Below are 122,665 nucleotides of genomic sequence, written 5' to 3'. Positions count from 1 at the left end.
TGAACCAGTCAGTCTCAGAGTCCTCCAAGTTATCATGAGCAAACTGTAGGCGAGCCTTGACATGACGCTTTGAAAGTAAAGGTACCTTACGGGCTCGTCTGGAACGGAGACCATTGTGGTGGAGTACATTACTTATGGTATTGACTGAAACCAATGTCCCCACTGCCATGAGATCTTCCCGGAGCTCCTTCCTTGTTGTCCTTGGGTTAGCCTTGACTCTTCGGACAAGCCTGGCCTCGGCACGGGAGGAAACTTTCAAAGGCTGTCCAGGCCGTGGAAGGCTAACAGTAGTTCCATAAGCCTTCCACTTCTGGATGATGCTCCCAACAGTGGAGACAGGTAGGCCCAACTCCTTGGAAAGGGTTTTGTACCCCTTGCCAGCCTTGTGACCCTCCACGATCTGGTCTCTGATGGCCTTGGAATGCTCCTTTGTCTTTCCCATGTTGACCATGTATGAGTGCTGTTCACAAGTTTGGGGAGGGTCTTAAATAGTCAGAAAAGGCTGGAAAAAGAGAATTAATCCAAACATGTGAAGCTCATTGTTCTTTGTGCCTGAACTACTTCTTAATACTTTAGGGGAACCAAACAGAATTCTGGTGGGTTGAGGGGTTGAATAATAAATGACCCTCTGAAAAAACTTTTCCCATTTTTAAAAAAAAATAAAGAAATAACATTCTTTTTTGCTGCAGTGCATTTCACACTTCCAGGCTGATCTACAGTCCAAATGTCACAATGCCAAGTTAATTCCAAATGTGTAAACCTGCTAAATCTGCAGGGGGTTGAATACTACTTGTAGGCACTGTATACAGTATATATATATATATATATACCGCATCCGGGTATTCTAGAATATGTATGTACGTCGCGCTTAGCACAGCCACATAGTATATAACACAGCCAGCCACGTAGTATGTAGCACAGCCACGTAGTATATAACACAGACAGCCACGTAGTATATAGCAGCCAGATAGTATATAACACAGCTCACACAGTATATAATACTGCCCATGTAGTATATAGTAGTCAGGCAGTATATAGCACAGCCCACGTAGTATATAGCAGTGTGGGCACCATATCCCTGTTAAAAGAATAAAATAAAGTTATATACTCACCCTTCGGCATCCAACGAAGCTGTCCCAATGCGCGCAATGCTGCTGCCAGCTTCCGTTTCCAGTGATGCATTGCGAAATTACCCAGATGACTTAGCGGTCTCGCGAGACCGCTAAGTCATCTGGGTAATTTCGCAATGCATCACTGGGAACGGAACCTGGCGGCAGGATCGCGCGCATCGGTGGACGTCGGAAGGTGAGAATAGCACAATTTATTTTTTTTAAATTATTTTTAACATTATATCTTTTTACTATTGATGCTAGTCAATAGTAAAAAGTTGGTCCAGGATTGGGAGACACACTGGCACATTGGGAGGGGAGTAGGGAGTGGGCTCTGACTGGAGGAGAGTAGGGAGGGGCCAATTCACGGCCGGACTAAGCCTTTCGCTGATTGGTCGCGGCCTGCCGGACACGACCAATCAGCGACAAAGGATTTCTGTTACAGACAGACAGAGACAAACAGACAGAAGTACCCCTTAGACAATTATATAGATAGATGATGTTCAGATTAGAGGACTGTGAGGGCCATTGTAAAACCTTTTAGCTTGCGACTTTTGAGGTAGTCTATTGTGGAGTTTGACGTGTGCTTAGGATCATTATCCATTTGTAGAAGCCATCCTATTTTTAACTTCAGTTTTTTTTTACAGATGGTGTAATGTTTGCATCAAGAATTTGACATTTATTTGACTCCATTCTTCCCTCTACCCATGAAATGTTCCCCATGTCATTTTCTGCAACAGCCCAAAGCATGATGGATCCACCCTGATGCTTAACCCCTTCCCGACAGGTGCTGTACTGCTCTGCGGGAGATGCGTTCCCGCAAACAGTACTACTAGTACCGTGCACCGATTCTGCGGCCTCACTCTGAGTGCCACAGCAATCAAGTGCGGGTGTCAGCTGTATGCGACAGCTGACATCCCGCAGCAACGCCCACAATCAGTGCTAGCACCGATTATGGGCATTGAACCCTTTTGATGCCACTGTCAGTAGTGACAACAGAGGAGCATCCTGCAGGGAGGGGGCTCCCTGCGCCCTTCCATCAGGTCAACCTTTGATAACCTCTTTGATGTCACCGCTCATCACAGAAGCTGTGCTTGCAACACCTCATTGATGTTTTCAGCCTGGATGGTGGCATCATGCCAATGTTCGGGTTGTAAACCAGGTATCACATAGATGGATTACAGCATGGGACAGTGGCTTTGGCCAGGTAAGGGATAAGCTTGTTTTATTATTTTTTTTTTTACAGGGGACAACTGCTTCAATGGATTAGGTGTAAGGGGAGTATAATTGGTTTATATTTTTAAATAAATGTGTAAAACGGTGTTGATTTTTATTTGAAATAAAGGATTTTGTTCTTGTGTGTTCTTTTCTAAACTTACTATGGGGCTAGTAATGGGGGCGTCCTATAGATACCTCACCATTACTAACCCCTTGGCTTGATGTTAACTGACAATGCAAGGCTGACATCAAGCCCACAAATATTACACCACTTGCCACCGCACCAGGGCAAGTGGGAAGCGTGAGACTATGGATGCACTATTTCTGGCGTGGCTAAGGGCTGATGTTGGTAGCCAGGGGTGAGGGGCAATATCCATGACTCCTTCCTAGGCTATTAACATCAACCTGCAGCTGTCTGTCTAGCCTTTGCTGGTTTGAATTTATAGGAGGAGCAAACTGTATTGCTTCTTCCTAGGCACGGTACAGGTCACACTGATGACACACATGTCCTCGGTGTGCAGCACACATTTTGATTGGGCTACGCAAGAAACCTGACATGTCTGTGGGTTTTTCACACAGGGACAACAGCCCTTATGAGATTCAGGCAGTATCACAAATATTTACATCCAGGCACCTTATAGGTGACATCCTCTTTGATTCAAGTCGTTCCCATCCCTTTTGTAGTACAGATGCCATGCTGAGATTTCAGCGTCTCTGCAGATTGCCCTTTTAGTCTTCAGCAGTACTTCCCAACACTGTATCATTATTCTGCCCTATAAGTAGCTCCCATGTTGTGCCCCTAAATAATTGCCCCTCACTGTGCTCCTTGCACAAAATGTCTCACACACACACACACACACACACACACACACACTGCCCCTCTATACAGGTCCTTCTCAAAAAATTAGCATATAGTGTTAAATTTCATTATTTACCATAATGTAATGATTACAATTAAACTTTCATATACTATAGATTCATTATCCACCAACTGAAATTTGTCAGGTCTTTTATTGTTTTAATACTGATGATTTTGGCATACAACTCCTGATAACCCAAAAAACCTGTCTCAATAAATTAGCATATCAAGAAAAGGTTCTCTAAATGACCTATTACCCTAATCTTCTGAATCAACTAATTAACTCTAAGGCCATGTGCACACGTTCAGGATTTTTAGCGTTTTTTTCGCTATAAAAACGTGATAAAAACGCGAAAAAAACGCTAACATATGCCTCCTATTATTTACAAGGTATTCCGCATTTTTTGTGCAAATAGCGGAAAAAAAAGCAACATGTTCATTAAAAATGCGGAATTGCAGGGATTCCGCACACCTAGGAGTCCATTGATCTGCTTACATCCCGCACGGGGCTGTGCACACCATGCGGGAAGTAAGCAGATTATGTGCGGTTGGTACCCAGGGTGGAGGAGAGGAGACTCTCCTCCACGCACTGGGCACCATATAACTGGTCAAAAAATAAGAAATAAAATAAAAAATAGTCCTATACTCACCCTCGATGTCCCGCGCAGTGTTCCCGCCTCACCGCTGCACGCTGCCGTTCGGTTCTCATAGCTGGTGTGCGGCGAAGGACCTTGCCGATGACGTCACTGTCCTGTGATTGGTCGTGAGCGGTCATGTGACGTCACGGAAGGCCCTGTGCGCACAGACCAGCTATAGGAAGACGAACGGACGCCGCTTATGAGATGTCTGGGTGAGTATAAGCATTTTTTTATTTTTTTTATTATTTTTAAACATTCTATCTTTTACTATAGATGCTGCATAAGCTGCATCTATAGTAAAAAGTTGGTCACACTTGTCAAACAGTATGTTTGACAAGTGTGACCAACTTGTCAGTCAGTTTTCCAAGCGATGCTACAGATCGCTTGGAAAACTTTAGCATTCTGCAAGCTAATTACGCTTGCAGAATGCTAAAAAAACGCAAAAAAAACGGAAAAAAAAAATGCGGATTTCTTGCAGAAAATTTCCGGTTTTCTTCAGGAAATTTCTGCAAGAAATCCGCAACGTGTGCACATGGCCTAAACACATGCAAAAGATACCTGAGGCTTTTAAAAACTCCCTGCCTGGTTCATTACTCAAAACCCCCATCATGGGTAAGACTAGCGACCTGACAGATGTCAAGAAGGCCATCATTGACACCCTCAAGCAAGAGGGTAAGACCCAGAAAGAAATTTCTCAACAAATAGGCTGTTCCCAGAGTGCTGTATCAAGGCACCTCAATGGTAAGTCTGTTGGAAGGAAACAATGTGGCAGAAAACGCTGTACAACGAGAAGAGGTGACCGGACCCTGAGGAAGATTGTGGAGAAGGACCGATTCCAGACCTTGGGGAACCTGAGGAAGCAGTGGACTAAGTCTGGTGTGGAAACATCCAGAGCCACCGTGCACAGGCGTGTGCAGGAAATGGGCTACAGAGAAGCAGCACTGGACTGTTGCTAAGTGGTCCCAAGTACTTTTTTCTGATGAAAGCAAATTTTGCATGTCATTCGGAAATCAAGGTGCCAGAGTCTGGAGGAAGACTGGGGAGAAGGAAATGCCAAAATGCCTGAAGTCCAGCGTCAAGTACCCACAGTCAGTGATGGTGTGGGGTGCCATGTCAGCTGCTGGTGTTGGTCCACTGTGTTTCATCAAGGGCAGGGTCAATGCAGCTAGCTATCAGGAGATTTTGGAGCACTTCATGCTTCCATCGGCTGAAATGCTTTATGGAGATGAAGATTTCATTTTTCAGCACGACCTGGCACCTGCTCACAGTGCCAAAACCACTGGTAAATGGTTTACTGACCATGGTATTACTGTGCTCAATTGGCCTGCCAACTCTCCTGACCTGAACCCCATAGAGAATCTGTGGGATATTGTGAAGAGAAAGTTGAGAGACGCAAGACCCAACACTCTGGATGAGCTTAAGGCCGCTATTGAAGCATCCTGGGCCTCCATAACATCTCAGCAGTGTCACAGGCTGATTGCCTCCATGCCACGCCGCATTGAAGCAGTCATTTCTGCCAAAGGATTCCCGACCAAGTATTGAGTGCATAACTGAACATTATTATTTGATGGTTTTTTTGTTTGGTATTAAAAAACACTTTTATTTGATTGGTCGGGTGAAATATGCTAATTTATTGAGACAGGTTTTTTGGGTTATCAGGAGTTGTATGCCAAAATCATCAGTATTAAAACAATAAAAGACCTGACAAATTTCAGTTGGTGGATAATGAATCTATAATATATGAAAGTTTAATTGTAATCATTACATTATGGTAAATAATGAAATTTAACACTATATGCAAATTTTTTGAGAAGGACCTGTATAATGTACCCCCCAAACTGCACCTTTCCATTATATCTCCTCCCACCATACAATAAGTTCAAATTTGCACATAGTCAACAGCAAAATACAGTATGCGTGTGGCTAAGCTTTCACCAAATCTGATCCACGTGCCGAAGAACCTTTCAGCACAGAAATACACCTGTAGCATACATTTTAAAATCTGCCAATTTCTATGGTTTATTTTCCTGCTGTCCTTTTTTAGTAACACCTAGTATTAGTAAATAACTCTTTTTAAAGGGAATCTGTCAGCATTTTTTGCTATGTAATCTGATATCAGCACGATGTAGGGGCTGACAGGCTGATTACAGCAATTTGATATTTACTAGGCTGTGCATTGCTGTTTCAATAAAAAACAGGATTTTTGGTTGCTTACCGTAAAATCTGTTTCTCGGAGCCTTCATTGGGGTGCACAGGAAACCATGGGTGTATGCTGCTGCCACTAGGAGGCTGACACTATGCAAATAAAAAAAGTTAGCTCCTCCTCTGCAGTGTACACCCCACCGATAGGAAGTAGGATATTCAGTTAGTGAGAAAGCAGTAGGAGAAGCAACATGTAAAAGAGAAAGAAAACTCAAACTGTAACAATATAACACAATAAACAGCTGTTCAACTTGGGAGGGTGCTGTGTCCCCCAATGAAGGCTCTGAGAAACAGATTTTATGGTAAGCAACCAAAAATCCTGTTTTTTCTATCGCTTCATTGGGGGACACAGGAAACCATGGGGCCTCCCAAAGCAGCCCCTGGGTTGGGAACAGCAGTCAACTCCAATAAGGTCGGAGGAACTCACCACCGTCGCCTGCAAGGTCTTCCTACCTAAGCCGGCATACGCCGAAGCCAGGCATGGTAGTTTCGCAAATGTGGAGGACCGATCATCGGTCTGTAGAGGTGCAAGGCGGAGGCCCTATGTGCACCGCTGGGAGGTGCCCACTGCCCGGGTTGAGTGTGCCTTAAACCTGGAAGGAGGAGCTCTGCTCTGACCTGGTAAATCTTAACATTGCTGACCGGATTTAGCGATCACACGTTGACCTGGAGGCTGGAGGGCCTCTGTAAGTCGAGCCCGTATACCGAAAAAGGGGGGAGAAGCCACCTTAGCTGGATAGATGCACGTCGCCCTGGCCAGATAGCCTGATGAGAGAAAGCTACGAAGGATGAGTCTGAGCCGGACGAAAGGAAGGGAATCAACAATGATGGACAGAGCCATGGAGAACCTTGGCAAGGTAAGGGAAGAGCACTGAACCTGTGATCCACAGAATGTACAAAACTGCTGCCACAGACTCTGGGAGTGGTTGAGAGCCCAAAGGGAAAGCTATAAAATGAAAATAGACCCGCCCCTCGCAAAAATGCAGGAATCTCCGATGTCCTGAAGAAAGGAGGACCTGAATAAAGGCTTCACAAAAACTCGTCATTGGATCCAGGCCTGGAGCAGCATTCTACACTGGACAATGCTTGCGCAGTTTTCCTGTCCGAGGTGGGAGAACTTGTTCATGCCACGGTCGAAAATAAAATCCCGGAGCTGCTCGAGGTTTTATCCAGTGTCGGTAAGAAAGAAGAGGTAAGTACTGACACAAATAGGATGCTCTGGTATTGAGGTAGTTCAAAGGCCCCTAGGATAGTGCAGTGAATAATCATGAGTCAAGGTATTATATGGGCTCTGACTCCGTAAGAGACAGCCAGAACATATAATACTGTAAATCATTTATGATAGGAGTAACGCACTGGATAGTGCAGATATCCTGAGGACAGCACTGTAAACTGACCTACTGGATAGTTAGTGGTAGCCCGAATAATCAGATTTGGAAAGGCCCCTGGGGAGCAACACGCAATTAGGGCCTAGTGCGTGGCTGAAGAAAAACAGCAACCAGCCTGTACCGGACACCAGCGTGTCCGACCTACGTGAAAGTGGACTGGCCACTTATGCTGCCGCAGAGATCCACCTTGTGGTACATGGTAAATCTTCTGTTTAGCTGTTAATATACCACAGATGTTATTGACCATGAAACACGCCGCAGAAGGTGTGCCTCTGACTCACCTGAAAGCGGATTGTAACCGCTGCGGCAGCCAATCAGAAGTGATTAATCCGGGCACCTCTGAGTGGTGACTAGAGGGGAGCCTAGGCAGATGCTGCAAAAGACCCTGAAGAACGTGATAGAGGGTGCTTCTGACTCACCTGACTCTGGGGCAGAAGAGCAGGACCAATGCAGCAATCGACCTCGGGCACGTCTAAGCCACTGGAAAGACGGCAGGTATCGACTAATGTGTCTGGAAGATGACATTTAAAACCTGGATACCGGACAGAGTACTGCTGCAATCGAACGGGAGGAACGTGAAGGAGAGTGCATCTGACTTACCTGAATACAGTACAGAAATGTGCCTCCACATCCTGGAAAGATTGGATGTCCAGAATTCCTGTGTTGTGTGACATCCGCGTCTCCTCAAACCGACAGGCTCTGGTGGGCGACGGAGGCAGGACCAGGTCCAGATCACCTGAACACGCTTCTGTGTTAGGGGCTGGGGTCCTGCCAAGTAGACGTATGAGGATACGGGGTGGCAGTACACACCAAACTCATAGTCTCTGCAAGGGAGTACATTAGTGACTGTTCACACTGTATCCCTCCGTGGTACCTGAAAAGGAACGACGCACACGGAGGTAGATATGGGTCTAATAAAAGACCCTTGTCCACCTCCTACTGACACTAAGCTAAACTGAATATCCTACTTCCTGTCGGTGGTGTGTACACTGCGGATGAAGAGCTAACTTTTTTATCTGTATAGTGTCAGCCTCCTAGTGGCAGCAGCATACACCCATGGTTTCCTGTGTCCCCCAATGAAGCGATACAGAAATCATTTTTATCCGCAGGAGATTATCACTACAGGACTAGGTGTCTCATGCCTCCTAGTCAACTGCTCAGTGTGCCCTGCCCCAACCACTGATTAGCAAGTTTCTGTCAATGTACAGTGTACACAAAAAGCTGTCAATCAGTGCTGTGGACTAGGTTACACAAGGCCCAGCATTCTGTGCACTGCTAGATCTGCAACAGAGAAAACAGCGATTGTATAAAAATGACGGCATGCAGAGCAGCAAGTGACACATTGCTGGAATCAGGGTCTCAGCCCATGCATCATGCTGCGTTCAGATTACATAGCAAAGAAATGGTGACAGATTCCCTTTAACAGACTGCTACTTTAAAGGGAACCTGTCATCCCAGATGTATCCTAAAAGATGAGAAAAAGAGGTTATATTATACTCACCCAGGGGCGGTCACAGTCCGGCGCCTCCTGTCTTCATCAGATGAAATCCTCTTCTGGTCTTCACGCTGCGGCTCTGGCGCAGGCGCAGGCGTACTTTGCCTGCCCTGTTGAGGGCAGAGCAAAGTAATGCAGTGCGCAGGCGCCGGACCTCTCTGACCTTTTTCCGGCGCCTGCGCACTGCAGTACTTTGCTCTGCCCTCAACAGGGCAGACAAAGTACGCCGGAGCCGCAGCGTGAAGACCAGAAGAGGACGACATCCTATGAAGATGGGAGGCCCCGACTGGACCATGACGCCCATAGGATCGGACCACAGCGGGACCGCCCCTGGGTGAGTATAATCTAACCTCTTTTTCTCATCTTTTAGGTTACATCGGGGCTTATCTACAGCATTCCAGAATGCTGTAGATAAGCCCATGATGCCAGTGGGCTTAGCTCACCGTCGATTTTGGGGGAGACAGGTTCCCTTTAACCCCTTAGATGCTGCTGTCAATAATGACTACTATATAATCGTCTAATTCTGTTTGTCTGTAACGGAAATCCCGCGTCGCTGATTGGTCGCCACATAGTTCACTCACGTTTACTGAGCAAGTTCTGTCAGTCACAGTGCCATGCAGTTCAGTCACGTTTACAGAACAAGTTCTGTCAGTCACAGTGCCATGGAGTTCAGTCACGTTTACTGAGCAAGTTCTGTCAGTCACAGTGCCATGCAGTTCAGTCACGTTTACTGAGCAAGTTCTGTCAGTCACAGTGCCATGCAGTTCAGTCACGTTTATGGAACAAGTTCTGTCAGTCACAGTGCGACATAGAACTTGTTCAGTAAACGTGAGTGAACTATGTCGCACTGTGACTGACAGAACTTGTTCCATAAACGTGACTGAACTGCATGGCACTGTGACTGACAGAACTTGCTCAGTAAACGTGACAACTACGTGGCACTGTGACTGACAGAACTTGTTCAGTAAACATGAGTGAACTGTCAGTCACAGTGCCACGTAGTTGTCACGTTTACTGAGCAAGTTCTGTCAGTCACAGTGCCATGCAGTTCAGTCACGTTTATGGAACAAGTTCTGTCAGTCACAGTGCGACAAAGTTCACTCACGTTTACTGAACAAGTTCTATGTCGCACTGTGACTGACAGAACTTGTTCCGTAAACGTGACTGAACTGCGTGGCACTGTGACTGACAGAACTTGCTCAGTAAACGTGACTGAACTGCATGGCACTGTGACTGACAGAACTTGCTCAGTAAACGTGACTGAACTCCATGGCACTGTGACTGACAGAACTTGTTCCGTAAACGTGACTGAACTGCATGGCACTGTGACTGACAGAACTTGTTCAGTAAACATGAGTGAACTGTCAGTCACAGTGCCACGTAGTTGTCACGTTTACTGAACAAGTTCTGTCAGTCACAGTGTAGTTCAGTCACGTTTATTGGACAAGTAATTAAACATAAAACATATGGACCTAAATTTACCATTATCATAAAGTATAATGTGTCACGAAAAAAAACAATCTCAAAATCACTGGAATTTGTTGAAGCATTCCAGAGTTATTACCACACAAAGAGACACTGGTCAGATTTTTAATATTTGGCTCTGTCACTAAGGGGTTAAGAAAAAAAAAACATGCAATATTTTTTTGGAATAAGTTAGTGAATTATTTTTTTTAATTGAATAATCTTGGACATATGACTGTGTAAGAAAACCAGGTAGCTAGAGTTAAATCCTAGCACTATAGGTCCTGATTAGTGATGAGCGAGTATACTCGTTGCTCGGGTTTTCCCGAGCACACTCGGGTGGTCTCCGAGTGCTCGGAGATTTAGTTTTCATCGCCTAAGTTGCATGATTTATGGCTTCTAGCCAGACTGAATACATGTGAGGAATGCCTGTTTGTTAGGGAATTCCCACATGTATTCAGGCTGTCCAGCAGCCGCAAATCATACAGCTGAGGCGATGAAAACTAAATATTCGGAGATTACCTGAACATGCTCGGGAAAACCCAAGCAACGAGTATACTCGCTCATCACTAGTCCTGATTAGATGCTCCTGGATAGCTGTGGCTGGATCCAGGCCATGTGTTCACTAGTCAGTCAGCTGGGGGAGCGGAGCAGAGAGGGTTGTAAAGGAGCTGCAGAGGGACAAGTCAGAATATCTGTGGAAAAAAAAAAAAAAAAATCTACACAGACCGTGTGCACCAAACTGCAAGTATCACTGGTTTCTATGGACGATAGCTGTTTTGTGTAATGGAGCTGGGACTAGCTGAGCAGAGTATGAGTAGGGTCTTTATGGTTTAGCTAGTGCCTGAACAAGGCTAGGGATTTTATGGTTTTGTTTTGGTATTGTAGAACCAGTGGAAATAAACACTATTCCATGTGCGATATAAAAACCCTGTGGCTTCCTGTTCCACACAGCAACCCGAGAGCATGAACCCCTATAGCCCATACAATTGTGAGCGACAGCTTGTGGCTGGACTGTAAAATTTGTGGGGTTACATACATCACTTTGTCGCTATTCCATATGGCCTCATACTGAAAGTCGTAGTTACTCACCGATAACGGTGTTTCTCAGAGCCCATGACAGCACTACCAGAGAGATGGAGTCCGCCCTTCAGGGACAGGAAACCCTACAGGATAAAAGGGCGGTACCTCTCTCCTGCCTCAGTTTTGTTTACAGAGCATCAGAGGTCCTCCAGGTTAGTGACAACAAGAAATACACATTTTTAGCAAAATACTTATGAAGATTACACCGTGTCTAAATCAAACACACACTTTGTATAAGGTGCTCACCGCACACGTGATAAGGGGGGGAATAAGCAGGTGCTGTCATGGGCTCTGAGAAACACCGTTATCGGTGAGTAACTACGACTTTCTCAGTCGCCCATGACAGCACTACCAGAGAGAATTGCAGAGATTATTGCTTTAGGGCGGGACCACAGCCTGTAAGACCCTTCTTCCGAAGGTTAAGTCCGACGAAGAGGCTAAGTCTAAGCGATAGTGCCTAAAGAAGGTTGAAGGTGTTGACCAGGTGGCCGCTTTACAGATTTTATCTATTGGTACCTCCGACCTTTCGGCCCAGGAGGTCGCCATAGCCCTTGTAGAGTGTGCCTTGAGTCCTTCAGGAACTGCATTTCCCGTGGACGAGTATGCCAAGGCTATCGCATCAGTGACCCAACGAGCTATAGTGCTTTTTGAGGCTTTGAGTCCTTTCCTAGGCCCCTGAAAACAGATAAAAAGACTGCCTTCCTTCCTACACTGACGGGAGGATTCTAGGTAGTGTATTAGACACCTTCTCACATCTAAGGTGTGGAATTTTTCCTCTTTCTGATTTTTGGGGTTTGGGCAGAAGGACGGAAGGATTATTTCCTGGGATCTATGGAAATTGGAAGCTATTTTGGGTAGATAAGCCGGATCTGTCCTCAACACTACCCTATCCTCCATGATTTGTGTGAAGGGAGGGTTTGCAGATAGAGCCTGAAGGTCACTAATCCTACGGGCAGATGTTAGGGCTGTAAGAAGGGCCATTTTAAGGGATAAGACTTTAAGTGGTATTGAATCTATGGGTTCGAATGGGGGTTCTGTCATAGCCGAAAGAACTAAGTTTAAGTCCCAAGATGGAGGGCTTCTGATTTTTATTGGCCTAGAACGTGCCGCGGCTTTAATAAACCTTGCTACCCATGGATTAGTGGCAACACTATGATTGTATAACGCCCCTAAGGCCGCTACTTGCACCTTTAGGGTGCTTACCGAGAGGCCCATATCCAAGCCCTTCTGTAGGAACTCTAATATTTTATTTATTGGAACCCCATCTTGTAATGTTACACCTGAGGTGGACAAGAACTTTTTCCAAGTTTTACCATAGATTCTAGTTGTTATTGTTTTCCTACTTTTTAATAATGTGGACACTACCTTATCTGAGAAGCCCTTTGCCCTTAGCAGTGACCTCTCAAGTTCCACGCTGTCAAATGTAGATTTGCCGACTGAGGGTGGAACACCGGCCCCTGTGATAAGAGGTCTGGAAGATCCGGGAGGATCCAGGGATCTGTGACCGATAGGATTCTCAGCCAAGAAAACCAGGCTCTTTTGGGCCAGAACGGGGCTATTAGAATGATTCTCGCCCTGTCCTGTCTTATCTTCCGTAGGACTGCCGGTATCAGTATATAAGGGGGAAAGGCATATGTCAGACCGTGAGTCCAGGGAATCGAGAATGCATCCAGAGCTCGGGGGTTCCCTTTGTGGTCTAGAGAACAAAACTGTTTTACTTTCCTGTTCTCTAGGCTGGCGAAAAGGTCTATTGCTGGTACCCCCCAGATTTTTGTGATCTGATCGAAGACCCTCTGGTTCAGAGCCCATTCCCCCTGTTTCAGCTGGGTACGGCTTAGGAAGTCTGCCTTTCTGTTCACTACGCCTCTTATGTGTAATGCCGAGAGGGATAGGAAGTGATGTTCCGCTAAGGTGAAGATTTGGGAAGTAGTATCCATCAGGGCTCGTGATCTGGTTCCCCCCTGGTGGTTCAGGTAGGCCACAACTACTTGATTGTCCGAGAAGACCCGGACATGCTGTCCCCGTAGTTTGGGAAGAAAAACTGACAGAGCGTGGCTTACTGCGCAAAGTTCTTTTTGGTTTGAGGATACCTGGTATTCTCGATCTGTCCAGACCCCCTGAGTAACACTGTTTCCCAGGTGAGCTCCCCACCCTGTGGGACTGGCGTCCGTAGTGACTATTCGATGTGTATCTATCACCCACGGAACTCCCTTTGACAGATTGTTGGAATCTAGCCACCAGTCTAGGGAACGAATAGTGTCTGAACTTAGAGTCATACGACCTTCTAGGTGTCCCTTCAGTGTAAGCTGATTTTTTAGGACGTCCCACTGGAGGTCTCTTGTGTGGATCTGAGCCCACTGTACTGCCGGGAGACAGGCCGAAAGGGACCCCAGCAGTGACATCGCTCCTCTCAGGGTCATATGAGGATTTGAGCGAGCTGCGGACACAATGCTTAGTATTTTTTGTATCTTTGGGTCTGGAAGGCGACATTCCTGCAGAACCGAGTCCAAAGTTAGGCCCAAAAACTCTTGTACCATGGTCGGTTCTAGTTTTGATTTCTGGAGATTTAGGAGCCAACCTAACTCCGTTAGAGTTTTTATCACTCTGGCGCACTGTTGGCGACAATGTTGGGCTGTATCGCTGACAATCAGGAAGTCGTCTAGGTAGGGTATTATAATAACGTCCTCCTCCCTTATATGGGCCATCATTTCTGCTACCACCTTGGTAAAAATACGGGGTGCTATTGAAATGCCAAACGGGAGGGCCTTGTACTGATATTCTCTCACTACTCCCTCCATGACCACTGCTAGTCTGAGGAATTTCTGTGAGTTTTTGTGGATGGGGACGTGATAGTACGCGTCGCTGAGATCCAACACTACCATGAAACAATTTGGAAATAGGTTTTTTATTGTGGACCTTATCGATTCCATTTTGAAAGTTTGATTCTTTACATAGCTGTTCAACTTCCGGAGATTTATTATTGTGCGGAACGAGCCGTCCGGCTTTGGAATCAGGAATAATGGGGAAAAAAATCCTTTCCCTCTTTCCGATGATGGAACTTCTTGGATCACGTCTTTGGATATCAGTTTTGAGATCTCTAGTTCCAAGGCCTGTCGATGCCGCCCTGAAGGTTTCAATGGGGTGACCACATAGTGTTGGGGGGGGAGGGTAGTAAAGTTTAATTGAAGGCCCATTTCTATTAGATTTAGAATCCAGGAACTGGAGGAGATTTTTTCCCAGGCCGGAAGGTATTGAGACAGTCTCCCTCCCACCCTGGGTGAGGTGTCATTTAGGGGTTTTTTTATTTCTGGGGGAGTTGCCAAAGAGGAAGCCTCTGTCTCTATTTCTCCCCTCCTCCCACCTGTTCTGTTCTCTAGGGGGGCGTCTGCGGAAAAATTTTCTGTTCCGAAAGGGCCGTCTGGGATATGGTGCGGCCAAGTTAGGGAATCCTTTCTTCTTATCTCCAGCCTTTTGTAAAATGTCATCTAGAGTCTCGCCAAACAGAAATTTTCCCTCACATGGGATTGAGCAAAGTTTTTGTTTTGTTTGTAGATCGCCTGGCCAATTTTTTAGCCACAGCGTTCTACGCGCCGCGTTAGACAGGGCTGCCGATTTTGAAGTCAGCTTAATGGAATCCGCCGAAGAGTCAGCCAAGAAGGCTGCCGCCCCTCTAATCATGGGAATCGATTCAATTATCTTTTGTCGGGATACTCCATCCCTTAACTGTTTCTCCAGATTGTCCAACCAAATCATCAGAGATCTGGAAGTACATGCTCCCGCTATGGCGGGCCTTAAACATCCCCCTGCTGACTCCCAGGCTCCTTTTAGGAAGGTGTCGGCTCTTTTATCAAGGGGGTCTTTTAGCGTACCCATGTCCTCAAAGGGGAGCGCAAATTTCTTTGACGCCTTAGCGACTGCCACGTCTAGTTTAGGGGCTTTATCCCATGCTATAGAGTCATCTTCCGCAAAAGGATATTTCCTTTTAAGGGAGGGTACGGATGAATTTTTCCTTTCTGGCTTCTCCCACTCCTTTTTAATCAGGGCTTGCACGTTTTCATTAAGTGGAAAAACTCGGCGTTTTTTCTGGCCCAGGCCGCCAAACATAATGTCCTGTACTGTTTTGTCAGGACGTGGGTCTATAACCCCCATTGTAGATCTTACAGTTTTTACCAGGGCATCAATTTCATCTAAGGGGAAGCAGTGGCGGCCTCCACTCTCAGTGTCTGAGGAGGAGGAGGAACCTTTCTTGTCTGACACATCCTCATCAGAACTAGAAGGATCAGAGTGAGACAGGGGGACAGGTGATCTCTCCTTAACCCCTTCCCCTTTAAGGGATTTAAACGCTGTTTCTACCTCCGATCTAATTACCGAACGTAATTCGGAGGCAAAACTGGGGGTTTCTTCACAGAGGACTTGACCTATACAGGAACCGCATAGTTTTTTATCCCAGCTCTGTGCTAGGGGTTCTCCACATAAGGGGCAGTCTCTATGTTTGGTTTTTTCCGTTTTTTTTCTTGCCTAAAAAACAAACGGAAAAGGGGGACCCAAATTATTTAGTGAACTTTCACGAAGATCACTCACCCATCTTGCGCAGCTACAAGTACCAGTTCTGGAGGAGGCACGGGATCTTGAATGAGACCCGAAGTAGAAGGTGCCGGCTGGCTGGATATATTGGAGGCTTTACTCTGCGGCGTAGAATGGCTCCTGGAACGGGAACTTCGGGTGCCTGCAGAGGTCCTTCCGCTCGCCTTACGCTGGTGGTGACGCTGTTGTTGCTGCACCGGTGGCTGTAAGGGCTGCGCTGACTGGAGCTGCTCATCGCTGTCCGCCATAATGGGACTGTATGCAGCGACGAGCGCTCTCACAGCTGTGGCTTTTGAAAGGCGCGCCGGTCACCCCTCCTCCAGGCTGCGTCGCAGGGAAGCGCTGGTCCCCAGTGCGCATGCGCGCTCCCCGGGACCCGGAAGTAGACATCTATATCCGGTGCGGCGGCCATCTTGGTGCTCTCACACACACCAGGCCCCGCTCCGGACCAGGCCTCTCAGCAGAGGCACGCCGGGTCCCTAAGGCTCCTACCCCGCTCCGGGGAGGCAGCGGCGCTTCCCTCCGCTCGCTCTGCAGCCCCATCGGACCCAGAAGCGGCGGCGTCGGACACCGAGTCCGCGGTGACAGGGGCCTCCCCGCCGTCATACCCCCACTGGTCGGCTCCGGATACAGGTACCGATCCTGAGGGTTCGCCTGTCAGGGACAGGAAACAAAAAACTGAGGCAGGAGAGAGGTACCGCCCTTTTATCCTGTAGGGTTTCCTGTCCCTGAAGGGCGGACTCCATCTCTCTGGTAGTGCTGTCATGGGCGACTGAGAATGACAGGTTTACGGCTAGACAACTACAGAATGTAAAATACATATTGAGAGCGCAAGCTTGGAAAGGGCAAGAATCCTAAGCAGCCAGTTCTAGGTTCAAATATGTATTACTTTGTTATATGTACAGATCCTAAACATTAAAAAATTTAGGTTATCCAAAGGCGAACTTGTATAAAAGATATACTGTAGTTTGGGGAGCAAAGTAAAGATAAGTTTGGATTCAGTTCTTAGCAATCTGTGACCCTGAAATGGGCTTCCTATAACAAAGTCATGTATTAGGAATAGGATCACTAACAAGTTCCTGACTATATTACAGATCATCATTAATTGCATTAATAGGATGACGGTTCATGGCAATGATCCACTATAGTAACAGAAAAAAAAACTCATCACAACACATTACTCAGACAGCTAGATGTTAGCATTGGTTTAATAAAGTTGTGATATTTATGATCTATTTAATTGCTGCCAATAAAAAAAAAGTATAAGAATTTTATACAGTGTTTGATGTCATGTGCGTATTTATGTAGAGAATTAAGTACAAATTTCCTAGGAGCAGCAGCTATTCCATTGGATGGACGGACTATTTTTTCTTCAGCAATTCAGTCATTTCTGGGACTGCCTGCAAAAAAACAAACACACAGTTAATGATAATATATAACCCCAGTACACAGGTCATCTGGTCTGATAAAAAAAATCTGTGTGGACCATGGCAGAACCTCTGTTTGTTGGAGGGTAAGAAACAATCAGACTGTATAGTTGAAAGTCAGCAGCTTTCAGACACAAATAATTTATTTTAAAAATAAATACTACGCTTTATAATTTAACTTTGCAATTTCTTTATTTCTTAATTTAGAAAAAAAAATGGTTCTGGAAGACAAAGTTTAAAAAATAAAAAAAATAAAAAATAAAATAAAAATCGGACCACCAAATCTATAAAATTAGATTGGACAAAAACACTGGTTTAAAATGGTATTCTGGCTCTGCTCACTTCCACATCAGAAGGTGCGAGAGGACGGTGACAACAGAATTGTGCAAGGTTGTGTGTGCGTGTTGGGCCGCTTTTGTGCACCTGTGATTCTTGGGTGCAGATACCGGCAGACTGCCCCTTCGATATCTAGAAGTGAAGTCACCAGACCTGCTCATCTTCCGATATGGAGTGAGTGAAGCAAGGATAACACTTTAATGGGTAAAGGACTAAATTAGGACAGTACTTTAATCCAATACTCAGTTCAATTATACAGGAAGGCATTGCACATACTTGGATAGATGTCAATTGGTTGCATGGTCTAACCTTTACTTTAGCCACATGTGTAAATATGAGTAGTGTGTAGAAGGGTGGTCCTCAATGAAAACAAATCTTTAATTATTTACAATATCTGTTTCCATTGGGTGGAATTAATGGGCTCCTACAAAATTTATGGAGGAAACAGCGTACATGTTGTACACTTTAAGTGAGTGTGGCTTGGATCCTGCCAGCAGGCGACAGTTCAGGAGCCGCATTAAGTGCTGGCACTGCCACCTGCTGTTCCCAGTAGAGCACAGAAATGCCTATAAGGCAAGCAATAGGGGCTGAGAGGCTGGAAGCAATGTCAAGGACCAGTCAGACATTGCTGATATTATATAGACAAACTGGTTGTATTAAGTTATGTGCAGATACATATAAAAGATATAATAGTTTACTTAGGACCTTTACACATGTGAAGCATAACTATACATGGCCCAATGAAACACATTACATCAATCTGAAAGAGACTGGTCCCAATTTATCACTTGCTGAGTTTTTTGCAAGTCACTTTTCTATTTCTGTCACATTGAATTCATTGAACTTTTTGTGCAATTTTTTTCAAAATGGTACTTATGGTTCTTTAATTATGCGCAAAATAAAAAAAAAAGCTCTTTATTTTTGTCTTTAACCTTATTTGTTGCATTGTCCACCAAAATGTTACAACATTTGTGAATAATTCAGACTAAGGCTATGTGCACATGATTCGGATTTGCTGTGGATCCGCAGCGGATTTTTCCGCGCAGAAATGCTGCAGATCCGCACTGTGATGTACAGTATAATGTTATTCAATTGCAAAAAAAAAAAAAAAAGCTGTGCAGATGGTGCAGAAAAATACGCGCAGAAACGCTGCAGATTCTGCCAGGAGAAGCGGATTTTGTACAAAAAATTCTGCACCTCTTTTCCTACGTGTGTACATACCCTTAGACTAAGTAAAAAAAAAAGCGCAAATGCCATAATGAATCAGGCTCTATGGTCACATGATGGAATTTATGTACAGAAAAAAACCTGACAAATTTGCAAAAGAATGAAGTATGATATGATATGTTGGGGACCAGCATGCAGGTTTGTCACATTCAGTGGGGGTAATGTGCTTTGAAAAATGACCTGGCACTTGTTTTTTTCTTTAAACACAGGTATAAAATCTGTGCAGAAAGATCTCTCAGATGTTTGAACAATAGGGGACATTTGCCATTTAAATCTAAAGGATGCAAAATTCACATGGATTTTAGAACACGAACCTAAAATCATCATAGGGTCAAACCGTAGGTAAACCAATAAAACACCCTGTATGTACAAGATAGTTTACCTTAAATAAATCAGCCACCAAGCCATAATCTGACACCTGGAATATCGGAGCCTCTGGATCTTTGTTTATGGCCACAATGGTCTGAAGGCAGAAAAACAAATAAGATTCCCATTAAGAAAATAAAAAGTGACAATGTCGATAGGTCTGGGTTTCACAGTGGGAACGCTTCTATTGTAAGAAGTCCCTGAACCCCACCCTTCTACATCCTGCTAGCTACAGTGCTCGTTGTCAGTGGTAAGGTACCAGGGCATTCATGCGCACTCCAAGTTCTATGGGACTTCATAAGACATCACGACACCTCACAAAATACCTCCAGATAAGCACCAAACTGGTAGTGTGGTTTAGTGCAGGGAAGTGCTCTAGGCGTGCGCATCTGCGCTTTTGAGCACTTCAGCTGGGGAATGATATCACTCCCAGCGCCATCCCCAGTAATAATGATTGGCTAGCTGGCTAAATGTGCTTTTGGCTGGCTAAGGCCCCTTTCACACATCAGTTTTTTGCCCTCAGTCACAATCCGTTGGCTCGACGGATCCGTCGCAGATTGTGAAAAACTGAAGCAACGGATCCGTTTTTTTGGATGATCCGACTAGCGGATCTTGCAAATTGGATCGGAGCATGCTCAGTTAAAAAAAAAAAACGGAATCCATCGCTATAGGCTTCCATTCTAGCAAACGACGGACGGCGACAGTCGTCGCTGTCCGTTTTTCGACGAACACAAACGTTGCTTTGTCCGTTGTGTGCAGCCGCCGGACAAACAATTTTCGATGGATCCGGCGAACGGATGAAACGTGAGGCAATCCGTCGCTAATACAAGTCTATGAGAAAAAAAACGTATCCGTCGGCATCAGTCGCCGGATCCGTTTTTTTTCTAAATTTGACGGATTGCGACTGATGGCAAAAAACTGATGTGTGAAAGGGGCCTAAGCCATCAATCATATCAGATAACAAAGATGGGGAGAGGGTGGAACAAGCGCATAGGATTAGTTTACGGAGGGGGCAGTGTTGCATGATATCACAAGAAAGGTTATAAGTACGGTATGTGTGCTTGCTGCTCAGAATTCCTATCAGTCTCATTATCACTTGGGCAGCGAACAATGTCAACAAATGTACAATACTCTTATAGGGAGCAGGGACTGCAGCCGTCCTTAGTGACTGCTAAAAAAGTACCAGGGGATGCAGGCCTTGTTAACACTGCTGCGCTTAATCAGTGGAGGCATATTAAATAAGGACCAATATCCAATGTTTATGTAAATACTTAAGGAGATTAGCAAAAGGTTCTTATTCCTTCCAGACTGGCAGAGGATGATGGGGCAGAGGCTAGAGGTGGATGGAAAGTGCAGGAATAGCTTTACAGTTTCATTTGTCCTCTTAGGGTGCTCAGCAGCCTCCAGCCTTATGTGGAGAACTTGTGGTCATGTGACCATGATGTCACCACAGGTCCTGCTGCACTCCCAAACTGAATATGGCATTGGTCCGAGGGTGTACCAATCTTTTGCATGATTTTTATTCTTGGTACATTTTGGAGGTAAGCTTTTTGTACTGAGCTCAGTGTTTGGCTGTGACTCAACAGGGCAATATGCTTTTCAGAGTGGATACACTGCTCGCTCACTTTCAAGCTTAGAGAAAATTCTCCCAGGCTCTCACTATGTCTTTGTTTCTCATCGCCAGTACAGTTTCTGCTATTCCAAAGCAGTTGACACAGACTGACCGACCCCCCGGGCATCTACCCACCTGGGAAAATTACCAGTCCAGACTTGCAGAACACTACACGTTTTGCAAAGGAGGACCATTTTTCTGGTGTTCTCCCAAGGTAGGGGTCTCTACTGGTAAAGTCCTTAAAGCTATATCACTAAGTCTTCTCTAGAAAAGCAGCTTATTACTACACCAAAGTTGCAGCTAAGTGCAACACTTAATGGATCATGATCATTGTAATAGTGAAGAAAAATGAACACCTATAAAATGTCATTTTGTTCTTCTGACCTCTACAATGAAAGCTCATCAGAAAATAAAATATGAAAGAGTTGGCCTTGTGTACATGTATTTAAAGAAAAGTGAGGCTCCTCTTTAAAAAGGTTGCCCACTAATCAGAAAACCACTTCAATATTTTTATATTACAGTTGGAGAATAAAGTAACAGATTCTCCCCTCCTACATTAGCGACATTCCAACGCTCTGAGCACCAAGTCTCCCAGGGCTCGCGTGGCAATTATGCCATGTGAGTGCTGCAGCCAATCATCACAAGGAAGTGTGAGAAGTACAGCCCCGATTGTTATGATCATGCAGCCAGTGTCACGCGAGACCTGGATATCACTGAAATCACTTTAATGGCGTGGTGCAGGAGGAGAGTATCTGCTATTTTTATTTTACACTCTGGAATATAGATTTAAGGTTGTCTGAATAGTAGAATAATCCAGTAAACTACAGGTGATGACAGTATGAAGTAAGTATATATTAGATTACGGTACATTTTTTAACTTGAGCTATCACAAATAATAATCTAAGTAACTGTAGCAAGCCACTAGATGCATCGTAAACACTTACCTTACTGTCCTTCATCCCAGCCAAGTGCTGGATCGCTCCAGAGATCCCAACAGCAATATACAGTTCCTGCAAGTACAAAGAATCCATTCACTACTAATAAGATCATTACAAATGATACATTCGACCATCATTAACCCGTTACAAGTCCTACATGCATGAAAGGTGAAAATCCTTTGGAATACCAGTATGTAAAACTTGTCAGTGTCAGAACCGCATCTGATCCATTGATGACACAAGTTGGTAAAGCAGACAATGAGATAAGCATGGAGGGCACTACAACCACTTTTAGAACGCATTTTCCTAAAGTCATCATTGACTTTTCTTTCTTACCAGTTATTAAAAACTACAACTCCAACTTTAAAAGGTCATTGGTTTCAATAAACTTGGGCTCATCTGATGGCCAGTGCAATGGCCAACAATACTGCAAAATACACTTACTGAAAAGTACATTTCCAATACACCTCCACAAAAAAAGAAAAATCACTTCAAAGTCCAGTCATTAAGCATCTACCTTTTGGGTCTTGCCGTCGACTACTTTTTGTCAAGTGTAATTAGCTCTTGTATCAAGAAAGCCGAGATGGATTACATCAAATGGGGGCATGTTTTTGTTTCTTTGCGTCTGCTCCCTTTTCAATCGAACTGCATACAGGCTTAATAGAGAGATGGTATGGGAAGGCCAATGCATACTGGGGAGTGATGGTAAAAGAGCTCCAGCTCCTATAGTGCTGGCAGAATGCTGATAAGAATGAAGTGCCCATTCAAAAAGATTGGACGGTAAGCTATAAAGCATCAGAATCAGGATAGCTCCATGATATATTAGACTGGTATTTGCAACAAAAGCAGTGTTAACTGCACATTTTGAGGGATAGAACTGCAAAACCATTATTTACTCTGGTTTTGGATGCAACAACAGGTAAGCTTAAAACAAACTTTTTTTAGGGTATACAGAGTTACACAACAATCTAACCAATATGATAAGCTCCCCCCTACTGGTGGATGCAGGTGGTCAGAATTAACAAGCTATGCACTTCTACAAGGTTTTTAATGCCCAAATACATCTATGCTAAAGAAATAAAAAGCAACTTTGTGGAAAGCTTCATTGAGAAAATTTGTAGTTGTATCCAACTCACTTTTGTCTGCCCCATTCTCTCCCATTTCTAAGGCCGGTTTCACACGTCCTGATATTTCCGGTACCGGACAAAAACGGTACAGGAGATGTCAGTGTCCGTGTGTGTAATACGTGCGGCACATGTGTGGCAACTGTGTGCGGCATCAGTACCACATGGACGGGCACCAGGGAAGAAGCGCTACAGTAAGTGCTGTTCCCCAGAGCTGGGTGCTGAAAATGCTCTCATCATTCTCCCCTGCTCTGCTGGCGATCAGCGCGAGCAGGGGAGAATGATGAGTTATATTCAAGTGATAACAATAATGACAGCAGGCGGAAGCTGATAGGGCTATTACTCCTATCAGCCTACACATGCTGCCGCTAATAACAGTGACAGCAGGAGCGGCTGATGGGAATATTAATCATCCGCAGTCTGCGCTGTAAATAATTAAAAAAAAAAAGTGGAGCGAGTTCCCCTCTATTTTCTATATAGGCTACAACTCTCAGCTTCAGCAAGGCTGGTTATCAAGAATAGAGGGAGTACCCACGCTGTTTATGTTAATTATTTAAATAAAATAATTTAAAATGAACGGCGTGGGGTCCCCCCCATTTTTGACAACCTTGCTAAAGCCAACAGTTGGGGGCTGGTATTCTCAGGCTGGTAAGGGGCCGTTGATATAGACCCCCCAACCTAAAAATAGGTGCCAATTCTGGCGCTTTGCCCGGCTCTGTCTACTTGCCATGTAGTGGTTCATATAGGTGGGCTTGATGTCACCTTTGTATTCAGGTGACATCAAGCTCACGGCTTAGTAATGGAGAAGTGTCCAAAAGACACCTATCCATTACTAATCCCATAGTTACATGGTAAATAAAGACACAGCCAGAATAAAGTCTTTCATTAGAAATAAAACAAAACAGCTTTCCCATTTTTATTTAAGAAAAACAAAACAAAAACAGTTATACTCACCTAACGCCTAAATTTCCTGAAGCCCTCATCCCCTGTAATAAACCAAAAATAAAAAAACAACAATATCCATCACCTCTCTGACGTTCAATCCCATGCTGTAATCCATGACTGGAGGATAGTTTTTAACCTGTACTATGCCAAGATGCGACTGTCCAGGCTGAGAACCACTGGTGAATGAGCTGCTGCGAGCGCATCATCATTGCCCAGCGGTGACACCACCGAGGTTACCGCCGGTCAGTGACGCTATGTTCCCAGCAGGGCTGAACTGCGGTGACCATCAGCACCGTAGAAAAAGCCAATGATGAGGTCACCAGTACAAGTTCAGTGTCTTCACAGCTGATCACCATGAAAAATTCTCACAGTGATCTGCTGTGAAGACACTGAGCTTGAACTGCGGTGACCTCACTGGCTTTTTTTCCCACAGTTAATAAAGATTATTATTATTAAAGCAAACGTATTCCGCAGCGCTTTACAGTTTGCACACACTATCATTGCTGTCCCCGATGGGGCTCACAATCTAAATTCCCTATCAGTAGGTCTTTGGAATGTGGGAGGAAACCGGAGAACCCGGAGGAAACCCACGGAAACCATACAAACTCCTTGCGGATGTTGTCGTTGGTGGGATTTGAACCCAGGTCTCCAGTGCTGCAAGGCTGCAGTGCTAACCACTGAGCCACCGTGTTGCCCCTGCTTTAGCAAGGTTGGTGCCAAAAATGGGGGGGGACCCCACACAGTTTAAAAAAAAAACTAATTTAAATAATTAAAAATTACAGCGTGGGGACCCCTCTATTCTTGATTATCAGCCGTGCTAAAGCTGACAGATAAGTATTGCAGGCCCCTGCTGTGAGATTTGCCTGGCTGGTTATAGAAAATACTGGGGAACCACGATGGGTTTTCTGCAAAAGTCCCTGGCAGGGGTAGGGGGACCAGCTGGGTCAGGAGTTATGTATGGACCAGAGACTTCCTGTTTCTACATAGACAAGAAAAGATAAGAATTATCTGAGTAGAAGGAGAAAATGAGCAACTGTAAGTACACAGTGCTAGATAATATGATGGCAATACAGTAAGAGGATAAAAACTTTCATGTGAGCGCTTCTTTAAATAACCATGTCACCATTTATTAATAAATATTACCACCAGGATGTTTTTTTTAGTCTAAATCATAATATAATTATTATTTATTATTAAGCGCCATATTCCATGACGCTTTTTACAATAAAAATAAATAAAATAAACAAAAAGGAAATCCACATACAGAATACTCATCTGTCACATAAGATCTTACAATGAGTTCCCAGAGTTAACCAGGTAGAATAAAGCATGAAGCCACAATAAAGTTATATAAAATGGAGCAAGCCATAGGCACGGACCACTTCAGAGCATAAAAGTTTAAGTAGGTGAGAGGAGGAGGATGGACATCGGGTGGGAGTCATTTCTACTTTCTTATTAAGCCCTTTAAAAAGCTCTGGGCTGACAGCCTCTTTCATCCTGAATTATCCAGCTCAGCCTTTAAATGCAGGAGAACAACGTTCGCAAATTGATTCGCAGGTCCTTTGGGGCAGCTGGAAAAAAACATTAAATTGCTGTAAAATATTCATATGTCAGTGCATTTGGCTGAAAGCAGTTGATGTTCTGTTCCCTGGGGGTTAAACATAAAAGCAATTTGGCCAGCGTGTTCTGGATCCCCCTTTAATCCGTCTCATTAACTCTTGTACTGACAGAACAATTTGAGTTCACCTTCATTTAAAGAAAGCCAAGCCGAGAATCCACCAAAGGCCTGTGTGTGGGGGCATGTCTCACGTGCCTGTCTTTATAGTGGAATGGTTGGGCCACACAATGCTCATTTCCCTCTACTGTTACAGACTATTAGAGAATAATGCTGCTCCAGGTAAATATTTGACTTATGTTATACAGAATCTGTCAGTTTTGTTCTTTCAATCTTACAAACTATTCTCTATGCCGTTTTCAGTTTACTCAGTCAATAAGCTGATGTCTGAATTATTTAAATGAACTGTCACTCATCATGTTCACAGTCGCACAACAGGTAAGTGTGACATCACAAGATGCCAGTCCTGTCTGTCAGCCTGTAAAGGACACCTGTAATAGACGCTGTCTATTCCTGGAGGGACATGGACATTCATTAAAGGGAATCTGTCACTAGGTTTTTGCCACATAATCTCCGAGCAGATGTAGAGACTGAGACCCTGATTCTAGCGATGTATCCCTTACTAGCCGGTTTTCTGTAGCTATAAAATCTCTGTTTTAAATTAGATTATCACTAGAGGACTAGTACACCAGCTGCCAGGTAATCCTCCACATTCATGGGCTTTCTATAAAAACATAAATGCACACCCAACCGGACAACTAAGGGTGGGTGCTGTGTCCCCCCAGTGAAACAATTTTTATGGTGATTACTAAAAAAAAGATCTTAATTTCTCAGCCTCTCATTGGGGGACACAAAACTATGGGATGTCCTAAAGCTGTCCCTGGGATGGGAAAAATAATATACTATTGCCACCAAATTATCCACCCTAGCTCAGGCCGAAATCTAAGCAACTGCAGCCTGCAAAATCTTCCTGCCAAGAATTGTATCCAAAGTAGTAAAGGTGTGAACCCTGTAAAACTTGGAGAAGGCATGTACCAATGACCTAGTAGCTGCTTTACAGAGCTGCAGGATGGATGCCTGATGGCGAACTGCCCAGGATGCCTCCACTTCCTGCATAGAGTGCACCCTTACAGGCGCTCTGGCCTTCGCCTTATAGGCATGAATAGTTGCCTTAGAGGCGGCCAGACCCTTGAGAGGGTTGTCCGCTATGGTAAACGAGGAATCTGGCGATTCAAAATCCGAGCTGCAGAGATGTGGTCTAATTGCTGTTTATTGCATCAATGCGTTTCAAGGTTTACAAACCATATCTTTAAAAATTATTATAAATCAAATTGATCGGGATTAGTTCTAGTGCTAGCTCAAAAAAGACTAAGGCTGTGTGCACACGTTGCTGATTTTTCGCTGTTTTTTCGTGATAAAAACGCTATAAAACCGCCAAAAAAAAAGCATACAATATGCATCCCATCATTTAGAATGAATTCCGCAATTTTTGTGCACATGATGCGTTTTTTTCCGCAAAAAAAAACGCATTGCGGGAAAAAACGCAGCATGTTCATTAATTTTGCGGTTTTTTTGCGGATTTCCCACTATAAAATGCATTGGGAAATGTCCAGAAAAAAACGCACCAAAAACGCATGCAGATTTCTTGCAGAAAATTTCAGGTTTTTCTCAGGAATTTTCTGCAAGAAATCCTGAACGTGTGCACATAGCCTAATACCTCTAAAAATTACTTTTTATTGATCAATATTAAAAAACAAAATAGACCACAAAATACAGGAAAGTGAAAAACCAAACGCCATTTGCGTTTCAAGAGGGTGCCAACCTCCGCTGGTAGGAAGGGGTTCAGCTAGGGTTACCTAGGGTCATATAGGCCTGTCTATACCCCTGCTGGATTCATTGGTAGTTACAGATCAGTAATAGATTTTTGGGTTGTTTTTCCGATTGGTTTTTCACTTTCTTGTATTTTGTGGTCTATTTTGTTTTGTTAATATTGATCAATAAAAAAGTAAATTTTTAGAGGCAATAGTCTTTTTTTTACAAACCCTATCTTGCACTTCTTGACAACATTTAATTTGTCTAGTTCCTTCTTTATCGGACGAAAAGGTGCAGGGCAAAAGGAAGGAAAGAAAGCATGTCCTTGTTAAGGTGCAAAGCCAAAACAACATTGGGGATGGAGGACGGAACAGGTCTCAACAGTACCTTATCCTGGTGCAGGATAACGTAAGGAGCTCGACAAGAAGCGCCAACTCTGACTCCATCCCCGACTGCAAAAAGGAGAGCCGTATAGACAGAGAAAAGGATATTTGAGAAATTCCAGAAGACTCAAAACAGCAAAAAATGGTCTTGCAAGTGTAGTGATAGATGCGCAGCAAGGAGGGTTTCTGTGCCCATATCACGGTTGGGATGACCGATTCTGACAAGCCCACTGCCCTCAGAATTGCAGCTTCAACAGCCATGCTGTTAAATTGAGCGACTGTAAATTCTGGTGGAAGAACAGATCCTGAAACAGAAGATTTGGACAGTGAAGGAGAGTCCAAGTGACATCCGCCAAATAGTTGATCACGTCCACATACAAGGCATTCAGAGGCCAGTATGGTTCGCTGAGGATAACTGGAAATGCCTCTGCTTTTACTTTCCTGAGAAGTCTGGGCAGAAGAGATAGAGGAGGAAATGGGTAAGGAAGGGAGAACTGGGACCAGGAAATTGCCAGTGCGTCGGCTGCGACTGCCTGAGGATACAAAGATCTTGCAACGAATCTTGGTACCTTGCTGTTTAATCTGGATGCCAACAGATCTACATCTGGTGTGCCCCACTAATGACAAATGTCCTTGAACATCTCTAGGTGAAGAGCCCATTCTCATGCCTCTACATGGTGGTTCAAGAAGTCTGCTGCCCAGTTGTCTACTCCAGGTATATGAACCGCGAAGATCAGAGGAACCCCTTCTGATGTGGCAGATAGACTCCGCATCCTTCCTTGACGATTGATATAGGCCACTGCTGTGGCATTGTCTGACTGAATCCTCATAACCAATCCTATAACCAGATGTTGCCAATGTTTGAGAGCCAGATGGATGGCTCAGAGCTCTGATGTATTGATTGGAAGGAGTCTCTTCTGACTGTTCCAAGATTCCTGAACTGACAAGTGGCAGAAGATGGCCCCCATCCAATAAGGCTGGCATCCGTGGTCGGAACCTGCCACTGGAAGAAGCGACCCTGCAATAACAGGGACGATACCCACGACCTGGCAACAGCGAAGTGGAAGAAGGACTTAAGATGGTCTGGAGGTTGTGTTGACCTGTCGCAACAGGCCAACAGTGTGTTTTGCAGAGGGCTTGTATTGTGCAAACAGGACTGCCTCGAACGTTGATACCATCTTCCCCAAGACTCATGCAAAACAGGAGATAATATCTCTCTGGCTGCTTCAGAGTTTGGACAGAGATTGCAGAGCTAGCCTCTTTTCCTGACTGATGCTTGAACTATGTTGAATATCATCCCTTGAAACCGAAGACACAGTGTTGCAATTACCACATATTTTGCCCTTACCACATATTTTGCCCTTTTGACAATTCATCTGAATTGTTTCAGGGAATCTAGGACAATCTGCAAACTCTCCAGATTCTGGAATAAAGAAAGGCGCCTTGACGAGAATATTGTCCAGGTAGGGGATACTACCACCACCCTGGTGCGGAGTGAAGCCAAAACTGGGGCCAGAACCTTTGTAAACACTCTGGGCGCGGTTGCCAGCCCAAAGTGAAAGACCCTTAACTGCAAGTGATCCTGGTAGACTGCAAAGCGATGAAATCGATGAGGAGCCAGAAAGATAGGCACATGAAGATAGGCGTCCTGTAGGTCTATCGAGGACAGAAACACCCTGGCATCCATGGATGCAGCAACTGACTAGGTTAACTCCATCCTTAGCCCGAAGCGACTACCACTCGGATCCATAAATCTCTGAATTCCCTCAGTCATGCCTCCTTGAAGAGAAGGCAGCCACCACATGGGAAAAATCGCCAAGATGTTAACTCCTCTACTGACTCTGGAACAAGAGGGTTTATCACCCGAACCGAAGGAACACCCAGTGGGAGTAGGTTTAAAGGATAAACCTACTTGACATTTAGGAGACTGTTGGTCTGACCCGAAGGTCGTAATCCACCGATGCTGGAAACTGATGAAAGGGGTGAAACTGCAAAGTCCACAGTATTCTAAATGGACAGCTGGGCCAGGCTTGGGAGACACGGTGCTTCTGCTGACAGCAGCATCAGCAATGATCTTGTCCAATTTAGTACCAAACAGGCACGATCCCTGGAAGGGTAAACCTGTAGGAGACTTCTTCAAAGCAAAGTCTGCTCTCCATACTTTGAGCCAAAAGATACTATGAATGGCCACACAATTGCTTGCCGCCTGCACACAGCATTCAGTCGCATCTAATGATGATGTACATAAATATCTGCCTACGCTATCTGATCCGCAATATTCGCCTCCTAGGAACCAGCCGGAATACTGTGCCATAAATGTTTCACCCAAGCCGTAGCTGCCTTGGATACCCAAGTAGCAGCAAAAGCAGGGCAGAGGGCAACACCTGCTGCTGGAAAGGCCTAGCTAGCCACGGACTTTAAACTTTAAAGGGGCAGTGAGAAAAATTTAACAAAAAATGAGTCTCTGGCCCTAAAGAAATTAGAGGAAAATACTAATCTAATATTTAAGGCATCAAAGGGGGTAACCTAGTGGTCATGGACCACCCACAATATCTTGAAATGTGTGGACTACTCCTTAATGAAATTTTACCAGGTGATCCAACAAAACGGTACTCCAATGATCTAATATGTATTTTAAATTCAGCCCGGGAGAAGGGCCTAATAACACAAAATGAATACACATTCCTTGCCCCTGGCACTCCGGTCATACCATCCTTTTATGCCCTCCCCAAGGTTCATAAGGGTTTGACCCCTCTAAAGGGTCGCCCCATTGTAGCTGGCATTGATTCTCTCTCTCTCAGAACGTTGGTGTTTACATTGATCAAATTTTGAGGCCCTTTGTACCGTCACTACCATCATACGTGAGCGATACCTCCCACCTGCTGGGTCTACTGGAGGATGTCGTGGTGGAGCCTCATATTAAATTAGCATCGATTGATGTAGAGGCGCTATATAGTAGCATCCCACACGACATCGGTACTCAGGCAGTGGACCACTTTCTTAGGACAAGAGCTGTGGACTGTCTTGAACATAACATCCTTGTTAGACAGCTTCTCCACTTCACTCTCACGAAAAATTATTTTATCTTTGATGGGAAGTACTTCTACCAGCTCAGGAGAACGGCAATGGGGAGTCCCTGTGCTCCCACGTATGCCAACTTGTTCCTGGGCTGGTGCGAGGAAATTACCATCTTTCCGGAGGAGGAGAGATGTTGGCAGTCATTTATCTGCCTCTGGGCCAGATATATCGATGACATCTTGATTTTGTGGTCTGGCCCAGAGGCGGAGTTCAATCGGTTTGTGGAGGAGATAAATGTAAACAATATAGGGATGAGGTTTACCTCTGAATGCCAGGATCAGAGCATTGCATTTTTGGACCTTACTATTAGAAAAAAAATTGAGGGGGAGGGTTCACTACCCAGACCTATCGAAAACCGACGGCGACAAACCGTTTTCTACAGTGGGAAAGTCATCATCCTACACCCCTTAAATGTGGGATACCTAATAGGCAGTTTCTTCGGATTAGAAGAAACAGCACCGATATGGGCAGTTTTAAACAGCAGGCTAAGGATTTACACCACAGATTCAGAGAGAGGGGATATCCGCCTGCTGTTTTGAGGAAATCATGTAATGAGGCCCTAGGAAGAGACAGGTCTGCGCTCCTTAGGGAAAAAAACACCCCAAGGGAGGGTCTGGGCCTGGTCAGGTTGATTGGCACCTACGATCAATCGGACAGGGTATACCAAATTATGAAAAAACATTGGGGTGTACTACTGACGGATCCAAATTTGAAGGATTTTATCCACCCTAAACCAAGTATTACATATAGAAGGGGTAGATCAATTGGCGATAGGCTGGTGCATAGCCTTTACCAAAAACCCCATAAGGCAGGCACATGGTTGGATAGAAAACCAATTGGTTTCTTTAAATGTGGTAACTGTTCGAGATGTCGCTATATGTTGCAATGCAAGTGGTTCTCTAGTGCGGCCAATGGGAAACGCTTCTATATTAGGGACTTTGGCAACTGTAGATCTACGGGGGTGGTTTATAAAGCCACCTGCTCGTGCCCCCTTGATTACATTGGTAAGACGAGGAGGGAATTGAGAACCAGGATTGGTGAACATTTGGGAGATATTAGAAACAAGAGGGACACTCCCATTGCCCGTCATGTTAATGACATACATGGTGGACACTTGGATGAAATCTCCTTTTGTATGATTGAATTAGTAAGACCAAAACCTAGGGGAGGAGATTTTGATAAAGTTGTCCTGAGGCGTGAGGCAGAATGGATTTTTAGGATGCAGTCAGTGTCACCGGGGGGTCTTAATGAATCCCTTACATATGCATGTTTCATATAAAATGGCTATTCTTTTGTCCCACTGTTAAAAATCTCTTGGATTAGACTATTTAGACATTTCTGTCCCGTATGGGTTGGTGCGGGACCTAGTTTCAGGACCTATTCCAGAATCCTGATATTATATCAGGTACCAATTATGGTTCAGTATCGTTTATTTTCCCACAGAAATCACTATGGTACGGATATAGAAATAATACGCTGTTGGTCCAAGCAATTGGGCAACATATATCACTATATGATAGGCCATGATGTATTGTCTTGAGAACTTTATATAAAAAATGGACATTGGCACAAGTCCAGGTGTTATCTGAATAAATCTGTATATATCTATACATATTTCTATTCATCTAGCCACAGTATTTATTATTAACATATAGATGAACTATAAATAATTAACGATAGAATTGCTATTCCGTCTTCTGCTTCTTACCACCTATTAGATTGACTGATATATCCTAACTGCTATTTTTATTTGTATCTATACATCTATTGACAATTATTATGAGGCCTTATTATTGCGCCAGTTAGACCAAGAATCTGGCGTTTAGTAACACACAAAACAATAGAGATCTATAGCCCCTATGTGAGCACTCTGGGACACTGCGCCATGTATCCTAACAAAATGCTTAGCAACAGCCCGAGGCGGAGCTTGCGCATTGCCGCGCTCTAGTGAAAGTGTATACGTCACACGCTAGACCACAGGGGGAAGTCCCTGAAACAGGAAGTCCTGTGACGTTTATCCTGGCAGCACGGGACATGGCTTGCGTTCCAGACTCGAACGCTCTGCGTATTCTTAGGTATCCGTCCTTTGATTTATATATTGATATGCTGTTCTTTGATCTTATAGCGGTGCTGTTCGGTGATGGGCTCCGGTTGATGGACTAGTACAGCGGATTAGATTATAAGAGATACTATCATTATATTATTATAAGAAAACACCCGGTGCACCCTGGGAAAAAAGGGGCGTGATTTCAATAGTGGACCATGATTGGTCCTCTGACTCCGGTTTGGGGTATTTAAATCAGCCCTGTATAGGTCTGAACAGGTCTGTCTCTTCATCGTGGCACGTCTATGGAGTAGCTGGTTCCATATTGCGCCTCCTGATGAACCGCATGAACGGGGAAGCGCTAAGTTTTCTGTGATAATTCCCAGTTAGGCTTTTTTTCAACAATTGATCAATGACCACTAATTATGTATCAATGTGTCTTCATGTGACCTATAGTGGTTAATTGTCCTTGCGTGAACCATGCTGTTTAAATCAGCTGTGTGGCCCCTCTGATGGTGCTTGCAAGTCCTGTTAAAATTGTGAGGGGACTATTATCTTTATTCAAATCGCTGAGTCCTCATTAGTCCAAATCACTCATATTGATTTGATTTTTTGTGGTAGTCCTATCTAAATGTAAAAAATCATACTTCCAATTTATATGGTCTTAACAGGACATGTTTTTTAACCTAAACCTGACTATTACAGGGTGACTATATGAGGGTGCACAACACTCTAAATAACCTGTTCTCTGTAAATTGATAAGCTCTATCCCTTCATTTATTTTATTGCTCATTGTTTTCCAACCTTTAGCATAATAGTATGTACTAGGGCTAGTCATGGACAGCCGTCGCAGAGTGGGGGCGCCATACAGTCGTGCCTAATAGGGTGCCAACCCCCACTGCTAGGAAGGGATAGCAGGCAAGTGTACGGAATTGACAGGTTATTGTAATAAGACCTATACCTTAAAGGGAACCTGTCACCCCGTTTTTTCAGTATGAGATAAAAATACCTTTAAATAGGGCCTGAGCTGTGCTTTACAATAGTGTATTTTTTGTCCCCTGATTCCCCACCTATGCTGCCGAAATACCTTACCAAAGTCGCTGTTTTCGCCTGTCAATCACGCTGGTCTGGTCAAAAGGGCGTGGTGAAATGGCTGTTTCTCCCCCACCTCTTGCTTATCTTCCCGGCGTTGGCGTAGTGTTTTGCGCATGCGCAACTGCCGAATGCACTGCGCAGCGGCAGACAGAGCGCGATCTGCACTATTCACCGGCTTTTCCGTGGCGGCGGCCATCTTCTTGAGGCCGCGCGTGCGCAGATGGAGTGCTCTGCTGCCCGGGGCTTCAGGAAAATGGCCGCGGGATGCCGCGCGTGCGCAGATGGAGATCGCGGCGGCCATTTTCCTGAAGCCGAGTTCGCATCTCTGCTTTACCCTGACATTATAAAAGCCAGAGGGCAGGGAAAAAACAACAGTGAGCAGTGCTTTAAGAAAAAATTGCTAAGGAAAACCAATCAGCCCCCAGATGTCAACAGCCTACCCTATTTCATGGTCTCAGAAGAGCACCCCTGAGTCGCTGGTGTAGTTGCAGTCCACCCCACCTGACCCAGGTAATCAAGTGGCCCCTAGCGCAGACAAAGTTGGGGGTGATCCCTGAAGGCCCGCAGAGTGGACCAAAACGGAAAGCTGCACAACAGCCAATTGCCTACTACCCCACGCAGTAGAGCGGAACCCCGAGCCGCTGACAGGAGATAGCAGCCGGGCATCAAAGGCCCGAGCCTTTCATCCAAACCACCGAGCCCCAGTCCTAAATGTCCCCACACTCCCAAACTACCATAAGAGGGAGTGGGGGAGAGGGAAAACGTAAGGAAGGGGGTGGGGGTCACACAGTTGCAACAGGACTATATTGCCCTGCCCTGGAGCCCCAAAATTAAATCTTCAGCTCCGTGCAACAATATGTGAGGCGGGCAGGCAGGAGCTGGCTGGTCTACAGACCACCACCCCAGTACCTGACCACCGACAGTGTCAAGGTACTCTAGTCCAGTCATACTGATGCAAAAGGATACAGACTGCACAATTGCAGCCTGTACTCTCCCTCACTGCGCGGGTGGAACAGAGCACACAATTACACCATTACCCTGAACACAATCCAGCTGAAAAAAAAAAAAGAAAGAGAGAGACAGTTAACACCTAACCTAATAACTAAAGACCGGTCTGAGACAGACATTGCCTGCAACTGACACTACACAAAACTGAGAGCCCGAGGCTAGCAGGTGAGGTATAGTCTGCTGTGGAGGAGACCATTTCAATTCAAAATGCAATAATAGCGTCAGCCTCCAGCTAGCAGCAGACATGGTTCTCTGTGTCCCCCAATGAAGCGGCTGAGAAACACAGATTTTATAAAAAAACACAACACATTACCCAGTAAGTGCTACGACGTTGGAATCAGGGTCTCTGCCCCTATATCATGCTGTTGTCAGATTAGATAACAAAAACTTGGTGACATAATTTAGGAGGGACAAATTACCCCCCTTCTGTGTATAGAAAAATCATACAATTCCAAACTGGCCAAATGCACAGCATTTTAGGGAATTAAGCTCTTAAAATAGAGGTCTTAAAATAAGAGCAGCAGTGCCCTGTCCTTAAGGCTATGTGCACACGTCAGGATTTCTGGCAGAGATTTTCCTGACAAAAACCGGACATTTCTGCCAGAAACCCACATGTGTTTTTACCGCGTTTTTGACACTTTTTTTGTGCGTTTTTTTCCAAATGCATAGAATTGCGGAAAATCCGCAAAATTAATGAACATGCTGCTTTTTTTACCGCGATGCATTTTTTTCGCGGAAAAAAACGCACCATGTGCACAAAACATACAGAATGCATTCTAAATGATAGGATGCATAATGCATGCGTTTTTAATGAGTTTTTATAGCGTTTTTATAGCAAAAAAACCGCGAAAAAACCTGAACGTGTGCACATAGCCTGAAACATACTAGGGAGTGCAATGAGATTAAGTAAATTACCCCTTCAAATGCCAAACTGACAGAAAAAAGAAAAAGTGTCTCTTTGGAGTCACAAGAGAGATAAGCGCTTTACAGACATCATCATCACTGTCCCGCTGGGGCTCACAATCTAAAGTTCTTATCAGTATGTTTTGGAGTGTGGAAGGAAACCCATGCAAACACGGGGAGAACATACAAACTCCTTGAACCAGGACCCCCAGCACTGCGAAGCAGCAGGATCAGGGCAACTGTTAAAACCTGATTCATGACTTTTATAGAGAACCCCCTTTAATAACAGCTCAGGAGGAAGTAGAACATGTGCATGGTATACTTACAGGTGCAACAATTTTCCCAGTCTGTCCAACCTGCATGTCATTGGGCACAAAGCCAGCATCCACAGCCGCACGAGAGGCGCCCACTGTACAATACAAGAAAGTTATTACTCGTAAAAAGGGTCTAACTGGATAACACATTACAGAAGTAGTGCATTGCATTATGGATGTGACCCAAACTTTGTATGTTCAATTACCCTCCTGGGTCTCAAATATTGTATAAAAAAATGTGTTCTGAAAATGTTGTGCTATTTACCGTATCTAAAAAAAAAACAAAAAAAAAACAAAAAAAAAAAAACGCCATTTTATCACTGAAATAAAACGTGCCATATTGTGAGATTTTTTTTTTTTTTTTTTAAACCTATAAAAATCTCCTCATGCCTAACTGAATGTTTGCTGTTGGAACAAAAACCAAAAGCAGATTTCTCTATTGCTTCATTGGGGGTCCATCAGGTCCTGATGACGTCACCTGTCCGAGGTGGTGTTCAGCACTGGAATCCTGGGTCCAATCTCTATATGACCACTTACCTTAAATTTACGGCGGCATTGCACAAAGTCCAGAAGCGCCAACATTTATATACACAGATTGCGGTTTGTTTTTGTATTGTATTGTATTGTATTGTATTGTATGTTACTGAAAAGTTTCATGGGTTTGTTTTTGGGTACATGTTGGTAAGGCTTCTTTCACATTTCCGTCTTCTGGGGGCCGTCGCAATCCGTGGTTATGGCAAAAAAACGGATCCTGCAAATGTGCCCACAGGATCCGTTATTTTGCCATTGACTTGAACTAACGACGGATTGCGACGGATGGACACACGTCGCTTCCGTCATGCGACGGATGCGTCGTGTTTTTGCGGTCCGTCGAGACGAAAAAACGTTCAATGTAACGTTTTTTCATCCGTCGAATCCACCAGTTCCGACCGCGCATGCGCGGCCGGAACTCCGCCCCCTCCTCCCCAGAACTCACAATGGGCAGCGGATGCGTCGTAAGACTGCATCTGCTGCCCATGTTGTGCACAATTGTGCACAACGTCCGTCGGTACGTCGGGCCGACTGTTTGTGACGGCCCCGTACCGACAGAAATGTGAAAGAAGCCTTAGCAACTACCTAAATAAAATGGGAGGACATCCTGTGCTCCAAATTAGCTTGAGCACAGCCTGTTGAGGGCTTTAGCTGTTTCACTGTATTCATTTTTCAGTAGTATTCTTTTTTGATGCTGGGAACAGTCATAATAGAGCACACTTTAGAAGGTTTTCCCAGCAATTGTGACAAAATAAAGCATTTAGATGTCCGCGATTAACTGAATTTTACCCAACTGGAGATCTATTCTGAAATGCTTTACACTTTATATTCAAAAACAACTTTGTGCGATTTTCCTAAAAGGCCATAAATGGGGAATTTCAGTTTCTCAGATCTTTACAAGAATGTGGTCAGATTAATCCCTCTTGTAATATGTTAGCTGAAAAAAGAAAAAAAAAAAAAAAAAAAAACTTACCAGCAGCATGAAGCTGATCAGCCAGGTCATATAGCAATTTAAAGTTCTCTCCATTCTTCAGCCCTCGACCTAGGATTGAGAATTAAAAGCACAGAAATTAAAGGGTATTCTCAATCATAAACAGCAAAGTGCTTCTAAAAACATTTAACTTTGAACTTTACATCTGATTAAAAATCTTCTCTACTTTCAAGAACGGAGGGATTTTTAATTTTACCAGACACCTCTGCAGTGTACAAAAGGTGAACGGTATGCCAGACTAGAGTGCACATTTGTAAGCGCTGCTATGAAGCGGGGCTGGATCATTAGATAAGGCCTGCTTCAGTGCCATATGCTAGCAGCATGGAGAGCGCACAGCTTGGGCCAGTTGCTCAGCCATGCCACCAGCCTCAATTGTCATAAAATAAAAAAATATTCAAAACACATGATTGACATGTTATCTCCATGTACTGTATGGACAAAGACCCAATAATGATTTACTCAACATATTAAAAAGGCCCTATACTGCAGGACTTTGTGTTTTTTTTTTATCACAAAGTCCTCTATGGAAAATAACCGTATTCCAAACCAGGTTTGCTAGTCAACTTAGTAAAAAGAAGTAAAAAGATGTAAAAACCCTAAATCATATAAAATAATTGTTCTAAAAAACAAAACAAAAAAAACACACCAATTAAAACAGACAATGTGCTGACATGTGACGGACACAAATTCTAAATATGCTATATACAGAAAAAAATTAAAATAAATACACACATATACACACTATACCAAGGGGAAAATTGTTGATTTGATTGACACTTACTATTATGGCTCACAAGCTGTTCAGTCAAATGCTAAAGTAATGTGTCTGCGAATTGAGATACTGATTTGGCTTTTATCCTAAGTCATATTGCACGACTCGTTAAAGGGTTGATTGTGACTTGTAGGAGCGCTACTTCCAACAGGTGGCGCTATAGAGTTAAGTCCTCTTTTTCTCAGAAGAGGCAATTTGCATAAAGTAATGTTTCAAATCATTAGTGGGAAAACCTCATCCTTTCCATCCATCCACCTTGTCCTGGGGACTGTAATGATGGAGCAACTCTAACAATTGAAACAAATACTCCCATTTGAAGTGTCCTATTGTCCATGCACACAGGCAATAATGTGCATACAGTATTATAGTATCACGCAAGACGGCCTACTACAAGCAATGTGGGGAGGGTCAGGCATTCTCATCAATGATCTGAAACATTACCTTAGCATTTGAATGAAGTTTGTGCCAAAATAGTAAGTGTCAATCAACAATTTTTCCCTTGATATAAGCCTGTAACCACTAATAATACAGATTTATACACGGTAGTTTCTTTTGTATACAACATATTCAGAATGTGTCCCTCACATGTCAGCACCTTTTCTGTTTTAAATTGGTGTTTTTTTAAAAAAATGAATACAAATTTTTAATATGATTTAGGCTTTTCACATTTTTTTTTTTTACTGGGTAGACAAGCAAACCTGGTTTGGTGGCATACTCCCATACTGCAGCTGCATTATAACTGGTGGGTTTGGTCCTGAACACTGACACACAGATAAAATCACTAAGGGCACACATTGAAAATTTGCAGAAGATTTTTAGGCTGTAAAAACATTAAAAGAATTGACATGCTGCAGATTTGACAGATGCTTTGATGGTTCAAATCTGCAAGGAAAAAATAAGCAAAATGTGCATCAGATTTCAGAAATCTGTATTACTTTCCTGCTACGGTAAAATGCTGACTTTTTTTACTACGATAAAAATCCAGGGTATGAACAAGCCCTAATTGCACAAAGCAACAGCACAGTGAGACAGCAAACAGAGTAAAGAAAAAGATAATTGAGGCTATGTGCACACGTTGCGGATTAGCCTTAGGAATTTCTGGTGCGGATTTTGCCTCTCCTGGCAGAAAACGCAGCAGCGGATTTGTCACGCTTTTTGTGCGCAGCGTTTTTTTGTGCGTTTTTGCTGCATTTTTTTTTTGCGGACTTGCTGCGTTTTTTACCCCTGCGGATTTCTATAATGGAATGGGTACAAAAACGCTGCAGATTGTCAAAAAAGAAGTGACATGCTACTTTCTTTAAACCGCAGGGCTTCCGCAGCGGATTTTCCGCAACGTGTGCACAGCTTTTTTTTTTTCTCATTGATTTACATTGTACTGTAAATCAATTGCAGATCTGCAGCGTTTCTGCACCCTAAAAAAACGCTGCAGATCCGCAGAGAATCCGCAACGTGTGCACATAGCCTGAGGGAGTTTATTGTGTAATGTTTTAGTTTCCAATCAGCCTTTTTTTAAGCACAGCAATACCCCAAACATTGTATGGGTAAAGTAATAATAATCCACTTTGTTTTGGTTGTGTATGGTCACCACTTTCTAATATTGCTATATTCAGTCACATGGCAAAATCTAAATCTATTACATTGGGATTTCCAGGCAACAAATATTCCACCAACTAAACAAGTTTGCAAATACGTCTCACCATCGTCTGTAAACTTACCTCCAGAAACCACAACCTTGGCGCTGGTCAGTTCAGGTCGATCGCTTTTTGTCAAGCTCTGCTGTAACCACTCAGATTTTCCAACTGGTGCAGGTGGAGTTACTAGAACATTGAAAACAATTTTCAGGTATTTTTCCCTAGCCTGCAAGTGGTATGACTTATTCTCAGTCCAGTCATCTACATGAAATTCTCATAACATGGTGTCATATATTCAATAGATTAATCGGGAGAACAGGAGTCTCCTGTGGTCATGAAGTGTTAGCGCGTGTTACAGAGCAGTCTCTGTGGAGATAGACAGTTAATGAACCAGTGACTGCACATGCTCAAACACTTCATTACTACAACAGACTTCTGCCCCCATTCTCCATTTCTGTGGATAGATGGTAATTGTTTTTTATGGGGTAACCTTCGTAAAGTTGAATGAATGGAACCAGATAGGTACAAGACTAATGTTAACAGGAAGGAAAGGATCCAGCTGCCGATCAGACAAGGTAATATCAGGTTTTAAGTCTATAGTTAAAAAACATAACAGTATAAATAAAAGATCACTTGGAGTATGGGGAAAGACAAAAATTTCCCAAGATCACTAAAAACGTTGGGAACGCACACCGCATTCTTAAACTTGGTTTACAATGAAACTACCTTGGGCAGAACTATAAATATACAATTAATTAGGCAAAAAGTGAGTGTAAATAGCAAATGCTCCAATAGGCAAGGACAAAACCAAATCCAGACAAGAAATCATCTGCAAAAAAACCATAGGTGAATAAACAAAAGAACGAAAATTAAATATATATGAGAAATGGAAATAGAATTCAAGAGTAAAAAAAGAAAACCATTAAAAGAATTAATAATGAAACCATCTTGATGGTGAATGTTGCACTACCATCATGGTTTTTAAAAAAAAAACTGTCTTTCCAAGTGTGCAAACAGGTTTTACAGGTAGATTGACCACACTTGACAAAACCACTGACCAATATCCAAATCCCTGGTGGGGGACAAAACGTTACCTAAACTAATTGCCTTACACAAAACAATTCTAATACCTTGATTCAAAATAGAATCCATAACTTCATCATTAAGATATGTAAATTATGGTTAACAATATTAGAGATTGAATTTTCGTGAATATTGTACCTAATTGTATGACGTGGATGAAAACTTTGGAAATGTAATAGTAATAGTATTACACAAAGTGGTTTTCTATAAGTATTGCTGGAAATGGGAAGGCCATAATTCCTCATAGGTTCAGGGTCCAAACATTTAATGTAAGTATTGTCTGGATTTGGTTTTGTCCTCGCCTATCGGAGCATTTACCATTTCCACTCATGTTTTGCCTAATTAATTGTTCATGGTTATTTATAGTCCCGCCCAAGATAGTTTTGTTGTAAACCAAGTCTAAGAACCCGGAGTGAGTTCGAAAAGCGTTTGTTGATCTTGGGACATATTCTCTTTCCCCCAGTCATCTTTTATTTACAAGGTGTTATGTTTTTCAGCTATTGAATTAAAGCATGATTTTACCTTGTCTGATCGGAAGCTGGATCCTTTCCTTCCTGTTTGCATTGCATGATGTTGAGATCGCAAGCTTACAATCTATGAAATAGGATCATCACCTTTTAACCAGAGAGTCTCACAAGCAGTAAATTCTGCCCAGGTTTATGTTTTTTGTCTTGCGAAATGTAAAGGCTGTGCAGACCTTTAACAAGACAAACAATATTTTTACTAGTGATAACCTGGAGCTCAAAGTTTGCATTGGCAAATATACATGCCTTATAAGAGTACATGAATGGAGAGATTAGGCCATGGAAGCTAATCAGAATCACAAAGTTAGATTTTGGGGGCACCAATGAAATGAGAGAGAAACTTCTACCTCTGTTGAAATGTCCCAATGACATTTTTATTGACTTCAGCATCTAAGAGGTTAAAAAGTTGGGTTAGGGTATGGGCCGACACTTAGTGCTGATGGCACAGGTTGTGGAAAGTTATATGTACAATGCAGGTCGGGAAGGGGTTAATAGGTTATTTCCCTTTCAATTATGAAAGGATATTCCTTGGATGTAAGGGATTTCATTTGATTTTTCATGGTTCAAGGAAGCCCAACTATTCTCTAATATCACAATTAAAGGCTAGGACATTAGGAGATGGCAATACCCCTCTAACTTAGGTGTTCAAAAATGTATATGACCTACAAAATTAGGCCAGTCTCACATGTCCAGATAATTCCGGTACCGGAAAAATCAGTACCGGAGTTATCCTTGTGCTCACGTGGCACATCAGTGTGGCACACGTGCGGCATCAGTGTGGCACACGTGCGGCAGCCGTGTGCCGACTGAGTACCACACGGACCGTGCAGGAGACAGCGCTACAGTAAGCGCTGTCCCCTGCTTTGGGTGCTGAAGCTGGAATTCATTCCTTCTTCCCAGCAGCGTTCGCTGGAGAGAAGGAATGAAAAATCATTATTTTTTTTTTGTGGTTAAAATAAAGTTCCCGGTAACCTCCCCCCTCCCACCCCCTGTGCGCGCGCCCGCCCGCTGGAAATAAAATACTCACTGGAATATGTGGCTCCATCTCCCATAGGGGTGGAGCCGCATATTCATCACTGTAATGAGCGGTACCACGCGACCGCTCATACAGGACAAGCTGCGACGCTGAGAGGAAGCATCGAGGGTGCTGGGTGAGTATTTTAATGCCAGCGGGCGGGCGCACAGGGGGTGGGAGGCGGCAGGTGACAAGGATCTTTATTTTAAACACTAAAATAATAAAAAAAACAATGATTTTTCATTCCTTCTCTCCAGCGAACACTGCTGGGGAGAAGAAATGAATGGCGGCTTCAGCACCACACGCTGGGGGGACAGCACTTACTGTAGCGCTGTCTCCTGCACGGCACACGGACGACACACGGACAGCATCTGTGTGCGGTACGTGTTTACACAGACCCATTGACTTTAATGGGTCCGTGTGATCCGTGTGCTCCCACAAACACGGACATGTCTCCGTGATTTTCAAACGGACACACGATCTGTGAAAACACGCTGGCATGTGCACAGACACATTGATTTTAATGTGTCTACGTGAGTCAGTGTCTCCGGTACGTGAGAAAACCGTCACCACACGTACTGGAGCCACTGACGTGTGAAACAGGCCTTAGGCGCAGAATTCCTCACCCTTATCTAGACTTGCACTCCCTCCTGAGATTGGTGCCACTTCAAAAGACGTGCCTCTGATGGTGAGCATCTTCACAGCTTCTTCACACTTCACCGTGCACAAGGCATTTCCTACAAAATGTGACTATTAACATGTTTACATATTACAGGATTTTATTTAGGACCACCTAACAGGAAAAGGGGTCCTGTACATTACCTACAGAGTATAACATTAATATACCGGTATATACACAATTACACAATACGCTTACATTCCATTTAGTATCCATCTGACGAAGTTCAAGTGGATAAGGAAAAAGAAGATTATTGCACGGAGTATGGTTTCTAATCACCCAGCAGCCATTAGTGTTACAGCTGGAAAGAAAAATGATGAAGGCCACGTAGCCAGAGCCGCAGCTGGCAGAGGGGAGAGTTGCCAATGCACAAACAGCTGGTGTCAGACGCTGAGGTTAGGGCCCCGGATTACTAAAAGGACTGGTGGCATCTTCACCAAACACAGAAGAGCCTACGCTGCACACCATCCATGTTCATAGCAATCTGCACAACTACATCTGCTCATTCCCCAGAGAAGAGCCATTTGGAAAGCCATTGGGGTAATCCTCAGGATTCCAAGTATGTTGGTTCATCATGAAATGGTAAAGATATTTGCCATGTTTCTTCCAGTCTTTGGACCACATGGGACATTATAGTATAATTATAACAAAATTATTAACTTTTTATAAAATAAGTAACGGTGACCTCCCTATCTTTATTAGCTATAGTTAGTGCATGTGTATAGATAGCTATACACTAATAAAGTTAGGGAGGACACCTTTACTTATTTTCTAAGAAGACTACAGAGCACACGAGTCTTCCACTTCTCTCCCGCTGTGCAGTGATACATTTGCCATTTGTGTGACAGCTGCACCAGGCAGCCCAGAGCTTTCCACCTGGGACAGTGTTATGTCCTCCCTCTGAGATTTCTCATCCCAAGGACACGGATTGTATGTTGTTGTGGCGAGCTCTCAGAACAGCAGGATGTATTAATATTTAACAGGACATGTGGGGGAGAGGGCACTTGATATTACTTGGTGATGGGGATGTACAGATGGGGTGAATTTGAGAACTATATATTTTCCCAAGCATGAAATGACTGGTCACGTCTAAGCAGGAGTATACATGATAGGCTAGTCACAGATCATATGTAATAAAGGAAATTACCACCTTATATTACCCAGGCAGCATGCACATTGTATATCAGTAACATTATTCTAATAGCAGTTTTCTCATCTCATAAAATTACAGCATATAACCATGATCGGGCTGCAGCACTGCGTCGCTCTCTACATTTTCTCTGTAAGCCATCCGATTAGTTCTCTGCACAAATTCAGCCCCTTTACTTGATGTGCTGAGGTTACCTGCACAGTCGTGTGGCTCAGGAAATAAACATCACATATACCCCCCAACCAGGGCTGTAGAGTCAGTAAGCCAAACCTTTCAACTCCAGCACTGTTCAGATGCAAGCACCCTAAGAAACGTGCAGCATCCCACCCAACCCCACCTTAAAGATCACCAAAATCTTTGCAGCCAATCAGAAAGGACTGAGGCAACGTCCCTATCTCTCGCCATGTCAGACACGGTTCACCGGATTCTATTAATTATTAACTTGTAAGAGTGCACAATGATCATTACAGATATAGGGAAATACGCCAAACCTTGAGAACAACATTACTACAACACATGACGAATCACCCTTTTCACTGCAGCTAATTTTCACTTTTCTATGGGATAACAGAATTTCACATTTGGTGTTGGCAGTTTCTGAATTACTATTAATGGCCCACAACAACACAAGATACAAACTAGAGAAGACGATACCCTGGCGTAACACTGCATTATACATGTACCATTCCCTAATCACCATCATTATTATTATTATATGACTACTGCAGATCTTTGGATTTTCTGAAGAGGTGGGTTTTCAATTGCTCTTGATCTTGACGTTTCAAAAGGAGTGGGGGGGGGGGTTAGACTAGTTGGGGGAACAGATTCATACTAGGAGAGAAGCTCAGAAGAAATTATGGAGAACGTTCGGTGAGGAGCAGAAGAGCAAAGAAGGAAGACTGAAGATTCCTTGTGTGGAGGTAGAATAGGGCAGATATGTATAAAGGAGACAGGTTTCACAGCCTTGTAAGTCATTGTCATTTTACTCATTTCAAACTGAATTTGATAGGAAACGATTGGTCAGTAGAGGGACAGAGAGGAGAAAGAATAATAAGGGATGAAATGGATTAACTTTGAGACAGATTTGGAGGGGTGTAAGAGTGTTAGATGGGAAACTCAAGAAGAATGTTGCAATAGTCTAAGAGGGAGATGATGAGGGATTGCATTAGCTCCAAAGTTTACGATAATCACTTCAAATATGTAAAATAGCTTTACAGTAAAGATGGAAAAGGAGTATTCGATTTCTGCATGAAAAAAATAAAAATAAAAATAATTGTATTTCCATTTTATCATTTCTTTAAACAAATTAGGCCTATGAAATTAAAAAAAAATATCTGCCAAACTTCTGCCAAAATAGGATTTTCATCATTTACTGCTGGTGGTGATGCTGCACACTCAGTATGTGTATGTTCTGTACCGCACACTGGTACACTAAACATATGATTGCAAGAGGTATTTGATATTGATTCTTTTAATTCTGCAATAAACATATGTTTAGGATGAGACTACATTTGGAAAAATCATGGGTGGAAATATGATCCTACTGAGATCCCAACTTGATTCCCTGAACAAATGTAACCAAAAAACACAACTAACATAAGCATTTTTTTTTTATTTTTTTTTAAATGTGTAACAGTTTTTCTGAAAATCGCCAATCAAAATTTGGAATTTCATAAAAAAGGAAAAGATGAGCATTAGCGTTAATATATACCCACTTCTTTTAAAGCTGAATACTCAGAAGCACCCTTTGCCCTGTCGCACACGGGACAATGCTCATTGACAAAAATGAAAATAAAATGAAATCGGAGATGTGCTGACCAGAATTATCAGAGAATGTTCAGCAATATAGAATAGCCCGAGTGGCTTCCTTACCCGTTTGAGCTATGCTGCGGTGATGATCCGTCCTCGGTGCTGTTACGCCCAGTTAGCTGCGGGGGATCCAGCAGCACTAGGATGGCGAAAAGTTCTCCTGATGGTGAGAACCCACACTGGGTTTGTGGAAAGACTCCAAGTGCCTTGAATTATGTTACCAATAATGAACTGTGCTGGTATAGTGCCGGACGGTCACTGTTCTACCGGCACACGTTCAAACAACGTGCCCTCTTGCAGGCGAGTGACGTCACTGTGTAGTACTCTCTCTCTCTGGGAAGCAGAGTGTTCACTCATAAAACGCGTTTCTGCAGTTGCGACTGCCTTCATCAGAGATTACACCTGCAGTCCTTATATAGGCAAGTGTCTCATCTCAGGAATTGAGCTTGCATTTTTTTTTTCTATCTTTATCAAAAAGCGAACAGTTCTCTCTCACTATTAAGATCTATTGGTCTTGATATATTTAATGTGAAGATCCAGTGGTTGGCACTACAGCCTTGCATTGTTGGAGTCCTGGGTGCAAATCCTACCAAGGACAACATCTGCAAGGAGTTTGCATGTTCTCCCCGTGATTGTGTGGGTTTCCTCCAGGTTCTCCGGTTTCCTCCCACATTCCAAAGACATACTGATAGGGAATTTAGATTGTGTGCCCCATCAGGGGACAGCGATGATAATGTGTGCAACCTGTAAAGCACCGCGAATATATTGGCACTATATAAAAAGATTACTATTATTATCCAGCTGCTTTCAGCTCTAGACATCTGTTTTATAAAATTCCCCCCCCCCCCCCGATGTTTTTCCACCTTTTTGGATTATCACCGCAGCATAGCACATACAGGTAAGGAAGCCACTCAGGCTATCCTTTCTTATATTGTTGAACATTCTCTGAAAATTTGGAATTTGACTCCTCAAAAACAAAAATATCAAAACATACATACGGTCTTGTGACATATCAAATTAAAGCCTCTACAATTCTGAACAAGATGATGCCTCTTCCATCTCTATCATAACTCTAGCCCGAAATATAACAAATGTAAAGTCATACAAGACAAAAATTTAGGCAGTTTCAAAACTTTAGAAATCTATAAAAAATTAACTAATCAAGATTGAAAAAAATAAAAATAAATAAATTTATTTTAAATTCACTAAAGTAGCAATTCAAAAACCACCAAAGAAAATAAATATCCTGAGATGTCAGGGGAAAAAAATAAATTCAAACGTGTATCGCTTTAATCAGAATGACCCAAAATGGTTTTGTGGGTGACCACAGACAATTACTCTCTCCAAACCCTTCCTGACCAGTTCTCTAGTTTGGAGTTTTGCTAGGATCCCCTGTCGGTACTGGTAGTATTACAAGCAAACTGTAGCCCTTTTGGGTTGCACAGGTAGTCCAAGTCCTCTAGGATGACATATCCATACATATTATCAAAAAGGTCTGCTGTGTCTCTAAGAACAAAATCAGGAACTTGAAAACAGATCCCAGGACGTGGGCTGTTCCACAAGGAGAGGCTGCCAAAGCTATAGAAGAGAATCATCTCTGCAGCAGGAGTGGTACCTGTTCATTTGTGAGATGAGGAACAGGAGGCATGGGGCCAAAGTATTTCAAAATGACCAACTGCAGGTCACTGCTGTGCATTTTTTTTTTTTTTTAAGACCAAACTGTCAGAAAGACCCCATGAGAGCCCGTAATTCAGTCCTCACAGCCATGCCCCATGTAGCTCGATTGTCAGAGGACACCAGAATTGGCCGGCTTTCCTTTAGTGTTAACTTCAGGACGGGGGATGAGGAGCCCGTGCACACCAGGACGGGGGATGAGGAGCCCGTGCACACCAGGACGGGGGATGAGGAGCCCGTGCACACCAGGACGGGGGATGAGGAGCCCGTGCACACCAGGACGGGGGATGAGGAGCCCGTGCACACCAGGACGGGGGATGAGGAGCCCGTGCACACCAGGACGGGGGATGAGGAGCCATGCATACCAGGATAGGGATAAGGAGCCATGCATACCAGGATAGGGATAAGGAGCCATGCATACCAAGATAGGGATGAGGAGCCATGCATACCAGGATAGGGATAAGGAGCCATGCATACCAGGATAGGGATGGGGAGCCATGCATACCAGGATAGGGATGAGGAGCCATGCATACCAGGATAGGGATGAGGAGGCCGTGCATATCAGGATGGGGATGAGTAGGCCGTGCATACCAGGATAGGGATGTGAAGCCATACATACAAGGATAAGGATGAGGAGGCCGTGCATACCAGGATAGGGATGAGGAGGCCGTGCATACCAGGGCAGGGATGAGGAACCCGTGCACACCAGGAGAGGGATGAGGAGCCATGCACACCAGGATAGGGATGAGGAGCCATGCATACCAGGATAGGGATGAGGAGCCATGCACACCAGGAGAGGGATGAGGAGCCCATGCATACCAAGATAGGGATGAGGAACCCGTGCATACCAGGACAGGGATGAGGAGGTTCACACTAACTCCTTGTGACAATGTTAAAGAGTCTAGAGATGTAAGTGTAGCCGCTTATGAAAAAATATGGCAGACTTGTGGCGTTAGGTTTTTTTTGTGGCTTTTCTCTACGCTCTCAGTTATAAAAAAAGAGTGAGCTTCCTCCAAAGAAGCCATCCGAAAAGTAAAATTGTTACTTCTTTTAACCGCTTCACGCATTCCTAACCCCAAATCAGTTAAAGGTAGTACCAAATGACAAAACATGCTCACAGAAATCTCATTGTTCTATTTCAGTGCATTATATTCATTTTAATGAGCGATATGTACAGCGCAGTTTTTTGGTTTTTTTTGTAAGGCAGATTCCGACAAAAACACTTCTTGTGCACATAACATAAGTGGTACAAAATAATGCGCTTTCTAAATATAAAATTAACTAACTTTCTAAATAGTATATGGCTTTTATCCTAAGTCATATTTTAGGGCTTGTTAAAAACTGTCGATAGCGACTTGTGGCGCTATTGACTTCAAGTCCTCCTCCTCTCTAAAGAGGCAATTTGCATATTAAATAGTATTTCCTTCCATTTTGCTACTCTACATAGTGGGCTGCAGTGCAGTTTCTGGCAAAGCTCTAACAGCACACCACTCCTGGTATATAAAATAATGCCTGTAGAATTACTAGCCTAAAAGGGGCGATTCAAGACAAAAAGCAAGGGTTCACTTTTGCCCAAAACAGCAGCATCTAGCTTACATGCTAAGGACTCATAAAGACAAACATGTTATATGGACATGCGTTGTCCATGTGCACCATGCAAAGCACACAGAGACCACACATACCCACTGTAGCCAATGTACATGGGCAATTTTCCACACAGACCAATGGAAGAAAAATGAGAAAAAATAAATAAATAAATTACAGCATGCACTATTCTGATCTGACTTACGGAACAGACTAGTGCGTGGAAATAGTGACTAGCCCAAGTTTTAACACTTTCATGAGAACCAAGTTTGAATTTGATATTGTACTTAAGATTTACTCAAGTGAAACCTGCAGAACCAAACAACAACAGCAGCACCATTCCTGGGAAAAAGGAGTAATCCCCATTTTCAAAATCTGGTCAGTTCCATTAAGATGATCATATTATCACATAGAATTTTTTTTTTATTATAACTGACCGTCATTGCTCTCAAATCATACTTTTTTTTTCCTTCTTCTTCTTCCCAGGAACATAATTGGACTGACAAAAAAAAAACAACACAACACACACATCTCACAATGATCTAAGTGAAAACACTGACAAAACTGCTAACAGCTAGTAATGCACGAATGTACTCGGATAAGGCGTCATTCGAGCAGGTTCAGGTGCTAACCAAGTGACTTCGGTGTTCTCAAAAAATATACTAGAGTCCTAGCGCCTGCATGTCTTCCTGCATGTCTTGTGGGTCTTTGACAGCAGCAACACATGCAGGGATTGTCTAACAAATAGAAAATCCCTGCATGTGTTGCGGCTGTCAAACAGCTCCGAGTTGTGCAGGTGCAAGGGACTCAAACATATTATTCGAGAACGCCAAAATCACTCGGTTAGCACCAGACCATGCTCGGTAACACCTTATCCGAGCACAATCGCTCATCACTACTAAAGACTGATGTAGTTTGGCATCTTTTTTAAAGGTCCCGCCATGACAACAGTTTTGTTTTTGATCTACTGCAAAAAAAAAAAATTGTAGACTTGGCCAAAAATACACACACACAAAAAAAAAAAAAAAACATTAAAAAGATCTATAGATTACTTACCGGCATATATGGTCCTTACAAATGTGTCAGGTGACTTAATGTCAATTACATCAGAAACTGGGGCTACGTCAAGCTTTGCTGCTACTCTGGGCAGGAGATTCTGCAAGGCACCCAAAGTGAAAGACATTATTCCAGTTACACAACTCACTATAAATAAATTTTCTTGCACCAGTGCACCTGGAATATACATATGTGCCAACTTTTCAAATAGTCTTACTTAAAATGTTCCATTGTCCTAGGTCTATAGCTCCTCTATAAGCTGTACTCAGAACCTGCATGTATAGTCGCTGCTGCCTGTCAGAGCTATAGATGCATAGGTACGCTTCAGAAAAAATGCTGTGAAGGTGGACCTTGCCTTTAAGATGGATGTGTATTAAAATACATACATGTGCAATTTGAGCATACTTCCCGTCAGTTTTTAAAAAACAGTAATTAGACTTACTGGTAATTGTATTTCCAGGAATCCATCCTGACAGCACACTGGAGGACGTCCTTCTTATCCATGATGGGACAGGAAACACGAGAGGTTAAAAGGACCCTCCCCCTACCACCCTTCAGTGTTTTTCCAAAGTAACACATCTGGATGGATGCAAACACAAGTTTTATTACAACAAAATAATGAATCATACAAATGTTACATCACATAAGTATAAAGATCAGACAATAGGGAGGGAACTAACAGTGCTGTCAGGATGGATTCCTGGAAATACAATTACCAGTAAGTCTAATTACTGTTTTCCAGGTCACCACCTGACAGCACACTGGAGAAATACCAAAGGAGAATGGTATTTAGGGTGGGACCACTGCTTGAAGTACCTTTCTACCAAAGGCCAACTGAGGCGAAACTACATCTAGTTTATAGTGTTTAGAAAAGGTACTAAGATTAGACCATGATGCCGCTCTACAGATCTGGTCTGCCGTAGCCCCCCCTTTCTCCGCCCATGATGTGGCCATGGCCCTAGATGAGTGGGCTTTAAGATTAACCGGGGAATTTAGACCTTTAGCTTTGTAGGCTAAATCAATTGTAGACTTTATCCACCGTGCGATAGTCGCTTTAGACGCTTTTTTCCCTTTATTTGAACCCCTGAACTGAACGAACAAGTTATTGTCCTGTCTCCAGGGTCTAGATAGATCAAGGTATCTGAGTACTGACTCTCTTACATCAAGGTTATGAAAAAATCTTTCTTTTTGATTTTTAGGGAATTGGCAAAAAGATGGTAAAACAATCTCCTGATTCATATTAGTATCAGAAACGACTTTAGGGAGAAAGGCCGGATCAAGCCTTAGTACTATTTTATCCTCAAAGATCTGTAAATACGGGTTCTGTACCGAAAGAGCCTGTAGTTCCCCCAATCTTTTTGCCGATGTGATCGCAACTAAAAACGCGGTTTTAAGAGAGAGTTTGTTAATGTCTATGTCTCCCGTTATATCCCAGGACTGATCACACAGAAAATTCAGGACCAGATTAAGATCCCACGGCGGGACTGATTTCCTAATGAATGGCCTTAGCCTCTGGACTGCTCTAGAGAATCGACTAATCCAGGGGTGGGTAGATAACGAAAAATCAACGAATACACTTAGGGCCGCTATCTGGACTCTTAATGTACTTGGTCTAAGGCCTTTTTGAAAACCTGACTGCAAGAAGTCAAGAATTTTTGGGATATCTGGATGGTCAGTATCAACTGTCATCTTCCCACAGAATCCACAGAATGTTTTCCATATTTTTGTGTAGATGGCAGATGTCACCGGCTTTCTGCTGGCTTGAAGGGTAGAAATGACGTCATCTGAAAGACCTTTTGCCCTCAAGACCTTCCGTTCAGGATCCAAGCTGCCAACTGAAGCGCTCCTGGGTTCTGGTGTAGTACCGGACCTTGTAGAAGAAGATCCTTTCTCTCTGGTAACAGGAGGGGTTCTTCCACTGATAATCTTCTTAACATTGGAAACCAACTTCGTTTCGGCCAGTGAGGAGCTATGAGGATGACTTTGGCCCCGTCCTCGCAGATTTTCCTGAGTATTCTTGGAATCAAGGCCAGAGGTGGAAACGCATACAGAAGACCGTCGTTCCAGGGTTGTGACAGGGCATCGATCGCGGCTGGGCTCTCCCAGGGATTTAGGGAGTAAAAGGTTTTGACCTTTGCGTTTTGCTTTGTAGCAAATAGATCCACAGTCGGCTTCCCCCAACGATGACAAAGATCCCTGAATACTTCGGCGTTTAGTTCCCACTCTGTAGGGGATACACTTTTCCTGCTCAGGAAATCCGCCAACCGGTTCTTGGATCCCTCCAGATGTACAGCCGAGATTGACCGCACCGACTTCTCTGCCCACTTGAAGATCTGTTCCGCCAGATCTTGTAATGCCAGATGTCTTGGGCCCCCCTGATGTCGAAGGAAGGCTACGGTCGTCGTATTGTCCGAGAAGATTTTTACATGCTTGTTTTTCAGCAAATGTTGTGCCGCCGTTAAGACCTTCCAAACCGCATGCAACTCTCTGTGGTTTGATGATTTCTTGCTGTCCTTCCTTTCCCAACGACCTTGGAAATATCTTCCCAGGACATGACCTCCCCAACCTTCCTGGCTTGCGTCTGTCGTGACTGACACACTCGGGGTTTGAAGCCATGGTACTCCCAGCCGGAGATTTTTGGAGAGAGTCCACCACACCAGAGACCTCTTGATCTGAAAAGAGAGATTCAGTCTTTGATTTAAAGAATTTTGCCTTCTGTTCCAGCTCCTCAGCACTCCCTGCTGAAGCTGCCGGGAATGAAACTGGCTCCATCTCACGCAAGGGATGCAGGCCGTCATTAATCCCAGGATTATCATCCCGTCTCTGATCGTATTTCGGCCTCGGGAGAAATGATGGACCTTTTTTACTATTCCCTTTAGCCTGTCTTCCGGAAGGTAGAACATCCTTGTTTCTGAGTCGAGCATGACTCCTAGGAATTTTATTCTGGATTTCGGTATTAAATCTGACTTCTTCCAATTTATGATCCAACCGAGCCTCTCTAGAGTGGAGATGAGGAACTGACAGTTGATTCTGAGCTGGTTTACTGACTCTGCTGCTACCAAAAAGTCGTCCAGATAAGGGATTACCATCAAATCCTGATTTCTCAGATATGCGACTACTTCTACCATAAGTTTCGTAAAAATCCTGGGAGCCGACGCCAGGCCGAAGGGGAGACAACGAAATTGAAAGTGATAGATCTTCCCCTCCATGTTTACCGCGAACCTCAGGAATTTTTGATGGTTTAAGTAAATGGGAACATGGTAATATGCACTCTTTAGGTCTAGAGTGCACATCACCATACCCCTTCCCAACAGAGGAATGGTAGACCGAATTGACTCCATTTTGAATCTTTTGTATACCACCCAGTTGTTTAGGTGCTTCAGATTTATTATCGTTCTCGACTCTCCCGATGGTTTTGTTATCGAGAAGAGATTCGAGTAATGACCTCTGTACTCTTCTTGAGAGGGGACCGGAACAATGGCCGCCATTTTTAAGAGGTCCTGTATATCCGACCACATGGGGGATGACGATTTTAGATGTGTGCTGGACACTAGAAATCTTTCGGGTGGAAGGGAGGAAAATTCGATTTTGTACCCCTGGGACACCACCTGTAACACCCAAGGACTCGTTGTTATTTCCCTCCAACCTTCTAGGAATCCGGCTAGACGACCCCCTACTCTGATGGCGTCATTTTCTATGGTAGCTAGACCTCTGACCTGAGTAACTCGAGTCTTTGGTTTTGGGTCTACTGTCTCCTCCTTTCTGGTAGCTCCATCTACCTTGCTTCCCTTTACCCCTGTAATCCTGTTTCTGATTATAGCGGGGTCTCCGAAAGGGCTGGAATTTTTTAGGCTTTTCTTCGGGGAACCCCTTTTTTACATCTGAGGCTTTCTCTAAGATATCGTCGAGGACCGGTCCGAAGACCCTGCCCCCAGAGAAGGGTATGGAACATAATTTATTTTTGGAGTGCATATCACCCGACCAGCTTTTGAGCCAAATAGCTCTTCGGGCCGCATTAGAGAGAGATTGACCTCTAGCCGCAAATCTAACCGTTTCCGCGGATACGTCTGCCAAAAAAGCGGTTGCCAATTTTAACAGAGGCAGATTTTTTAGGATAGTATCTCTAGGAGTTTTGGCTATTAATTGATCCTGAAGATCATTTAGCCACAGGTCCATGGAGCGAGCTACTGATGTTGCTGCGATATTAGCTCCGATAACCGCCGAAGAACTCTCCCAGGCCCGTTTCAAAAGTCCATCTGCCTTTCTGTCCATGGGCTCTTTTAAATTGGAAGAGTCCTCAAAGGGGATTGAGGTTCTTTTAGACACTTTAGCCAATGGAATGTCTATTTTAGGAATATCGACCCATTCCTTAACTTCCTCCGGGTCAAACGGCAGGCGGAGACGGAAATCTTTAGGGATAGTCAATCTCTTCTCCGCCTCTTCCCATTCCTCCAGAATCATGGCTCTGATATGGGAATTTACTGGAAACACCTTCGCAGTCTGTGAGCGCAGGCCACCAAACATTTCATCTTGAACCGAACAAGATGGTTGTGGATCCTCTATCTGCATAGTATGCCGCACAGCCTCCAACAGTTCTCCTGTGTCTGCTGCTGAGAATAAGTATTTTCTTCCTCTCTCTGGAGGATCTCTGCTCTCCTCTTCCTCCTCTATATCCGATACAACAGATAACGAGTCTTCCGAGGAGTAATCAACCCTCTGCCTTTTGCTCGGTCTCTCAGAAGGTGAGGCTTGAGGTAGTACCAGACCTGATACAGAAGCCTGGACCTCCTCTCTTATCATGGCTCTCATATTTGACATAAGAGAAGCCTGCTCCTCTCCTATGATTTTGCAGGTGCATGCTTCACATAGGGGTTTCTGCCAGGTATCTTTCAGCTTGGCTGCACAAATAGGACATTTCCTGCTTTTGCCCAGCTTCTTTAACGATTTTTCTGGTAATGAGGCCGCCTATAGAAAAATAACAAACTCTAGCAAATGCTCCGGGTTTTTTTTTTTTTTAGTATCCATAATACCGGCCCTGCTCTACTTACTGGCGCTGTGGACTCCTGCCCTTCTCTAGCTGCGTCCTCCATGATGCACCGGAGAACGCTTACTGCACATACCTTATATTTCTGTTCATCTGTTCATCTGTACCGCGCTCCTGCGCTCACTACCGCTTCCTGTTTCGGAGACGCCGCCCGCCCCCCTCAGCCGCAAACCGGAAGTGACGCGCGGCCGGAAAGAGAGGATGGTGTAGCGAGAATTTCCTTCCCCCATGCCGGCCGCATGGAGACGCCGACATCTGCAGAGGCTACCGGCAGGATCGCATACACCAGGGGGCGTGACGGAAGGATCGAGAGCCCCCGGCAGGGGGAAGCGATCCTCATACCAGGAGCAGCGCTACACTGGTAGGCAGAGGGACCCTCGGGCGGGTGTCAGCCAGCGGGTGCCTCATGGAGGGAAGGGTGAGGCAAAGCCCCCCCGATCCACATCCCCCCGCACAGAACGGTAGCTTCCTCTCGCCGTTCCTATCCATAATGGGACAGGAAAAACACTGAAGGGTGGTAGGGGGAGGGTCCTTTTAACCTCTCGTGTTTCCTGTCCCATCATGGATAAGAAGGACGTCCTCCAGTGTGCTGTCAGGTGGTGACCTGGAAATAAGGGTTTTCCATTTTATGTAAATAATGATTCATCATTTTGCACACCGGATCATGATGAAAATATAAGACATTGTGCAATAACTGACAGCCACCATTAGGCCGGGGTCACACTTGCGAGTGCAATGAGAGAAACTTGAGCGAGTCTCTCGCATCAATACCGACACTGCCGTCAGCACTCGGGACCGGCTGCATGTATTTCTATGCAGCTGAACGCTCCGGTCCCAAGTGCCAGGTATTGATGCGCAAGTTTCTCGCATTGCACTCGCAAGTGTGACCCAGGCCTTATAGGAAAAGTATGTTGAGCCCAGAAGGTGACTACTGTTACACATAAAGACTAATTATCTTGAGCTATGCATGTTTATATCACAGACACAAGCAAACAGACCACTCACTTTTCCAAAGGCGGATGCTCCCGCACAGATGTGAGTGAAACTGAACTGCTTCTGGGCTTCCAAAACCAAGGGAGTCAGTTCCTCTGATAAGAAAAATATGTTGCTCACATCAGTTTTGAATGAATATGCAGTTTTGAAGTCTTCCAATACAGATTATTGCAAGTTATAGAAAAACACAGACATCTCCAATGTCATAACCGAAGGCAAAAAATGTCTGGCATCACGACATATAAACATGAAAACTTCAGACCTGGCAGAAAACCCTTGTATGCTTCATGCTGAGCAACAAACAGCTTGGAAACTCCTTGAACTTTGGCCAATTGCTCCGCTACCTGCAAATGTAACCAGAAAACAATTAAACGTAAATTAAGCTTCTGTATACAAGACCAATATTAGCAAATAATTCAGCAGGCACGTATTGTGTTGCATTACATGATAGATCTGCAGGTAACAAAAGAGACACTTCCATTTTTTTTGCATTTAGTTCTGTAAATAGTGCATTAATCGACAGCCTAAACTGAAGGTATAACTTTTCTAATTCTTGACTTGTAGTAACCCCTGTTAGAGAGGTTGTCCGGGACATGTATAAATCAGTGAGGGAGTCTAGCGTGTAATGTACCATTAGGTTTTTGCTGTTTCTGCACTCTATGTGCTCATCATATGACTGCTTATACAGTGGGGCAAAAAAGTATTTAGTCAGTCAGCAATAGTGCAAGTTCCACCACTTAAAAAGATGAGAGGCATCTGTAATTTACATCATAGGTAGACCTCAACTATGGGAGACAAACTGAGAAAAAAAAATCCAGAAAATCACATTGTCTGTTTTTTTATCATTTTATTTGCATATTATGGTGGAGAATAAGTATTTGGTCAGAAACAAAATTTAATCTCAATACTTTGTAATAAATCCTTTGTTGGCAATGACAGAGGTCAAACGTTTTCTGTAAGTCTTCACAAGGTTGCCACACACTGTTGTTGGTATGTTGGCCCATTCCTCCATGCAGATCTCCTCTAGAGCAGTGATGTTTTTGGCTTTTCGCTTGGCAACACGGACTTTCAACTCCCTCCCAAGGTTTTCTATAGGGTTGAGATCTGGAGACTGGCTAGGCCACTCCAGGACCTTGAAATGCTTCTTACGAAGCCACTCCTTCGTTGCCCTGGCGGTGTGCTTTGGATCATTGTCATGTTGAAAGACCGAGCCACGTTTCATCTTCAATGCCCTTGCTGATGGAAGGAGGTTTGCACTCAAAATCTCACGATACATGGCCCCATTCATTCTTTCATGTACCCGGATCAGTCGTCCTGGCCCCTTTGCAGAGAAACAGCCCCAAAGCATGATGTTTCCACCACCATGCTTTACAGTAGGTATGGTGTTTGATGGATGCAACTCAGTATTCTTTTTCCTCCAAACAGGACAAGTTGTGTTTCTACCAAACAGTTCCAGTTTGGTTTTATCAGACCATAGGACATTCTCCCAAAACTCCTCTGGATCATCCAAATGCTCTCTAGCAAACTTCAGACGGGCCCGGACATGTACTGGCTTAAGGAGTGGGACACGTCTGGCACTGCAGGATCTGAGTCCATGGTGGCGTAGTGTGTTACTTATGGTAGGCCGTGTTACATTGGTCCCAGCTCTCTGCAGTTCATTCACTAGGTCCCCCCGCGTGGTTCTGGGATTTTTGCTCACCGTTCTTGTGATCATTCTGACCCCACGGGGTGGGATTTTGCGTGGAGCCCCAGATCGAGGGAGATTATCAGTGGTCTTGAATGTCTTCCATTTTCTAATTATTGCTCCCACTGTTGATTTCTTCACTCCAAGCTGGTTGGCTATTGCAGATTCAGTCTTCCCAGCCTGGTGCAGGGCTACAATTTTGTTTCTGGTGTCCTTTGACAGCTCTTTGGTCTTCACCATAGTGGAGTTTGGAGTCAGACTGTTTGAGGGTGTGCACAGGTGTCGTTTTATACTGATAACAAGTTTAAACAGGTGCCATTACTACAGGTAATGAGTGGAGGAAAGAGGAGACTCTTAAAGAAGAAGTTACAGGTCTGTGAGAGCTAGAAATCTTGATTGTTTGTTTCTGACCAAATACTTATTTTCCACCATAATATGCAAATAAAATGATAAAAAAACAGACAATGTGATTTTCTGGATTTTTTTTTCTCAGTTTGTCTCCCATAGTTGAGGTCTACCTATGATGTAAATTACAGATGCCTCTCATCTTTTTAAGTGGTGGAACTTGCACTATTGCTGAATGACTAAATACTTTTTTGCCCCACTGTATGTGAAGACCACATTTTCTTCTGTTTCTCCCAAAAGTCTCAGTTGAAAGAAAGCTAAAACATGTCGACATACGATGGCACGTATGTAAATCACACTTGCGCAGTCATGTTACTAGTAGAGAGAGTGCAGAAAAAAAAAAGAATCCTAACAGTGAGTACATTACACACTGTTAAAATTCTGTGTGTTTAGGACCCTCATAAATTTCATACATATCCTAGACAAACCCCTTAAAGAAAACATGCCACCAAGAAAATACAGTCCAATCTGCAGGCTTCATGTTATGAAGCAGGAGACTGAGTAGACTGACATAGAATTTTGGGACCAAACATTCAGGATACCCTGTGTATTCATCATTTAGTTCTCTGTTCTTGCTTGGATTCTCGGTCCAGTGGGCGGTCCTATCAGTGACTAACAGCTGTCCCTGCATGCACACTTATACAAAGAAACGCCCACTGGACCAAAAATCACAGAAAGAACAGAGGATTATACAATAAATACACAGGTTATACAAAACAATATACAGTTAAGTCCATATATATTTGGACAGAGACAACATTTTTCTAATTTTGGTTATAGACATTACCACAATTAATTTTTCAACAAAACAATTCAGATGCAGTTGAAGTTCAGACTTTCAGCTTTCATTTGAAGGTATCCACATTAAAATTGGATGAAGGGTTTAGGCGTTTCAGCTCTTTAACATGTGCCACCCTGTTTTTAAAGGGACCAAAAGTAATTGGACAATTGACTCCAAGGCTATTTCATGGACAGGTGTTGGCAATCTCTTTGTTATGTCATTCCCAATTAAGCAGATAAAAGGCCTGGAGTTGATTTGAGGTGTGGTGCTTGCATTTGGAAGGTTTTGCTGTGAAGTAAACATGTGGTCAAAGGAGCTCTCCATGCAGATGAAACAAGCCATCCTTAAGCTGCGAAAACAGAAAAAAAACATCCGAGAAATTGCTACAATATTAGGAGTGGCAAAATCTACAGTTTGGTACATCCTGAGAAAGAAAAAAAGCACTGGTGAACTCATCAATGCAAAAAGACCTGGGCGCCCACGGAAGACAACAGTGGTGGATGATCGCAGAATAATCTCCATGGTGAAGAGAAACCCGTTCACTTGGTTGGCTGTTGTGAAGAACACTCTCCAGGAGGTAGGTGTATCAATATCCAAATCTACCATAAAGAGAAGACTGCATGAGAGTAAATACAGAGGGTTCACTGCACGGTGCAAGCCACTCATAAGAATCAAGAATAAAAAGGCTAGACTGGACTTTGCTAAAAAACATCTAAAAAAGCCAGCACAGTTCTGGAAGAACATTCTTTGGACAGATGAAACCAAGATCAACCTCTACCAGAATGATGGAAAGAGAAATGTATGGCGAAGGCGTGGTACAGCTCATGATCCAAAGCATACCACATCATCTGTAAAACACGGCGGAGGCAGTGTGATGGCTTGGGCATGCATGGCTGCCAGTGGCACTGAGTCACTAGTGTTTATTGATGATGTGACACAGGACAGAAGCAGCCGAATGAATTCTGAGGTATTCAGAGCCATACTGTGTGCTCAGATCCAGCCAAATGCAGCCAAACTGATTGGTCGTCGTTTCATACTACAGATGGACAATGACCCAAAACATAAAGCCAATGCAACCCAGGAGTTTATTAAAGCAAAGAAGTGGAATATTCTTGAATGGCCAAGTCAGTTACCTGATCTCAACCCAATTGAGCATGCATTTCACTTGTTAAAGACTAAACTTCAGACAGAAAGGCCCACAAACAAACAGCAACTGAAAACCACCGCAGTGAAGGCCTGGCAGAGCATCAAAAAGGAGGAAACACAGCGTCTGGTGATGTCCATGAGTTCAAGACTTCAGGCAGTCATTGCCAACAAAGGGTTTTCAACCAAGTACTAAAAATGAACATTTTATTTAAAATTATTTAATCTGTCCAATTACTTTTGGTCCCTTTAAAAACAGGGTGGCACATGTTAAGGAGCTGAAACTCCTAAACCCTTCATCCAATTTTAATGTGGATACCCTCAAATGAAAGCTGAAAGTCTGAACTTCAACTGCATCTGAATTGTTTTGTTTAAAATTCATTGTGGTAATGTCTGTAACCAAAATTAGAAAAATGTTGTCTCTGTCCAAATATATATGGACTTAACTAACAATCTACTCAGTTCCTCCTGCTCTATAATATGGTGCCTGCAGTTTGGACTGCATTTCCATGGTAAAAGGTTCCCTTTTAAGGGAATCGGTCATCAAGTTTTTGCTATTTAATCTGAAAATAGCATGATGTAGGGGCTGAGATCATGATTCCCGAGATGTATCACTTGCTGTCATTTTGATACAACTCCTGTTTTCTCTACTGAAGATCTAGCAGTTCTCCGAATACTGCGCTCTATATAACCTCGCCCACACCACTGATTATGAGCTTTCTACGTACACTTTGCATAAGCAAAAACACTTTGAAGAGAAGGAATATAAACCAGCTCACCCGTGAATAGGCTGTTTCGGGAGCACGGACCCGCTGTGTCCAGGCGTATAGAATCCAAAAGAAAAAAAAAAAAAATGTCCGGCTTCACCGAATCCGTGAAAAAAAGTTTTCTTTATTCACAAACTTAAACATGGAGGATACAAACTTCAGCACAAACCATATGGGTACAAATCTCAAACGCGTTTCTGGAGACTAAGCTCCCTTAAAGGGCCACTGTCACCCCCCTCCAGCCGTTATAAACTAAAAGAGCCACCTTGTGCAGCAGTAATGCTGCATTCTAACAAGGTGGCTCTTTTAGTTTTAGGTTCAAGTATACCCCAAATAAAGCGTTTTTATACTTAGCCACAATTCCTTTCTCTAGCCAGGTAGGCGGGTCCTCACTCCCCAGCTTGACCAGCTCCTCTGCCGTCACTCCAATCTTCCTGCGCTTTCGGCGCCGCCCCCTCAGCGCTGTTATCGTTTCGACGCAGTAAGCTCTGGCCGTCTGACGTCCCAGCCAGGCTTGCACACTGCGCGGGCATTGCGGCCACCCACCTTTGGAATCCCAGCCCCGCACTATGTGTTATGCATTATGCACAGTGCGGGGCGGGGATTCCAAAGGTGGCTGGCCGCAATGCCCGCACAGGCGCAGTGTGCAAGCCTGGCCGGGACGTCAGACAGCCAGAGCTTACAGCGTCTGCGCAGGACACCAGTACACAGTGCAGGCGCCGGTTTTGAAACGAACAGCGAAAATGGTATAATTAAAAATGTCAGCTCGGCACGCAAAAAAATTAGCCCTCACCTGACCCCCAGATCATGAAAAATGGAGACACTACGGGTATCAGAAAATGGCGCCATTTTTTTTTTTTTTTTTTTTTAGCAAAGTTTGGATTTTTTTTTTCAACACTTAGATAAAAAAATAACCTAGTCATGTTAGGCGTCTATGAACTCGTAATGACCTGGAGAATCAAAATGGCAGGTCAGTTTTAGCATTTAGTGAACCTAGTAAAAAAGCCAATCAAAAAACAAGTGTGGGATTGCACTTTTTTTTGCACTTTCACCGCACTTGGAATTTTTCTTGCCGTTTTCTAGTACACGACATGCTAAAACTAATGAGGTCGTTCAAAATTACAACTTGTTTCGCAAAAAATAAGCTCTCACATGGCCATATTGACGGAATAATAAAAAGTTATGGCTCTGGGAAGGAGGGGAGCGAAAAACGAAAAAACTGAAAATCCCAAGGTCATGAAGGGGTTAAGTTTGTGAATAAAGAAAACTTTTTTCACGGATTCGGTGAAGCTGGACATTTTTCTTCTTTTTTCTTCATAAGCAAAAACACTCTAATCAGTGGTAGGGGCAGGGTTACACAGAGCAGTTCACTAGGACACACGAGGTAGCTAGTCCTATAATGATAATCTCCTGCTGATAAAACACTAATTTTACAAAAGCAAAACAGTCTATTAAATAGCACATCACCGGAATCAGGCCTTTGGCCACTAAATGCTGCACTGAGATCACATAGCAAAAACCTGCTTACAGATTCAATTTAAAGGGAACCTGTCACCCACAAAATCGATGGTGAGCTAAGCTCACCATCATCAGGGGCTTATCTACAGCATTCTGTAATGCTGTAGATAAGCCACCGATGTTACCTGAAAGAGGAGAAAAAGAGGTTAGATTATACTCACCCACGGGCGGTCCCGGTACGGTCGGGTCAAATGGGTGTCTCAGGTCCCCTCCGGCGCTTCCCATCTTCATTCCATGACGTCCTCTTCTGGTCTTCACGCCGCGGCTCCGGCGCAGGCGTACTTTGTCTGCCCTGTTGAGGGCAGAGCAAAGTACTGCAGTGCGCCGGGCCTCTCTGACCTTTCTGGCGCCTGCGCACTGCAGTACTTTGCTCTGCCCTCAACAGGGCAGACAAAGTACGCCTGCGCCGGAGCCGCGGCGTGAAGACCAGAAGAGGACGTCATGGAATGAAGATGGGAGGCGCAGTACCGGACCTGAGACGCCCATCGGACCGGACTGGGACCGCCCCTGGGTGAGTATAATCTAACGTCTTTTTCTCCTCTTTCAGGATACATCGGCGGCTTATCTACAGCATTACAGAATGCTGTAGATAAGCCCCTGATGACTGTGAGCTTACCTCACCATCAATTTTGGGGGTGACAGGTTCCCTTTAAGTACTGTTGAGCCAGAAACCCCTACCGATTGCTCAAAGCCAAGGGTTAAAAGCACTCAGATTAAGATTGGTACGTGCAGAGCAATATATGAGCTCAACAGTAAATGGGTCTACACAGCAAGTGCTTCTGCCCCTCGGTTTCAAAAATCGGTCGGAGTCTCAGGACCTCACCCTCCACCAATCAATAGTACTTAACAGTGGTAATGACATAAATACAGTAAAATGTAAAGTTATTTGCATACATCCAATAAAATCGAATAGGTCAAGTCTATTACATTTAAAAGGTGTTGGTTACTTTATGTACATTAAGTAAAAGTGAGCTGGAAAGAGGAACAGCCCATCTATTAATATATACTCTATGTTGTTTTTTTCGCACTATGAAGCCACACAACACTAAACAATTCTTGAAAACTAGGACTAGTGCAAGCACAGATAAAAGCTAGACAGTGATATGACTAAATATCCTTCTCTGCATTTCTGAAAGATCCTGGACATCCAGGACACTAGCGCATTTGTAGTGTGCTTTAATGGAAGTTGCTGATGGACAATTCTTATCTAAAGTTACCGTTATTTAAGGACGGAAGCTGGTCTGCTGTCAGGAAAGGTGGTTTTACCAACAGATACAGAACTTCTGGAGATTATGTAGATTGTTAAATTTGCTCCATCCCCTTTTCCTGCTCATAAGTAAAGATTACATATAAAGGATGAGTGTAAATGAAGGGGTAGTCCAGCGCTGCTCAATTCCGCACCAGGGAATGAGCAGCAGCAATGACATCAAATTGCCACATGCCTGCCAAGACGTGTACACAATCTGTAGGTATCAAGCATGTGTCCTATTCACAATGCAAATAACCATTTTAGAGAAGAACAGGACTGGAACTCTAGTGACTTGGGATAACAAGCCAAACCAGAAACTCCATTTGCAGACCTTTGTTTTGGCGTTTTTGCTCTTCATCAGTGTAAAGCAAGAAAGAACAGGTTTGGCGGCGAGAGACCTCTAACAGAGGATATAAGAGGCAGGAGCACTTATATGCCATGCACGGCTCTGAGAACTTAAATATGCAAATTGTCTCTTTAGAAAGGATGACTTCCTATAGATGGCACTAGAGTTCCAGTTCTCTTCCTCTCTAAAAGCACCACTCCAGCAGTTTTATTATTGGAGGGCTGGAGGGGTGCTACTAACCTACGTTCCCTGCTCCTAGCATTATGCTCACCAACCGCTGTCGTCATCTTTTATCGGCGCTGCTCCGTTCATCTTCAGCAGGTTGTGACCTGTCGGATCACTCCAGTGTTTGCTAGGTGATCTGAAAGTCGCTTCTCAATGTAATTCTGTGAGACCCAGAACGAGGCTCTGATAGATTTCCATTGAGAGCTTGTGGCTGAGAAGTCACGGTCACAAGATGGCAGTGTGGACAGAAGCAGCTCTGGGAACAGCTGAAGATGGCAGCTGGTAAGTATAAGACTAGGATGATGGACCTTACATTAGTAGCACCACTCTAGCGCTGAAATACAAAAAATACCCGCTGGAGTGGTGCTTTAAATTCCCAGGGGAGCTCTGCACGGCTGCTAAGTCTCCTTACGCTGCTCGGCTGCTAAGTCTCCTTACGCTGCACGGCTGATAAGCCTCCTTACGCTGCACGGCTGATAAGCCTCCTTACGCTGCACGGCTGATAAGCCTCCTTACGCTGCACGGCTGATAAGCCTCCTTACGCTGCACGGCTGATAAGCCTCCTTACGCTGCACGGCTGATAAGCCTCCTTACGCTGCACGGCTGATAAGCCTCCTTACGCTGCACGGCTGATAAGCCTCCTTACGCTGCACGGCTGATAAGCCTCCTTACGCTGCACGGCTGATAAGCCTCCTTACGCTGCACGGCTGATAAGCCTCCTTACGCTGCACGGCTGATAAGTCTCCTTACGCTGCACGGCTGATAAGTCTCCTTACGCTGCACGGCTGATAAGTCTCCTTACGCTGCACGGCTGATAAGTCTCCTTACGCTGCACGGCTGATAAGTCTCCTTACGCTGCACGGCTGATAAGTCTCCTTACGCTGCACGGCTGATAAGTCTCCTTACGCTGCACGGCTGATAAGTCTCCTTACGCTGCACGGCTGATAAGTCTCCTTACGCTGCACGGCTGATAAGTCTCCTTACGCTGCACGGCTGATAAGTCTCCTTACGCTGCACGGCTGATAAGTCTCCTTACGCTGCACGGCTGATAAGTCTCCTTACGCTGCACGGCTGATAAGTCTCCTTACGCTGCACGGCTGATAAGTCTCCTTACGCTGCACGGCTGATAAGTCTCCTTACGCTGCACGGCTGATAAGTCTCCTTACGCTGCACGGCTGATAAGTCTCCTTACGCTGCACGGCTGATAAGTCTCCTTACGCTGCACGGCTGATAAGTCTCCTTACGCTGCACGGCTGATAAGTCTCCTTACGCTGCACGGCTGATAAGTCTCCTTACGCTGCACGGCTGATAAGTCTCCTTACGCTGCACGGCTGATAAGTCTCCTTACGCTGCACGGCTGATAAGTCTCCTTACGCTGCTCGGCTGCTAAGTCTCCTTACGCTGCTCGGCTGCTAAGTCTCCTTACGCTGCTCGGCTGCTAAGTCTCCTTACGCTGCACGGCTGATAAGTCTCCTTACGCTGCACGGCTGATAAGTCTCCTTACGCTGCACGGCTGATAAGTCTCCTTACGCTGCACGGCTGATAAGTCTCCTTACGCTGCACGGCTGATAAGTCTCCTTACGCTGCACGGCTGATAAGTCTCCTTACGCTGCACGGCTGATAAGTCTCCTTACGCTGCACGGCTGATAAGTCTCCTTACGCTGCTCGGCTGCTAAGTCTCCTTACGCTGCTCGGCTGCTAAGTCTCCTTACGCTGCTCGGCTGCTAAGTCTCCTTACGCTGCACGGCTGATAAGTCTCCTTACGCTGCAGGGCTGATAAGTCTCCTTACGCTGCACGGCTGATAAGTCTCCTTACGCTGCACGGCTGATAAGTCTCCTTACGCTGCACGGCTGATAAGTCTCCTTACGCTGCACGGCTGATAAGTCTCCTTACGCTGCACGGCTGATAAGTCTCCTTACGCTGCACAGCTGATAAGTCTCCTTATGCCAGCTTGGTGCTCTCCAGAAGGAGAATCTTCACCTCCTATTTAGAGGACACGTTTATGATAATTACCAGCCGTGCAGACTGACATTACACGTGCAGCTGTATGACCTATGGCTCTGCTGTCAGTCAGGAGGCCGGGGACACACAGACATTTCCCACCTGGATGGAGCAGCACGTCAGGGGCTGCAGACATTACCTTGGAGCAGTCGGTCCCGGCCAGCAGGCAGCTCACATCCCCGCCCAGCTTCTTGGCTGCAGAGATTGCACTGAGAGTAACAGGGGCCACGTGCTGTGTGTCATGTTCCGCAATAACCAGAGTGCTCAGCAACCTGCGCAGAGAGGAGGACTAAACAGGAGCGTCCATTAGTGAAGTCATGCACTGAACACCATGCTCTACACACAGCACAGACAGGTCATGTGTCTCCTCCGACCGCCAGTAACTCACCCTCCGCTGTGTGCACGTATTCAGCGCCCTATACATGTCGGACACAGAGGTGACCGGGACAGTGACGTCTAAAGCTTAGGACGGATACTACGAAGGCGCACGACAATGACGTCACGTCGTGCTGACCGCACGCGGGAGGCGATTACGTGATTGGACGCCGCTAGGCTATGATTGATCGGCAGCTGATGGCTAGGAGGCGGGGCCTACTGGTCACGTGACAAGTGTTGTTGTACCCGAAGCGTCTACCTTGCGTGAGGAGAGCTGCAGTGTGCGCATCGTTGTAGCCCGTAACACTGCTCCATATTTGTTACCAGAGGGAAGAAGACAAACTGTTCCCTCCAATAAGTGTGGCTGGCGTATTTGGGAGCATGGTCCCCAGAACCTGTCCTCCTGCCCTGTGTGTGCTGTTTCTTCACACTTCAGGTGCTACGTTCACACGTTGAGCTTTTGATGCTGCATGTTTTTTCTGCTCCATCTTGCAGCATTGTAGCTTATACTCACACGTTGCATTTTTTCTGCAGGCGAAACCTGCTCTCTTGGCAGTAAAGAAGCTGTTTACAAAAAGCAGGTTTTGCTGCGTATCTACTGCGGTTTTTCTTCTTGCTGCTTGTTTGTCTCTCGTGCATGCTGATAAAGTTTAGCGACTCCAAAAAATCAGGATGCAACTTCCTTAGGTTTTTGAGCCAAAAACACAGCAAAACCTGACACCTGCGTTTTTGCAGTTACCCATTATTATTATTTATTGTTATAGCGCCATTTATTCCGTGGCGCTTTACATGTAAGGAGGGGATACATAATACCCATTATATACCCATTAGTTTCTATGGGCGAAAAAATGCTGCAGAATCACTAGAAGAAGTGACATGCTGCAGATTGCAAAAACGCAGGAGTTTTCCAAATCAGGCAGGAAAAAATGTGTGTGCATGAGATTTCTGAATTCTCCTAACCTTTGCTAGTGCAGTAAAACGTAGCTTAAAATGTGCATGCAAAAATGCAGCATGTGAGCCTTAGGGTATGTTTCCACGGTCAGGAAACGCTGCTTGTTTGACGCTGCGCAGAGCTGCAGCGTCAAACAAGCAGCGTCCAGATGTTCCAGCATAGTGGAGGGGATTTTATGAAATCCCGTGTCCACTATGCGTGGAAACCCGCACGCGGCGGCCCTGCGACTCCGGACATGCTGCGCGTCTTTTCAGATCGCAGCATGTCCGTACACCTTGCGGGGACGCAGCGTCCCCGCAAGGCATATCACAGGGCGCTATGGGAGAGAGCGATCATCCCGGATGTGAAGAGTTAACACATCCGGCATGATCGCGTCCCATTAAGGGGGCGGGGCTTAGCGCCGAGCGGCTTCGCCGCTGCGGCGATGCCGCCGGCTATCCTGACAGTGGAAACATACCCTTACAGGTCCTGCAAAGAGGATGGGATTGATCCAAATCTGCGTACTGTATTTTGTTATTACTCAGCATAAACTGACCTACAGGGCGTTTTAAATCCGCAACATGTCAATTTCTCTTGTGAGTACGCTGAGTTTTCTGTGTGGATTTACCCCACAGACTTACATTAGGTGCAAAAAATCAGGTAAAAAATACGTGTTTTTACTGCATGTAATCCGCATCTAAGTAGGTCAAAGATTTGTGAATGCCAAATACCAGGAAGTATCAATAATAAATCAACTTAAAGCATGACATACCAATAAGAGAGAAAAACTGCAGCGTCAAAAATGCAATAAAAAATACAATGAAACAAAAAGCAAAGTAACCTACTTCAAGTAATAGGTGCAGAAAATCTGCAACATCACAAACGCACAGACAGCTCATCATGGGAACGTAGCCTTAGTCAGCCAAGAATGCATCCGGACTTGTCTGCCATGTTCATACCACCTATGTCTCCTATTGTCCAAATTATAGGATATAGCAATGTCACCAAAACACTAATATTATCCTCAACCATTATCTCCAGATGTAGAGCGCCCTGTGAGACCTCCGAGGTCACTCTTAAAAAAACAAGTGAAACTAGTATGGCTGTATGCAGTGGTGTAACTACACCAGCTGCAGGGGTTGCAATCGCACCCAGGCCCTGGAGCTTAGGGGGCCCTAAATGTCCATTTGGCTCATAGAAAAAGACTATTGCTATTAAAGATTTAAAATATTTGGGGGCCCCATTGGAGCTTTCACATCGGGGTCCGTGAGTTTCAAGTTACGCCACTGGCTGTATGGGTCCTAATACAGTGGTGGTGAACCTATGGCACACTTGTCAGAGGGGGCAGGCAGAGCCTTCCCTGTGGGCACGTGCGCCATCGCTGTTCCGCATCAGTGGACCAGGGCCGGTGGGTGACGAGTCCGGCAACACCAGACCCTACTTCAGCTAGATGTGTGTCCACACGCACATCCAGCTGAAGTGTATTGCAGCATACAAACTTGACAGGTCAGTGCACTGCCATACACCCTGCTGGCTAATCAGAGGCCAGTAGCTGATGTTGGTGTACACGCGCGACTGGGCGCAGGGCAGTGACATCGTGTACCTCCATCGCTTGGACACTGTAGTCAGCTGCCAGCTTCAGAAGACAATGTGGCGGGGGATAGGAAGGAAGGTGAGTAGCAGTGTTTATTGTGTTTTTTAAGAAATTTTGTATGCATTGAACAGCAGCGTCGGCAGGATGGGGAACATATACCGGGATGAAGGGCATATGCCAGGATCGGGGGGCATATACAAGTATGGGGGAAATATACTGTGATGGGGGATATACCAGTATTGGGGGAGCATAACCTAGGATGGTGGAGCATATACAGTAGTGTTCAAAATACTAGCAGTCCAATATGACTAACCAGATTAATCATTGTTTTTGGTATAAATTATATTACCACATGTCAAACAATTTACCAGTTGGTGCAGTAGATTATAAGAAAACCAACAGACTCCGCATTCGTGATCTGCAGGATTTTGAGTCTGTGTATTAAGTCGGAGTCACACTAAACGTATGAAAAATCTTTCTGAGTCTCCCTGCGGAGAGTCGCACGAGTGTAATGTGAGTGTCATGCGAATACAATCCGATCTTTCACACCTAGCATCCGATTTACATCTGAATGCAGTATTTTAACATGAGCTTTTACATAGAGCAATTCTGTATGTCATTTACACATCATTGTCAAAGGAAATATTTGTCACAACATACAGTGGGGCAAAAAAGTATTTAGTCATTCAGCAATAGTGCAAGTTCCACCACTTAAAAAGATGAGAGGCGTCTGTAATTTACATCATAGGTAGACCTCAACTATGGGAGACAAACTGAGAAAAAAAAATCCAGAAAATCACATTGTCTGTTTTTTTATCATTTTATTTGCATATTATGGTGGAAAATAAGTATTTGGTCAGAAACAAAATTTCATCTCAATACTTTGTAATATTTCCTTTGTTGGCAATGACAGAGGTCAAACGTTTTCTGTAAGTCTTCACAAGGCTGCCACACACTGTTGTTGGTATGTTGGCCCATTCCTCCATGCAGATCTCCTCTAGAGCAGTGATGTTTTTTGCTTTTCGCTTGGCAACACGGACTTTCAACTCCCTCCAAAGGTTTTCTATAGGGTTGAGATCTGGAGACTGGCTAGGCCACTCCAGGACCTTGAAATGCTTCTTACGAAGCCACTCCTTCGTTGCCCTGGCGGTGTGCTTTGGATCATTGTCATGTTGAAAGACCCAGCCACGTTTCATCTTCAATGCCCTTGCTGATGGAAGGAGGTTTGCACTCAAAATCTCACGATACATGGCCCCATTCATTCTTTCATGTACCCGGATCAGTCATCCTGGCCCCTTTGCAGAGAAACAGCCCCAAAGCATGATGTTTCCACCACCATGCTTTACAGTAGGTATGGTGTTTGATGGATGCAACTCAGTATTCTTTTTCCTCCAAACACGACAAGTTGTGTTTCTACCAAACAGTTCCAGTTTGGTTTCATCAGACCATAGGACATTCTCCCAAAACTCCTCTGGATCATCCAAATGCTCTCTAGCAAACCACAGACGGGCCCGGACATGTACTGGCTTAAGCAGTGGGACACGTCTGGCACTGCAGGATCTGAGTCCATGGTGGCGTAGTGTGTTACTTATGGTAGGCCTTGTTACATTGGTCCCAGCTCTCTGCAGTTCATTCACTAGGTCCCCCCGCGTGGTTCTGGGATTTTTGCTCACCGTTCTTGTGATCATTCTGACCCCACGGGGTGGGATTTTGCGTGGAGCCCCAGATCGAGGGAGATTATCAGTGGTCTTGAATGTCTTCCATTTTCGAATTATTGCTCCCACTGTTGATTTCTTCACTCCAAGCTGGTTGGCTATTGCAGATTCAGTCTTCCCAGCCTGGTGCAGGGCTACAATTTTGTTTCTGGTGTCCTTTGACAGCTCTTTGGTCTTCACCATAGTGGAGTTTGGAGTCAGACTGTTTGAGGGTGTGCACAGGTGTCTTTTTATACTGATAACAAGTTTAAACAGGTGCCATTACTACAGGTAATGAGTGGAGGAAAGAGGAGACTCTTAAAGAAGAAGTTACAGGTCTGTGAGAGCTAGAAATCTTGATTGTTTGTTTCTGACCAAATACTTATTTTCCACCATAATATGCAAATAAAATGATAAAAAAACAGACAATGTGATTTTCTGGATTTTTTTTTCTCAGTTTGTCTCCCATAGTTGAGGTCTACCTATGATGTAAATTACAGACGCCTCTCATCTTTTTAAGTGGTGGAACTTGCACTATTGCTGAATGACTAAATACTTTTTTGCCCCACTGTATATAGATTACTGTGTTTTCTCTTTTTAAATCATAATGACAACCCAAAACATCCTAATGACCCTGATCAAAAGTTCACATACCCCATTTCTTAATACCTTGTATTGCCCCCTCTAACATCAATGACAGCTTGAAGTCTTTTGTGGTATTGTGGATGAGGTTCTTTATTTTCTCAGATGGTAAAGCTGCCCACTTTTCTTAGCAAAAAGCCTCCAGTTCCTGTAAATTCCTGGGCTGTCTAGCATGAACTGCGCACTTGAGATCTCCCCAGAGTGGCTCAATTACAGACTGCGATGGCCACTCCAGAACCTTCACTTTTTTTCTGCTGTAGCCAATGAGAGTTTGACTTGGCCTTGTGTTTTCGATTGTTGTCATGTTGGAACGTCCAAGTATGTCCCATGTGCAGATTCCGGGCTGATGAGTGCAAATTTGCCTCCAGTATTTTCTGATAACGTGCTGAATTCATCTTTCCTTCAACTTTGACCAAGTTTCCTGTGCCTTTGTAGCTCACACATCCCCAAAACATCAGCGATCCGCCTCCATGCCTTACTGTAGGAATGGTGTTCCTTTCATCATAGGCCTTGTTGACCTCTCTCCAAATGTAACGTTTATGGTTGTGGCCAAAAAGTTCAATTTTGGTCTCATCACTCCAAATTACCTTGTTCCAGAAGTTTTGAGGCTTGCTCTGTGCTGTTTTGCATATTGTAGGTGAGATACTTTGTGGCATTTGCGCAGTAATGACTTTCTTCTGGCGACTCGACCATGCAGCCCATTTTTCTTCAAGTGCCTCCTTATTGTGCATCATGAAACAGCCACACCGCTAGTTTTTAGAGAGTCCTGCATTTCAGGTGATGTTATTTGTGGGTTTTTCTTTGCATCCCGAACAATTTTCCTGGCAGTTGTGAACGACATTTTTGTTGGTCTACCTGACCGTGGTGTTGTTTTTACAGAATCCCTGATTTTACATTTGTTAATCACAGTTTGAATGCTGCTGACTGGCATTATCAATTCAATTAAAATCTTTTTGTATCCCTTTCCTGTTTTACAGAGTTCAGCTAGCTTTTCCCGTAGATCCGTTGACAGTTCTTTTGCTTTCCCCATGACTCACAATCCAGAAACATCAGTGGCTGGATGAAAGATGCAAGAGTCTGTCTGGATCCCAGAAACTCACTCAGCTTTTATGCACACACACTGATTACAAGTAAACAGGTCACTGTTACAGATCTGCAACACAGGACTAAGGTAGAAGGAGGAAAACTGACCCTGCACTATGACTAGGCTGAAACCCTACGATGGAGTGGGCGACCCATTCCTTGCGAATAGACCCACCGACGATCCTAGGTTAATCTCAAGCGAAGACCTATAGATAAGGGGAAAGGGGTTCTGTAGCGCCCCCACTGCCGCAGGGCCGAGGGGTACCCGGTACCGGGCCTCTGAGTCTCTGCTCTGGGGTTGTCACGGTGGCTAGACCCGGTCCGTGACCCTGCTGAGGGGCGTACAATGAAGGTGGTGGTATGGGATGTCGTTATGGTGTGGTGAAGTGCCGGTCGCGGTATAACGAGGACACCAGGTTGCAGTTTCTTTACCTCTTTACTGAAGGCTTCTGGATCCTCAGTCCAGAATACGGTTAGCCAGGCTGCGCAAGTCCGGCCGGTCCGATGGCACCTCCAGAGTTCCCTTTACAGGTGGAAATCTGTGCCTACCTTCTAGCGCTGTGTGTTGTGGTCCTCCCCTGCTGTGCTCACGGGATAGTCCCCACAACTGTTGTGTCTGTTTCTCGTGTTCCCTCACAACTCGATTCTGATGTTCTTCCACGTCCCCCAGATCTTATGGATAGGACGCACCTGTATGACGGGGAGGCTCGGAGCTCTTCCGGGACTCTAGCGTCGCCCCACTCCTGTTGTTACCCCCCTGTGTCTTCCTAGGTCAATTGGGTGAGACAGCCCGCCTATAACTGACTGTCCTGCCATAGGTTTGAAGTTTGGCCTGGAGCTCTATACTTCCTCGGCGTTCCGGCCACCGGTTATGCGCCTCAGTGGGATGTTGCCTCGTCTTACAGCACGACTCCTACTGGTATTCTCCTTGTTGCATTGATCTCGTTTCTCACTCAGCACAATATACCTCGCTTCTTGTCCTTTCTTGGGGTACCGCCGCTATATCGTGCAGGCGCGGTCCCGTAACGTTCTCTCTGGTTGCTAGGCCTCTGTCAGGATCCCACCCCTGACAGGGACCCCTCTGAATCTTCCCCTACAACACCCTCTGCCACAAGGTGTTGCCTGGTTCCAACCCAGTCAGCTTTCTCCCTAACTTCCTGCCTAACCCCCAGTTTTACCAGATTGTGAGGAGTGGCCTAATACATAGAACCCTTAGCTCCCCCTGGAGGCCAGACTGTGAAATGTATTGGTGTCTGTGATACCTGGTCAGATGAACTCCTTCAGTGCCATCAGACGTACCATAGCCCCCCTTAGCGGCGGAGCAACAGTACTGCAACGACCAGGACTCTGGGGCGCTGCACTCCCCCCCGGTTAAATCCAGTACTCCTGGACTGGGAAGAAAACAACAATACATGTCAGCAAAAAGACATACAATTTTGAAAATGCAAGTACAAGTAAACTTTTTAACACAGCTTCCCTTTATGGGAGGTGAGGACACTTGAACGTTACAAACATGGTTAAATACTTTAAATAACATACTATAAATACTTTTCTTACCCAACCGGGTATTCTACTAAGTACAAAATGTTTGAACAATAATTTAACATTGCCTTTAAGGACGTACTCGCTGAATCCACTAAAGACCTTCTTATAAAACATTATAAGGCTAATTAACTTTTCTGCATTCTCCTTCTTTACATCTGCAGGACCGCCTGTCCTAACTGCTCCAGGCCTACTGCCTCTCCTTTCTGTTACAGGACTGCCCCTTTCCGCCCGGGCCTACTGTCTTTCTACTACTATACATGATATAGAACTTATCATCCATCTTTCAGTTCAGGATTACTGAGCCATCTCTGTATGGCTCCTAGGAGGACTCACTAACTAACCCCGCACGGGTTCACTTTCTGTCCTCATTCTTCTATCAACATCATTAAACATTTCTCACAATCAACTAATTAGCTACATTTAACTTTTTCTTTCAAGACATTATTGCCATTTAACCATCTTAAGGCAACACTGTTCATAAGTGCAATATGTGAACATCCCCTTTAAGAGGGGACCAAGTCTCTATGAGGTAGTGCAACTTCTCAAACTGCAAGTCTGTTCGCAGTAAGGACTCCGGTGCTGGTTCTGCGACCAGTGTCTTCGCAAAGAGTCCTTTCTTTATGTAAAACCAGTAGAGAGCACCCTTAAGAAGGCGCAAACTATTTACAGCATCAGTTTGTGAATCATTCACCGTCCATGATTCGGCAGTCTCTTAATAACTGGAGCAAAAGTGGGTAACAAACAAAAAGCAATAGGGATCCCGGGTCAACAAAGGGATCCCTTTAAGAATAACCCTAGACGGGTTTTAGCAGCAAAACAGTAGAAACAGTTAACTATTTACATGTTCAGCAGATTAGGACATTTACTTGAACCACTCAGGAGGCAGCACCGGCGGAGGCAACCCCTGTGGATATTGCCCGCCGCCGGGTACTGCGTAAGGAAGAGTGTTGTCCCATCTGGGGGTCTGCGTACCCACTGTCTTCAGTTCTGGAGCAGCAGGGGCACCGCCCACCTGAAGAGGCGCCTCCTTGGCCACGAGGGTGGTTGAGGTGACGATGCTGCAGGTCGTGGTCTTGACCATAGTGCACGTTGGGGTGACCACGGTGGTCTTGGTGATGACCGTGGGCTGATCATAAGGGAGCACCTTGGCTATGGGGGACAGCTTCTCCGACACCTTAGTCGAGGGTGTCACGGGGCTACACTTTTTGTGGACATTCAGGGCGAACCACCCCTTTTCCCCAAAATGCCAGGTGTAGGTGACTTCGTCCCCCGGGTAGAGATCCCGGTCTGGGTGGCCCTCCCTGAGATGCGACTCCACATCCCGCCGATTGACGAAGACTTCGGCGAATAGGCCCGGCTCTTTGATAAAGCCCCAACCTCCGCGGAGTTTGAAGGCGACAATAGTGCCATGCCTGCGCGGGGCCTGGTGAGCGGTGGGGTCCTTGCGGACCCGGTCCTTGACCGCCAGGTCTTTTTGATGATGGGCCTCCAGCCCGGCCTGGTACGCCTTTTCCTGCTCCTTCCACTGCTGTTCCAGCTGGGTCTGGTATTCCTCCCAGCTGGGTCTGGTATTCCTCCCAGCTCAGGGCCTGCACCATCTCCCCTTCCCATGTTTTCACCCCGGGGAACCCCATGAGGTTGGATCCTGGGTTCACCCAGCGGCATACCGTGCGCTCCGCATGGGCCTCACACAGCAGGGTAGTTGGCGGAATCGGGGCTTTCAGGATGTGTTCCATACCCGTTGCCTCCTCCCATGGTAACAGGCGCTGGAGTCTATGGGTCCCAGGGAGAGGGGGTGCCGCAACGGGGCCTACTAACAAGCCCTCTGCCAGCGGGACGGGGTCGGCGGACTCACCAGCCATTGCAGGCTCCTCCTCCGTGATGGGTTCCGCTGGCTGTGTCGGCGAGGGCCTCAGCAACAACTCCGGTAGTGGTACAGGATCCGGTGCCAGAGGACTTCCTTCCGGCGCTACCTGGTGCGGAGCCGGGGCCTTCACGTTCAGCTGAAGGAGCTGGTGGATCAAGTCCCCCATCTCAGCCTGCAAGAGATCAGCGCTGTCCGTGGAGAATGGGCTGCGGTGCTCGTCCGGGTAGTTGGGGGAGACTTCTGCTTCAACCCCACATTCGGGTCCCGTGCTGCTGGCCATGGCGTCCTCCACGTGAGTCACTTCCTGATCCTTTTCCCGCTCTCTCCTTCGTGGGCGGTTTCGTTTTCTCTGTCTCCGCCCACCATTGAGAATCAGGAGGCGGATCTCGGCTGCTGACGGACACGTCCTCACGGTGCAGAAATATTTAGACTGGGCGGCCAGTGTCTTTCGCGCTCTTCAGCTTGTTTACGCCCACTTCCACGCCCCTCTTCTTCTCCTGCACTCTCCTTAGCGCTGTAATGGCGGCGGTTTTGGCGGGAACTTTTGGCGGCAAGTGGCAATACACAGTCTTTGCAATAAATCACAGTCCAAGCACAATAAATCACAGTTCCAAGGCACACATGACCTGATTCTTCAGGCTTAAGTACATCCTGTTCGTGACGCCAAATTGTAGCGCCCCCACTGCCGCAGGGCCGAGGGGTACCCGGTACCGGGCCTCTGAGTCTCTGCTCTGGGGTTGTCACGGTGGCTAGACCCGGTCCGTGACCCTGCTGAGGGGCGTACAATGAAGGTGGTGGTATGGGATGTCGTTATGGTGTGGTGAAGTGCCGGTCGCAGTAAATAACGAGGACACCAGGTTGCAGTCTCTTTACCTCTTTACTGAAGGCTTCTGGATCCTCAGTCCGGAATACGGTTAGCCAGGCTGCGCAAGTCCGGCCGGTCCGATGGCACCTCCAGAGTTCCCTTTACAGGTGGAAATCTGTGCCTACCTTCTAGCGCTGTGTGTTGTGGTCCTCCCCTGCTGTGCTCACGGGATAGTCCCCACAACTGTTGTGTCTGTTTCTCGTGTTCCCTCACAACTCGATTCTGATGTTCTTCCACGGCCCCCAGATCTTATGGATAGGACGCACCCGTATGACGGGGAGGCTCGGAGCTCTTCCGGGACTCTAGCGTCGCCCCACTCCTGTTGTTACCCCCCTGTGTCTTCCTAGGTCAATTGGGTGAGACAGCCCGCCTATAACTGACTGTCCTGCCGTAGGTTTGAAGTTTGGCCTGGAGCTCTATACTTCCTCGGCGTTCCGGCCACCGGTTATGCGCCTCAGTAGGATGTTGCCTCGTCTTACAGCACGACTCCTACTGGTATTCTCCTTGTTGCGTTGATCTCGTTTCTCACTCAGCACAATATACCTCGCTTCTTGTCCTTTCTTGGGGTACCGCCGCTATATCGTGCAGGCGCGGTCCCGTAACGTTCTCTCTGGTTGCTAGGCCTCTGTCAGGATCCCACCCCTGACAGGGACCCCTCTGAATCTTCCCCTACAACACCCTCTGCCACAAGGTGTTGCCTGGTTCCAACCCAGTCAGCTTTCTCCCTAACTTCCTGCCTAACCCCCAGTTTTACCAGATTGTGAGGAGTGGCCTAATACATAGAACCCTTAGCTCCCCCTGGAGGCCAGACTGTGAAATGTATTGGTGTCTGTGATACCTGGTCAGATGAACTCCTTCAGTGCCATCAGACGTACCATAGCCCCCCTTAGCGGCGGAGCAACAGTACTGCAACGACCAGGACTCTGGGGCGCTGCAGTTCCCTAAAAGAAAGGACTGGGTACAAAAACGGGTCACCTCCTAATCGGAAACAAAGAGAAGGCTGCAGAAACCAATAGAAAACAGAAACTAAGGCTAGCAGAACCAGAGGTACCAGCACTGCACAAATAACACACATAGAAGACAAAGCAAAGCACCAAGCTAGAGCTCAAGCAGATAAACACTGTTGTCCAGCAAGGACTTGGAGGCAGGTGCTGGTTAATAAAGAGTGAAACAAACACCTGCCCCAAACAAACCCAGCACCAGAGGAAAAAGACCAGCAGCCAGAACTCCACAAGAAAATGGCGGATAGTCACAAACTAAGCAGATTCTAACAGTCACAGGTGCAGATGTTACCTTTAGTAGCCATTCAAACCCATTTGTGTCAACTTCTGTGCATGTTATCAGGCCAAAATCACCAGCGTATGTGAACTTTTGATCAGGGTCATTTGCATGTTTTGGGTTGTCATTATGATTTAAAAAGAGAAAACACAGTAGTTTGACAATAAATGGCTTCACCCAACCACTAACCATGAGCGGAGAAAAAGTTTTGGTGTTACAGTATCCTACTATATAATTGTCTAAGGGTCACTTCCGTCTGTCTGTCTGTCTCGGATATTCATTGGTCGCGGCCTCTGTCTGTCATGGAATCCAAGTCGCTGATTGGTCGTGGCAAAACGCCCACGACCAATCAGCGACGGCCACAGTCCGGAGGCAATATGGCCGCTCTTTCCTCCCCGCAGTCAGTGCCCGCTCCATGCTCCCCTCCAGTCATCCAGTCAGCCCTCACAACCCTGTGTGACCAAGTTTTTACTATTGATGCTGTGTATGCTGCATCAATAGTAAAACGTAGTTAACAATCACTGACATGTTGGAAACACATTAATAGTGATGGTCCAAACTCGGGACCAAAAAATTAGAGCGCTGACCGCGACTCCAGACAAATATGTTAAACCTACAGAGAACCAGGAGTATATACTCTCATGGGTAAGAATAAAGTAAGAAATTAGAGCCCAAATGCTTTAGATATGATATAAAAAAAGACCTTTATTATACAAAGCTTACTCACAATAAATAACGGCTATCTGCCAGAATACAAACTACATGACAAAAGATGAAAAAGGGAAGAGACACAGTAAAATACAACAAAGCAGCCAATCACGGTGTCTCCATATTTGTTAGAGCCTAGAGCAAGTGAAGGTTGTAAAATGAGCACCCTTCAGTCCTGGCCAGTTAATCTATCAATAGGGAGCCCATACCGGCAATTGCCGGTCTTAATACAAACAAATGTAACATTGCTCATTGACCCAAACATAGCATGTGCTTACCCATATGGGAAGGAGAGACCACGACGGGCTGAATGTACGAACCCCGATGCGCGTTTCGCGTAGTTGGCTTCCTCGGGGGGCCGTCAAACGGTGGTCTTTCCTTCCCATATAGGTAAGCACATGCTATGTTTTATTGCTTTGTTGTATTTTACTGTCTCTTCCCTTTTTCATCTTTTGTCATGGAGTTTCTGTTCTGGCAGATAGCCGTTATTTATTGTGAGTGAGCTTTGTATAATAAAGGTCTTTTTTTTATATCATATCTAAAGCATTTCGGCTCTAATTTCTTACTTTATTCTTACCCATGAGAGTATATACTCCTGGTTCTCTGTAGGTTTATCAATAGTAAAACGATCTAATGTTACAAATAATAATAATAAAAAAAAACCTTATTCTCACCCTCCGACGTCGCATCCTGTCCGCCGGCAGGTTCCGGTGCTAAGGGAGAAGGACCTGCCATGACGTCACGGTCATGTGACCGCGACGTCATCACATGTCCTGCGCGCCTGCGCGAGAAGGACCTGCCATGACGTCACGGTCATGTGACCGCGACGCAACGTCTTCACAGGTCCTGCGCTCATAGTCATACCAACCCTGGGACCGGAAGCTGCCGCGTGCACAGTACACAGGAGCCAGGACTAAGGTGAGTATATGTTTATTTTTTATTTTATGTCACAGGCCAATATACTACATTACTGGGCAATATACTACGTGGCTGACCAATATACTACATACTACGTGGCTGTGCAATATACTACGTGGCTGGGCAATATACTATGTGGCTGGGCAATATACTGTGTGGCTGGGCAATATACTACGTTGCTGGGCAATATACTACGTGGCTGGGCAATATACTACGTGGCTGGGCAATATACTACGTAACTGGGCAATATATATTTGTTAACTGGGCAATATACTACGTGGCTGGGCAATATACTACGTTGCTGGGCAATCTACTATGTGGCTGGGCAATATACTACGTGGCTGGGCAATATACTACGTAACTGGGCAATATACTACGTAACTGGCCAATATACTACGTGGCTGACCAATATACTACATACTACGTGGCTGGGCAATATACTACGTTGATGGGCAATATACTACGTAACTGGGCAATATATATTTGTTAACTGGGCAATATACTACGTGGCTGGGCAATATACTACGTTGCTGGGCAATCTACTATGTGGCTGGGCAATATACTACGTGGCTGGGCAATATACTACGTGGCTGGGCAATATACTACGTAACTGGGCAATATACTACGTGGCTGGGCAATATACTACATACTACGTGGCTGGGCAATATACTACGTTGATGGGCAATATACTACGTCACTGGGCAATATACTACGTGGCTGGGCAATATACTACGTGGCTGGGCAATATACTACGTGGCTGGGCAATATACTACGTTACTGGGCAATATACTATGTGGCTGGGCAATATACTACGTTCCTAGGCAATATACTACGTGGCTGGGCAATATACTACGTGGCTGGGCAATATACTACGTCGCTGGGCAATATACTACGTTACTGGGCAATATACTACGTGGCTGGGCAATATACTACGTGAGCTGTGCAATATACTACGTGAACATGCATATTCTAGAATACCCGATGCGTTAGAATCGGGCCACCATCTAGTCATTTATATTCTCTGAAAAAGGCCAAGAAAGAAAAAATTCTGCGGGGGTATGTAACCTTTTGAGCAGAACTGTACATGTCTCACACTGGTAACGACTACTTTCGTTTAAAATAGGCTCTGTAGGAGGATTCTCAGGTCTGTGTCTGGCCGATAGATCTTAACAGCTCATTTACATATTAAGAAAAATATAGATAATGCCCATATAGACAGTTTAGGAGAGTTGATCCTACTGACAGATTCCCTTTAAGTTCATTGAGGTTTGTGGGCATTCATTTATGCACAGCTCTCTTAGAGTCACACCACAGCATTTCCATCAGGTTGAGGTCTGCACTTTTACTGTGCCATTGCAACACCCTTACTCCTTTCTTTTTCAGACCTTCTGATGTAGATTTGCTGCTGGGCTTGGAGTCATTGTCCTGTTGCATGGCCCAGTTTCGGACAAGCTTTGGATTAATGGCTTCACATTTGACTCTAGAATACTTGGGTACACGCAGGAGATTGTGGTTAACTCAATGATTGCAAATGCTCAGATTAGCAATATACAAAATATCTGCATTTATAGATGTGGTCACACTTATAAATGAACAATTAGGGTATGTGCACACGTTGCAGATTTTGCTGCGGATTTGACGCTGCGGATCTGCAGCTGTTTTCCATGCGTTGTACAGTACCATGTAAACGTATGGAAAACAAATTCCGCACTGCACATGCTGTAGAAAAAAACGCGCAGAAACGCAGCGGTGTTTTTTCCGCAGCATGTCAATTCTTTGTGCAGATTCCGCAGCGGTTTACACCTGCTCCTCTATAGGCATCCACAGGTGGAATCCGCACAAAAACCGCCGCAAATCTGCAGGTAATCCGCTGTGCGGTTTACCTGCAGATTTTGCAAAAACAGTGCAGAAAAATCCGCACACCAATCCGCAACATGTGCACATAGCCTTAATCAAGAGCATTTGATTAGCAGCATCTGGCTGTTACTTACCCTCTTCAATCCTATATAATTAGAAGGAGTGTACTTCATTTTTCAAACACTGTTCTTTCATTTTGGCATTTTTGTTGTTAACTAATTACATGGTGTAATATTCTATGTAAAAAAAAGAAATACCAGCTCACCCACCCGATAAGGCGGTTGGAGAAACGAGATCCATTGGACAAGATATAATCACATGTGAAGGGAAAGAGGGGTTGATCCAGCTTCCAGAATATTTAGCAAACAATGTATTAGATAGGAATAGGTGCAAAAAATATGTACAAAAATCAGTACAAGGACAACAACGCGTTTCAAACGCACATGGTGTTCTTTGTTAGAGCTCTCCTATCTAATAATTATTATTTTTTTTTTAAATTCTGGAAGCTGGATCAACCCCTCTTTTCGTCCACATGTAGTAGTTCACATGTGTTTGTTCATCTGAGGTTGTATTTACCTAACTTTAAAACCTTCTAAGGATCAGATTTTTTTATTATGTCTTGATGCATAACACCATTGAATTAAAAGAAGGATGTACATGTTCTCATGACTTCAAAAAAGAATAAGTCCCAAAATATCCGAGATGTTAGTGCTGGTAAATAATTTATTTATTTTTATGCCTATATAATGCCTTCATACCTCTCTGATCTCCATAGTAAGCATTAGTAAATTAGGGTCATGATATACAATATGATACTTTTCAGCAAATATATGGATTCCAAGATTCATGGGTTTTATATTGTAACATGTGGTGGGGGGCCAATATATTATCATGTAATTCTGTTATGGGATCATGGAGTGCAGATGGGGTCGAGGATTAAACCCATTATGAAATTAAAGCAGATGGGAACTCCTATTGTCAGCAGTAAGAAGAGATTCCAAACCATCTGTATGGACAACACCAGTGCTGGGCATGCATAAAGCGTTGTGTAGGTCAGGCTGAACTGATGTACATACATGGTTTACAAAACTCTTTAAAAATTGTTGAATATATATAAATAATACATGTCTATTTCCTCTGCTGCCTTTTTTTTCTAATGCATTCATACTTCTTATATTTCACTGGTGAGGATAGAATTTTACAGCTAATTTTGTGGCAATGTTTCAAATCAGGGTGAAAGGCGTATTGACATCCGTATCATAAATTGATGGAAATTTGCAGCGATGGTCAATCTCCACTGTGGATATTCCCACCAAAGTGTGGATGATAATTCTGTAAATGTTGTACGACACAGCTACAGTAATGCACAATAGGTTTTGTGTCTGGAAAATGCATGTGTGCATGTGCAAATAATATTTTATTTTTGACCAATTTATTCCTACAATGTTTGATTTATGCATTTTTATTTGACCACTGTTCACTTTAGTCAGAGCTTTTGTGTTCTGACCCTCTACACTGTTAACATCTGGGTGCCGCTAAAGTTGCAAACATCTGATCTGTGGGGGTGAAATGACCACCAATCTGATATTGATTACCTGTATTATAGATATATATAAGTCATGGGAAATAGGAAAATAAATCACTTTTCTGATCGCTGCCATGTGTAGAAAGGCCAATGACTGGGGATGTGCATTCTTATGCTCAGCTGAATAACAGACTAGTTAAAGGGGCCTTGATCAAGTTTACAAAAGATAACAAGCTGTTAATCGGCTTCTCCTTGCGGATAATTGTTTCACAGCAGTAATCAGGGTTTTTTTCACATCGTACATCCTAACAATGCTCCTTGATTTAGGGTGGATGTTTCTGTACAGCCATGAACCTCTCATTATAAGGCAGATCTCTTCTGTTTGCCCTGATTAGTTCATTAATGAACAGATTGTTACCATTATTGGATCTTCACAGCTTATGTACGGCGTCTCTTGAGATCAAGAAATGTAGTTTGCTTATTGTACCATGAGTATGATTAGGCTGGGTGGATTAGTGGTTCTATATCTTGGTGGAAAACACTATTTCTGCTTGTCATTCTGTAAACCAGCCCCTGCGGTCCGAGGGCAGAGTGCTCTTATTGTAAAGGCTTACTTAAATCACAGTAGTGCCATGGGGGTGCCTCTGTATTTTGGTGTTGGTGTTAGGTGGCAAAGCATCTGTCTTTTCTATGCTCCAAGGGATTATCAAATGGCTAATTATGGACAGATTGTCATTAATGTGATTATGGATTGAATATTAAACCTTGCTCAGGATTGATCTGGACAATTTTAGTTTTCTGCTCGGGGTTAATTAGATGGAAATTGTTTTGTATAGCTTGGCATAGGACTTTAGCAGATAATTGTTTGATCTCTATTTTTCTAAACTGGACTTCAAAATTCAGACATACAAATCCAAACATGCACTGAATTGGTTTCCAATGAGACATTAATAAATGTTTGTGCCATTGTTTCCATTTGAGATGGAGATGCTCTGAATGGACCTTTGACTTGGAAGAAACAACTTGATAAATGTTCCTGTGAATTATTGTATGGATCAACCAGCAACTGAGAGGTTACAGAGCTCGGGGCTTGTCTGGAAGGATGCCTTTACCATGTGAATTCATTATTTCGTCCTTTTAAAAGCACAGAAAAAAAAACATCGTATAAAATATTCACATGTGGAAAACATTGTAGCTGTCAGAATGACATTTATTATTGATGCATCCATTAAGGATCTTACTCTGTCCAATAAATGCACAAATGTGACAAAAGTTGAAATGAACATTATAAAAGGAGATAATCCAAGCTCGTAAACACAGAAAATGAAAAATATGATTAAATATTCTATAAAATGCCTTAATATTCCTATTATGAGGGATGATTATGTTTCCATTATTCTTGGATTCCATTATTTATTAAATAAAAGATACTTAATACAGAACTCATGATTTCCCCCAGACTGACCCATTTATTTTATGGAAAAAAAATACTAATAACTCTGCAATAAGTTTTAGGTTGGGATTTACACCATAGTAGCCAGTCTCCGATTTTCAAGTAGCATGTATAGTGTTGTCAATAACTGGTGATCAGTCTCTGTTCACATCTGTGCTATGCCTACTATTCATAGCTGAAGTCATAGTAGGATACTCTGGTGTGGACCTTCTTGATTTATAATGGAGTATGTCAGGTTTCTGTTGAGGTTCCCATCACTATGAAGGCAGGAACAGCGTTCTGCACTTTGCTGTTGTTGTCAAAAGTGTCAACTTTATAGAACATATGATTGGATTGCTGAACGCAGAAGTGAACATAGCCTAGCAATTATCCGAGATGTCACTAATAGATTATTTTACGTATACTGCTCTCTTTAACATGATTTAGTACCACATATTGGTAGCACATGTCCAAAAGTAAGTGGACATACATTAAAGAGTAGAAAATCAAATAATTGGTGACATATCAAAAATAAATATCTGCATAAGATCACCAGGATCTTTACTGTGTTTCCTTGGCGGAGAGTCACAAGGTCACTGGAATCTTATTAAAATGGTTTTATGCTTTATAAAATACTATTGATTAGAAGGGTCTCTTTACAAATATTCTGCTGGTACCCCTAAGATTCAGCTATAGTCTGCAGGGAAACCTGGCAGTAAGTGTTTAATTTCCCTGAAGTGTCAACACAGGGGAAATCTAAAATCTCAATTAAAATCAATGGGTTGTCTATGTAATACAGAACAGACATGTTCGTCAGAGACAGTTCTTGTAGCCATTCTTCTATTTGGTCAAGAGATTATATTTGTTCACAATTGTCTAAAACAGGAAGTAGGAAAAAAAAAGCAGTTAGATAGTGTAGTGTTATGAACTGGTGGCCTAGGAGCAGCATGGACGAGCTCTGGAGTAGGTGGCCTCTATACTGACCACAGACCCTGAACTTAACACATCAACTAGAAGTAGCCGTGGGATGTTCCTGTCACTCCCTAGACACCTCGTCACGGCCGGAGGACTAATTACCCCTAAAGAAAGAAACAGGAATACTATCTTGCCTCAGAGAAAATTCCCAAAGGAAAGGCAGCCCCCAAAAAATGACTGTGAGAGGAGAGGGAAATTACAAACGCAGACTGAAAACAGAATTAAGCAAAGGAGGCCACGCTACCTAGAAAGGAAAGACAGGACAGAGTACTGTGCAGTCAGTATAAAAAATACTACAAAATCCACCACAGAGAATACAAAAATCTCCACACCTAACTAAAGGCATGGAGGGTAACTCTGTGACTCCAGAGCTTCCAACTTGGCTGAATAAATCTTTACACAGACAAAGCTGGACAAGAAAAAACATAGCAATTCACAGAACTATTAAGTCCACCGCATGTGGACTGCAAAAACTGAGCCAGGACTTATCTTTGATGATTTGGACAATCCAGACGGAGAAACCAAGCAGAGATGTGGATCCCTAGAAAAACAATGGACAACTGGCACTCACTAAAGGAAGGAGCCAGACTAAATAGCCCCGTCCAAAGTGGAAGCAGCTGATGACTGTTGTGAAGGACAAACAGCAGCACTACCACTTATAACCACCGGAGGGAGCCCAAGAGCAGAACCCACAACAGAATTCACAACAGTGTAGTGAGGGAATGGTAGGGAATTTTTAATTAAACTACACTACAAAATTAATTAGATTATGACATTAAATGGACACTTAGAAGGAAAATTAATTTGTGTTTCGGAATACCCCTTTAAAGCAGTGATCTCTAACATGTGGCCCTCCAGCTTTGATAAAACTATAGCTCCTAGTATGCTCAGATATACAGTATAAAATATTAACCTAAAAATTCTTGAAACCCGGGTCTGTATACTTTATTGTATGCAACAGATCGTCATGGGTCACTAGTATGCGTCAACTACCTTATTAGAATGGGCTCCACATGCTCTTCAATATTTACAGTAGTATTGCGTGAAGATTACTAATGTATTTAATAGATGGAGTATCGGGAGGGCGGTAATGTCACGATGGGGGCAGGCTTTGCAGCGTTAAGAATCTCTTCCCCCAATGTGCTCACCCACCTATCCACTCTCTCTTTCCCCATGTGTTGACTTCTCCCGTCTGTGCTCCTAATGGCATCCTGTGATATAATCTAATGACTTTTGCATCAGGGGACTCATGTGCTTGACGCCTACGCTTATATGAATTGTTTTTGTCCCAGCGATGCTGTTGCTCTTCAAGAGTCTCATTTGCGCATTGTTGTCTTAGATGTTGTGCCTGCCTCACATCGCAAACCCGATTCCTCCAGCGATGCTCTAGGAGTGCTGAACGCTTATGGAGGAAAACACGCACACCAGAAGACTTCATACACTTCAAATTTATGTTAAGGACCTATAACTCTGCCCTTCACCTCGCCAAACAGTCCTACTACACCACCCTGATCTCCTCACTATCCAACAACCCCAAGAAACTTTTTAACACCTTTCACTCCCTCCTCAGGCCAAAAGCACAAGACCCTATCACAGACATTTGTGCTGATGATCTGGCTTCCCACTTTATAGAGAAAATAGACAATATCCATCAGGTAATCCGCTCCCAGATACCAAGTGCAATGACTCCCATCCCTCCCTGCATCTCCCCTGGCTCACTCTCCACATTCGATCCCATCACAGAAGAAGAAGTCTCCAAGCTCCTCTCTTCTTCTCGTCCGACTACATGCACTACCGACCCCATTCCCTCTCATCTCCTCCAATCTCTCTCTCCAGTCGTCACAACTCACCTAACTACAATCTTTAATCTCTCCCTCTCCTCTGGCATTTTCCCCTCCTCCTTCAAACACTCTATTATTACTCCATTACTAAAAAAAAAACACCCTCGACCCATCCTGCACAAACAACTACAGACCGGTCTCCAATCTCCCCTTCATCTCAAAACTCTTGGAGCGCCTGATCTACTCCCGCCTTACCCGTTACCTCTCCACTCATTCCCTCCTAGACCCTTCACAGTCCGGTTTCCGCCCCCTACATTCGACAGAAACTGCACTCATCAAGGTGACCAATGACCTTCTGACAGCAAAATGTAATGGTGACCACTCTCTGCTCATTCTCCTCGACCTTTCTGCAGCTTTCGACACTGTTGACCACCCTCTGCTACTCTCTAGGCTCCAGTCTCTAGGCATTAAGGACACTGCTCTCTCCTGGTTCTCCTCCTACCTTTCTGACTGCTCCTTCAGTGTTCTGTTCTCTGGCTCCACTTCATCTCCTCTTCCTCTCACTGTTGGGGTACCTCAGGGCTCAGTCCTTGGCCCCCTTCTCTTCTCCCTCTACACAGCCCCAATTGGACAGACCATCAGCAGATTTGGCTTTCAGTACCATCTTTATGCTGATGACACACAACTATACACGTCATTCCCTGACCTTACCCCCGCTGTACTACAGAACGTCACTGACTGTCTGCAGTCTCCAACATCATGTCCGCTCTCTATCTTAAACTCAACCTCTCCAAAACTGAACTTCTTCTGCTCCCGCCTTCTACTAACCTCCCTAAATCTGACATTTACCTCTCCATGGGTGGCACCATAATAACACCCCGGCAGCAGGCACGCTGTCTGGGTGTTATGTTTGACTCCGATCTCTCCTTCACCTCCCATATACAATCTCTTGCCCGCTTATGCCGCTTACACCTAAAGAACATCTCTAGAATCCGCCCTTTTCTCACCATGGAGACAACAAAAACCCTCACTGTCGCCCTAATCCACTCCCGCCTGGACTACTGCAATGCTCTATTAATTGGCCTCCCCCTTACTCGACTTTCCCCTCTCCAGTCTATCCTTAATGCAGCAGCCAGGGTTGTCTATCTAGCTAATCGTTACTCAGATGCATCCGCTCTTCGCCAGTCATTACACTGGCTGCCCATTCATTACAGGATACAATTCAAAGCACTTGTTCTAACCCACAAAGCTCTCCACAGTGCGGCACCCCCTTACATCTCCTCCCTCATTTCTGTCTATCGGCCTAGCCGACCGCTGCACTCTGCAAATGACTTTCGACTAACCTCTGCACTAATCCGTACCTCCCACTCCCGACTCCAACACTTCTCCCATGCTGCGTCAATCCTCTGGAATGCTCTACCCCAAGATATTAGGACCATCCACAACTTGCATAGTTTTAGGCGCTCGCTCAAAACACATTTGTTCAGAGCGGCCTACCACGTTAACTAATCAAAGTCATTTTATGTTTGTGTGTGTGTAGCCCATTCACTACTTCCATCTATCCCCCACTCCCTGAAGATGGCTGGACCATCATTAATACATCATTGTAAATACACACCTGTACTTTGTATCTCCCCCACCTCATTGTAGATTGTAAGCTCTCACGAGCAGGGTCGTCTTATTTTGCTTTATTATTGTATTGTTAACGTTGTTACCTATGACTGTTGTGTTTGAAACTGTTAACCCCTTAGTGACAGAGCCAATTTGGTACTTAATGACCGAGCCAATTTTTACAATTCTGACCACTGTCACTTTATGAGGTTATAACTCTGGAACGCTTTAACAGATCCTGCTGATTCTGAGTTTTTTTTTCGTGACATGTTGTACTTCATGCTAGTGGTAACATTTCTTCGATATTACTTGCGATTATTTATGAAAAAAATGGAAATATGGTGAAAATTTTTAAAATTTTGCAATTTTCAAATTTTGTATTTTTATGCCCTTAAATCAGAGAGATATGTCACACAAAATAGTTAATAAATAACATTTCCGACATGTCTACTTTACATCAGCACAATTTTGGAAACAACATTTTTTTTTGTTAGGGAGTTATAAGGGTTAAAATTTGACCAGCAATTTCTCATTTTTACAACACCATTTTTTTTTAGGGACCACATCACATTTGAAGTCATTTTGAGGGTCTATATGATAGAAAATAACCAAGTGTGACACCATTCTAAAAACTGCACCCCTCAAGGTACTTAAAACCACATTCAAGAAGTTTATTAACCCTTTACGTGCTTCACAGGAACTCAAACAATGTGGAAGGAAAAAATGAACATTTAACTTTTTTTGCAAACACTTTAATTCAGAACCATATTTTTTTATTTTCACAAGTGTAAAAACAGAAATTTAACCATACATTTTGTTGTGCAATTTCTCCTGAATACGCTGATACCCCATATGTGGGGGTAAACCACTGTTTGGGCGCACCGCAGAGCTTGGAAGAGAAGGAGCGCCGTTTGACTTTTTCAATGCAGAATTGGCTGGAATTGAGATCGGATGCCATGTCACGTTTGGAGAGCCCCTGATGTGCCTAAACAGTGGAAACGCTCCACAAGTGACACCATTTTGGAAACTAGACCCCTTAAGGAACTTAACTAGATGTGTGGTGAGCACTTTGAGCCCCCAAGTGCTTCACAGAAGTTTATAACGTAGAGCCGTGAAAATAAAAAATCGCATTTGTTTACACAAAAATGATATTTTCGCCCACAAATTCTTATTTTCACAAGGGTAACAGGAGAAATTAGACCACAAAAGTTGTTGTGCAATTTCTCCTGAGTACGTCGATACCCCATATGTGGGGGTAAACCACTGTTTGGGCGCACCGCAGAGCTTGGAAAAGAAGGAGTGCCGTTTTACTTTTTCAATGTAGAATTGTCTGGAATTGAGATCGGACGCCATGTCGCGTTTGGAGAGCCCCTGATGTGCCTAAACAGTGGAAACCCCCCACAAGTGACACCATTTTGGAAACTAGACCCCATAAGGAACTTAACTAGATGTGTGGTGAGCACTTTGATCCCCCAGGTGCTTCACGGAAGTTTATAACGTAGAGCCGTGAAAATAAAAAATCACATTTTTTCTGCAAAAATGATCTTTTTGCCCCAAAATTTTTATTTTCCCAAGGGTAACAGGATAAATTAGACCACAAAATTGTTGTGCAATTTCTCCTGAGTACGTTGATACCCCATATGTGGGGGTAAACCACTGTTTGGGCTCACTGCAGAGCTTGGAAGAGAAGGAGCGCCGTTTTACTTTTTCAATGTAGAATTAGCTGGAATTGAGATCGGATGCCATGTCGCGTTTGGAGAGCCACTGATGTGCCTAAACAGTGGAAACCCCCCACAAATGACACCATTTTGGAAACTAGACCCCTTAAGGAACTTATCTAGATGTGTGGTGAGCACTTTAAACCCCCAGGTGCTTCACGGAAGTTTATAACGTAGAGCCGTGAAAATAAAAAAGTCGCATTTTTTCTACAAAAATTATCTTTTTGCCCCCAAATTTTTATTTTCACAAGGGTAACAGGAGAAATTAGACAACAAATGTTGTTGTGCAACCTCTCCTGAGTACGTCGATACCCCATATGTGGGGGTAAACCACTGTTTGGGCGCACTGCAGAGCTTGGAAGAGAAGGAGTGCGGTTTTACTTTTTCAATGTTGAATTGGCTGGAATTGAGATCGGATGCCATGTCGCGTTTGGAGAGCCCCTGATGTGCCTAAACAGTGAAAACCCCCACAAATGACACCATTTTGGAAACTAGACCCCTTAAGGAACTTATCTAGATGTGTGGTGAGCACTTTAAACCCCCAGGTGCTTCACGGAAGTTTATAACGTAGAGCCGTGAAAATAAAAAATCCTTTTTTTTCACTCAAAAATGATTTTTTAGCCTGCAATTTTTTATTTTATCAAGGGTAACAGGAGACATTGGACCACAAAATCTGTTGACCAGTTTGTCCTGAGTACGCTGATACCCCATATGTGGGGGGAGGGCACTGTTTGGGCACCCAACAGGGCTCGGAAGGGAAGGAGCGCCGCTTGGAATGCAGACTTTGATGGGATGGTCTGCAGGTGTCATGTTGCATTTGCAGAGATCCTGATGTACCTAAACAGTAGAAACCCCCCACAAGTGACTCCATTTTGGAAACTAGACCCCCCAAAGAGCTTATCTAGATGTGTGGTGAGCACTAGGAACCCCCAACTGCTTCACAGAAGTTTATAATGTAGAGCCATGAAAATAAAAAAAATCATATTTTTTCCACAAAAAAATATCTTTTAACCCCCAAATTTTTACTTTCACAAGGGTAACAGATGAAATTGGACCCCAAAATTTATTTTGCAATTTATGCTGAGTAGGCTGATACCCCATATGTGGGGGATAAACCACTGTTTGGGCGCATGGCAGAGCTTGGAAGGGAAGGAGCGCCGTTTTGGAATGCAGACTTTGATAGAATGGTCTGCAGGCATTATGTTGCGTTTGCAGAGCCCCCGATGTACCTAAACAGTAGAAACCCCCCACAAGTGACCTCATTTTGGAAACTAGACCCCCCAAGGAACTTATCTAGATGTGTTGTGAGAACTTTGAATGCCCAAGTGCTTCACAGAAGTTTATAATGCAGAGTCGTGAAAACAAAAAAAAATATTTTTTTCACAAAAAAGATTTTTTTAGCCCCCCAATTTTTATTTTCACAAGGGTAACAAGAGAAATTGGACCCCAAAAGTTGTTGTCCAATTTGTCCTGAGTACACTGATACCCCATGTGTGGGGGGGACCACTGTTTGGGCGCATGGCTGAGCTCGGAAGGGAAGGAGTGCCGTTTTGGAATGCAGACTTTGATAGAATGGTCTGCAGGCATTATGTTGCGTTTGCAGAGCCCCCGATGTATCTAACAGTAGAAACCCCCAACAAGTGACCTAATTTTGGAAACTAGACCCCCCAAGGAACTTATCTAGATGTGTTGTGAGAACTTTGAATGCCCAAGTGCTTCACAGAAGTTTATAATGCAGAGTCGTGAAAATAAAAATTTTTTTTTTTTTCCACAAAAAAAGATTTTTTAGCCCCCAAGTTTTTATTTTCACAAGGGTATCAGGAGAAATTGGACCCCAAAAGTTGTTGTCCAATTTATCCCGAGTACGCTGATGCCCCATATGTGGGGGTAAACCACTGTTTGGGCGCACAGCAGAGCTCAGAAGGTAGGGAGCACCATTTTACTTTTTGAGCACAAAATTGGCTGTGGCGTTTAGAGACCCCCTGATGTACCTAAACAGTGGAAACTCCCCAATTCTAACTCCAACCCTAACCCCAACACACCCCTAATCCCATCCCGATCCATAATCCTAATCACAACCCTAACCCCCAAAACACCCCTAACCCTAATCCCAAAGCTAACCATAACCCTAATCAAAACCCAAAACCCAACACCCCCCTAATCCTAATCTCAACCCTAACCTCAAAACCTAACCCTAATCCCAATACACCCCTATCCTTAATCCCAACCCTAGCCTTAACCCTAATCCCAAACCTAACCCTAATCCCAAATGTAACCCTAATGCCAACCCTAATCCAAATCCTAATCCCAAGTCTAACCCTAACTTTAGCCCCAACCCTAGCCCAAACCCTAACTTTAGCCCTAAACCTAGCCCCAACCCTAACCCTAACTTTAGCCCCAACCCTAGCCCTAACCCTAGCTCTAACCCTAATCCTAGCTCTAACCCTAACCCAAGCCCTAACCCTAAGGCTATGTGCACATGTTGTGGATTTTGCTGCGGATCCGCAGCGTTTCCGCAGCTGTGGGTCCGCAGCAGTTTCCCATGAGTTTACAGTACAATGTAAACCTATGGGAAACATAAAACGCTGTGCCCATGCTGCGGAAAAAAACACACGGAAACGCAGCGGTTTACATTCCGCAGCATGTCAATTCTTTCTGCTGATTCCGCAGCGGTTTTACACCTGCTCCATAATAGAAAACCACAGGTGTAAAACCGCAGTGGAATCTGCACAAAAACCGCGGTACATCCGCGATAAATCCGCAGGAAAAACGCAGCGTTTTGGTCCTGCGGATTTATCAAATCCGATGCGGAAAAATCCGCAGAGAACCATTCTATGTGTGCACATATCCTAACCCTACCCCTAACCCTACCCCTAACCCTAACCCTATTTGGAAAATAGAAATTCATACATTTTTTTTATTTTATTATTTTTTTCTTACTAAGGGGGTGATAAAGGGGGGGGTTATTTACTATTTTTTTTATTTTGATCACTGTGATAGGATCTCACAGTGACCAAAATAAAAAAAGAGGAAGAATTTTCTTCTGCCGGCCGGCAGATCATGGCGGGCACACTGCGCATGCGCCCGCCATTTTCTTACCGGAGCAAGAAGCCGGCGGCCAGCAGAAGCAGGAGAACCCAGGGACACCGGTAAGTATAACAGGGTCCCCGAATCCCCCTATTTCTCTGTCCTCTGATGTGCGATCACATCAGAGGACAGAGAATGACATCGCTTTTTTTTTTTTTTTTTTTTTTTTTTTGCGGTCGCCGGTAAACTGTTAATTACCGGCTATCGCAAAACAGGGGTCGGTAAAAACCGACCCCGATCATGTTCTTTGGGGTCTCGGCTACCCCCGGCAGCCGAGACCCCAAAGAACATCCGGGTGCCGGGCGGCGGGCGCACTGCGCATGCGCCCGCCATTATTTCCCCGGAAAAAGATGGCGGCGCCCATGGGGAGCCACGAGTAGCACCGGGGGAGGTAGGTGAGTATTGGGGGGCTATCGGGGACCACATTTTTCTGTCCTCCGATGTGCGATCACATCGGAGGACAGAGAAATTAAATGGCAAATCGCGGTTTTTTTTTGTTGTTGCGACCGCCGGTAAACGGTTAATTACCGGCGATCGCAACTCGGGGGTCGGTAAAAAACCCCCGAATCATGTTCTCTGGGGTCTCGGCTACCCCCGGTAACTGAGACCCCAGAGAAAATCCGACTCTGGGGGGCGCTATTCACTTTTTCCACAGCGCCATTAATTAACGGCGCTGCGGTTTAAGTACCCTTAGCGGCCGCCGTTAAAAGGCGTATCGGCGGTCGTTAAGGGGTTAAACTGTAAAGTGCTGCGGAATATGTTGGCGCTATATAAATAAAGATTATTATTATTATTATTATTATTGTGCCTTTGCTGCTTTCTTTTCATTGTCATTGGCGTACTTTTTAGGAGTAGCCATGTTGGCGTTGATATTTGCTTTTTAAAGGCTGTAAAGACATTACAGCAGGAGATCACAGAGGATACATTTTGTGAGGTAAAATATTGTTTAAAAACAGTCAGTGAAATATTTTACCTGACAAAACGAATCCTCTGTGATCCCCTGCTGTAATGTCAGCATTGTCTTTTGCTTCCTCCCCTGCCCAGGAGATGTGGTATGCTCCGTACACTGACAGTCACCGACAATTTTTAAAATGAACTTTCGTTCATGGGAAAACCCCTTTAATGTGACCGTCTTCCTCTGCCTGTAGAAACCTCGCGCATCTGCCGACAGGATCAGACGAATGATTCACTGCGCCTGCGCGGATTTCGCGCAGGTGCAGTAAACCAGACCGCCGCCATCTTTGTGCAGGCAGATAGAGGCGGTCACATTAAAACTGCGCATGCACTCCTCCTGTACAAAGACGTTGGCGGTCAGTGAATCATTCGGCTGATCTCGGCGGCGGCGTGTTTGTGACGGTGTTCCGCTGGTGGTACCACGCAAGAGGCTGGTACCACCAGCAGTTTCCATATTGAGACACCCATCACTTGGATATCCCAATATGGCGGTTGATGAACTTCCGCAGCTTGGAATTCTGGGATATGGACACATCTGGACGGAACAGGATGTGAAGACATTACAAGGTAAGTATATATTAAGATTTATGCATTTACTTATGTATTTTTCGGCGTATAAGACGACTGGGCATATAAGACGACCCCCAACTTTTCGGGGGTCATCTTATACACCTGGTGTCGTCTTATACGGCGTGTGCAGGGAGCGGTCCCGGATGGTTCCCAGGGTCTGGAGGAGAGGAGACTCCTTCAGGCCCTGGGATCCATATTTGTGTAAAAAAAAAAAAGTCACAAAGGTCCTTCGCGGCGCGCAATGCATCCCTGGGAACGGAAGCCGCCGCATGCACCGCTGAGAAGCGGGAGAACTCCGGGGGCCGTCGGAAGGTAAGTATATCCATATTTTTTATTTTTATTCTTTTTTTTACACAAATATGGATCCCAGGGCCTGAAGGACAGTCTCCTCTCCTCCAGACCTGGGAACCATCCGGGACCGCTCCTTGCACCATATGCGGCGACCTCAGAGCTCCGCACATGCCGTACCCGGCGTATAAGACGACCCCGGACCTTTGAGAAAATTTTCAGGGGTTAAAAAGTCATCTTATACGCCGGAAAATACAATACTTAAAGGACACTTCATTTTATTTTTGAAATGTTTATTTTTAAGTGATCTTTCACCATCAATAATTGATGGAAAGGATGTTTTCAACAAGGTTATGAATATGTTCCTTGTACAATCCTCAATTTCGGGTGCAGTCTTTCTCAGTTTCTCAGGAGGCATCTTGTTTCAGTACAGTCTTGAAACTACTAGTCTGTAAATATTTCTCTACATGGTAATTCACATCTTGCAGGCGAGACACACCCCATTCTTACCCTCTAGTGGTCTGCCAAGTTCAAAACCAACCCCTTATCCAAATGAAACAATTTGGACCCTACATGTGTCTAGTTAGTAAACAAAGCTGAGATACTGCGGTGAGGGGATGCAAGCCTAAGAAAACAGAGCTCAGTACTCGCAGTACTAATCGTAATAAAATACTTTAAGGTCATGTTTGTTTACAGACCCAAAAGCCTCAAAACTAAAGAAGTTAAACAAAGACGATACAAAAAAAACAACAACATGGTGTGTGTAGTAAAAATGTCCCAAATTGGAATAAGATCTACAAAAGCAGAAAGGGATAAGCACACTGACTCATAAAGTCTTCTTAAAATATTCATATAGATGATAGTCACCTACTTTATTTTTATGCAAAAAAATGCATGTAGTGCCTTGAAAAAGTTTTCATACTTTCATACCATGAATTTTTCCACATTTTTTCACCTAACACCTACCAACGTAAATGTTTTTTATATTTGGATTTTTTTGTGATATACCAGAGCCTGGCAAACTGCAGCCCGAAGGCCTGAAACAGTAGCCCACAGACCACATCCTCGAGATGCAGACAGCTGTGAATACATTTGTGGAAGAGGGGACACTGGCTTCATGTTCCACCAATCAGTGTTTGAGATGAAACAGCAGTCACGATGACGTCATTTCATCACATCTTTTGTGCCATGCAGAGAGTCAGTGCATCAGAGAGAGCAGAGTTCAGGGGGAAGAGGAGCGAGGTGAATATGTGTTGTATATGCAGTGCCCCAGGGTCCTGGTCGTTGCAGTAATATCGTTCTCCTCTAGGGGGAGTGATGTTACGTTTGGAGGCAAAGAAAGGCAACTGAATCCAGGTATCACAAACATGCAACACATTTCGCACTCTAGGCCACCAGGGGGAGCTATGCTCCTATTTATAAGGGCACTTCTCACACTTAGGTGAAACTGGTTGCCTGGGGAGGAAGTTAGTTAGTTGCTGGCTGAGCTTTGCTCAGGTAGTTGGTCCCTGACAGGGGTGGGATCCTGTCAGAGGCGGAGACAGAAGGACATGGAGCTGTGCCTGCCCTAAGTGCGGCAGCTTCTGGAAAGAGACACTGAAGGAGAACTGTATTGTAGAGAGGGTGAAGAAGTTGTAGCAAAGGAGTGGATATCAGAGGAGTTCTGCCCTACACAGGCTGCCTCCTTCTGAGGCGCAGGATCCCGGTAGCCGGAACAATGAGGGAGCAACAGTCCTTTATGCCTTGCTCCAGAGACCGGCAGGACAGCTAATTTCACATTACCTGCCCGCCCTATACCCAGGAGGCAAGGTGGCACCGCTTAGAGGCTGGGGCATGATAGAGTCCCTGTAAAACGCCTCAAGTCACCGGTCATACGGGTTTGTCCTATCCATCTGGGGGACAGAGAGAGACATAACATCTGTAACATCTTCAACAGTTGTGAGGACCTTATGAGACGCTTAGCAGAAAGGTACAACAACACCACAGCACTAGAGGAAGGCTACTGATTTCTACCTGGATAAGGGGACTCTGGATTTGCCTCCAAATCGGCCGAACTCTGTCTGCCCTGTGGTCTGGTACCCTGGAATGTGGATGCTGAAGCCTTCAGTAAAAGGTAAAGAGACTGCAACCTTGTGTCCTCGTTCTTCACCGCGCCTCACACCATCCACCATCTACCATCTACACACTGGGAAGCCCTGGGGACATACTTCACCTGTGGGAAGGTATACCATTTAGCTGCCATAACATCACCTCAGCGGATCCCTTAAAGCAGTGTCGGTCACCCTGACCGAATACCACAGGTGGCGTCACGAACATTTCCCCTTTAAAGACCTTTCCCTTTTACACGGACGTCCCAAGGGCCACGGACCGGTTCAGCCACCGTGACATCCCCCTGAGAACCTAAGGACCTGGTACCAAGTACCCCTTGCCCATGGGCGCACTCCATATATATGGAGCTATGTGGGGCTCATACTGTATATAGGAGGCTAAGCAAGGCAAAAGCTGTATATAGGAGGTTATGTGGGCCTCATGCTGTATATAAGAGGCTTTATGGGGCTCATGCTGTATATAGGGGCAATGTGGGGCTCACACTGTATATAGGAGGCTATGTGTGGTGTTATGGACCTGGTGGGTAGGTGCACCTGGAATGACCTGATGGTTAAACTAGAAGACAGGACAAGCTCTGGGAAGTGGGAACTCTGCTGACCGCAAATCCTAATCCTATAACACACACACTAGAAATAGCTGTGGAGCGTACCTAACTCTCCCTAGACGCCTCTTCACAGCCTAAGAGCTAACTACCCCTAAAGATAAGAAAATAAGCCTTACCTTGCCTCAGAGAAATTTCCCCAAAGGTAAAGGCAGCCCCCCACATATATTAACTGTGAGTTAAGAGGAAAGTCACAAACACAGGGATGAAACAGGTTTCAGCAAAGGAGGCCAGACTTACTAGATAGACTGAGGAAAGGAAAGGGATCTATGCGGTCAGCACAAAAAACTACAAAAAGCCACGCAGAGTGAGCAAAAAGACCCCCGCACCGACTCACGGTGCGGAGGTGCCACTCTGCAACCCAGAGCTTCCAGCTAGCAAGGCAATATCATGTTAGCAAGCTGGACTAGAACTTAGCAAGTACTAAGAAATATATTCAGTACACAATGAACAACAAATGAACTAGCAGGGACTTAGCTACTGCTGGAGTAGACAGGTCATCAGAAAGATCCGAGAGAGATCTGAACCAGTACTGATACATTGACAGCTGGCATAGAGTAACGATCTGAGTGGAGTTAAATAGAGAAGCCAGCCCAGCCGCAAACGAGGGCAGCTGAGGAAGCAACCTCTGAACCAGCAGTTCCACTCACAGCCACCAGAGGGAGTCCACGGACAGAACTCGCCGAAGTATCATTCATGACCACAGGAGGGAGTTCAAGAATGGAATTCACAACAGTACCCCCCCTTGAGGAGGGGTCACCGAACCCTCACCAGAGCCCCCAGGTCGATCAGGACGAGCCAAATGAAAGGTACGAACCAACTCGGCCGCATGGACATCGGAGGCAATAACCCAGGAATTATCCTCCTGACCATAGCCTTTCCATTTGACCAGGTACTGAAGTTTCCGTCTCGAAATACGAGAATCTAAAATCTTCTCCACCACATACTCCAACTCCCCCTCGACCAACACCGGAGCAGGAGGGTCAACGGAGGGAACCATAGGCGCCACATATCTCCGCAACAACGACCTATGGAACACATTATGGATGGCAAAAGAAGCTGGAAGGGCCAAACGAAACAACACAGGATTGAGAATTTCAGAAATCTTATAAGGACCAATGAAACAAGTCTTAAACTTAGGAGAAGAAACCTTCATAGGGACATGACGAGACGACAACCAAACCAAATCCCCAACACGAAGTCGGGGACCAACACAGCGACGGCGGTTGGCGAAACGTTGAGCCTTCTCCTGGGACAATGTCAAATTGTCCACTACATGAGTCCAAATTTGCTGCAACCTGTCCACCACAGAATCCACACCAGGACAGTCCGAAGGCTCAACCTGCCCTGAAGAAAAACGAGGATGAAAACCAGAATTACAAAAAAAAGGCGAAACCAAAGTAGCCGAACTGGCCCGATTATTAAGGGCGAACTCAGCCAATGGCAAGAAGGTCACCCAATCATCCTGATCAGCAGAAACAAAGCATCTCAGATAGGTCTCCAAAGTCTGATTAGTTCGTTCGGTTTGGCCATTTGTCTGATCTGAGGATGGAAAGCCGAAGAGAAAGACAAATCAATGCCCATCTTAGCACAAAAGGACCGCCAAAACCTTGAAACAAACTGGGAACCTCTGTCCGACACGATGTTCTCCGGAATGCCATGCAAACGAACCACATGCTGGAAAAATAGTGGAACCAAATCAGAGGAGGAAGGTAATTTAGGCAAGGGTACCAAATGGACCATCTTAGAGAAGCGATCACAAACCACCCAGATGACCGACATCCTTTGAGAGACAGGGAGATCTGAAATAAAATCCATGGAAACATGCGTCCAAGGCCTTTTCGGGACTGGCAAGGGCAAAAGTAACCCACTGGCACGAGAACAGCAGGGCTTGGCCCGAGCACAAGTCCCACAAGACTGCACAAAAGAACGCACATCCCGTGACAAGGAAGGCCACCAAAAGGACCTAGCCACCAAATCTCTGGTACCAAAAATCCCAGGATGACCAGCCAACACCGAACAATGAACCTCAGAGATAACTCTACTAGTCCATTCATCAGGGACAAACAGTTTTTCTGCTGGACAACGGTCAGGTCTATCAGCCTGAAACTCCTGCAGCGCCCGCCGCAAATCAGGTGAGATGGCAGACAGAATTACCCCCTCTCTGAGAATACCAGCCGGCTCAGGAACTCCCGGGGAATCAGGCACAAAACTCCTTGAAAGGGCATCAGCCTTCACATTCTTAGAACCCGGAAGGTATGAAACCACAAAATTGAAACGGGAGAAAAACAGCGACCATCGAGCCTGTCTAGGATTCAACCGCTTGGCAGACTTGAGATAAGTCAGATTTTTGTGATCCGTTAAGACCACTACGCGATGCTTGGCTCCCTCAAGCCAATGTCGCCACTCCTCGAACGCCCACTTCATAGCCAACAACTCCCGATTGCCAACATCATAATTACGCTCAGCAGGCGAAAACTTTCTAGAAAAGAAAGCACATGGCTTCATCACAGAGCCATCAGAAGATCTTTGAGACAAAACAGCCCCTGCTCCAATCTCAGAAGCATCAACCTCGACCTGAAAAGGGAGCGAAACATCTGGCTGACACAACACAGGGGCCGAAGAGAAACAACGTTTCAACTCCCGAAAAGCCTCAACGGCCGCAGAGGACCAATTCACCACATCAGCACCTTTCTTGGTCAAATCAGTCAACGGTTTAACAACACTAGAAAAATTAGCGATGAAGCGACGGTAAAAATTAGCAAAGCCCAAGAATTTCTGAAGGCTCTTTACAGATGTAGGCTGAGTCCAATCATAAATGGCCTGAACTTTAACAGGGTCCATCTCGATAGTAGAAGGGGAAAAAATTAAACCCAAAAAGGAAACCTTCTGAACTCCGAAGAGACATTTAGACCCCTTCACAAACAAAGAATTAGCACGAAGAACCTGGAACACCATTCTGACCTGCTTCACATGAGACTCCCAATCATCCAAAAAGACCAAAATATCATCCAAATATACAATAATGAATCTATCCAAATACTTTCGGAAGATGTCATGCATAAAGGACTGAAACACAGATGGAGCATTAGAAAGCCCGAATGGCATCACCAGGTACTCAAAATGGCCCTCGGGCGTATTAAATGCTGTTTTCCATTCATCGCCCTGTTTAATACGCACAAGATTATACGCCCCTCGAAGATCTATCCTGGTGAACCAACTAGCCCCCTTAATCCGAGCAAACAAATCAGACAGTAGAGGCAAAGGGTACTGAAATTTGACCGTGATTTTATTGAGAAGGCGGTAATCTATACAAGGTCTCAGAGAACCATCCTTCTTGGCCACAAAAAAGAACCCTGCTCCCAACGGTGACGACGACGGGCGAATATGCCCTTTCTCCAAGGACTCCTTTATATAACTCCGCATAGCGGCGTGTTCCGGCACAGATAAATTGAAAAGTCGTCCCTTAGGAAATTTACTACCAGGAATCAAATTAATAGCACAATCACAATCCCTATGAGGAGGTAGGGCACTGGATTTGGGCTCATCGAATACATCTCGGTAATCCGACAAAAACTCAGGGACTTCAGAAGGAGTAGAAGGAGAAATTGACAACAACGGAACGTCACCATGTACCCCTTGACAACCCCAACTGGACACAGACATTGATTTCCAATCCAATACTGGATTATGGACCTGTAGCCATGGCAAACCCAACACGACCACATCATGCAAATTATGCAACACCAAAAAGCGAACATCTTCCTGATGTGCAGGAGCCATGCACATGGTCAACTGAGTCCAGTACTGAGGCTTATTCTTGGCCAAAGGTGTAGCATCAATTCCCCTTAATGGAATAGGATACTGCAAGGGCTCCAAGAAAAAAACACAGCGCCTGGCAAACTCCAAGTCCATCAAATTCAGGGCAGCGCCTGAGTCCACAAATGCCATAACAGAGTAGGACGACAAAGAGCAAATCAGAGTAACAGACAAAAGAAATTTAGGCTGTACAGTACCAATGGTGACCGACCTAGCGAACCGCTTAGTGCGCTTAGGACAATCACCCATTCTGACGTCTGTGTTCTTGCCGTTCAGTTCTGGTCAAAGTCCTATCACATTGCATAGGCTCAGGCCTCTGCTCAGAGGACACCGCCAAATGGCGCACTACCTTGCGTTCACGCAAGCGCCGATCGATCTGAATGGCCAAGGACATTGATTCATTCAGACCAGCAGGCGTGGGAAACCCCACCATAACATCCTTAAGGGCTTCAGAAAGACCTTTTCTGAAAATTGCTGCAAGGGCACACTCATTCCATTGAGTAAGCACAGACCACTTTCTAAACTTCTGGCAATATACCTCCGCTTCATCCCGACCTTGACACAAAGCTAGCAAGATTTTCTCTGCCTGATCCACAGAGTTAGGTTCGTCATAAAGCAATCCAAGCGCCAGAAAAAACGCATCTACATTAATCAATGCAGGATCTCCTGGCGCAAGGGAGAATGCCCAGTCTTGTGGGTCGCCACGTAACAAAGAAATAATGATTTTTACTTGCTGAATGGGGTCACCAGAGGAGCGGGGTTTCAAAGCAAGAAACAGTTTACAATTATTTTTGAAATTCAGAAATTTAGATCTATCTCCAAAAAACAAATCAGGAATTGGAATTCTAGGCTCTAACATAGGATTCTGAACTACATAATCTTGAATGCTTTGTACCCTCGCAGTGAGGTGATCAACACAAGAGGACAGACCTTGAATGTCCATATCTACACCTGAGTCCTGAACCACCCAGAGGTTAAGGGGAAAAGAAAGACAAAACACACTGCAGAGAAAAAAAAATGGTCTCAGAACTTCTCTTATCCCTCTATTGAGATGCATTAACACTTTGTAGGCCAGCTGTACTGTTATGGACCTGGTGGTTAGGTGCACCTGGAATGACCTGATGGTTAAACTAGAAGACAGGACAAGCTCTGGGAAGTGGGAACTCTGCTGACCGCAAATCCTAATCCTATAACACACACACTAGAAATAGCTGTGGAGCGTACCTAACTCTCCCTAGACGCCTCTTCACAGCCTAAGAGCTAACTACCCCTAAAGATAGGAAAATAAGCCTTACCTTGCCTCAGAGAAATTTCCCCAAAGGTAAAGGCAGCCCCCCACATATATTAACTGTGAGTTAAGAGGAAAGTCACAAACACAGGGATGAAACAGGTTTCAGCAAAGGAGGCCAGACTTACTAGATAGACTGAGGAAAGGAAAGGGATCTATGCGGTCAGCACAAAAAACTACAAAAAGCCACGCAGAGTGAGCAAAAAGACCCCCGCACCGACTCACGGTGCGGAGGTGCCACTCTGCAACCCAGGGCTTCCAGCTAGCAAGGCAATATCATGTTAGCAAGCTGGACTAGAACTTAGCAAGTACTAAGAAATATATTCAGTACACAATGAACAACAAATGAACTAGCAGGGACTTAGCTTCTGCTGGAGTAGACAGGTCATCAGAAAGATCCGAGAGAGATCTGAACCAGTACTGATACATTGACAGCTGGCATAGAGTAACGATCTGAGTGGAGTTAAATAGAGAAGCCAGCCCAGCCGCAAACGAGGGCAGCTGAGGAAGCAACCTCAGAACCAGCAGTTCCACTCACAGCCACCAGAGGGAGTCCACGGACAGAACGCGCCAAAGTATCATTCATGACCACAGGAGGGATTTCAAGAACGGAATTCACAACAGTGTGGCTCATGCTGTATATATGGGAATATGTGGGGCTCATGCTGTATATGGGAGCTATGTAGGGGCTTATGCTGTACAAAATTGGCTATGTTGGTTCATGCTGTATATAAGGGGCTATGTGGGGCTCTTGCTGTATATAGTGAGACTATGTGGACGCTCATGCTGAATATCTGTATATAGGAAGTTATGTGGGGGCTCATGCTGTATATGGGGGGCTATGTGGGGGCTCATGCTGTATATATTGAGCTTTGTTGGACTCATGCTGTATATATGGCACTATGTGGGGATCATACTGTATATAGGAAGCTATGTGGAGCTCATGCTGTATAAAGAAGGCTATGTCGGGCTTATGCTCTATATAAGAGGCTATATAAGGCTCATTCTGTGTATAGGATGCAATGAGGGGCCCATACTGTATAGAGGTTGCTATGTAAGGGCTCATATTGTATCTACAGGGCTATTTGGGGGCTCATGCTGTATACAGGGGGCTATTTGGGGCTCATTTTGTATATAGAGAGGCTACAGTTGCATGTAAAGGTTTGGGCACCCCTAGTCAAAATTACTGTTATTGTGACCAGTTAAGCAAGTTGAAGATGACATGATCTCTAAAAGCCCTAAAGATTACACATTTATTTTGTATTTTAGGCAAAAATACATTTTTATTTTTTTTTCATCTTTTACATTTTAAAAATTACAAAAAAAGAAAATGGGTCAATGCAAAAGTTTGGGCACTCTTATATTTGTGTGCTCAGATAACTTTGACCAGGGTTTCAGACCTTAAGTAGCCTGTTAGGGTTATGATGACTTGTTCACGATCATCATTAGGATAGGCAGGGTGATGCAAATCTCATAGTTTTATAAAAACCGAGCCTCCTTTAAACTTGTGCCAAAAAACACCAGCCATGAGTTCTTCTAAGCAGCTGCCTAGCACTCTGAACATGAAAATGGTGAACGCCCACAAAGCAGAAGAAGGCTATAAGAAGATAGCAAAGCATTCTCAAGTTGCCCTTTCAGCTTGAACTGTTATTAAGAAATGGCAGTTAATATGAACAGTGGAGATCAAAATAATTTCTGGAACATCTAGCAACATTTCAGTGAGAGCTGCTCTTAGGATTACTAGAGAGGAAAATCAGAATCTCTACTTGACTGCAAAACTCTGGAGTTGTGGTACATTGTTTCACTGTTCAGAGACACCTACACAAATGTGGCCTTCATGGAAGAGTCATCAGAAGTAAAACCCTCCTGCGTCCACAGCATAAAATTCAGAGTCAAAAGTATGCAAAAGAACATCTTAACAAGCCTGATTCATTTTGGAAACAAATCCTGTGAACTGATGCTGATTAAATAAAACTCTTTGGCCACAACAATTAACCCCTTTCTGACCTCGGACATGATAGTACATCCGAGGTCAGATCCCCTGCTTTGATGTGGGCTACGGCGGTGAGCCCACATCAAAGCCGCAACATGTCAGCTGTTTTGTACAGCTGACATGTGCGCGCAATAGCGGCGAGTGGAATCGCGATCCACCCGCCGCTATTAACTAGTTAAATGCCGCTGTCAAACACTGACAGCGGCATTTAATTACCGCCATCCGTCCAGAAATGAATGCAATGCCAACCCCGTCACATGATCGGGGGTCAGCGATGCGTCAGCATAGTAACCAGAGGTCTCCTTGAGACATCTATGGTTTCTGATGCCGGCTTGCTGTGAGCGCCACCCTGTGGTTGGCGTTCATAGCAAGCCTGTAATTCAGCTACATAGGAGCAATCTGATGATCGCTGCTATGTAGTAGAGCCGATCAGGCTATGCCAGTTTCTAGTCTCCCATGGAGGCTATTGAAGCATGGCAAAAGTAAGAAAAAAATGTTTAAAAAAATATGAAATAAATAAAAAAATATAAAAGTTTAAATCACCCCCCTTTCACCCCATTCAAAATAAAACAATACAAATAAAATCAAACATACACATATTTAGTATTGCCAAGTTCAGAATCGCCCGATCTATCAATAAAAAAAAGGATAAACCTGATCGCTAAAAGGCGCAACGAGAACAAAATTTGAAACGCCCGAATTACGTTTTTTGGTTGCCGTGACATTGCATTAAAATGCAATAACAGGTGATCAAAAGAACATATCTGCACCAAAATAATATCACTAAAAACGTCAGCTCGGCGCGCAAAAAATAAGTCCTCACTTGACCCCAGATCACGAAAAATGGAGACGCTATGGGAATCGGAAAATGGCGCTTTTTTTTTTTTTTTTTAACAAAGTTTGGAATTTTTTTTCACCACTTAGATAAAAAATAACCTAGACATGGTGTCTATGAACTCGTAATGAGAATCATAATGGCAGGTCAGTTTTAGCATTTAGTGAACCTAGCAAAAAAGCCAAACACAAAACACGCATGGGATTGCACTTTTTTTGCAATTTCACTGCACTTGGAATTTTTTTCCCATTTTTTAGTACATGACATGGTAAAACCAATGATGTCATTCAAAAGTACAACTCGTCCCGCAAAAAATAAGCCCTACATGTTTTGCTGCTGTTAGAAAGCTGGAACATATGCGGGGATTGCCTGTTTGTTAGGCAATCCCACGTGTTTTGCGGCTGTAACATCCGCAGAACATGCAGATGTAAGTACTCGAACATATTATTCGAGTACGCCCATGATACTCGAACAACACCGTCAAAACACACTTCAAAATCTACAATAGATTACCTCAAATACGCAAGCTCATAGTCCCCTGATCTGAACATCACTGAAAATCTTTGGCTAGACCTTAAAAAGGCAGTGCATGAAAGACAACAGGAATCTCACAGAACTGGCAGAATTTTCCAAGGAAGAATGGATGAAAATCTCTCAAACAAGAATTGAAAGACACTTGTCTGGCTACAAAAAAGTGTTTACAAGCTGTTATACTTCCAAAAGAAGGTGCTACTAGGTACTAACCATGCAGGGTGCGCAAACTTTTGCATTGGCCCATTTTCCTTTTTGAAAATGTGTAATTTTTAACTTTATCCCTTTTAGAGATCATTTAATCTTCAACTTGTTTAACTGTTCACAATAACAGGAATTTTGACCAGGGGTGCCCAAAATTTTACATGCTACTGTATTATATAGGGGGCTGTGTGCTGGCTCATATGGTATATTGGGTGATATCAGCATACTAAATTCTGCTCAATATGAACTGATACAATTAATATCACCATAAAATAATTATAATTAATATGTTTATATTAATATTGAGCAGAATTAATTTCAGACTATTGGTTCGGCCCTGCACAACAACAGTCATGGTCTCTTATGTGGCCCCTCAGGGAAATTAATTGCTCACCCCTGTTATATACCACCATAAATTTCATATTTATATTTTATATTAATTAGAAAACCATGTATCAATTCCTTTACACTTCACAAATACTTGCTACTTTGTGTTGGCATATCACATAAAATCTCAATAAAATACATGAAGTTTGTGGGTGTAATGTGAAACATGTGGAAAAGTTCACAGGGTATGAATACTTTTTCAAGGCAGTGTATTTCTAAAAAATCTGTGACAAAACACCCTCTAATACCCCCCAGCTTATGATGCCATTAGCACTGCTATTCTTTTTCTGAAAACAAGGAGTGGAGACATTCAGGGGGGCATAGATTTAATGGAGTGCTAAAGTGGATTTCTTCTTGACCCCTTGTCCAATGCCTTGTTAGGACATGTTTACTTTATAGCTGGCGGAATTCCTCAGGTTGGGAGATTAAAGCCCACATTTCTGAATGATCTTTCCATGGAAGCTCCCTCCACAGTCGGCAAATGCTGACTATGTTACATAGCCAGCACCTGTCTCTAACATCAATGGCCAGAGGTGACCTCTAGTCACTGCTGTTAACCAATTAGATGCCACTGTTAATTTATGACAACGGCATTTAAATGGGGCAGTTGCTGTGCACGCATTGGCTCCACAACACGAACAAGGGCACCAATGTATTATCATAGCAGGTGGGAACCTGCTGAAAGCCGCTGTATCTGCCTTCTTGTCACTCCTGCAAAGCTCAGCCTGTGGAAAACCACGATTTACTCTATAAATTGCAATACTGCGGTATGTACATCAAATTGCTATTAGTAAAACCGTCATCTCAACACAAAAAAAACAAGCCCTCAAACAGCTCATTTGTAGTGATGAGCGAATATACTCGTTACTCGAGATTTCCCTAGCACGCTCGCGTGACCTCCGAGTATTTTTTAGTGCTCGGAGATTTAGTTTTCATTGCCGCAGCTGAATGATTTACATCTGTTAGCCAGCATAAGTACATGTGGGGGTTGCCTGGTTGCTAGGGAATCCCCACATGTAATCAAGCTGGCTAAGAGATGTAAATCATTCAGCTGAGGTGAGGAAAACTAAATCTCGAGCACTAAAAAATACTCGGAGGTCACCCGAGCATGCTCGGGAAATCTCGAGTAACGAGTATATTCGCTCATCACTACTCATTTGATTAAAAAAAATCTAATGGGTCTTGAAAAATGTCAGCACAAAGCAAAATGTGTTTTTTTATGCAAGATGCTAAACTGCTTTTTACTACTTAAAATAAAAAAATATCTATCATATAATATACAGTAATTTTGGTATTACCATGATCATACTGATCTGGTGAATCATATTTCCAGGAAATTATCGATCTAAGCCATGGCGACTTAATGGATGAACGATCTGTAGGAAGATGCATTGGGGAAAAAGTATTTAATCAGCCACCAATTGTGCAAGTTCTCCCACTTAAAAAGATAACAAAGGCCTGTAATTGACATCATAGGTAGACCACAACTATGAGAGTCAAAATGAGAAAACAAATCCAGAAAATCACCTTGTCTGATTTGGCAAGATTTATTTTGCAAATTATGGTGGAAAATAAGTATTTGGTCACCTAAAAACTTGCAAGATTTCTGGCTCTCACAGACCTGTAAGTTCTTTTTTAAGAGGCTCCTCTGTCCTTCACTCATTACCTGCAGTAATGGCACCTGTTTGAACTTGTTGTCAGTATAAAAGACACCTGTCCACAACCTGAAACAGTCACACTCCAAACTACACTATGGTGAAAACCAAAGAGCTGTCGAAGGACACCAGAAACAACATTGTAGCCCTGCACCAGGCTGGAAAGACTGAATCTGCAATAGACAAGCAGCTTGGTGTGATGAAATCAACTGGAGGAGTAATAAAAAGAAAATGGAAGACATACAAGAACACTGATAATCACCCTCAATCTGGGGCTCCACACAAGATCTCACCCTGAGGGGTCAAAATGATCACAAGAACAGTGAGAAAAATCCCAGAACCACACGGGGGGACCTAGTGAATGACCTGCATAGAGCTGAGACCACAGTAACAAAGGCTACCATTAGTAACACACTACGCCTCCAGGGACTCAGATCCTGCAGTGCCAGACGTGTCTTCCTGCTTAAACCAGTAAATGTCTAGGTTCGTCTGAAGTTTGCTAGTGAGCATTTGGATTATCCAGAAGCGTATTGGGAGAATGTCATATGGTCTGATGAAACCAAAGTAGGACTGTTTGGTAGAAACAAAACTCTTCATGTTTGGAGGAGACAGAATGCTGAGTTACATCCAAAGAACATCATACCTACTATGAAGCGTGGAGGTGGCAACATCATGCTTTGGGGCTGTTTCTCTGCAGACAGACCAGGATGACTGATTCGTGTACTTGAAAGAATGGGGTCATGTATAGTGAGATTTTGAGTGCAAACCTCCTTCCATCAGCAAAGGCATTGAAGATGAAACATGGATTGGTCTTTCAGCATGATAATGATCCCAAGCACACCTCTAGGGCAATGAAGGAGTGGCTTCGTAAGAAGCATATGAATGTCCTGAAGTGGCCTAGCCAGTCTCCAGATCTCAACCCCATAGAAAACCTTTGGAGGGAGTTGAAAGTCAATGTTGCCCAGCAACAGGCTCAAAACATCACTGCTCTAGAGGAGATCTGCATGGAGGAATGGGCCAACATACCACCAACAGTGTGTACCAACCTTGTGAAGACTTACAGAAAATGTTTGACCTCTGTCATTGCCAACAAAGGATATATAACAAAATATTGAGACGAACTTTTGTTAATGACCAAATACTTATTTTCCACCATAATTTGCAAAATAAATCTTGCCAAATCAGACAAGGTGATTTTCTTGATTTGTTTTCTCATTTTGACTCTCATAGTTATTTATGGTCTACCTATGATGTAAATTACAGGCATCTCTCATCTTTTTAAGTGGGAGAACTTGCTGGCTCACTAAATACTTTTTTCCCTACTGTAGATGTTATGCAAGAATAGATAGGTCCATCAGGGTCTACTCCACTGTTATCTTGATAACATCAAGCCATCGGTTTGCTGGTCTTCCTCTTCGCCATGTTTGTTCTATTCTTCCAACCATGATGTCCTTCTCCAGTGATTGCGGTCTTGCCTGATATGTCCAAAGTAAGTAAGTCATAGCTTGGTGATCCTTGCTTCAAGTGACATGTGTAGCTTGATTTATTCCAAAATTGATTTATTTGTTCTTCTTGCCATCCATGCTATTGAGAACACCCTTCTTCAGCCACCACAAACTATGTACGAGCCACATCTTCATCACTAGTGAAATGTTACTGGTTTTGAAGACCTTGTCCAGTGATTTCATTATTGATTTACCCATATCTATTTTCCTATTGACTTTCGGTGTCGTCGCTGCATCTTGAGTGTTCATCAATCCGAGAAGGTTGAAGTCCTTTATAACTTCCAGTTCATTGCCATTCATCTCAACTGTGTACCTCTCGTATCTGGCAGTAGTCAATATCTTTGTCTTCTTTGTGTTGAGTAGCAGTTCTATGTTCAAGCTTTCCATCTTGACACTCAGTAATGAATCCTTCATTCCATCTACACTTGTTGCTATCATTGTTGTATCACCTGCATACATTAGATTGTTGATGATTCGTCCAGCAATTTTGATTCCATATTTTTCAGCAAGTCCAGCCTTCCTTATAACAGCTTCCGCATATAAATTAAAGACAAATAGTGACAGGATGCCGCCTTGCCTGACGCCTCACTCTACTTTGAACCATGGTGTGTCGCTGTGTTCCGTTCAGACTGTTGCTTCTTGGCTGATGTACAGGTTCCCAGTGAGGCTGATCAGATGGTTCAGCACACCCATATCCTTAATTGTATTCCAAAGTTTCTGGTGATCAGCACAGTTGAAGGCTTTGCAAATTGATCTCCTTGATGAATTCTGTGGCCTTTTCAATTATCTAATGTTAGTTTGCATCAGGGTGTGGGATGTCTAGAACAGTTTTTTCCATTAAAAAAGATGTTTGATGAAAACATTTTATCATTGTCCCCTGGATATATACAGTTATATGAAAAAGTTTGGGCACCCCTATTAATCTTAAGCCTAATGTTTTATAAAAATTGTTTTTTTTGCAACAGCTATTTCAGTTTCATATATCTAGTAACTGTTGGACACAGTAATGTTTCTGCCTTGAAATGAGGTTTATTGTACTAACAGAAAATCTGCAATCTGCATTCAAACAAAATTTGACAGGTGGATAAGTATGGGCACCTCACCAGAAAAGTGACATTAATATTTAGTAGATCTTCCTTTTGCAAAAATAACAGCCTCTAGTCGCTTCCTGTAGCTTTTAATGAGTTCCTGGATCCTGGATGAAGGTATTTTTGACCATTCCTCTTTACAAAACAATTCCAGTTCAGTTAAGTTTGATGGTCGCCGAGCAGAGCATGGACAGCCCTCTTCAAATGATCCCACAGATGTTCAATGATATTCAGGTCTGGGGACTGGGATGGCCATTCCAGAACAGTGTAATTGTTCCTCTGCATGAATGCCTGAGTAGATTTGGAGTGGTGTTTTGGATCATTGTCTTGCTGAAAGATCCATCCCCTGCGTAACTTCAACTTTGTCACTGATTCATGAACATTATTGTCAAGAATCTGCTGATACTGAGAGGAATCCATGCATCCCTCAACTTTAACAAGATTCCCGGGGCCGGCATTGGCCACACAGCCCCAAAGCAGGATGGAACCTCCACCAAATTTTACTGTGGATAGCCAGTGTTTTTCTTGGAATGCTGTGGGTTTTTTTTGCTGCCATGCATAACGCCTTTTTGTATGACCAAACAACTCAATCTTGGTTTCATCAGTCCACAGGACCTTCTTCCAAAAAGAAATTGGCTTCTCCAAATGTGCTTTTGCATACCTCAGCCAACTCTGTTTGTGGCGTGCTTGCAGAAACGGCTTCTTTCGCATCACTCTCCCATACAGCTTCTCCTTGTGCAAAGTGCGTTGTATAGTTGACCGATGCACAGTGACACCATCTGCAGCAAGTTGATGCTGCAGCTCTCTGGAGGTGGTCTGAGGATTGTCCTTGACTGATCTCACCATTCTTCTTCTCTGCCTTTCTGATGTTTTTCTTGGCCTGCCACCTCTGGCTTTAACAAGAACTGTACCTGTTTTCTTCCATTTCCTTACTATGTTACTCACAGTGGAAATTGACAGGTTAAATCTCTTAGACAGCTTTTTGTATCCTTCCCCTGAACAACTATGTTGAATAATCTTTGTTTTCAGATCATTTGACAGTTGTTTTGAGGAGCCCATGATGCCACTCTTCAGAGGAGATTCAAACAGGAGAACAACTTGCAAGTGGCCACTTTAAGCAGCTTTTCTCATGATTGCATACACCTGGCTATGAAGTTCAAAGCTCAATGAGGTTACAAAACCAAAAAAAGTGCTTTAGTAAGTCAGTAAAAAGTAGGTAGGAGTATTTAAAACAAGAAAATGATAAGGGTGCCCATACTTATGCACCTGTCAAATTTTGTTTGAATGCAGATTGCACATTTTCTGTTAGTACAATAAACCTCATTTCAAGGCAGAAACATTACTGTGTCCAACAGTTATTAGATATATGAAACTGAAATAGCTGTTGCAAAAAAAACCAATTTTTATAAAACATTAAGCTTAAGATTAATAGGGGTGCCCAAACTTTTTCATATAACTGTAGCTTAATGATAAGTGGAGGTCTGACCGCTGGAACCTGTACCGATTGGCAGGTTCATTCATTGGGGCTGCCAAGTGCTATGGTCGGCTTTTAGCGGCAGACATGTAGGGAATATATGCAATGTCGGGTGTGCATGTGATCTAACACTTAATTTTGTAATGGGTGTTACAAAAAACACAAGGGGCTAAATGGGGTGAAGTAGATCCTCTAAGCCCAATGTCCAGGTGGACACATGGCCAATGGGTGTTGGTGCAGCAGGTTGGAGAGTAGAGGGACTAGAAACCATAGGTAGACAGGCGGAGGAAGTCAGGAAACTTCAGGCAAGCAGGTGAAGTGCAGGAAGCCACAGGCATGCATAGGACATCAGGAAATTGCAGGCAAGCAGGTTGTGTGCAGGAAACCGCAGGCAAATGGAGGATTTGAGGAAACCGCAGGCAAGCAGAGGATGTCAGGAAACCGCAAACAAGAAGGGAGAAGCACTAGATGGAGTAAAGCCCATACCAGGGACAGGTATGAACATTAGCCCCCTTTAAAAGGGCACCTCTCAAAGAAGTCTGTAACCCAAGGCAACACTGATGTCGCTGCTGTACCCATGGGACACATGGCCTTCGTTTTCTGTTACGAGCAGTTCAAGGGGTTCACTGGGTAAAGTGGATACTCTAAGCCCAAGGTTCAGATGAGCACATGGGCCACAGGCGTTGGTGCAGCAGGTTGGTGAGTAGAGGGGCTGGAAACTGTAAGTAGACAAGTAGAATGCAGGAAACTGCAGGCATGTTAAGAATGACAGGAAACCTCAGGCAAGCAAGTGGAGTGCAGGAAACCTCAGGCATGCACAAGATGTCAGGAAAATGCAGGAAAGCAGGTGAAGTGCAGGAAACCACAGGCAGGCAGAGGATGACAAGAAATGGCAGGCAAGCAGAGGATGTCAGGAAACCACAGGCAAGCAGGTGGAGTACAGGAAACCACAGGCAGAGCAGGTGGAGGACATCAGGAAACTGCAGGCAAACATAGGATGTCAGAAAACTGCAAGCAAGCAAGAGGAGTGCAGGAAACCACAGGCAGGCAGAGGATGTCAGAAAACCACAGGCAAACAGGTAGAGTGCAGGAAACCATAGGTACTGTAGGTGAAGTACATCAGGAAACTACAAGCAAGCACATGGAGGGTAGGAAACCGCAGCAGATAGCAGATAATATGCTGGAGAAATGGGCGAATCAGCAACCAAGGAAGCCGTACACAGCCAGGAAGACATCCTGAAAACCGCAGGCAGACCCAGGAACAGGTAGTTGACAGTACTCCAGAGTCACTAGAAGCCGCAGACAAGTAGGAAAAAGCACTACAAGCTGGTGGTCTACAGGAGACGTCTGCAGCCCACAGCCAAGTTGCTTTGAACACACAAACTGCAAGTCTAGTCTCAGATTCGAAGCCCTTAAATAGGACTAGGCAGTTTATCACATAAAATAACACCAGGCCACCTGCAAAGCTTGACGTGGAGCACAAGAAGTTCAACTGACCAGGACAGATGGAACAGAGCCTAGACCAGAGACTGGTATGAAACATGGGGATAAAAGGGACTCCTCAAGGATAAAAATTCCCCTTTCTGCCATTTGGTGCGTGTCTTAGAAGTCAGACTTCCCAAAATCAGTGAGTTACCAATAAACAATAATATGGTTAATACAACATAATAATAATGACCTATGCCATTGAGATGCACTCTTAGAAACATTGCTTATAATTATTTTCTTCTGGCAAATTCTTCTGTCAAATGAAGCATCAGCTATATCACAATGAAATAAAACAAGTTGTTAATTTGCACACCTAAAAATGTAATTTTCCTAACAAATTAATTCAAAACCATGTTGCAGAAATTAGTGCACCCCAATGAAAGTCTTAGTAGCAAAACTAAAGCTTAAGGTACCGTCACACTAAACTACTTACCAACGATCACGACCAGCGATCGTGATCGTTGGTAAGTCGTTGTGTGGTCGCTGGGGAGCTGTCACACAGACAGCTCTCTCCAGCGACCAACGATCAGGGGAAAGACTTCGGCATCGTTGAAACTGTCTTCAACGATGCCGAAGTCCCCCTGCAGCACCCGGGTAACCAGGGTAAACATCGGGTTACTAAGTGCAGGGCCGCGCTTAGTAACCCGATATTTACCCTGGTTACCATTGTAAAAGTAAAAAACAAACACTACATACTCACCTTCTGAAGTCTGTCACGTCCCCCGGCGTCCACACGCTGCTGCAGAGAGCTTTCCCTGCACTGAATGTGTCAGCGGCGCCGGCAGTAACAGCAGTGACGTCACCGCTGTGCTCTGCTTTACGGCTGGCGCTGACAACTTCACGGATCGCCTCGTTCTCGTTGTAAAGTTGCTCAGTGTGAAGGTACCTTTAGACTAAAAAAATTCTCAGAATTCAACCACAGGTAAGTCTAATTATTCATTAAACAGATGTCCAGCAGACAACTGACTATAAAAGGACATTACTTAACAAAGCAAACCACTTCCATTCATGCTATCAGCACTACATGGAAGAGAAATGTCACAAGACATGAAAAAGAAAAAAAAATGTATTTACCAAAAAAAAGATGAAGGCCACAAGAACATTATCAAAGCTTTACTTATCAGTCAGAATACTGTAACAAAAATTTAACAAAAAAGGAACTATAAACACCTTTTTTTCTTGGCTGATCACAGAAGTTAACACTCAAACAAAGCATCTTCGGATGAGAAGGGTTTAAGAAAATTGAAATGTAAGTTCAAAGTCCACCTACAATTTGCCAGGGACTAAGCTAAAAAATATAAAGACAAATGGCATATAAGTTAATGCACTTTGTCACATGTCAATAAGAGACATCTTCAAAGATTATATATAAACACTCTTCCAGAGATATTGAATCCCTGCACAAGAAGGTACGATAGTCTGAGTTTAAAATGTTTTTCACCAAAGTTTGTTTATCAAATACATTAAAAAAGATATAAAAAATCAAGCATGAGATATCACCAAAAGTAGCCCCAAGATAACCAGAGTCTATTAAGTATCACATTAGTAGATGCAAACAGTAGTAGTACAATGATCAAGAGTATGCTAGATGCAACTTACTATGGTGCAGAGTAGAGGACCCACGTGTACTCGGGCTGCCACCCCAACAATGCTGTTTTGCCTTAGGTTCTTCACAATGAGGGCATTTTTATGAACAAAATGAAATTATAGAATTGCCAATTTATGAACCATTGTAGCACTACCGGCATTGGTGTTACAATTTCATTGATGGTATCATAATGAATCCACAGATGTACTGCTCTATATTGAAAGAGAAGATGCTACCATGTCTGTTAGGGGTTGAGTTCCCGCCTCTGCACAGGGGGAATCTCGGGCCATCTCAGCTGCGGTCTCCCATTCTCCTCCTGCCGCAGTGGAGTCTGCTCAGCAGAGACATCAGTCCCAGCGTCTCGCTCAGTCTGACTCTGTACAAAGAGTTACTGCTGCTTTTCCTGCTTCTGCCATTGAAGTCAGTGCTGGGCAGCGGCGAGCAGACGCTTCTGGGACTAAGTCCTGCTTTTCTCGTTCTGAGCATGCCCAGAGTAAGATCTCTCAGTGGAGATCGAGGGTCACATGATCAGATACTGCAGCTAAGGCCATTGGTCCTTCAGGAAGGTCCTGTAGGTGCTCATGCTCTGTGGCAGCCTCTCATTGGTCCTTCTAGGAAGGTCCTGTATGTGCTGCAACTATTTAAGGCACCCCAATGCACGTTTCGGATTTAGAATCCTTCGTCAGGGGGATACCTGACGAAGGATTCTAAATCCGAAACGTGCGTTGGGGTGCGCATTGTTTGGATCCTGGTGACGCCATAAAAGGTACAGGTACTCCCATATATATCTTTGGACTATTGGATTCTTGCACTCAGCACTTTATTTGTTCAGTTTTGCACATTGCACATAGCACTGTTGCACAGGCTTTAAACCCACGTGTTGTTCTTGTGGGGAATATTCTTATTATATATTTTTTACACTATTGATTTTATAATTGTTTATCACTTGTGATACACAAAAATTTATAGTCCTAGATGAGAGCCCTGAGATTAACCCTTCCTTATGTGGTGCACCCTATGCCTATTTTTGTTTTTTATATATTAGTGATTGATTTTTATATATATGTCAACTATTATAGTGTTTTTATATTTTCCAACATGTGCACATGAAATATGTTATTTCCAGCTTAAATAAAGGATTTTTTAAAAGATATATCCGTGCCACTATTTTCTTGGTATTGGGTCTAGAGCTCTGGTGGTTGGTATTCGCTAGCTGTGGGAGTGGTCTCCACTCAATTTGTTTGTTTGCACTGGGGTTCACCTGTAGGTAAATTGTGTTTTCACATGTATATATATATATATGGAATGATACATAGAATTTTTTATTCCCCAAGTGCTAACAAAACTTCTTGTCTGCTCTCAGTTGGGTAGTTAGCCTGTGCCTCTGTGGAGTCTAACAGGGCGCAGTGCTTTGAGTTTCGGCTACTCTGTGAAGTAACAGGCTTAGCTCATACCACCTTATAGTTCCGCCATTTGCTAGCAGCAGGTTCTCCTGCACGGTGGACCCCGGGCTGCAAACGCATCAATTATAATAAAACCTCTATATTTACTCGGTGCGTTCCGCTAGCCCTAACAATGTCTCTGTGCCCTTGGTAGATGGGCACTTTTCCAACATGACAGTGATACAAAACAAACATCAAAGGCTACTGTTGCATTTTTGAAGAACAGGGTGAAAGTGATTCAGTGTCCAAGTTTGTCTACTGATCTGAACACAATCAACCACCTATTGAGAATTGTGAAGGGAAAAGTTATGCATCCCTCTCTATCCAGCATTCATATATAGGCCCACTGCGAAGCACTCCACAAGGCCCAACTTTCCTCTATATTGGTTCTATATGACAGGGTTTAAGTGAGGATTGACTCGTATTGTTAATGTATATTCATTTTTTGTATCAAATCAGCTAAGGTAGGTACCCTGGGAGTCTTCCAACAAAGTGCTAAGCATTGTCTGGAAGCAATAAGGATATGAAAAACACAAGTTCTTGCAGGAAAAGGAAGATTGTCAATACCTGCCAGGAGTCCGTGTACGTGACTATGATGCTGAACCTTAAGGTACCGTCACACTAGGCGATATCGCCAGCAATCCGTGACGTTGCAGCGACCTGGATGGCGATATCGCTGTATTTGACACGCAGCAGCGATCTGGATCCCGCTGTGAAATTGCTGGTCGCTGCTAGAAGGTCTGCACATTATTTGGTCGCTAGGTCGCCGTGTATCGCCGTGTTTGACAGCAAAAGCGACGATACCAGCGATATTTTACACTGGTAACCAGGGTAAACATCGGGTTACTAAGCGCAGGGCCGCGCTTAGTAACCCGATGTTTACCCTGGTTACCAGCGTAAAAGTTAAAAAAACAAACAGTACATACTCACCTGCGCGTCCCCCAGCCTCTGCTTCCTGACACTAAAGCGCCGGCCCTAAACTGAAAGTGAAAGCAACAGCGGTGACGTCACCGCTGTGCTGTTAGGGCCGGAGCTCAGTCAGCGTCAGGATGCAGAGGCTGGGGGACGCGCAGGTGAGCATGTACTGTTTGTTTTTTTAACTTTTACGCTGGTAACCAGGGTAAACATCGGGTTACTAAGCGCGGCCCTGCGCTTAGCAACCCGATGTTTACCCTGGTTACCCGGGGACCTCGGCATCGCTGGTCGCTGGAGAGCGGTCTGTGTGACAGCTCTCCAGCGACCACACAGCGACGCTGCAGCGATCGGCATTGCTGTCGCTATCGCTGCAGCGTCGCTTAGTGTGACGGTACCTTTAGGGTCAGCTGCTGCATTACTGAAGACTGCCCAGGGAGTATGATGGAGGAGGAAGATCATGCTGTCTTACGGGCTCTATAGTGATCTAATGCTATTAGCGGTACACACTGGTTGGGTGGCTACCTAGATAGCGACCTTAATTAACGTTTACATACAATTAAGGCATCAGAATTTGTGGGAAGGCAGAAAATGTGCTTTAAGGCCCCGTCTCACATAGCGAGATCGCTAGCGAGATCGCTGCTGAGTCACAAGTTTTGTGACGCAACAGCGACCTCCATAGCGATCTCGCTATGTGTGACACGTACCAGCGATCAGGCCCCTGCTGCGAGATCGCTGGTCGTGTCAGAATGGCCTGGACCTTTTTTTGGTCGTTGAGGCCCCGCTGACATCGCTGAATCGGTGTGTGTGACACCGATCCAGCGATGTCTTCACTGGTAACCAGGGTAAACATCGGGTTACTAAGCGCAGGGCCGCGCTTAGTAACCCGATGTTTACCCTGGTTACCAGCGTAAATGTAAAAAAAAACAAACAGTACATACTCGCCTTTCGGTGTCCAGGTCCCTTGCCGTCTGCTTCCTGCTCTCACTGAGCCGCCGTACAGTGAGAAGTGAGAGCACAGCAGTGACGTCACCGCTGCGCTCTGCTCTCAGTGTACGGCCGGATCTCAGTCAGAGCAGGAAGCAGACGGCAAGGGACCTGGACACCGAAAGGCGAGTATGTACTGTTTGTTTTTTTTTACATTTACGCTGGTAACCAGGGTAAACATCGGGTTACTAAGCGCGGCCCTGCGCTTAGTAACCCGATGTTTACCCTGGTTACCCGGGTGCTGCAGGGGGACTTCGGCATCGTTGAAGACAGTTTCAACGATGCCGAAGTCGTTCCCCTGATCGTTGGTCGCTGGAGAGAGCTGTCTGTGTGACAGCTCCCCAGCGACCACACAGCGACTTACCAACGATCACGGCCAGGTCATATCGCTGGTCGTGATCGTTGGTAAATCGCTTAGTGAGACGGGGCCTTTAGTCGCATCTCTGGTAGGTGCTTTCATGAGGGAACTGTGTACATGGAATACAGAGATAACAAATGGAAAAGCTTGCGTTTCTAAAAGATTTTGTTTGCATGAGCTTCATGCGCACTCAAGGATACACTCAAATGTGTATTTTTACAATCTTAGTCAATTCCATAATAATTTAACCCTGTTAAACTGTCACAAACACAGACACTGTGCCTTTTCATTAGTTTTAGCCACTATACGCCCACTGCAGCGCTAACAACAGTGCCTCCGTATTAATCTCAGACCCACCATAACCCCATATCAGTGCCAGCCACGGTGCCTCTTTATTAGTCTTAGCCACGATACCCCATTTGGGCACCATCCATAATGCCTTCATATCAGCATCACCTTTTTTAATGTATTTTAAAAACCAGAGATATACTTTACCACACATGGTGCTTTAAATATGTGCCTGGTGTAGTTATGTAAAGAAAATGTCAACAGGTCCAAACTAACCCTTAAGAACCCTAATTTAAAGGCAAACTGTATTTGGGGAACTAAGTTTCCAGTGGTGTCCCATATTTTAAAACGGATACGGTTGGAGATTTTGTATTGGATCTCGCGAGTTTAAAGTTATGCTACTGAAAATAGTTATAGGTTTTAAAAAAAAAAAGTGTTGATGAGGCTTGATACATATGGTGACCTTTTATTGTTACACTATAAATTACATTGATATCTCTCCCCAAACCTGATGCAAGTACAGGGGTACAGCTGAGTAGCATTTGCACCATATTTCTCAATGTTGTGCCCGTCGGTCCAGGTCTATAGGCGTAGTTCAGCTCTACTTATCTGAATATAAAAGGGGCAGAGAATCTGTGTAAGTCAGTTGTGACTTGAAAACCATTGTCCCTATTTTCCAACAGCTGCCAAAATGCCAATTATGGCAAAAAAAGAGGTGAGGAAGCTTCATAAATACAGCATTGAAGCAGAATGCCATTGTTTAGGGCAATGCCACACAATTATGGTGGACAGAATTGTATTTTATTTTTTTCTCTTTTTTTTTATTACTGACAATATTTCCTTTGAATTTATGGAAACCTGACATTTAGGGTGCCAAAAGATGAGACCAAAGATATAAAAATTGGACATCTGGATACAAAGACAACTGACAATAAAAAAAAGATTAGACAATGACTAAGAACACCACTGTGTGTATGATAAAAGTATGACAATGTGTGATGGACAAATATTGGGGAGAAGAGAATTATGGGAGGAAGGACGGCTACCGGATAATATGTTATGCCTCTACACGTCCAGTAGATGTCGCTCCTCCTTAGGAAGCTGTAAGATAAAAATGATCAGACATCTAAAAACTAGAGGTCATGTATCAAATACAAGAAAATAGAGTGAATACAACTAAAGCTTCAGAGAGAGTTCATACTATATGTACTAACCTATAACTCAGATACTGACAGCCCTTGCAGCTCTAAAGTAAGGTGGCCGGAATAGGTAGGAACGCTACAAAATGCAGGACGATATGGTGGACACGGTGTTAACTTTCTTTCACATCACGTTTAACCCCATCCATCCACCATCAGTTACCATTTTTGTCTTCCCCTTTTTCCAATAGTCATATTTTTTTTTTAGACGTTACCATTGATTTAGCCTCATAAGGGCTTGCTTTCTTGCGGGATTAGTTGCAGTCTTGAGTTAGACCATTCATTTTACCATATCACGTAGTGAAAAGCTGGAAAAAAAAAGTTTTAAACTGAGTGCAGTGAAATAAACACAATTTCACCATTGTTTTGCAGTTTTAATTTTGACGCAGTTCATTGTGTGGTAAAAAAAAGGCAACATGATTCTCCAGGTCAGTGTGATTACGACAATAACAACATTTTATAGTTTTACTTTATTTAAGATGTGAAGAAAAATTGTAAAAAAAAAAAAATAACTTGTGTTATTTGTTTGTGATGCCATTTTCTGAAATAAATTAAATAATTTTAGATTTTTATACATCTGACTTTTAGATAAGCTGCAATTCTGTTTATTTTATAAATGTCATTATTTTTAACGCGGAAAAGGGGGATTGATGCAAACTTATAGTTTGTTTTTTTTTAAACGTTTAACTTTAT

At 44.3% G+C, this 122,665-nt stretch overlaps 1 protein-coding gene across 2 annotated transcripts; it reads right to left on the bottom strand.

Annotated features, from left to right (window-relative positions):
• Positions 1–17,217: 17,217 nt before the first annotated feature.
• ETFA (electron transfer flavoprotein subunit alpha) lies at positions 17,218–67,465 on the bottom strand. 2 transcript variants are annotated; one of them, XM_077264253.1, is made up of 12 exons: positions 67,312–67,465; positions 67,063–67,212; positions 57,066–57,147; positions 56,816–56,898; positions 50,767–50,866; positions 43,441–43,551; positions 40,277–40,378; positions 37,772–37,840; positions 36,280–36,362; positions 21,953–22,018; positions 19,413–19,493; positions 17,218–17,440 (listed from the first exon to the last, which is right to left on the bottom strand). In XM_077264253.1, exons 1-12 carry the CDS (start codon positions 67,345–67,347, stop codon positions 17,402–17,404), a joined length of 1,002 nt encoding a protein of 333 aa, XP_077120368.1. In that variant the 5' UTR covers positions 67,348–67,465; the 3' UTR covers positions 17,218–17,401. The 2 variants fall into 2 exon arrangements, with proteins under 2 accessions (XP_077120368.1, XP_077120369.1); XM_077264254.1 differs by having other exon boundaries at positions 67,063–67,209; positions 67,312–67,431.
• Between the last annotated feature and the right edge of the window lie 55,200 nt (positions 67,466–122,665).

Source organism: Ranitomeya variabilis, chromosome 5 (assembly GCF_051348905.1).
Source record: "Ranitomeya variabilis isolate aRanVar5 chromosome 5, aRanVar5.hap1, whole genome shotgun sequence".
NCBI classification, from domain to species: domain Eukaryota; kingdom Metazoa; phylum Chordata; class Amphibia; order Anura; family Dendrobatidae; genus Ranitomeya; species Ranitomeya variabilis.
Note: the sequence above shows the minus strand (reverse complement) of the source record. Positions and strands in the feature narration are given on the sequence as shown.

What these genes read in the sequence shown, in the direction of transcription:
- ETFA (XM_077264253.1), bottom strand. Translation starts at nt 67,347, where the DNA reads ATGTATAGGGCGCTGAATACGTGCACACAGCGGAGG. An exon ending in CTGGGATGAAGGACAGTAAG is followed by an intron (nt 19,494 to 21,952) that starts GTAAGTGTTTAC and finishes TTCTGCCTTCAG; the next exon opens with ACCATTGTGGCCATAAACAA. An exon ending in TGGTGGCTGATTTATTTAAG is followed by an intron (nt 17,441 to 19,412) that starts GTAAACTATCTT and finishes GTTTTTTTGCAG; the next exon opens with GCAGTCCCAGAAATGACTGA.